We start from the raw sequence: 144,179 nt of genomic DNA on the forward strand, positions 1-144,179 counted from the left end.
GAGCATCTATTCAGCAGAGCCTGGGATGAGACCTACATTACTACAGACACATTCTTGCTTCTGTGGCAATCAGAACTAGATCAGGAGGTTCCCTGCCATCTTTTACTGCTGCAGATACGGTAAGAAATTGTAAAATGACATGTACCCTGTGCCATGGGAACATCTGAGCTAAAAAGTGCCCAAAAGTGTGGGTGGGAAGTAGGGAGGAAGAGGAAATAGGGTTTTTTGGTGGACCAAAGTGCTCCGAACAGCTGAGAAAAAAAACCCCTGCTGTAGTATTTCCTCGGGGCCAGAACTCCTCATGAAATGCAGTACAGAAATGTCACTGTCTCTCTTCCTGAGCGTCCCCTTCCACCAAGGGCAGCAGTTCGGCACCGCATCGCTGCGTGCCTCTGCAGAGCTGCCCTTGGAGCCAGCAGGTTTGAACCACCTAAGTAATTCCCAAAGCTCTTCCTAGCCTGCGGCCTTAATCTTCTATGTCCCACCATATCACAGAGTTAACATAAAGCCTTCATCTGTTGCTATCAACTCTTTTGGAGGCTCACGTTTATTTTCTCAGTATCCAGCGTACCCGGGATACAAATTTCCTTATCAGTATAAAAAGCAGAGGCAAAGGAAGTCATCCCCATTACAGCAGCATATTACCTCCCGTGTACCTTTGGATAGGCAATGATGATAGGACCTGCCAGTTTACAACAGCTCTTTATTTTACTCATATTATAAAACATCATGACAGGGCTTTAGTTAAACAGTGTTCACCTGTTTCAAATCATAAGCTTCATTTTCCCCTTTATTATAAATACTAACAAATTAATTTATTTTCCATCAGCAATACCATAAAAACTTAGTCTAACTGCACATATTTTTCAGCAATCCCCTGATGCAAAAATCCTGAAGAATTTGAAGTAGATCTCTATATTGTATATACATTTAGTTTTATATATACTTATATCAAAACTCACCATTTCTGTATATCACTCATTATCGTGATCTTTCACTTAATAAATTATGTCAGCATTATGAAATATGAACAACCATCTAGTTATTTTGCTGCTTTATAAGATATTTAATGATTGAACAGAGAACTGCAAAATTACATGAATGCAATGTAAAGTCATGTACACGTTCATTGAAGATTTCCACATGGATTTTTCATATTCCAAAACTTTTTCCACATTTTAGAAGTCCTTCAGAAGCTTCCAGTTACCTCTTTCTTTGAACACATACACACAAAAAGTAATGATGTGCGTATATGTATTATACATTACATACCATATGTAGTTCTGTATATATTTATAAGCAAATATATGTAACATACTCTGAATACACATATCGTATGTAATATATATATACAGAGAGAGAGATACCACAGGTGTGTCGTATGTATTTAGACATACAGGTATATGCATAAATATATATATATGGTAAATTCTTCCCTCTGATATATATACGCTGCTCTTTCTGACAACTGGGTGCCTTCCACGGAAACCTACTGCCATCAGCACGATCCGTTCACTTCCAAAGACATGAGCAAACCTGTCCCCAGCCCATTTAACTTCAGTGAGTTTTGGCTCATGCCTCATGAACTCCAGTTCATGCTTTGAAATGTACCCATATTGTCCTTGGGTTAAGTTTTAAATCACCAAATTAAACACAATCAACACTATAATGTATTTGAACAAATAACCAAGAGCACTTCAAAAATAAAAATCACACGGGGCCTGATTCTTTTCCTGCCGACGCCTGTTTTATCCCAGTGTGATTCGATTGCCCAACGGGACTGCTGCACGCAACGAGGAACCTGTGAGTAGTGCGAGGCTGCGTGTCTTGGCTTTAGAGTGTAAGTCACATAGACTTTGAGTAGGTTGAGCTGTTTATTTTGCATTTGGATTTGTAAAAGAAAGAACAGGCCTTTTGTGGAAAGATAAAAGATGGATATTCACTAGAAATAACAGCATAGATTATACATTTTTAAGTGAAATGTGTGCACCATATAACCTTCGGGTTATGTTTTCAATTTGTTAGATAAATATTTACTTACTGAATGTGTTTCTACTACTATGCACCTGATTAACCAGGACAACTCTTATTAAAATGTTTTAGATGAATACTCTGCATATTAAAAATACATAATAAAATTCTGAAACTAGTCACTGCTAAAAAGTAGATCTTGGATCCTGCAAAGATCTGAAGCACCTGCTTAAAATTAGAATTTGAGTAGGTCCACTGATGGCCTTTACTGTGAGCAAGTGCCTAAATATTTGCAGAATCAAGACCCTGTATTATTCAAAGGTTAAATTTGGGATCTCACACCTGAGAACATGTAGTGGTTACTACCATGAGTAATCCCCACTGAGGAGAATGTTATGTCTTGTGGCAATAGCCAGAGCAGACTCCGAGGACAAGAGAGACTAACTTTACTCATGTATGAAAAGTGAAGGTGGGATTGACTCTTTGAACAGCAAAGAGCAATGATTACCAATGAATCTTCCCAAACACACTACATTTTATTTCCCAAGAAGGCCAACTTTGCATTACACATTAATAACTTAGGCATATTTTTCTCCTTAAAATATATTTGTATAACATAAAAATAACAAATCTCTATTTTTAAAAATGAAATTTGAATAAAAAATTGCTTTGGGTCTGAAACTGCGAACTTCAAATTTCTCCCACAGCAATTTACTGACAGCCAGGTTGTAAACCCCAGAAAATGGGGGTCTGTGGTTGGAAATGCTGACACAGCCTCATCTTACGCTGCTGCAGTACATCTCAGATGAGCAGATGCACTTTTGCGCACAGGTTGCCAGAAATCCTACGGCTCATTCCCTATGTGCTCGTTCTGCTGTAAGATGATAAATTAATTTAAATTGCCAAAATTAAAAAAACAAAACAAAAACCAAAACTGGAACTTGTGCTTCTAGAATGCCTTAACCCTGTTTGCAAAGCACTTCCCCTCGTCACCCAGCTTTGGCATCACTTTGCCTTCCTTATTGCATGCCTGTTGAACCACTCTGTGGCTGAAGTGTTAGCATGTATGTTGTACAAGTGTATATATTAAAGAAAACTCTCAAAAGAAGTGGATTTCTGCAAATCGGATTGGTAAATTTTCTGCATCTCTGGATTCTTTCTTTTTGTAGGGTCTAGTGCTAGTTTGGTTGAACCCAATGGGGCAAGTCCCACTGAAGTCAATAATGCAAAAGGAGCTGTTAGACGTTCAAAGATCTCTCCAGCCAACCTCTGTGTGATTCCCTCTCTCACAATAATTTTTTAAAATGTGCCCATTATCAGCAACTGCCAATGTTAAAATTCACTCTTTTTTTTAATACAACATTTACCACAAAAATGTGAAGGGAAAAGCCATCAACATGTTTGCAGGTTATTACCTATTCGTATGACACAAAAGAAAAATCATTTACAGTCACAAACTGTACATAGTATTCGGTGGGGGACAGTATATTTGTGGTTTAGAGTAAAAAAAGGATTGCTTCAGTGGTAAATAAAATAATTATTGACGAGATATAAGACTTTAAAATCAAGAAAGTGTGATAATTTGGCTACAGAGACGATCATTGTAATATGTCTAACACAGACGTTTGGATAGTAGAAAGGTGAGTAGAGGGATCTGGGGAAGGAAAGACACCGTCATGCAGAACAGCACTAGTTCTTGCTCAGTATACTCTTCAGGCTTCTCTCCACTGCTTCATCTAATTCTTCTTCCAGCTCTTCCTTCTTGGACATGGCCAGTTTGGACTGATAATCTTTTACTATTTGGTCTATATATGGTGCGCTCTGAGTGCCGTGCAGCATCAGTGTCCACTCCTTCAGCACGCCCCGCTGTGGCAGACTGCCAACAAACCCAATCTCTAGAGCCCAGGTGCCTCGGGGGTCTTCTCCCCAAGTGTGTGTGGTCATGAAAGGCCATTTGTCAAAACCCACCTTGGAGTCGTCATCCCTGGGACGCCGGCTCAGTAAAATGGACTTTGTTCCCATTGGCGAGGTCATGTTGATGTTGAGATCTCCTCGCCTAGTGGAATTCACAGTTATAACTGCTTGGACGTGTTCAAGGTATCGGACAAAGTTTTCCTTCCCCTCACAAGCATCAGTTGTAAGCGTGAGAACCAGCTTGCCACTTGGTGGTATCTTTCTGCAGTTCAAAAGAAAATTAAGCAAATTAAAAGGATACAGACAGCATGACATGGCTAATTCTAAAACTACTGGGTTTTGGTGCCTCACAGAAAAACCCATGCTATTTTCCTTATTAATACATGGAAAAGTAAGGAAATAATAGTTGCAAACTTAGCCAGAAAGAGAACATTCTCTTTTTAGAAAATGATATCAAAACCTTAATTTGAAAATACATTATGAAATGTACACCTACACAAAGAGAAGGAATAGAATTAAGTACATACTGCTATTTAAGAACTATTAACATATTTAATCACTGCCTTTACTTATCACTACTATACTGGCTAATTGCATAATAATGTGTATATTCAGTAGAAGAACTGTGAGCAGTCAGTTGTGTCAGACAGTCACCTTAAAAGACAGCAGCGAACGGCTGTCTGGAGTCAGAGAAGCCAGTTGCCCCACGTTTCAGTGCAGTCAGGTTAAAGCCTACATCCTTGTTCTGATTTGGAAACCAGCACAAACATGGGATCCCAATTTCAGCTCACTTGAAAAATATTTTTCCATTAAAAATTGCTATCCTTGAACTGCTCCCATACAGGAGCGCACACACAGAGGAAACAAGTTGCACTTGTTTACTGAGTTGCCAGTGCTGCACCTTGAAGTCACAAGTTTCTTGGTGATTATAATTCAGTCCTTATGAAGGCAAACTCACAATTAACTGAAGGACATTTGTCCCAAGTATTACCAGAAAACTAGACCTGCAGATGGAACACAGGCTCAGTCCTGTGCAAGGTGCATCCATGCCTTCCCAGCTCTCGCAGAGGAGGCCAGGAGCCACTGTGCACTGCGTAGTCCCACTCAGGATCCCAGTGCAGGTCCAAGGGCACTTGTGCCTGGCCCAGGAGCAGCACCCTGCCAGCAGCAGAGGCTGCCAAGCAAGCACCTGCTAAACCTCTCGGGGTCAGGATGCGAGTGGCAATTACCAATTGCCTCAGAAACTGGCTAGCAAACTATGCTGGAAGTGTAAACAAAAGTCTCTGTGTCTTCACCATCAGTGAGGTGTGAGCAGTGTGACGCTTTCCTCTGTCTAGAAGAAATACTTGAAAAACAAGAATTACTGGAATCATTAAAACAGGGAGTAAGTCACAAAAGACTCCCGTCAGCTTGTCATTACCTCTCCCAGTGGCTTCTCCATGACCTAGGTTTTGCAGTAAAATAAGAGAGAGAGTCCCTTTTAAAGGGCATTCACCACACTGTGGTAATGAATACATTCTTTTCAAAAGAAATGAGTACCAGCCTTTTCCCTTTGCTAATGAAATAGTGCATCCTTCAGAGACCAGTGAAAGCGTTTCATTCAAGCCTAGCTTCCAGGAATTCTCTTCTTCCTGAGATGAGCTCCAGGTATTACAGCTTAGTACATCACTAATTGGCTCAGGCCAGTCTCTGCCCCCCTTTCATAGAGTACTGCCTTCTTGAGAGTACTTGCAGAGTAAAAAGGTCCAGGTCCTCAAGGCATTTAAACACTTACCTTAAACTGAAAAACCTGTGTTGTTCTGAAGCTTATGGATGCCCTGGAGCAGAAGCTGGTATAACATAAATATTGTATAGCTAAAATACTTGAACATGTAATTATAATACCCTCAAGATTTATTTTGTGTGCCAAAGCACAAGGAAAATGCACTATATGCCAGCCAGAGGTGAAGGATCGTAACCTCACAGTTGCCATACACTTGCCATTTCTCTGCACGGGAAACATTGTCCTCAACGCAATCGGAATTCATGTTGCCTCATAGCAATCTCACACAGTGGACAAAGCTTTGTCAAACAGTGCTTCGTTCCAACAGTTGTGATAAGTGCTTTCTATCTCCTCCAGTAAATGAGGGAGGACCACCACAGTGTGAGTCTTTTCTATCTATCAACACCAAAACCCAAAGAAATAAGAGCAGTGTTACCACTCCATCTGCTTTGCAGACAGCCTGACAGCTGCAGACAGCTTTTCTCTCCACCTTCGTAAGTGCTGCAGCGCAAAATTATCTCAGCTCTCTAAAACACATGAGGAAAGGCTTGCTCTGTTTCCCCCTTTCCTATTAATTAGGATCCAATACTCTCTGCTTCGCTAGACTAATTACTATAGTCCAGGTGAATTTCCCCAAAGAAACAAAGAACCAGGGGTGGTGGAAAAAGCTGACACGAAAGGAGCAGAAGAGCTCCACACCCTCACAGTGTACCGCTGCCCAATTTATATATATATATATATATATAAAAATTTATATATATATATATTCACTTTTGCATGAAGTGTAGTACCCAGAGATGAGCAGGGGGAGCTAACTGCTCTCTAGAAGCACACTCCCATGTTCCTGTTCCTCAGCTAATGGACTATGATTGTCCTAAATCATTTTTGTACCTCCCTTGGACCAGCCAGGCTCAGACTTGTCCATTTTTTTTCTTTTTGCTGACCCAACAAAAATCCCTCTTCAGGGAAAGTTCCTATTGCTAACAAGTGTTTCTACATGCAGCAGAGAAATGCTGCACTTCAACTACTGATTGCTTTCAGCACACTGTATATTCTAGGCTGTCAATTCTTTCCTGGCCTGTTTCTGCTAATTGACAATGCTCCTGTGGTACACACTTCTGTATCAACTACTCACCTACCTAAATATATACTGAATATGTACTTTATATCTACAAATACCTGTATCTATATAAACATATATAGAATATATATATAGAAAATGTTGCTCCAGGAAAGCCAAACTGGAAAAATATCCCCATTATCCATGGCAGAACTGCAGTGTAGTTTTCATTTCCAAGGAATCTCTGGAGATGCTGGGACTTCACTAGTTTTATTTACAGTGTAATTCAAAAAATGTAAATGTTGCAAGTCATTTTTCTTCTTATGTCCTGTCAGTGTTTCATTTGGGGCATAAATATTACAGCAGTACTATTAACATACAGATGTATCGGGTAATTATAGGGGGACACCCATACAGACTGCACACGGAGACTCACTGCAGTAGAGCTACGAGTCTTAGGTCGTGACTGACTTGGCTGAAATAACTTGGCTGCTTTTGTATGCGTTCAAAATCTCTTCTTTACAAATCTGTGTGCTGTAAGCACAAAGCCTGTTCTGGGTGCTCTTCTCAAAAGACACCGATACAAGGCAATGTATTTCTCAGCTCTGGAGCCTGTTGGGCAATGACAGCTATAGGGAAGCTTTACTGCAGTTCCAGATCCCTGGGCTGGAGGAAATGCACCATCACCTCTGCTTTTCTATCCATTTACCAGCAGAAACGGGACAGAAAAACAAAGGCACAAGGAGACAATACCTACTACATAGCACTTACCCAACTCTGGCTCAGTCTGCTGCCAGAATACCTCTATCACATTGTCTAATGCATGGAGCCAAGCCTACAGAAAGAATTTTTCTCTCTTCCTCTAGGATGATCCCCATCTCAATAAATGGGGCTGCACTAAGATAAATGAGATGATTTGTCTGTATTTAAATCATGAATAAACTAGAGATAGCTCAAAATTAGCTTCAGCACTCTCTCATTTGTTTCCTACCTGTGAGCGTGCGCAGGCCAGATAAATTAAAACTCAGATTTCAGCTGTAGAACCTTGGATCCTGCAAATACAAACCCATCTGGAGGTTGGGAACAAACTTACTCTTTGCCTGGCTGAGCTATGTGCCAGGGTGGCATATTGGTTTGCTTTCTTTTTCCAACAGAATAATGATGCCTTCAAAAATGGCACTGAAAAGTCAAATTTCAAATGGTATAGACACAAACTGGCCATTATTGGATTAGTATTTCAAATAATTGAATTTAACTATAGCTGTTGCAGTCAATTAGTATTAATTCATTCACTTGTTGACTCATTCATTTTAGCACATGAAGATAAACCAGAAAATAATTTGACTACCTAGCCTACAATTAGAGATTTGAAGAACATAAACCAAACACAATTAAATGCTGTAGTGTTTAGACTGAATCACTGGTACCTGTAGATGATTGTTTCAGTCTTCTGGAGATAAAACTGTCTGCTGGAATATGTCACAAGGAGATAGGACCTGGCTGAGAGATATTTCATGGGGCAGCAGTTCATGTAATTTACAATGCCAGCCTCCCAGATTTTCACTTGTGCAAAGGCTCTTTATTCACAGAAACTTTGGCACAACAAACATACCTGTAAGTACTCAGGAGAAATGGATGTTGCTATTAACACTACTGGCACTAGCAATGATGATACAGATGAGCTGTAGAATGCACTCCTCCAGCAAACCAGGAACTGAAAGATCATGTAGTTTATTTTATCAACTTACTGAAATAGTTGGAATGCTACGTTAGGCTTTCTTAGAACAAAATTTTCCTTATGTTTCTTTGACTATCTATGTCTCTGTCAATGTATTTGCATGCTTGTGGTCTCCTAAATGCCTGGAAGAAGCCAAACACATATACTAGACTATTCACTTACTCAGGTTCCTGTATTGACCCTCCAACACAATGGAATCTCTCAGGAACAGTCTTCCAGTCTTTCGCCATCTTAACCATTGCTCCTGCATCTAGGACACCATAGCCAAACAAATGGTTGAATTCCAGCCCAACGCCATTCCTACGCCATTGATGAACCTCATCATGAAGCTGGTTCCTCTTGGAGGTGAGCACTGTCAGATGCTGCATGTCTCTCCATGTCAGATCCAAGCTGTGGAAGAGCAACATGGAAAACAAACAGTACAGTATTTCCAAGCAGATATTAAAGAAAGACAGTGTGCCTGAGTAAGCCTTTTGGTAAAATTTGCTTCTATGAATCACACAGAAATTGTATCTATACACATATCAGTAACAAAGCTTCTGTTGATTTCAGTCAGAACAAGAATAGGTTTTAATTGTATAGTACTTCCCCAAAATATATTCCCCAAAATTGCAAAATCATTTCTGATTGTTTCCCTGTTCTTGAAAACAACTGCTTTTAACTACACATTATAGATCCACCATGCAATTTTTAAGCTAATAAAATGAATAGGATATTATACCAGATTCTGAAAAGAATACAAAAAGAAAAGGATGATGACAGAATTTCGCCTAGCCTTCCTCTTAAATCTTGCCCTCTTTTCTTTGCCTGCTCCTCCTGCTTCTCCCATGGACCTTCCAAGATTCACCCAGAGAAGCCCCAATCTGATGAAGCTGATGAGCTATAACAATCAAGGTGTCAGTAATTTCAGTATTCTGTGAATACGGGTATATGGGCTGTGGGTGGCTGTAGGTTTGCATTGTAAGGTATGTAGAAGTTTGTCACCCGTGATGTACTAACATGGATGGATGCAGTTAAGTAACATTTGTCTAGATCCGATGATCATTTTTCATCATCAGCTCTTGTCTTCCTAGATTTGCAGTGATTATGATGACAGGAAGGGCACTTAGAAGTTATTATTCTGGAAGCCTTAGAACTGACATTCTAGTTCTACATAACTAAAGCTATTCCAGTTGTTTTATGATGAACTCTTTCAACATTACAATATGTCTGATTCAAACCATCAATCTAAAAGGATCTGCTCTTCAGCTTTCTGTGCCCCAAGTAATAAGCATGTGTGCACGCTGAATGTACACCAGAATAGCCAATTACTGTCATTTTTCCAAGGTGACACAAGATAGCTGAACACCAGATATCACTTGCATCGTTCTTATTGAAACCTTTTAAGAGCTGCTACATATTTTAAAACCGTACTTTCCATTTCACAGATTGGTCTGTTTTTAGAGATGTCAGACATATATTGTATATGAGCTGAGAGATGTATGGCAGGCAGCAGTTGTCTGCATGGGAAATTGTTAGCCATTCCTGTGAAGGCTAGTGTAACTCATCCAGGGTAGCTCTGCACACTAAAATGGAGGTTTAATAGAGCCAGCCTGGAAGGAGAGAGGAGACACTGACAATTCTTTCTATCTTCCCCTCCCACCCCCACCCTTCTTCTCAGCAAAGGCTAGAAACTCAGTTGCAAAGCAGGGGTATTAGTCTAATTTCTGCTCGGGATAGTTTGGTAAAAGTAATTCCAGTCTTCATGGATAGCCCAAATGAAGAGGAATAGTAATTGTTACTGAGATACTAAGGTTGTAGTCCAGGTTAAACATGCAGTGGTCAGAAAATTCATTAAACCTTTATATTTTTATGGCCATAATTATTTATTACAACATGGCTGTCCCACTGAATGAATTTGACAGTAGAAGGATTGATCATCCAAAGTTCAACACTTGGGGTGTGTGTGTTTTACATGTATAAAACCTGAAAAATGAGACCTGGCCCAAGTCATGCTCTAAGCACAACTATCATTGCTCTGCTAATGATAGAAACTTTGTCTGCTCTGACAAATCTTCATTATTCTGCATACTGTTGAAGAAAACTATGTATATAGTGCTTACTTCATGCCGTGGTTACAGCAACTGAAGCTGTATACCTGAGCAAATGTTGTCTCACTTCATAAAATCATTTAACACAAAGTAAAAAGATGGTATAGGTTATTGTAAGGAAAACTTTTCCTAATCATTAGAGAAGAAGATAATGAAGCAAGATGCACAAAAAGTCTCCAATGTCATGAATAGCATGGAGATGGTAAATAGACAATGGATATTTATTCTTTCACACAGCAGAGCAATTATGTAGCACAGAAGGAAATTACCAGCAATGGGTTAAGAACAAACAAAGGAAACATTCCCCACCACCACTGCCAAAAACTACTATTACTGTGGAACTGATTGCCACTGGATGATACGGGTGCCAAATACAGACAAGTTGAAAAAGAGTTAGACAAATTCAAGGAAGATAAATCTGCCTGTGGCTATTAAACAGCATAGGCTGACTGCTCTCTCTCCAAAACACTGATTGCCAAAGCTGTTCTTGAAAGATTGCTCTTAATCCCCGTTTGTTGTACTCTCCGCTAAGCATCTGTCATTGCAGACAGTACAGGGCACAAGATGAACTCCTGTCTGATCCTACAGGTTTGTTCTTATGTTTTTGTAGGCTGGGCATTCCCCACTGGATATGTGGAGAAATGAAATAATCTCTCCATCCAAACAGTGCTGGAGAAGACAAACCCCTGGAAGCAGTGGATGGTGAGGACACAGAGAGCGAGTCAGCCAACATTTTTCTGTTATATGGCTTTGGCAAGACTGTCGCTCCATCTGTAAGCTACCAAGCACGTCACTACTGTAGCAGGCAGCTTGTTAGCTGCTCGTTCTAGCCCTGCGCCAAAGACAGCCAACTTGCATGATGAACGACATTAAACAAACTGCAGGCCCTCTCCTCTCTAGAGCTCACAAGGAATTTCTCAACAGCATACTTAGCCTCCAGGGCCAAGGCGAACACTCCGGCTGCTTCAGGGGCAGCTGCAGACGTTCCCGAGTGACGCAGGGTGCAGTTGCCATATAAATCCGTTGTAGCCTGCAATGATATTAGATGTAATTAATGAAACTAGATAGTCCATTTTCCTTGCAGCTACAGACTCAGAAAAATACAGAAAGTGGAGTTTGTGCCCTTGCTCTTTGGAGTACTTGTGTGTTTCCTCCTAGGATCTGTTTTCTTCTTTACAATAGTGTATCAATTTAAAAACACAGTGAGACATAGTTACAGAAGGTGTGAATGCAAGAATAAATTGTGATGTAGGAAAACAATGTTAATTACCACTTAGAAGTCATAAACTCATATGGATGTCATTTATTTCCTATGAACACAGTCTAACCAAAGGCCTTAAATTCCCTTGTGGTTATCAGAAGGATTTGAAACTAGAATTGTTAGCAGTATTGAGCTTTCTAACATTTGTGCAGCTCCAGAACCAACAGCAGTACCAGGCTGCCATCTTCTATGCAGATTTGTGACTAGAAGAGACCAGAAGGAAACCTTAGAAGTACATTTTATGGTGATAATTACAAAGGCGCCACAGATCATCTTGGCTGATATCAGCAGAGAGCTGATACCAAGACAGAAACCAGTATTTTTCCATCTGCTATTGCACAGGGGCATTTAGGATGGTACAATGCGTCTTTGGGTTTGAGATGGGTTCAAGGAAAATGTAGAGAGGCTTTTGGCAAAGACTGACCTTGAGTTACTACACCTGAATTTTCCACTCTGAATTAGACCATGTCCTGGCTAGTCTGAAGGTGCTGAAGAGCAGTGATCAGTACAGAGGAAGAGAATCCCAGTTAATACTTGAACAGAAACTGTGTATTTTCCAGTTGTAGGTACGGCCCTGTAGGAGACTTGAGTACAATGCTCCACACTGCTCAGTACAAGGACTGAGGGTGATCTGAACCCCCACATTTCTTCTGTAGGTGACAATGTCCTTCTGCTCCGTGCAGCTTCTAGTACAGCAGAAGTCTGGTTCATGACCACTCTGCCAGTACAAGTAAGTATGATCTCAGATGCTGACACTTTTCATTTAGATTTTTACAGAGACCTTTTATCACACTGTCTTCTGGAAAGAGTGCAATTGAATTTCTAAATCTGGTTTCTGATAAAAGAAAGCACCAACTATATGAAGCTCTAAGAAATGGAAGATCATTGCTTTTCTCAATATTAATCCCACATCTCCTCAGCTGACAGTTTTGGCACGATCACATACTGCACATGAGAAAATATCCATCTCAACAAAGGACCATCTGCTGCTCCAAAGCAGACAGAGTTGTAACAGGTCGTGGGAGTGCACAAAGACAGCAGCAACAGGACAATAATATCTGGACTCACCACGCCAGCCTCTGGATTTCTCTTCCTCCCATTACTAAAGGTGGAGGCTAAGGTTGAAGAGCAGCTTTCATCATACAGAGCTGTCCGTCCATCATTTATAGCAGAATTGATGGAGATTGTCCACATACTTGATGCATAACCGTCACAGTTACAGTCATCATAGCTGCCCCCATCTCCAGAGGCCCAGACATAGATGCTTCCTTTGCCGCCTCGGCCCTGTGAAAGGGGAAAATTGACCCTCTTGGGTTAAATTGCAAATAGGACATAGCAGCTACTTTAAACCACGCATCTAATTGTAAAGCTAGGCATCTATAAAGGAGAAAATTGGTCCAAACAAAATATAAATCAAACTTAAGCTGAAATAACATGGACTTCTGCAGGTTATTAAATCCGGTTAACTGGCAGCCACAGCCAGTTCTACAAGCTTATGTACACAGAGTACTTCCATTTATCTCCTGTTTTGCTTGACGCCCTGAAGGCTCCTGTGCCAGATGCTAAGACATTTTATGGATTCATTAGCGTTTATGTCAAGGTCTAAGTGCTATGAGGAAAGCATTCTTTTAAAAGGGATATAGGTCATCTCACACACTGGGTTTGTAAGATCCAATTAGGTTCAGGCAATGGCTAAAAAACTCTGTAAAACTGGCACCTTTTTCTCTCAATAGATTCTTCTTCAAAGGTATCACTGACTCAGAGCTGGTTTTCTGACAAAGCAGCTTCTACTACTAAGCAGAAAATAAAGTTATGGGACCATATGAATCATCTACAGAAAGACGGTCTACCAATTACACTGAGAAGGCAAGAGATGGACGGGAGAGACTGAAGCTGAAGGGCAGCTATGAAGGCTTCACATTAGTTAAAGGAAAGAAATCCGTATCCTCTCCCCAACTTCCAGATAGGCAAGGAGTGGGAAGGGATCAACTCAGCTCCTTCTTCTCATCCCATACTAAGAAAGAGGTAGGGGTGGCCTGGAAGAGGGTTAGACCCGAGAACACTGACACTCAGGGAAAGATCAGTGCTACTGAACCTGAAGCTCAGATCTCCCACTGATTCCAGCGCAGCCACCACTTCTCTCTGCATTTAGTCTAATGTAACCCGATGTTTACTTCCAACAGCACCAGAAGGGCGCAAGGCCTCAATTTAACATACTGTTTATATGCATTGGGCAGAAGGTAAGAAAAAAAATCTCTTCTGGCCTCTTCATTGTCCGGCATGAAATGGAAGTTAAAGAATACACAAACATAGCAACCTGCAATGGTATTTTAATAGGGAACCTTTTCTGCCAGGAATTTAAACCAAATCTGAGCTCCCAGCAGTAGCTTCTATTTTTCACCATACCCCACTGAACAGAGCAACCTCATTATTTCAAGCACGTTAGTGAGTTGCATTATAATCCACTGAATTGCCCAGCAGGTTTGCTGCCACTGGGGTACAGAACATCTCAGGACATAGATTTTCATAATAAAGATGACGACTATGAAAAAGCTTACTGAAATCAGTCTAAGAACTCCCACAAAGATCTGAGATCAATCATTTGAGTTTAAGGGATGAGGATACTGTTGCAAAAATATATACTCTAAGAACAAATAATTCCAGCAAATTATTTTTAAAAAATTAAAAAGATCAGCATAACAAGAACAGCTATGCCTTTTTTCCCTTTGACTTTTTCCCCTACAGGGCCTAACCCTGGGCTTTGGACTCACTTCAGAGGCTACATCCCAAACGTGCCATCACGCCCACATATACCATCACACCACCTTGCCACCATCTGCCTCTTTTGGACAGCCTTGGTGGCAGCTCAAGCACATCTCTGTCTGTCCCAAAAAGGCAGGCTGCTGCCCAATGCAGAGAGCAGGTGGCTGCTGATGCCAGGAATAGGATGTTTGGCATGTACAGACCTGTTCTTAAACAACCTTTTCCTTCCAGCCATTTTAAAGGGAGAGGAAACATTTCATTTTCATGGGATAAATTCACAAAAGGAGCTTGGTGCCTGGAAGTTAGCCTCTGCAGCGTTCAGCATGGGGAAGCAGACTTAGCCCTGCTCGGCAAATTGTTCCATGCTGCCAAAACTGGGTATTGCTGCGCAGCATTTCACCCCATAAGTGGGATTTGTGGCAGGATGGCAGAAAACAGGCGTAACGGATTGCTGGTGGGGAGCAGGGGGAATCCACGGAGGAACCAAAATTTGGGCTTGAACTCGAGTTTGTGGGTGGAGTTATCCTGCTTGAGTGCTGCTGGGGACAGGTTTTCTGCATGTAATTACTGTAACGTGAGAATGACCTCAGCATATCACTTCTATAAGTGTCGCATCCACAAGTGTGGCTTAGTGTTAAAAACTGTAATTCACCTCTTAACACTCTAATTTCAATTGCTTTTCCATTTTAGCCAGGACTGGAAAGAGGAGCAAACACTACTGGAATAAACTGATAGCAGCTCAAGTGCATTATTTGCAATGATGCTTAGGACTTGCTTCTTACATTCCCCACAGCCAGACCCACAGTAGTTGGATAGTTTGCACTGGCAAACTGTTTGGTAGCTGTCCTCAGGCATCGTTTAATTTGCCAGGCAGAAATATATGGCTTCAGAGGAAGGGAATTTTCAATTCTCTGGATGGTAGCAGTCTGAACCAGAAAAATCTAAGTTGGGTCAACTAAATGACACATTTAAAGCCAACTGAAAACTCCTATTTGCATCTTGACCTTATATGAACCTCAAAAAATTCAGTGATGTCACTCAACTTAGGCTGCTGTAAATTTAGGCCAAAAATAGGACTGGAGAAGGTGGTAGTAATACACACTACAAACACCAGAGGGAGCCTGAAGGAAGAGTCAGGAAGAAGAGAGACGACCAGCAAGACAATAAGATATATTTTAAAGAGTATCTTTCCTCCAGAATCCTGTTGAAACCTGCTAATTTCCCCTAAAAACGATTCACAGCGTGGCACCCACAGTTCTGAGCCATCTGAAGGTGTATCTTAGAGCTGAAAATGGATCTTGGTGCATTTAGTACTAGCCCAAGAGAGGCCCACCTCTCAATTCAGGCTAAACCAGAATTAAATCTTGAGCAAGGCTATATGCTTATAAAGTCACAGGCAGCTACTGAGAAGCTCTCTTTGCAGAAACAGCAGGTTTTCTATTTCCAGTGTCCTTCGTGGGATGTTGTGCTACCAGCATAAAATATCCCTGAGAATTTCTCTTACCCCTTTTCTCATCTTCTAAAGAGCATAATCCCAGAAAAACTTCTTTACTGAACTACGTTGCAAAAGTGAGTTGGCAAGGGACTGCAGCCTAATTCACCTTATGTAACTTCAGGCACATCTTGAACTTTTTTTAAACTTGTTATTGTGTTCATTCATCATGCTTGCTGGGCAAGTGCCTGAGCCAGTGTTTCTCAAAGTTTGGATTGTTGGATCACACTATCCAGATAAAAATAGGTGGTATTTGACAAATAAATCTCCTCCAGCTTCCCTGACCCTTCCCATCAAGGCTGGCAAGTGCCTGTGTGAATAACAGCTGGGCCTCTAACATGGCACAGCCTCTGCCTTGGCTCCTCTAGTTCACCCACTCCCACCCAGCCATTGGAGTTGCTAAAGATGGATGGAAGGAATATAACCGTCTTTACAGCGCGTTTCTGATGCCCTTTGGCTTTGGCCTAATCCTTCAGTCATAGATCAGGACTAATGGTTTCCAAACAGTACAAGCTAAAAACAAAGAACGGGCTCCTGCCCTAAAAAGCCAAGTACCAGGGAACAACAGCCTCGGGACACTGGCAGGCAGATGCGCTCAGGATAAGAAGAAAAAAAAAGCAGCACCTGTGAGGAGGTTTTTTTTTAAGGCACAGTGAAAAGGTATTTCAGGATAAGAACAGCCAAATGGTTTGCTGATGTTTATGGACTGTCCCACGTCTAAGGAAGAAAATGCAGATGGAGCACATTTGAAAAAAATATGAAAAATTATAGAACTGGAAGTTGCTTTCTATAACAAATTCAAAGCACATATTATTTTACAAGCACGCTTCTTTTTGTGTGACACATGATAGCTACTTTGTAATTCTTCCCCTTAACAAAACAGAAGTGTTTCAGCACCTTCTATATAATTTAATAGCACTTTATGTGCCTGCTATGGTAAGAGATAGGCTGGTTTTCCAGGAAAGGCAGAAGATTCTACAGCTTTTTCAAGTCTTTGCTATGGGTCCTACTGACTTTATCAACAGGATTCAGTTTCCATCCCCTATTAATTTCAACAGTATTTTCCTCTGAAAAGAGCGTTTCTTTCTCTTCGGGACTAATTATTTGAAAATCCTTACGTGTTTGGTAATTAAAAACTGCATCCTTCAGTAATGACTGCTAATTATCTCAGAAAGTGTACTTTGCAGCCCAGGCAGGCAATGTGAAATCTCCATCGTGCCCCCAGGCTGGGGCATGCCAAGGCAAGGACGGACTGTGGAAGAGCTGTAGAACCATTTGCCAGCTGTCATGACTTGGCAGGGAGCATTGGGCTGGGCTCTCAAGACATCCAGGAGCCTACGCAGAGACCTGGCTCTGCCTTGGTCTCCCCACCACTCCTGTGCACGAGCAGTCCGGCTATGCAGTGTAAGCCAGCTGGAGACAGTGAGTCCTTGGCATCGCTGAACTGCTGCTCATCTTCTGCACTGCCAGGGTTTTCTGGAGCCTGCCTGCGTGTTCCTGCATCCCTGACACGGTGCCAGCTGGACAGCCCATTGAGCCCTCGCTCTCCTGGCTCCTCCAGCTACCTCTGCATCTGCCAGGCTGATTTGCCGAGAGCAATCTGGTAGCCTGTGACTTCCTGGATCCCTTTGCTCCTTTCCTATACTGATTTCTTGAGGAGTGCTAAAATCTAAAGCAAAATCTAGGCAGAAACACATGCCTGACAGCCAGCCAAGCAATCTCAATTTAACCGCACAGACACCAAAGTTTTAAGCAGGAAACATATTTGGATTTCCAAGGTTTGCCACTGCACATGTTCAGGGGGACAGCTGTCTTGTTTGAGCTGAGTGCCTTAGCACTTCTGCCATGTCCAGCCCTTTCCAAAAGCCTGGAGCTGCTGTACTGTGCCCCAGGAAAAGCCCAGGATGCCTGGCCTGCCCAACACATCCGCAAGTCATGGAGTTCAGCACAGAAGAAACGGCAGCTGGGTTATCCTACTCAAATTCAGCGCTGCTGAAGGTGGTGTCCCTTCACTGTTGGGCTGTCTAACCCTCAGGCATTCAATGGGGAAGGAGGAAAGGCTGTTTTGGTAGGAGCAAGAACTCAGCTAAACACTTGGCTGCTAGAGGCGACCGTCACTTGGAACCATGTTTTAGTTGTGCTTCTCCTGGTTTTGTCCCTTTCACATTTTGTCGCCTTCAATAACTGGCTGTCTAGTTCCTTCTAGCAGATTTCTAAAACTATTTGGGTCAAGTAATAATCACCCAAGTACAAGAGACTGCTGCATCTCAGATTCTCAAAGAACTAAGCCCTATAATTGTTAAACCCTAACAAAAGGCTTTATGTAACTTATTCTAGACTTGGTCACAGAAGAGTACTGAACTCCCAGCCACCAACCCCCAATTAATTGCATAATTGTTAATACCTCCTTTGGCTAAAAATAATGCTTGAGCCATTTTCTATGTATAAATTCCTGTTGAAACTGGATGGACTTCTGTTAGCCAAGAGAAATGAATGGAAAATTACACTTTTGGTAAAGAGAGGGAGCATTAGGTTTCAATTAGGGTTCAGTCCAGCAGGGAAATAGGGAGGGAACTTCGAAAATGCTGAGACAAACCCTTTTAATTATCCATTCCTTTTTTGTTGGATCCTGCGCTGCGTACCGCAAGTGATAATGCATTACTCTAGTCCAACAATTCTGCAGGCATACTTCCGGTATCAATAATATTTGCAAAAATCAATCCCATCCTCTTTTCAGTATTTCTGAGCTAGATTATCACTGAGAAAAAGATTCTAAACATCCAATTTACTTTCCACCAGTGACAATGTTGGTTTCTCTGCCCAGAGCTCCCAACTGGTGCAGTGAACCCTGGCCTCACAGCTTCACCTGTGGCTCTTGCAACACTGTGCAAAGGTTCTCAGTCTTGCTGGGAAGCAAAAGCACATGGCCACTGAGCTGCAGCACAGAGATTAGGCAAAAACACCCTGGGGTCAGAGACAGACAGCAAAATCTACGTTTTGAAGCTACATTATTGTCTTGCCTCCTTAGAAAGCAGTAATTTACACATCAATAAAGAAAATATTTACATTTGGAGCTTACAAATATTGCCATGTTGGCTCAACCTACTGATGCTGCAGCTTTCTGCTCTTTATGTGACAGTTATTTGAGTCCTTGTGAAGGGCAATATTTAACCCTGTCACAGGCCCATGCAAAGCACAAACCTATGACAACCAAGGTCCTGAGTTGACCAAGACATCCCCAAAGAGGCCAGTATCACAACAGAAATCAGTAGCACTTGGGTTTTGCCCCCATCCCATCCTCAGAGGCACATGCCCATTCCCCCATCTGTGGCAGGAAAGCAGAGCGTCACAGACTGATCTCCAAACCTGGGTCACGTACTCAGTGAAAGGTCGTGTCTCCCACCACCAGGTCAGAAAAGCTGGTCATGCTGTTTCACAAAAGCCTGAAAATATCCCCTGTCAGATGAACGGGGGCGACTTCAGAATTCCAAGCAGATATACTCATGTGGGGTTTTAATAAGGTTTGATTTTAGCTTACGTAAATAAGACAAGGCATGGAATTATAATGCATATTCCAGACGCAATAGCAATATGATAGTAAAGGGCTCCCAAGCTATAAAGCTTGCAAGGCTTCCTCAGAAATGGAGTAATCAGATGGTTGCCAGATCATAAACTAATTTCCCTATCCTTACTCGGCTGTTGAGCAAATCAAACTATGTTAGAGGTATCTAACTGCATATACTTTATCAATGTGCTATCTTCAGCATATTTCAAAGAACAATAACACGATGTCTGTGGCCTTGGAGAGTGGCAAATGAGAATAGTTCCTTTCAGTTTTAAGACCATCCTTTCTTCTTTCATTGGGGAGCCCAATTACAGAGCCATGATGAGACTATAAATTCTTAATATTGCTCCCCTGGTAATTTGTACTTGTGCAGCATTTTCTTAGGTAGAACCATATTATGGAAGCAATAACGTTTTCACCAGCACAAGCACAAATGGATCATGTCTTATATATTCTGGCTGAGCCGGAGAATTCTCAAGAAATTAATTCAGTCCATGAGCAACTGCTCACAACCTACTAATATAAAAGTCTACGTCATAAAAATGCAATAGATAGAGACCAGCTTAGCTTGATTACTTCTTTTTACTGCCTTAAATTCCAATAGCTGAAGCTGGAAAGAACTGGACTCATAAAATGGCAAATAAGAAACGTTTACTGGATACTGCATTAAAGACAGGATGTCTCATAAAACATGGGTGGAATTAGTTCTTGAGCTAGTTACCTTTTCCTGTTTGAGATGACTGCTGATACAACTCTGGATGCAAGGTACCAGAGAACAAAAAGTCTATATTTAAGAGTTGTGCTGTCACAGGAATCCCATCTACCGTTCCTATCTCCCCCTCCAAGCTGTCTAGCCCCGAAAGTGGGTAAGCACAGGTCAGACAATGGATATGTAAATCACAAAACATTGCTTTGTCCAGCCATACTATATATAAAACGCTACTACTGGCTCACTCCCCCTTCTCTGAAATGAAAGTATCGCTCAATCAGATGAGATAGCTAGCTGTGCTCAACACTGCTGGGCTGCTTGTTCCTAAGTCCATCATCCTGGTTTCTTGCTCTGCTCTAAATTTTAGTTTGTATTTCTGCACCAGCAATAAAATCCCTCCATAGCTCATCAAAGAAATATATCTGCAAATATGTGACCCAGAGTGAGTAGGAGCGATGAAACTTGAGCATATGAGCGGCCTGGTCTTGGTGCAGGGCTAAGATATCTCAGGACAGCCCAGAACAATGTTAGGTTGGTGATTTACCGAGACTGTAAAGAAACATATACCTTTTCTCCCTAGACCCCATAACCTGCTGCTGACCATAGATGTGGCTCAGACGGAGTCTAGAGGCCAGATAAAATCTCATTAAGGATATCCATTTTTTGCTCCTGGCAAGTGTGTTTAGAGAAAGAGAGCAAGCGACAGAGCGCATTCTCGGGATCTCTCTCATCAGACAGAACAGCATTTGTCCCTTAGCCTGTTGTGGACTATCCTCATGGATCTCTGACTTGGGCACAGTCTAGCGCAGTCTCCTGTTACAGCTGGCAGCCAGCATCAGGTGCCTCACAGACAAGGGCAAGTGCAACACCTCCTCATTAGACAGGTACTAGATACTCACAAGTTTCAACCTGGTCTTTAAAAACTAGAAGCTGTATTAAGTCCTTTCCAATTACGTCCCAAATGTTTTCTAGCAGCTGGAATTTGCATTAGGTAAAATTGTTCGTCTGTGTCAAACCAGTGCTGGTAATTGCCAAACTGCTTGTGTGTATGAAACTCAGTCCCTATTCTCAAGCGCCTGCTAATTCAGCTGTGAGCTCATTTGTCTTTGCAGTGCAACTATCACTATTCACTGACCCAGTCACACTGCTGACTACTGCCCCTGAACAAAAGTCATGAGATACCACAGTGAAGCACAGACTGCGCTAAAAATGCGTGAGATCATGGCTTAATAACAAAAAGCAGCTTGAGTCCCCAATACCTTCTGATTACATGTATTACACTGACACCAAGTTCATGCACACGCCATCCCCTCTGTGTTCAGCCTTAGAAAAGCAGTTATTAAGAGCCCATCAAGGAGTCGCCAATGTAATGGACAGATTCTGCTGTCCTTAATTACGCTATTTTAGTGCTGCCTTTATTTATGCTATTTACCTTAGAAGCGAAGAGCACACTGAAGTGAAGGTAAGATTAAGACAGAAGGTAAGAATTAGCTTAACAGATGCCAGGAATGGGAAATAGGAGAGGAAAGGTAAGAAGATGTATCAGCCTTAGCCCACCTGGTTATGACTGCACAGCTTCAAGCCATAAGAATAGTCATACAAACAAGAAGTCTCACCGTTTCTGCAGTTAGCATCATCGTATCGTTATCAGGTGACTAGTTACCCCCGGAATCCCAGCAGTTCTGGAAGGAGGACTTCAGAAGGACATGACAGTGGAACGGAGTTTGGGGGAAGGATGAAACTCGTCAGTGAGTTTCTCCTTGAGCCAGGTTCCCAAGTGTGCTGGCAACAGGGTAAATGTTACCTGTGTTTGTCAACTCAGTTAACTGTATATTCCCCATAAGAATTTGGTATCACTCCCACTTATTTATTTTTAGTTTATTGCATTAGAAGCAAGGATATTAATCTTGCTCTGTGCAAGAGATCTTACATTTCCTTCTAGGACATTTGAAAGTATTGCTTTTAGTTTAATAACACATTTTTATTCTCAGCATGTTGCTTCCTCCCTGCCAATATTTCAGCTTCATCACTAATTCATGAACCATCACTCTGGTGAGAATCAGCCCTAGACTGAGACAAATAAATGCAGGAATTCTTTTTCTCTCAGTTTATAAAAGATACTTTTCTCTTTAATAAGAGGGGTTTTTATTCTGAAAAATGATAATAAATTAGATTTACATTCATACAGTCAATAGAGAATTCAGTGCATATATTATAGACCTAAACAAGGTAAAAGGGTATTATATCAAAGGCTGGTTAGTCTTCCTTTACATGCAGGAAAGTCTGTAGTGGGTTTTTCAAAGCACCATGGAGAGTACCCAGCATCCACTGACATCTTGAAATATCTTTATAAAATCTGGCTCTCCACAAAAAGAGATCAGAACAAACTATACCCAAAAACCCCTTCTGTGACTGGAAATGGAATGAGCAAAATAAGGGTAGATAAAGCTATGATCACAATGCAAAGGGAGTTATTTTGGGGTGGAGCTGTCTCTTCTTTCGTGCAGGTATTACCAGGAGACAGTTGGGATACTGCCATTAATAAAATTAAGTGTAATTGCCCCTGGAAAAAAATATCTTTCTTAGGTAGAATCCAGTATCATTCCTTCTGCTCTCTAATTCTGGAATAGCTGTTTGGCAGAACTGGTTTCCTAACGCAGGCTGTCCTGTTAATTTTATGCTTTCTGATAAGGTACGAGAGCAATCCTTCCCAGAGCGCAGCTCAACATCACCATTCTCAGTCCTTCGCAAGCATTCAACCTGAGAGATCTCAGGGCCCCTCCTGATCTTAATATTGCAAATTATTTCCTAAAGACAATTACAAACACTTCTGAGGGGAAGGCATTAAAAAAGTAATAGTCCCATATTTGGGAGTGTTGGGCGTATGACCAGACAATAAAACAGAAAAAATCCCTTCTCCTATATTTAACATTCAAAGAGAAGGTTAATTCCAGCGTAACTCCACAAACTAAAGCATATGGCAATACGATAGCAAGTTAACTGAAAGATCTTTTAAATACCAAACTGCAAAAAACCATGGCTACAGTTTAAAATCTGCTTCTCTTGAGAGGGTAAAATACCTCTATTTAGTTTAGTTTGCATTCCCCTGCCAGGGTTATTAGTGCCTTTTCTGTTACTTTTAGATGAGTTCTACACGGGAGGAAAATAACACAAAAATTATATGGGAATTTTTTTATATTCAGAGTTTACGTCTGCTCCAACCAACATTAGTGGAAGGAAGATCAAGTATCCACTAACTATAAGACATAAAGGTATTGCTAAAATATATCAACTGTCACATACCTAAGAAAGATTCTCTGCAAGACAGGAGTATTTAAGGGGACCTTTATGGAAACACTAGATAAATGACAGAAAGTCATGAGAAGAAACACAGCTTGTGTAAGATGACTTCAGAGGGACTCTGAGGTCGTCAGAGGTTTGTAAAGTTTATACTACAAAACTGAGCAGACTAAGGAGAAATTTGTGACGAGTCTTCCTGTGTTATTGCGGCACATTGCCAATTTTATGGGCAAGAGCACGAAGATGACTATAATTCATCTGTCATAGGCAAAACATTTGAGGGTCAGGATTTGAGAAAGCTTTACATGCTCCACTATCTACCACAGCAGTAGATTTAATTATCATGTCACAAAACCTGGTAAACTGAATGTGCTGCTCACAGCGAGGTGATGATGAAGAGTGGGAGAAACTGGCACAAATAAGAGAAAGGAATAATTTGGATGGAAAAATGAGTAATTGTGGAGCTCCCCCACAAAACCACCCTAGATGTTCTGGGGAATTTCAGATCTTTTCATTATGGAAACCCATCTATGATCAACCAAGGGGAGGAGGCTCATTCCCTACAGCACCAGGAGCAGCTGTGGTTGTCCTGGCTGCACGACACCAAAAAGATGGAGATGGAGACAGAGACATGGAAGATTTGTTTGTTTTGGACTGATTTGTTTTCTTTTTATTGCGGCACACGTTTTACCCAATCTTCTAATAGAGTACAGGTTTAACAGATTCCATGATGTCTTTGTTAAAGACCACAGACTGTTCCTAGAAGGAGGTGGAAAGGTGGGAATAAACAAGGAAGCTCCTCCTATGGGGGAATAATATTACTCCATGGACATCTGAACACTTGTGGTGCAATCACAGCTATAATAGTGACCACATATGAGTGACCTGAAAGATACCACAAATCCAAAACCATAATTAAATTGGTAGCACACCAAAACAGACAATGTGATGTCAACAGTACAGCTGGATGTTTCAACCTGGGGATTATTTACAGGATCAGGCTCTTCCATTTTGACTGCGATGGCATATGAAAAGCATATGTAAGCTGACTAGAGATAAACACCGTTCCATGCAAGAGAGCACAGTATCTCGAGGCTGTACAATAAAAGCAATGCCACAATATTGCAGAGAGAACATCAATGGACCTTGGAATACGCTGAAAGTTGGGATACTTCACACGATTACATTGTGTTCTGCAACTTCTATGGGAGGACGATGTATTCCCAAGCCACTGGTTTCAGCGCAAGCGTGTACATATCATTCTGCCCTAGTACCCAGATTATTTAATAAAACTGTTACCTTGTTCACACCATCTGCCATCGCTTGCAGTGTTAGCTCTCTAGGTCCATCCACAGTCTTTCCATTATCAGTTGGTCCCCAGCTGGCACTATATATATCTATGACTTGAGGCATATGACTGATAGAGGAAGCCTCAATAATGTCTGTCATAAATGGCTGGTCAAGCATTCGAATACCTGTAGATTTAATCAACATAAACATGAATTATACATTACCCAGCACAAGATGAGATCTCAGCACCTGGAGAAGTTCCCCAGTTACAGGCATTTTAATTCACTGGCAGTTTCATCCACTCAGTAATTCCGCACTCGCCATTCACATTTCACCAGGGTGTGCTTACCCAGCAGGATGGCAGCACTTAAACACCCAGCCACAGCAATGCAGCATGGCCCAGGAAGAGAAAGCACTTTATTGTCAGCTTTCTAATTACACAGTATTTTCCATCTACTATTTGAAAACACTTTTAAAACAGTAGCACTCAGCAATCTCAGCATTTCATAGCACTTATATAATATTAATAGTATTTAAAATAGTATTTTGTAACAACTAGGGAAAAGGATTAAGGCCCCCCCAATCTCTAATTTATACTCAGTGATGCGTTGACACCTCATTATTTTTCCAAGTAATTTTTCTGTTTATTTTGGTTCTTCTCCAGAATTTAATCAGAGAGGGGAAACACACTACACAACAACTTCCTGGAAATATATAATTGTGTCAATATGCAGACGCAATAGCAGAATATGGCCAGTATTTAGAGAAAAAAGCAAACTAAAAGCTGCTTCCTTTAACCCATACTGCAGTAGAAATCAAGTTAGAGTTTAAGCGATACAATCCTAGGACATGCCAACTTCACAAAAACTCAAAGTGTTGTCCCTAAGCAAGCCAGAGAGTGTGACAAAGACAGCAGCGCAAGCCCTCACAGCCATCATGCCCCACACATAGGACAGTTTCACTGATAGCCAACCTCTCGGTAGCCTTTGGATGAGACCCGAGTAACCAGGGACATATTCCAACTCTCATTGGTAGCCTTGAGTTGAAGTTCAGTTTTTCCCAACAGTTTTAGGACACAGATGGGACAGAAATCAATACCACAGAGCCACAATGTGAACAGCAGCGAGTACCCTGATTTAGAAGCCAGTGCTTTTACTATATTCAATACAAAATCCATGTGCCAAATGTGAGGCTGGAAAAAGTGATATAAACTTCAAATAGAAACCAGACCAAAGCTGGATATTCCTGATCTCCTAATTCAAGCTAGAAATTATGAAGTCAAACTCAATGAGTGAGAAATCCCTTCAGGTGCTTATAAAATGCAGATCTGCACCGAAACCACAGAATTAATTATTGACCCCGGGGAGGTGGGGGCACAACAGGAGAAGCCAAGCCATCTGGTTTGACTTTAGGGCAAGAAAGAGGTACAGGAAGCAAAACACACGATGGCCCAGAACCTTGGCTACAAACTTCCAATTCCACCTGCAAACATGGACCTTGAATCATGTCAGCAGCAGGCTCTCAGCTCTAATGAGCTTCCAAGTTCCCACTGACCACACGGTGGTGCTACAGGTGCACGCTGTCCTCAGGCAGGAAAGGCTGGCTTTGCCAAAAGTCGGTGGGGATTTCCTACAAAGTGGACAAGTATGGAAGGCTATTTGTAGGCTGTTGGTCATCAGAAAAGGCAGAGGCATCAGAAAGAGGACCACTTGATTTTTAAGCAACCAGCTTGAAGTTGTGGAGTATACTAACAACACAGATGAGGTCCAGCCAAAATCCCATGCCTCAATTCACATTCTTCTAAAAGTAGCTATTGCCAGAATGCAAATTTTGTGAAATGTCCCATCCCTGAAGGGGATGTTACCATTACTGAAGAAAGGGGACAAGCACTAGACCTGCCTGGCCAGTTACTAACTCTCAGTGATATTTCTCAGGGTAACAGCTCAGCAAACATTGCTTGGTGCCCTTCTACCATGGAGATTCAGCTTTTGATCGTGTAGGTGACAGGTGAAATGTAGCCTTCCCCAGATTCTTCTGACACCGTGGTGAAACAGGGACTGGCCAAGCAGAGCAGAGCTGCCCATGCAGACACATGGTGAATCATTCCCAGGAAGCAATGGGTGCATCCACACTGGTGCTTTAGTGTGGATCAGGGAATGAAAGTGAAATTAATGAGCATCTCTCTCTGCTTGCTGTGCCTCTGTTCTCATCATGGAACAGTCTTAGAGTGGGAAAACTGGACTTCTTCAGATTAAACTAAACTGACACATGCTGTCCAAGAGCCTAACTCACTCCAACCACTGTATTCAGTCTATCAGTGCAGACAAGAGCTAGTTAGAAGTAAAAATACTCAACACACCCAAAGTGTGAATACTGGGTGCTAGGCACCACCCATTTCATTCTGTGCATCTGCTCCTACCACTCTGCAATGTTTGTTAAAATAGAGGAAACCAATGGCCACAGAGATTTACAGCACTGCAGGCCCTGCCCTGTGAGAGCCTAAAGAAGAGCAGCATGGGATTTGCCTTTTCAAATAGTTTCTAAGTGCAGCAGGAATTTGTATTTTACCTCCTGCAAAATGAGATTTGTCACAAATGATTCTGCAGCTACGCAGGGAAGCAGCACTGAAAATCAGTATACAAACAGGATTTGGCATAAGAAGGAGCAGAGCTGTTCCTTTGCAATGTTATTAAAGAGGCTATATAAGGCCCTCAATTGAAAAGGCAAAGCCATGGAGAAATTCCTCTCCCCAGCTACTGTGAAAAGTAATAAACACATGGCCCAGTGCCAATCTGCAGTCCTGTCCTGGGCAACGCTCCCTGTCTCTGCAGGAGAAGTTTGGTCTGAGGCACAGTGGCCTAAGGACCATTTACACCTTGAATTGCCACCGTACCTGCCACCTTGGAGTTGTATGCAACTCCCACGCCGCAGATGTTGTTGTTGGCAGCAGCAGACACCTCTCCCGCACACCTTGTCCCATGGCTGCAAAAGGGAAGACAGAGACACCAGATGAACCCCAGCTAATGCATGTGCTGAACTGAGGTGGATCACCGCGATCTTGTTTTTGCCTCAGTCGGCTCCCAGAACTTCAGAGGAAAACCACTCCATGGCAAACTGTTGAGTGCTGTACTTGGATGAGCTCATTCCTTCCTGAAGCAGGAGATAATGAATTTCCCCTCTGCAGTATGAGCGATGCTTGCTCCAAGGTTAACATGCATACTTACGCTTCATTTAGCCGTGAATTTATTCAGACCTTTTCTTTTTAACTCTGTCAAACAGGTTCTGCTTTGTTACCAACTATTAGTCAGTAGAAACAGTCCCTTGACAGAACAGTGTAAAAATAAGATCAGTAATAATTCCTTCATTTTTGTGACTTGACGGTGTGATACCCATTATTTTGAACCCCCAGAACAAAGTCTGATTGCCCTTTCGCTATTCGAACATGTATCAGGAGCATATCCCTGACCACAAAAAGAATGCTACGGAAAGAGGTGGGTGCAATATCAAGCTGGAGTAGCAGAAAGCAGCCACGAGGGTCACTGCACTCCTCAGCAGCAGAGCTATGGCCTGGCTGGCCAGGCCCAAAGCTGGCCGGACCCTAGGCACATGCATCCCTGTCCTCCGGTGCCTAATTCCCAGGAGAGCTGACAAGGTGCTCCAGCTGTCAGCTCACAGAGCTACTGCTTTTTGCTCAAGTGGGAAATGTCTCTGCTCTGGCACGGAGGTCCAGGCTTGGGCTGACACATGGCATTTCAAGAACACTTGGCATCTCTGAAGTGCTTTACAGCTCTTAACAGAGACCCTTTACCTGGCAGTGGCTCTGAGGCAGTCCTGCAGGAAGGCAGATTGCATTTTCCTGTCTCCTAATGCATCATAGAAATTAAACCACAGGGAAGAAAAATATGGACAATATAATCTAGTTTTTTTAAAAATAGCACAGCAGCAGAGAAACTAGTGAAACCTGTGCTGCTGTCAGGTTTTTTTAAGTTTAAGATGTTGAGTCAGTACGAATCCATCCTACTGCTCACATCAATCCACTCTGTGCATTAAAACTGGCATTGCTCCTATAGCATGCTAAGGATTGATGCAATTAGCAGTGCTTTGTAATACAAAGGCTATATGGAGCACGAGATGAACCATCCTGGGAGGCAGCAAAATTGTTTTGATCACCTTTTTTCTCTCTCTCTCCCTTTAAGCATCTCTGGCAAAGGTGAGTGTAATATTAATAAAGAGGTGAGAAGCAACACATTATTTTTCCTGATGTACTTGGAAGAATATATTTTTAAAGGCAGCTCCACGAAGGAAAATAACTGGTCTTGAATATACACGTGTCTTGATCATAAAAGGGTGAAGATCTCATGAGAGTTCCTTTTACAAAGAGGGCAGAGAGGAGAGCGATACAGATTTCTTATTCAGCTGCTGGAGAAATTTCTTTCAACAACCAAGCAGGTTTTCCCTCATGCCCCTGTTCAAGGAACTGTGAAAAAAATATACGGTTGCTAGGCATTCATTATCTAGTCACCTGTGGGCTAGGTACAAGCCACAGAGCAGAATAAATGGCTTTGTTAAAAAATTGTCTTGACTGATGCTGAGGTGCAAAAAAACTGGTGACACTGTCAGGTGAGCTCTTTCTCTCACAGAGGGAAAAACTGTATTAGGACCTTCCTGGTGAAAAGATTTTATCAGAAGGTCCTCTCGCCCACCTTGCCTTCCCAGCATACTGGCCCACATGATGGAGACTGCAAGCAGACCTGTTCCAGCAGCTCAGGGTTTAGATACCATGCTGCTGACTGGAGGAAAAAAAAAAAAAATATCACATGTGAGTCAGTGGAAATGCATTTGGTTGAATTATTAATGGAAAATAGCAGACTTTTCCAATTTAGCCCTATTTGCTGTTCATGTATCATCGATAAACCCATTGCGGTTTCTATGAAGTGACCCATACCATAGGCACACACCACAGCCTCTCTCTCCAACGTTCACCTCTTCACTATTATTTCAATGTTTAAAACAAGGGGATAGAAAACAATTATGAATATTTTCACCTACGAACAAGTTACTTCAAAGGTAAACCATATAGTAGCATGCAGACCAAGTTTTCCATAAACATTACATAAATGCAAACATTTCACATGAATGTTCATGAAAACCTAAGGTGGGAGAGGGTGATTCAATTGAAAGTCAGTTTTGCCTTCAGCTGGTTTAAATAACCTATCTGTACTAGTTACAAAAATTTCACTCTGCTTTGTCTTTGAAAACTATTTCTATTTCTAAAAGCCACTGCCAATGCTATCATACACGCCCTTTTATCGACACATTTTTTAAAAGAGTCAGAGGTGGCACAGATTTTCATTGGGATTGCTATTCATCTGCTTTGAAATGCTTCTGCAGCCAGCAGAAGACAGGATTCGCCCTTCCTAACTTCAGCTGTCTGCCGGGGGAGGGCTATGGAGAGCTGCAGTCTCAATAGCTGAGATGATCTGCCTATCTTGACCACTTTAGTTCCTTGCAGTGGGCAGCAGTTAAATATGCAAAGCTCAGAGGGACACTTTTATGGGGCATATGTGTCCCTCTGAGCTTTTTTACTCACATGACATCATCAGCTTCTGAGCATTTGAGTGTTTGCGCAAGGGAAAATGTTCCCCTACTTTGGGGAACGTGCCACTCTGCCTGCATCCAAACACGCCAAGAACCAGCAGTAGTGCCGTGGCTCCTCCTTGACGCTTGTGTCGTAACACTGCAGGCAGAAAGAGCTGCTAAATCTGTTTATTCCAATTCTCAATTATTATGTTGTTTCCATTGTACTGACTGAAAAATGAGGAGGAGGCATTTTTACCCTGTTAATGAGCACTGTCTGGAAGCCAAGGGGAGTTCCTTCCTTGACTCAATGGTATTTTGTTTGGATCCATAATAAGTAAAGGATATTTTTACCTCTGAAGAATATGGGTTTCCAAGATAGTGAATAATTTTTGCCCAGCTAACTCTTATCTGGTTGAGAGAATATACAGAATACAAAGGCTACAGGAGTGGAAATAATTGTTGGTTATTTATATCATGGCAGAAATTTGTAATCTCAGTGCTCTGAGATGGGGAGCCCTGAGTCGTGCCTTCTACACACTCATAACAAGAAATCTGAGGGCTGTACAGAAAGGCCAAGCTATCTCTGACTCCTATGGGTACCTCCACACTGCACAACATGGTACATGCCAAGGTACTGAATGTGGTTCAGGATTAAAAATCACAGGCAGTTCCTGAAGTGGTTCCTAAAAACCACTGAGTGCTGTGGAGCTGCCTCTGCTTTTGGGAACAGGGCTTGGTTCAGGTTCCTTCACTGCTCCTACTGCTCCTCAGGCTCAAACACAGCCCTGCCCCATGTTGCACCCAGTGTCCCCTTATCCTGGCTTGGTCCCTAAGCTGTGGGTCTGAACACAGTCAAGCAGTCAGTATGGTAAGCATGGGAATAAATCCCTTGGTTGCCCAGTCATCTACGTGCCTCTCCCTGTAATAGCAGCCAAACTGCCCGATTGCAATTCCCTGCCTGAGGCACCACGCTGTCCCATTCCAAAACCCACCCTGCTTGGTTTCACAGGCCAGTGGCTATTAGAAGGAAAGGCCATAGTGCTTCCAGCAGCCTTAAAAAGCACAAAGTGGAAGGGGAATCTGTGCTTACAAGCAGAGCAGCTGCGATTAATGAAATACTCCATGCAAAAACCTCTCCCTTTTTTTCTTAAAGTCTAATGACACTTTGCACATGCAGCTGGCAGCTCACAAAAGCCCCTTGGTTCATCTCTTTAAAAAACAGTCCTCTGCTTCTTGTTCCACAAATCACTTGAATTGCTCACATAGAAATGTATTCTTTATGGAAAAAGGGATATTACGCTATCCTATTTTGAGTCTGATCCTGCTACATGCATAAAATTCAATGGGAGATACATCACTGACTGCAAACTGAGCAAAATGGAGCCTTTACTGCAGGTTTCTCTGAATGGCTTTTCTGTGCAACTACTCTCTATTCAGATGCACCATTGCAGCTACACATATGGCTAGACAGACTGTCATAGGCAGACAGTTGTAACCTACCAGTAATAATAATTCAGGAGTCAGAAGTTATGACAATAGCTTATACATGAGCACATCAGCTTGATTAACAGTATAGTCAAGAAATACGCAGAGAAAAACATAGTCACGACTACTCCTGAACAGCTGGATATGGTGTGTTGGTTTGCATCTTAGCCTGGAGAAAACATGAGATCTTGCATCTTAAAGCATTCTTGAACTGCGCAGGCAGGAAAGGGATGCTTTCCTGAATGTGTTGGAATGCTTTCCTGATTTACCTTGCAAGGCAGAAAATTCCCTGTCTCACCAAAGAAACCTCAAGGTTCATGACAAAGAATGCTATACTTTCTAAGTATCAATTTTTTCTGTTGGAAGGAAATTAGCAAAGCAGCTTCTGCATTGCTTTTCTCCTCCTGTCTTGGTGACTTGAGCTCCCCATCCCCTCAAGAAAAGAAATAGAAGAAAGTGTTGCAGTTCTCTGAAAACCTGAATCATGTTGTTCTCAATAATTACAGACTGGGTCACAGATGACCATGGTGCTTACCCTTGATTCTTCACTTGGGTGCCTGAAGTTAGCCAGAGGTGCCTGGGGCCAGATACCATAACCCTTGACACATCCAGGATGCTCAAGGCCCGGTTTTAGAGACTTTAGGAGGTAACTCTGCCTCCAGGGCCACATTGCAGAACACGTGAGGACTGCAAACTGTGCCCCACTATAAAATACTTGATAGCAGCACAATCAGTGTTAATGGGGCTTGGCAGAACACACTTAGTTTTATGAAGTTCCACACTGAAAATGACAGAAGCTACCATTACCCACTAAAGTTAAATTTAATTTTCCTCTGTGCTGCTCCAGAGCTAAGTGATATCTTTCTCCTACAAAGATCCTTTGCATAAATAAAGCAAGAAAGGCAGCAGACCCTCACAAATTAGAGCCCTAGTCTTTCTCGGACTTTCCATTCACTAATTGGATTCATACTAGTTTAAAAGTGTCAGATGTCCTTCCCTGAAATGAAGGAGAAATCTCACTAGCATCTTGCTTTGGCTGAAAAATGGCAGGACTACAAAGGAGGACATCACAGCTCCTAAATCTGTTTGATCTGTTCCAGAAAGCCTGCATCTGAGGTGGAAGCACAGCTGCTCCACATCTTTGTTGTGCCATTCTGACAGAACTAAAATTGATTTCTTTAGAAATAAAAACAAAAAACCCATACAAAACTCAGAGGCCATCCATATACCCATACTAAGTTAGAGATGAAAACCACATCAAATAGGCCTAAAATAGTTTTTGATAAGCACTAAGACTGAGCCCTGAAACCTTTAAAAGTTTTCAAATCCTCAGTGCTGCTGCTATGTAAATGCTGGCAACATCAATTACATTTGCATCTAGGAGACTTCTGGAAATTTCACTGAAAATATCCTGAAACAATTTTTACCAGTTTACAGACCCTGGGGAGTATGCCACAGAGCCAGAGATGCTGGATGCCGAGATCACCAGGTAATAAACACAACTTATAGGTGTGCTTTGGACTCTGCACCCCTGACTATGTTAAATCTTGCTAGGAGCAGTCAGCCTGACAGAATGAGTTTTTTCATGGGACAGATGCAGAATCCAGGGCACAGAGTTTTTTTAAAAACTGTCAACACACATTTCTGTTCCATTCTAACCACAAATGAGTTTTGGGAAACAAAAAAGGTCACATTTCCTAAAATCTGAAGCCTTTCCTTTTGGGCCATTCTTATTTATGCCATACCTTGAGGACAAGACCTTCTCCTGCTGGAAACTGGCTAAGTTCAGAAGATATTTAATGAGGAGTGGGTCTTGGGCAATCATGATGTGTTCAGGAGAAATAACACAACAAGCACAGCTGCACTGTTGATTCCAGGTTTATAAACACAACAGAACAGGTTCCCAGCCAGTGTACGTGGACTTTAATTCCTCCGGCAGCTAGAAGTATCTCAGAATCAGCCCTGAAATGCTACCCATGTACACTGTCCTTAAATCACGGTGAAAAGACAGATGATTCAGAACTTATGTAAGATTTAATTGGTTTTAAACTGGTCATTCTACACCATGCTGCTTTTCTGCTTTCTTAGTCTATAATCAGATGAAAAGACTTTTTTCCCCCCAAAGCATTTTCCTGTCTCCAGCTTACTCCCTTTAAAATTAGTTAGCAGTAATACTGCTTCAGACACAGTAGATGGTAACCAGTCAAAATTGTATTAAGCCTATACAGATTTGGCCTACCATAATGTCCTAGGATAGTTGACAGAAAACAGTATGTGGCTATCACCCATTCAAACAATCTACACGTATACTCTCCTGAAGCAGCAACTTCATTTATAAACCATAAAATGGTCGTTCAGCATTATCTAGAGGCTACCTAAAAAAAACTGAAGTCAGAAGTAACCTCTAATTTTCTAGCAGTAGTGAGACTGCAGCTTCTGTTTTGGCAACCACAGAATTTAGCAGAAAACAGACATTCCACAAATATCAGCCAATAATTATAATTTCTTAAGCAAACCAAAGTGAAGAGCAGGCTGATCAAAATCCATTTACCTGTTGAACCAGTCATCTGTGTAGCGGGGGTAGGGGTAGGGATCGTTACTGCTGAAGTCGTAGCTGGCTTTGGCGTTCTGCAAAACACAAAAAGGTTCAGTAAATCAGCCAAAAAACAGATGTGCAGGGCAAAGTGGAACACAAACTGAGGGGGGGCTGAGAATCCTTAGTAAACTTTGCCCTCTTCGTTCTGTGAGATGCATCTGGACACAAACTGGTCCCTGTTGTGCTGTGCACTTCCTACACCAGCAAGCCTGGGGAAAGATGCTTTCTGGGGTGCAAAGCCTCCTGTGGACCATTTAGTCTTTCCAAATAGCGTGGCTAATTGTGAGGTGGTGTGAGAGCTCAGGCTACTACTGAGGGGCTGTTCATCAACATTTACAAGAGCATTTAGGTTTTATGCTACTTGGTGTGGCAGGACAAAGGTTAAACCCTATTTTCCAAGCAGTGGGGGAAGTGACCAGACACTTGAGTCTTCCATCATAGAATTATTTTTTAAAAACTCATTTATGGTACTACAACAAACAGTCAAATTTCTAAAAGCATTTCAACACCTAAGAATGTAAGTTTCTCAAAATTCAAATGTGAAAACTGCATTAGTGGTCAGCACATATGCCTGAAAATCCTTTTGCATATTTTCTTGGTCCTTTAGTTGTCTGAACAAATGCAGCTTTCAGGAGCCTTTGAAAAATGTCATCCTGTGCCTCTGCTTTTCATACAAATCTAAATCATTCCTGATTTTGCCCCATCAGCAGAGTTAAGGACACTCAGCAACTTTTTGATGCTATATCTAAGAAGCAAATGGAAAGTTTCAGAAAGTCAAGTGCCATCTTCTTTCTTCTCTCTTAATGAAAAAATAAATAAAGGGTGACTGAAAATTAAGCTTTTAAAAATATTTAGAAGCTTCCTCTCAAGTGTATGTTCACAGAGTTTGTATTTTAATAAACACCATACTCAAGGAACAGAATTATGTTAATTCTTAATTAATGTGTACTTGTATTCTTTTTTCAGATTTGGCTGAGCATGCTATTGAAGATAATTTGAGACTCGTGTATGAATAGCTTTGCTCCTAAAAACATTCCCCTTCAGCAGATTCTCCGTTCCTGGGGTACAGGAATAGACAGTCCATTGGTAGCACCAAAGTCTTTGGGTTTTGGATTCAAAACCCCTAACTCTCAAAAACTCTTGTACCAGAACGAAACAGGGACAACATTGTCCTTCATCCTTGGAGGGTAAAACTAAGTATCTTCCAAGTTACTGTACAGTATTTTTTTTGGGTGATCATTTCAGAAAGCCTGGTTGCTTACATCCAGCATGGACAATAAAGACTTTGCAGCATTTGAATGGAGCAGAGATTTGCAGAATGCCTATCACACAGCTTGATGCTGTTCTCCAGCTCAGACATAGCTGAATCCCTTTGTGAGTATCCTTATTGATCTCTCTATATCTCTAAAGGCAGGCCCTGATTTTCAGCCTGAAGATGCCTTCCAATAATGTCAGCTATAGCCACAAATTCTCAGTGCCCAGGTGTATGTTTAATTTACCTCTTTTAATTACCACAACTGCTTATACGGCACTTTGAATGGCATAGATTTGTATGAGCAAATAGTAAACAGAACATGACTTTTCAGCCAAAGAAGGGGAATTTGACAGTGGCCTATAAATCATGAAGAGCATAGAGAAGGTGGACAGGGAGTTGTTATTTACTACTTCTCATAATATAAGAACTAGTGGGAATCCATAGAAATTACCAGAGCGGAGACTTAGAAGCAGCAGGGAACAAGAAGTACTTTTCCACAGAACGTGTAATGAGTTAAAAAATTAATTGTCCCCCAGCAATACAGAGGTTAAAAGCCTGAACGAAATCAAAAAGTGGTTAGGCAAATAAATACAGAAGATAAATCTGGAGGGGGTATTAGATGCTGTGCTTCCTCCTTCTCCAACAGTCCATAAAACGGTGAATGCTAGAAGCTGGGAGGCCATGATCAGGTAGACACTACACATTCTCTGACTTGGTGACCATACTGCTCCCCAAGCATCCACTACTGGCTCCTGTTGGAGGTAGGATCTTGAGCTAGAAGACTCTGGGTCTCACCCAGTGCGCCTGGCAAAAGCCACATGGCACAGACATCCCAACTTAATGCAACAGAGGAAGTTTGGATTCCGCAGCATCTGGGGGAGCTATGACAAGGATTTGTGCAAGGGGCCAGGTTTCATCCAATACATGGCAGTGAAAAGAAATTAGCTTGTCGACAGAAGAGCCAGTCCTGTTCTTTATTAATGAGTGCAGTATCTTCTCCTAGCAGGACAAGCTGGAAAACCACATCCTATGGTAAAGTCAAAACAGAAACAATGACTCTCTCCGAGTAATTTAATTAGCAGATAAAACCTACTCTGTCACAGAGTCTAGCTTGGCAGCCTTTGGAGAGAAATGCATTTCATTCACAAATTAAAGAAACTTTCTTACACTACTACCTTGGACTAGACATGCCCTGGAAACTACGCAGATAACATAGGACTAGATGTGCCCTGCAAATAACTAAGCTTAGTTCCAGTGATTTCAGATCGTTTCTTTCAGGTAGGTATGGTCTAACTCATACTAAATGTAATTAGTTCAATATATTGCCAGCTTCTTATTCAGTCAGAACTTCTGTTTTCACTCTAAAAATACTGTACCAATGAGAATTTAAACTCAGTTGTGGGTCAGTTGTGTTTTTTTCCCCATCTGGAAGAAATGCAGTCCTACTTACATAGACCCTAAGCTCAAAGGGGGTCTGGTGAGGCTGATTTTTCAGGACATCATCAAACATGCAAGCACCTCATCGTAGCTATCAACCGCTCTTGACTCTAGAATTCCCTTGTGCAAAGAATGATGGATGGAAAAGCCCTTCTAGCTATGCAGATGTACCACTCGTTTCCAGAGTAGTGATAGGCAAAGGGATTCCAGCATGAATGATTCAGCCACCCTACAGCAGACTGCAGCTCTGCTGTATGTAAGCTAACCAAATGTCAGCTTATGGAAAGGTTGCTTTAGGCAGGCTATAAACAAAGTTGTGCAGCAGTCTTCCACATCCTGTAGCTCTTATTTGCTTGATTTTGGATCACTGCACTCAAAGGAAAGAGATATCTAATGTAGCAGGAACCATCCACAAAGTGCAAAATTAAGAAGAATTCTTGGAAAGAAAACAACTGCTGACTGCACAATTTATCTTCATTAGGGTCTTTGAGAAAAGACAGCGAGTTTCAGCTTCATGAAGGAATATTCCGCCCACACTATGGAAGCAGTGGAATGGGTAATGAAACAGCAGCGACAAGTACAAATGGACTGCTTCAAGTTCCTAATTTAAAGATCAAATCCCCAAATATCTAAGCCTCAACCTTTTTTCTTTCCTTTTTTTTTTTTTAAAGCATAAACCAGTGACAAATTAAATCAGTTTCAGCACTGGACCAAAAAGGGAACTGCTTCAGTGGATAGCTAAAATATTTCATCCTGTGTTTTGGGAAGCAAATATTAAAATCTGTGCTCTGCCATTCTCCTCCACAGGCTGGACTCCCCAGCAGGCAGCAATTTATTACTAACATGGAGATTTAATCAGGGTAGGAACCCAGGAGGTGGCAACCAAAGCCAGTGCAGATGAGGATCTGCAAAAGCACACCGAAATGAAAACATTTTCCTTTTTAATTCACTTGATTCAGTTTCCAGTTCTAATGCCAAACTGGTCTACTGGCAGTTACTTCTCTTAGACTTGAAGCGTCCGATATTTGGTTTTCAATATCTAAGGTAGTTGCCTGGTTTTTTTCCTCCAGGGAGCAACTCAAGCCACCGATCTCAGGCACTGATCATAGACTGTGGTCTAGCGTTAGACTAGTCATTAGACATACAGTGTTAAAATGAGATGAATCCTATCCCTCATGTTCAATCAAAACCAGTTGATTGTTGCAAAGCTATTTGCACCTGATGTTTATCAGTCACCATCTATACACAATTAGTTATAAATAATGTCTATTATATAATAAAAATGTTATTACAGAGAGGAATAGTATTGTATTTTAAGGCATATCTCCATTTTTGCTTTCTAGCCTCTACCCCAAATAAGATGCTACCAGAAGAGTACTGGATCAGACGATGAGATTCTTTCAATCATTTATTAAGTAATGGCTTGTATACCACGACACGAATAGATTACTTTTGCCTGGGTAAAAAATTCTGCTTTCCTTAAAAATAAGCTTAGGCTGGCATTTGCCAAAGAATTGCCCTGTACTTTTAAAAATACATGCAGTTAAATCTTCTGTGTAAAACATTCATTATGTAAAATATGACAATAACAATAAATCAGTTGTCCCACGTGTTGCTCAGATCTGTAATAAAATTATGTACCTTGAATAATGCAGCAAGCCCATAAATTTTTATATGGCTTTACAAGCCTCTGAAGAGTAATTCACACATACTTCTCCTCTTTCTCTGTAACTCCAGAAATGTGCCTATGCTCACATGTTAGTCCAGGAGACAAACAATTAAAGACACATGTCCTGCTGGTCACAGCCTGATTCTACTCATGATGTTAAAGCACTGGTGAATTTAGCCCAGAGATTTGTATCTTTTAAAAGAAGAGAAACATTTTTAACACAGTTGGCATCCGGTCTTACCCTCTTCAAGCAACTGCAAATCCTTAGAGATCTGAGGTAGAAAGATACCTTTTGCTTGTTTGATTTCTTTACTGATCCAAAGAGTGAGCAAACCCCTGGGCTCAAATTACAACATATAACATCTCAGAGAAACTGTACTAAAATAACACCAAACGTCACGCGATGGAAAAATGAAATTCAGTTTTGTACACACAAGCTTAAGAAAATGGAATATGCTCACCAGGAGGGAAAAAAGGAGGCAACATGATATTTTGCCTAGGAGGGGTGCTGTAAGGCTTAAAGGTCATTAATGAAAAACAAAGGCACTGTTGCTAACTCAGTAGTCATACAGTAAGCCCTCTCCTCTCTGCTATGGGAAGCATGCTGTTCTATTTTGTTTTGGTTTGTGGTTTTTTTTTAAATGGAAATGAAAAAAACCTGCAACTTCTTAAATAGCTCTGCCTCTACATGAACTAATTTACATGTCCTATATTACTATCCAGCAAATTCAGAGCTGCACTCAAGACCTTGTCAACACCGAGAATATATCCACAAAGTAATGGGCTATGTTCAAAAATATTTACCTTAAGTCCCTGGTGGTGAATATCATCATCTCCCTCCACAAACATAAGCCTTTTACCCGGTTCCTACAGATACATCATAAAAGTAAAAATACTCAGCCAGACAACACCAGCCAGATCCTGAATAATGAATAAGACAGCAGCACACTTTTCTGCCATCCTCCTTTTCAAAGCAGTCACAGAATAATACATCAGAGCATCATTTGAAATGGATGAAGTAGAGAAGTGTGCTGGGTCCTCAATAATACTTGAGGTGCCCATAAGCCCTCCGGGTAGTCCAGTTTCAGGTATGCATTAAAGGCCCTGCCTGGCCACAGAATGAGCAAGTACCGAGCACACTGCAGTGGTGATTTCATTTTCTAGTTATCACTGAAAAAGCTCTATTTCAATTTCCTTAACGCTCATCAAGCATCTGGGATTAGGTCAAAAGAAAAACTAGTGGAATTACAGCCAGAAGAGTATAAACTGGCTACAAACAACAGGTGACTACTGCTTAATTTCTAACAGTAGAAATATCTGAGGTTACAAGTGGTAACAATGCTAATAATCCAGTTATTAGAATTTATAGGAAGACATGTTCACTGTCTCACCTCTGATGAAGCTTATTTTGCAAAGCTGAAACTTTTTCACAGCTTAGGTTTAAAAACAAACAAACAAAAAATACAGCTGAAAGACATGGGACCTCCTGTTAACATTTATATTTATCTTCATTAAAGTAGCATTATTTTTACAGTAACAATTATGAAGAAAAACTGCTTCACTGAGATCATCTTACATTGTGTTCTTTTTCTCGATCAGACAGATTTCCTTTGTCAAGTAACTGATGATGTTTTCTACATATCACTTGGCACTACAGTGTCACACAACCTCTTATTTTACTTTTTCCCCACTAATTTCTTTCCTATCTCCCTCACAGACAAAAATCAGAAAAGCAACACAAGCTACACTGCCGGCTGGTGCTCTTCGGCACGTGAGCATCTTCAAATAGGAAGGCTGCAGCTAAACAAATTATTTCACATGGGGATAAGGCACCTGGGCAGCACAGCAGTGACATATACCACACAGGTAGATCTAACCACAAACTTTTTCAAGCTTCAAAGAAGAGATGAAATTATCAATTCCATTCTTAGGTACCAAGACAGTTGAATGTTTTCCCAATATAGTAAACCAAATGAAAGTCCACATGCATCCAGCTAAATGCCATCTAACTCTCTGTGGCTGTTTGCTAATGCTTGGCTCAGAGGTATACAGTCAAACAGGACCAAAAAAAGGAATCACAGAGACTCAGAGAAAATTTGGATTGGGTAGATTTTTAAGAAGTGGAGAATTATTATTTTTTTTCCCCAACAAAGTTTTATAAATAAAACTAGCTTATTGAAATACCCTCCATTTCCTCTCCCCTGCATCTTCACCTGACATAGGAAAAAGCATAAGAAATGGAGGCAGGCATGAGACTTCATTAAAAAGCAAGCAGCCAAATGAACTTGTGCTTATAATAAAGAGACTGCTTCACAATTCACCTCTTGGCATTCTTAGCCTGCTTCACAATTTTCAGGTTGATGTGGAGGAAACCTAAAGCACATCATCAGTTGTTAATTACTTAGAGCCAGAGCTCTGAAGGTAAAAGCAAGTTAACCTACAAAAAACCCCATGAAACCTATTTCTGCTCAGCCAAACACTCCTTAGTTTTCAGACAGGGTGCACAAGAATCTTTAAGTCATACCTGCAACATACTGAAGGGGTACTGAATGTTCATAGGGAGGCACATTGCTAAGACAACGAAATTAATAAAATAAAAATAAATTAAGCAACTAGTTACCGTTAAAGATTTTCAGGGCAAGTAGCAAATTTAAAGCTTTAAAGCTTTAAACTATGGAATGAACTCTTTGATTTTTTTAATTCGGGGGGGGGGGAAGAAAAAAACTGGCATCTGAATGGCTAGAGATATATGAGCCATTGAATTATTTTATCATAACAGCAAATACAAAGAGTTCAATGACTTTTACTGAAAAATACTGTGAACACACACTTCATCTAGCTTTAGTATTCAATTTTATTAAAATCCTGGCCCACATTCCCTTTCCAATACATGGATTTTTTCCCCCTTCATATATTTTGGTTATGTATCAGTGTGACTTACTGAAGTTGAGAGAGTAATAGAGGTATAAAGCTGGCAGCAGAGAAATGAGGTTCAGGTCCATTATTCTTAGTTACATTCCTGTAAGAAATAACTGACAAGTTTGTCAGCACATCAAATATGTGTTGGATACTAAGCTGCAGCAAAGGTTGTGTTTGCAGGGTTTTGATGGCAGCCAGCACTTACAGCCTCCTGGATGGATGAGCTGGATGACAAGGGGAGCTAAGCCCTCTTGCTCTTCTCAAAGCCTACCAAAATCTTGTAGCCACGGGCTCTCCCACCAAACACAGTAGGCAGGATTCATATCACACCCAGCATAAAGGTCTCTTCCTTAAGCGTCCTGTGGTGGATAAAGGACAATTTTGTCCATCAGTGGAAGAAAATCTACAGCTCAGAGTCTGCAGTACAAACTCATCAGTTATTTGAACCCAGTTGTTTAGCATGACATGGTCTGGACGAAGAGTGGCCACTTGCACTGGGAGAGCAAATACTTCCCTGCTGCTGTGTGTGGTTGGCAGGAGTTGGCACCAACATCACTCTCTGTGACTGCAAAGGCATCGCAGTCCGAGTCATTAAAAACCGATCAGTTATCAACAATGCTCACAGAAAAATGCAGGAATACTGGACATGTGGTTATAATGGTACTCATAAAACAAACTTGGCAGGATATTAAGGATGACCACTTTAATGGGTTACACTGATCATGTTACAAAACAGGCAAACTGCGGCTTTGCAGAAAAGGGAAATCAAAGTGGCTTAGATGGTTTGAGGAGTTAGCCACAACAGACAGACCTGGTCCATGATGGTTATGGAGAGGGAAGGACAGGGAGAGCTATTCTGGTGATACAGAGGAACTGAAAGTAAGAACAGATGAGACAGAAAAGTGGTTGGGTATTTTCCTTCTTCTGAAAGGTTTCTCAGCTGACAAGAGAAGGAACAGTTAACAACTGCTCAACTGGTGTTCCACCTAAATTGCATGAATATGGAAGACAATGAATGGACACGTAAAAGTGACATTGTAGGTGAATCAAAAGCAGGTGAGCAGAGAAGAGACTCTGCAAACTATTATCTGCATTTCTTTTGTCACAAAAAGCAAACACAGGTTGACTTACATGCCTTAGAATTAGAAGGTCTTGAAGATGTACTCTGTTTTATTCCAGTTGCATGCTGACCTCATTAGCGTAGTTTGAGAGCATCCCAGGTGAGTATTAATAATGTCACTAATATCTGTCAAGACATGCTGGGTTCTCAGGGATTTCAATAGACCAATTTATACCGTTTTGCATTAATTAAAAAGTTTGCATTGTTTATTCCATGTGGAATCAGCAAAACCAATGGACAGCTAAATCCAGAATTTCAGGGAGAGAATGTGGGATCTTCAGAACAGACATTCTCATGTAAATCCACACATACTACATTTTGCAAGTGTTTATGCTTTTAAATAGGACATGATCATTCCAGGTTCTTCTCTTAAAGATTAGTATATTTGATCATAACTAATGTTTTCACAGTAATTTACTGGATGTGTAAATTTCAGAAATATCCTAGACATCATTAGCTGACTGAAAGAAAGATTCATAATTACATCAGTCAGACGTGGTATCACTGTTGACTAATTCTGCAACTGAGTTAAGTGCCACTGAATTAAAGTGATTTAGTTTCTCACAAGAAGTAGTTCTAAAAAACATGTGCTAATATTGAAATTAAGAAGTCCTTGAACATAGCACAGCCTTTGTGCTCTCCTTTGTACATATTCAAAGAGAGATTCACCTCCTTTAATAAAATCCAGACCACAACCTGCCTGCAGAACATTTCCAATGAATGCCAATCTACATCAAAGCTTATGAGTAAGGACAGCACAGGGAATGCGTGACTGAGGTATGCACTACAATATCCATTTAACTTTCACTAAACAACAACTACCCAGCACTGGAAATGGCCGAAGTTTCATCAAATACAAGCTCCTTTTCTACAGTAAAATATGTTATCCTGGGCAGCCATGTTTCCACAGCTCTTGGTATCACTACTTGCTCAGTTGAAGCTAGGAAGCCTATGCCTCTTACTGTGAGGATTAAAATAAAAAGGAATACGCAGTAGAACAAACACTACAAACCTGTTATTTATACGATCTGCCAAATTTCTGATTGCTCTGAACTTAATGGAAAAACTACCATCAATTTCAGTGAGGCCAACATTTTATTAGACATTGTGCACTGCTATTCTGTTCCCCTGTAAGAGATGTTCATTATGCTTATTGCTTCTGTTGGGAATGCAACAGAAATTAAGAACATCATATTTAAATCAAAGCAATCTGAAATAGGGCAGGTGTTTAAAAATATCTTAACCACCTACACAGCTACTGAGAAGTAAAATATTAATATGGAGAACATAAATGCATACAACTAAAATCAAACAATGCAAAGCAACCAACCATGTCAAGATGAAGTGCCAGGACGGAAAAAATTGCATTAATTTCAAATGAACCAAATTAATTTACAGGCACAGTGAAGGAGAGGTGTTTAAAGTATTGGAGGTCATCCTCATCTTTATCTACTGTATCTAGGCTATTATGGTTTCGCAGAAGAACGTGGACTCCTCGTGCCTCCCTGCTCTCTTCTCCTGCAAGCTTGGCTTATCCAAAGGGCTTGGCCAAAACTCTCCTTTTAAAACCAGTTGCATGCCCACTAGTTAACAGTGGGTTTGAGACTCTCCTTGCCAAAATAATCACTGGGCCTGCAAGACTCTCCCTAACACCTGTCAAATTTTGATGAAGCTTTGTGAGGGACTAGTGATCCCCACATGCACCATCTAATTCAGACTTCCCTGGTGATACCTTGGTAGCCAAAATGTAACTACAGCATGAATTTTAATTAACTTCCACTTCAATGCTGATGGATATTCAGGGATTTCAACACTGGTTAGTGTCTTAAACAGTATGAGCAGTTAAAAAAACTATTCTTTGAAAAAAAGAAAATAAAATCTTCAAAAATGTTTTTGCCTTTTTCAACCTAAAATGCGGTATTTTCACTTTGGAAAAACAGCAGCTCTTTATTTAATTTTGTTGAATTTGGTTTTAAAATTGCATGGCGTGCACTGCCTCCAGGGGACCGTGTATCTGACCCTGTTCTCCCAAGTGGACCATGCACGAGTGGGATTTTGTTGCTGCTGTTTTACTTCAGCGTGTTCTAGAAGTCAAATATTGAAAATGAGGTTGAACTGATCCAAAATAAAAATATTTCACTTTTTTTTTTCCCATGGACACTTTGATTTTATAAAACACTCATCTTTACTAGCAAAAATATTGTTCTAATGGAAGATTTCTGGCCAGTTCCAAAAGCTAATTGGTCTGCAGAAGGGAAGGTAATAAAAAACCAAAACAAAGCAATGCCAGGTCCCTCCATGGCAAACAGTGAGGACTAACATCTTTCCTCTACTTTTCTTGCCCAAGTAAAAGAAGAAAGTATTTCCAAAATCTTATTTGGAGAAACCCTGGAGAAAGGCACAAGCCAATTTCAAAAGCGCCAGCCAGAACTGATGCATAAATGTCCTTATCTGCTCTCTTCCACCCCTGTGCATTTCTCATTTCAGCAATCTTAATTTACTTTCCACGGATGATGCCTTAAGTGAAAATTAATACCACTGCTTAATGATTAAAGCGATTAGCCACCTTGCACTTTCTCAGTGTGCAGCTGATTAATTAAGTACATTGATTATAGAGAAAAATAAATGCTGCGGACAACGTGTGGTCTTTAGCTTGCAAAGCAAGCGTCTTTGGCACCATCTCACATTGCCTGCACACCAGGCATGCATTTAACTTGAAGATTATCCCTTTCAGGTGGTTCCAGTATAGAATAAAGCTGGAAACTTTCTGCAGCATTCATTACTCTGAAAATAATCTCAGGCAAATGCAACTACAGTACGTTAGTATCTTTCTGATTCCAAAGGAATTGTACTTTGAGGATATTTTATAGCCAGTATAAATCAGTGCATCCCCCTGAAGAGGCCAACATCAGTGAAGCAATGCCAACTCCAGCTGTATAGATGGTGCTAAGCACCAAGTCCCAGAACTTGCCAAGCATTCAGGGTCCAGATCTCTGATAATGGGCTTCAGCAAAGCAGTCAGCATAACATCTTTCAGTGTGAGAAATCCAGTTTTCAGCTGCAAACACAGCTCCATATGTGACACAAATCATCTCTCCTTAAGGCAATCACACCTCCTTGACAAGTTGCAACCTCCTTTGCAGAAAAAGCCTCTTTCTATGCCCTCTGGCCATATGAAATGATCCAGAGGAGACACAGTCTTCAAATTCTTTTTGCTGTTCCATCTTTTTAATTGAGTTGAAAGCTAGAAAGCTTTAATAACATCTATGATTACAAAACATTTTTATCTTTCATTAAATAAGAAGACACTAACGTCTCCTTTACACAGCACCATGGCTTCTCTCTCCCGTTAGCAGTGCTCATATTAAGTAGCTATGAGGCGTAGCTATGAGGCAGAGAAAAGGAACTATACGGTCATCTTATTTAGACTGGAGCACATGAGCTCCACTGTAACAAGTACCTGCAAAACCAGTTACTGTCAGGAGCAGGGGAGGAGGAAAGGACTGTTTGCAGGACCCCGTTATGTTTTCCAAGATGTGAAGCATTTTCTGTACATGGTAAACCCAGCACAGCCTTCCAAGTACACAGAGAACCTCATTTGCCTGGCTGATCTTATCAGAGGAGGCATCTTCTCTTTTTCAGCCTTTCGTATGTTCAGAGAAAAAAAACAGATTGCATAGAACAGAGAGATGAGCCCAAAAGCTGATCCTGCACAGAGTAACAGAAAAAAAATAGCCAAGTCTGAAACAGATAACTTCATTCTCTTCACAGTAACTTCTAATTTATGCCAGTGAAACTTCATTGCCTTGCATGTCTTGAATGATCATCTTCTAAATGCTAAAACCAGCCTCCTAGCTGCCAGAAGCCACCTGAGCAGCGTAAACAGCCCAACAGAAGGCCATCAGTTTCGGTTGCTAAGGCATCAGTCAGGCTGGCATTTAAACACTTGATTCATCCTTCTATTCTGGCAAAAAAGAGGCTTCATTTTGTCTCAACAATTCCTTGATGAAATTTCTGCCACAATCTACTTTAACAGCATCCATCAAACAGTGTGCTTACTAGATTTTCAGCATTAGTAGAAAGATGTTTGTGAATTTATCCCCGGTTTTGGTTGATAATTTTTAATTGTTATGCTAGTGTTTATTTAAGAAAACCTATTAGCAAATAACCCAACCCCAAAGCAACACCAAAAAAACAAATGAAACCAAACAATCTAAAATCCAATTAGTGTTGAAACATCTGAGACAGTTTATTCTGTCCCTTATTTTGTGATAATGTAAGTATTACTTCAACATTGCAATTAAAAATAGGTACTAGCATCAATGGCCAGCATGCAGAGTTTGCCCATAAAATACCTTTGATGTATTAGGAGTAAAGCTTTATTGACATTAAGTGTCTAGTGCACCTGCTCAATAACCCTTTGAAATGCAGTAGGAAATGGCAGTGTAACTGTCTCAGGCTCTTTCCAAAATCATGCCATAGGAATTGGATCTCATAAAGCTAACTGAAATCATTCGCTGATGCCAGGCAAGGATGAACCCAGCTCTGCTATGGTTTGGCTTTACCTTCCCTGTGGATCCTCTGGGCTGATATTAATGACAGTGCAGAGACACTGGGAGCTTTTCAAGGTCTTCAGAGGGTTTCCAACAAATTTCTGTCTTGGAAGGCCAACGTTTTTCTCGACACCAGTTATAAGTGAACTCTATTTGACTTGGGCAATTACATCAGCTGGGATTTCTGTGGGGCAGATCATGAGGGTCGGAGCAGCGTGGTTCATCTAATATGCAGCCCTTATTACTTCACTTTTCTTTCTCACTCAGATGCTGTATCTTGGAGAAGTCAGTCCTGAAAATTGCTGGCTTTGTATGTACAGTCTGAGTTGAAAGAAAACCATGGATTATATTAGGCTTCAGCTTTTTAATTATCAGTTCATAATTAAGGGTTCCCTTTGTGGGAAAAAATAATTTCCTGAAGGCTGAACCTCTGCAGGGTTTCCAAGGCTTGGAAGAAAATATTGATTGTTTGACAATGAGTCTCTCTGCATTCACGGTGCAGAATGGAAAATTCCAGCTTTACCATAACCCCCTGATCACAGAAAAGCAAGTAGCTATACTGCAGCAAGCTGGGAGGGGGTTCTGGGTGAGCCGTCCATCCAGACCATGAGCAGGCACACTCCTTTCCATGTATATGAAGTGCATTAAAAAGAGAAATGGATGATTCAAGCAGTAAAGCTCAGAAACTGCAAAGAAAATTATGGAAAGAGTGCACTCCATACATAGGTCATAGTTCAGCAATTTTTAGGAGAAAATACACAATGTTTTTTTCTTTAGAAAGCTTTTTCTCTTCCCTAACCCCCCATTTTGTCTAAGTGCTAACCCCCATTAAACTATTCAAGCAAGAAAACCAGCAAGTCAAAAACATAAATGTCAAATTAAACTGAGTAATCAAAGCCGAGTTTTTATACTTGAAAATGCTCCAGTGCCAAAACCACCACCTTTGAGAGACTTTCTAATTGTTCCCCATTTTCCAAGCAAGATGTACAGACATTGCCAGGGTATGCAGGCACTTACACACTTGAGACATAAGCTGTAGGCTTTTATTTTCCTAAAAATAAACAATAACTTAAAAGAAAGCTGTCCCAAAGTGCAAATGTCATGAAACACCAAACGTGTGGTATAGGAATTGTACAAGGGTGACTGCAATTGCTATGCCAGCCCGAAGCGAGTTAACAACTCATTCCCAAGAGACTTGTTTCATTGCATTTTTAGGTCTAAACTGATCTTTTCTTCAGCTGAATTTAAGTCCTTGTCTTTAGTTCGTGCCCAAATTACTACCTACTGGGAAAAAAGGCCCCTTGTGGTCTCTGAGACAGTAGATGCTGTCAGAGCAGGATCTGCTAGGACTCTAAGAGGCCTGCGCAGCCTTGCAGCGAGAGGAGGAGAGGCAAAGTGCAGGTGAACCAAGCCCTGCAACCACTGTGCTCTACCTGAGCGAGGGAGGAGATGGCAGGTTTTAGCAGTGGGAGCAGGAACCAACCTTGCCCTTCAGCCAGCCACCTCTCAGACACAGCAACTGCAGCCGGCTCTGCGTGAGGAGGTGCCAGCACCTCTTACTGGTCACCAAGTTTACCCTTTTACTGGTTACCTTGCATATAATGTGCTAATTTATCAGCACATTTCCTTGCTGTGTCCTCTGGTATATTCAGCATGGAACTGAAAGTGAACCTTAGGCAAAAAAGATGAACTATACAAACTCAAGCGGGTTTTTTTGGTTGGTTTTTTTTTTTTCTTTTTTTTCCCCAGTGCTGTGACAGCCTAGAACCACAGATTTCACGTGATTGCTCATATTTTTGTATCTGTGTATTAAAAGCATTGGAGTGGTATCCCCTTTAAGATGGTGATCTTTCAGATGGGGTTTCTGCTGCTCCTTTAATGATTGAGGAATGAGTGGTTGGTAAGACAGTCTCTTCTGCCCTCTGTCTGGGTATTGATCTGCCCTGCACAAGCCATGTCTAATTCTGCATTTTGCATTGGCCAGACAATATTCTTTTGTCCCTCCACAGCCTGATCACTGCTCCGCTACTGGACCGCTCCTTGTTTGGACAAAGTTATTCCTACACAAACCTTTTCAGATTCTCATCTCAAGATCAGTCTCCTCACAAGTCTTTCAGGACTGCCATGAAAGGTTTGTTGTCCACATACCCAGGCAGCTTTTCTTCTCCAATTTTCATCCCAATATTTCTTTTCTGAACTCTCAGATTTCTCTCCAGCTGCACTATTTTTTGACTTCTATCATCATGTCAGTGCATTGTCATTCTCTGTGTCATTTTCCATTAATTCCCAGAATACTCACTATTGCCACTCTAAAAACAATGTATTTCTGCTAAGCCTGACAAATATTTATCCATCAAACAGAAAATATTTTTAGAATTAAAAGAGAAAACACTGTATTACAGAGAAATCTATTTTTGGTTTCTGGGCATGATCCTAGGTTCACTGTTAACAACAGAACTGTTCCTATTTGATGTTATATCAGATACGGTGTACAGACTTTTTGCTTTTTTATTTGAAACATGATTTTTAGGATCAGAATATTCCCACATACTTTGTCCATGCCTGCTGCTGAAAAGTGAGTAAAGAGCGCGTGCTTTGCCCAGATCATACGCTAGAATATACACACAGAGCACAATTCCTGCAAAGAAAAAGGCTGCCTTTTACAAACTTCTTCATTTGTATCAATTTATGGGAACATCCTACTGAGTTATTCCTCTTGGGAGAGAATTTTGCAGTCAGGGCACAGGGTCTAATTAGCTGCTATCAAGTTATTAAGCCAGTTCGTAAGAAGTGAAACTGGCTATCCTGCACTTTACCTCTGTGGTCAGCTATTTCCCAAATTCCTTGTCCAAAGTAAACACCTTCTATATCCATTTATTCTCTACCAAATGTGCTTTGCTACTTGCAACAACAAAGAGATTTTCATCCTCTGTGTTATTATTTTCTGAATTGCAAGTACGTAAAAGTAATTGTCTTACTCTTTCTCATTTTAGAGCTGTTCTATCTGAATGGCTCATGTTTTTACCAAAATTTCCAGTTGTCTTTGTTCTTCTTTTCATTTAATTGCAATTGCAAACTAAACCACATTGCTCAGCTGCAGAAGCCTGGGCTTCCCTCAAGAAGCCACTGACTGCAGGAGATTAGCAAGACCCAAAGCAGAGACACTGCAAACCCCCACCCCGGCAAGGAGCCACAGCTTCTTGAGGCCAATTGCCCATTGGACTGCTAGAAGCACAGTGTAAGAGCAGCATACCACAAAGGCAACCTACAATCCATGGGTGCTGGGAGCCCTTGTAGACACCTGGAGATAGGAGTGCTAGTGTCAGCAGCAGGCTAGGGAGAGCCTGGAAGAATTAAGAAGGATAAAAAACCTCTAGTCCAAAGGTCTGGAGCCTGAGGTAGGTTTGAGGAACAATCAATTGACACAGCGTGTGCTGAGAATACACAATCTGCTCTGCACATGCTTTGAAGCACTGGATCAAATCACCTGTTATAAAGGAATTAAGCTGTTCCTGGAGGTTTCAAAGGCTAATACATGCCCTGCCACAGCCCACAGCTCCATGGCCCTCCAAGTGACAGGTGCATTCTGCAACTTAATAGCAGGATTTAGAGCCAATTCCCAGGTTACTCATTTCTGTCCTAAATCCAATATTGCAAGCTGCAGCTTATTTAATGTAAGGCAGCACTGTCATTCCTCTACGAAGAGCCTTGTCACCTTTCCACTCCTTGCAAAGGCAGTCCCATTTTTAGTCTGCTTCTTTCAATGTGAAATGTATCATCTGTAAGATCAGCAGTTCAGCTGTACTGTTGTTCCACTCATTATTTAAAATTTTGTAGCAGAAGGACTATAAGAAAATCCACATTTTACAGAAAAGGTCAGCATGTACTTACGTAATTTGATGCAAGATCAGGATGCAGATAATCAATTCCTGCAATAAGATAATGACAGAACAGAAACCAAAGGTTAAGAGTTTCAGAAAATATTTTCTAATGATCACAGAACAAAACAAGATTCCTTTGCAACCATAGGAAAATGATCATGGCGAATAATGCAACCGACTGAAGTGAGATTCCAGTTTTTAAATGTGGACTTTTAAACTGGTTTACCATTTCTGCTGCAGTCCCAGCTAGTTTTCAACCATTTATGTCAAAATCCAGGTGCCACTTGAAAAGGTGAGCTTGGCAACAAAATTTATTGAGCTCTTTCGTAGACTAGATCATATTTACTTATTAAGATTAGATTAAATCACAATTTATCTTTATACAAGTTCTATCATCTCAAGGCATACCAAAACTAACAAGATCAGTAAGCACTGGATCAGTACAGGATATAAAAAGGAGTATTTTTAACCACTGAAAATTGTAAACTAAGCAGACAGAAAATTACCTAAACTAGACTTGGGGAGATCACTAAGGCAAACATGTTGGATTATGTGTATGAAAGAGAACTTTTAGTGTTGGATTAGACCATTTTAGCAAATATCTGAGCATGGACCCCGCACCTTGGTAGTGTGCTGAAGATTGTAACAGGGCAGCGGTGTGGAATATACTCATTCTAACATATGGTATCTTTCTACCTATAGCAAATATACAAATCCCAGCGGATGGTGCAACAGAAGCAGCAGATCTACACTCAGATGGGGTAAGCTGACCTATTACAAATACAGTTAAAACATACACAGAAATGGCCACCAATCTCATGTTACATTTTGATCATTACTCTGCCCCATGTCTCCAACTACCACACTATTACATGCTCCATTTCATCTGCAAGGAGAATGTCATATTATCGTGGTTGTTCTGATGAAACGATTACCTCCCATTATGTAGGGTCCTTAGCACTAGATTTGCATGAAGAGACCTTTGTATCTGTGGAGAGCCTTACTGATCCAAATGGTAGATGGACAACAAAAGTCTCAATGAAGAATCATATTTTTCAGGTGGTCTCCTCCAGAGTTAGTGGAAGTGAATATAAGGCAAATTACCCCCTTCTCTAAAAGCTGTATCTGATGGGCCAACAGGTTTATTTGACCTGAAGCTCAAGTAGTTTGTCATCATCCCCATCACAGTCATGCCTAGTTATTCTGAAAGCTAAATCCTGCCTCTGGGTGATCAGTGAAATTGTGATTTCTCATGACATCACATGAGATCATCTCTCACATGAGATTGATCTCTCATTAATATACAGGTGTCTGAGTACTTTCTTACTTCCACAAAAACCTTGTAAGCAGTAAGCAGATGAGGAACAGAAATAAGTGAGGACAGATCTCAGTTGACCCTAGAAAACATATGTGGATCCAGACATTGTATATATTCATTTTTAATATTATTCAGTCACCATAAAAGAAAAACATTCAAAATTTAGCCCAAAGAAAAGTGTTGAGAGACTGCACAGAATTCCTGTACTTCAGCAAGGAACCCATGAGTAGAACAGCTCTGACTTCGACTGTACCTTTTATCTTCATCTTCCCTGAACTTAGCCTCAAATTAGTAATATATTTAATATGCACGTCTTTATTGACATTCAGCATGAAAGTGTTTAATTATTTCAGCTGTCAAGTATGACTTTGAGAATAATGTAACCCAGAAAACATTTTCTTAAGTACTTTTTGCACAGCAATTACGTCCCCCAGTCAGTGCCTACAGAAGTCAAGGGGAGTCTTTCCTTTGGCTTAATGGCCATTATAGTGTGCCCTGGAAGATATCTGAGTGATAATTGCAAACTACTTTTAATGCTTGGATATCCATACTTCAGTATCCCTAGTGAAGTCTTTATAACATATTTTCACTGAAGATCTCAAAGGCTTTATGGAGGCTGGTAGTCTCACCACTGTAAGCAATCTGTTATTACTTTTTAATCCTTTTTTGACCTTGATTACATGGAAAAAACTACTTAAAAATACTAAATTAGCATGCAGTCTTCACTTACCATCATCCATAATTCCTATGGTAACTCCCTTCCCCGTGTATCCCAGCTCCCATGCTTCAGCTACATTAAGGTCAAGTCCAGGAGTCCCATCTGCTTGACCAGTGTTAATCTAATACACATCAGTGAAAAAGGAAGAATAGCTTTTTTTACTTGATAGCACATTTCCGCAACCACCGAATTTTGCTTTATATCTTTGCATGTGTCTTTCGTATGGAAAATATATCCCATTTGCTTCAGAGTACACAACTGTACATAATCATATTGACCACAATAATGCAGTAGTAAAATAAACAAACAAAAAAAACAACCACCCTGGGTAAATTCACTTCTTTGTGGTTTACAAGATTTGATTAAACACTGAATCTTTTGGACCCAAAAAAGGACTTTTCTACTTAAGCATGTCAGTGGGTCAATCCAGGCAGAAGTTAGACCAATGGATTTTACAGAGGACTTTTTTTATGAGCAGGAAATGCCTTTTTCTTGAAAGCAGGGATCTACTGAAATTCACGACCACTGGGTTTAGTATCAGAAACAACTTCTTTGATAACCAAGTTACCCCTTCTTTAAGCAGGAAAGTTCACTAGATGAACTTCAAGGGTCCTTTCCAACCTCGTGTGTGTGTGATTCTATGGTTCTGCAGTACGGGCAATTCCCTTTATCTTCAGGCATTACTCATGTTCACCAACCTCATTCGCAAATTTCTTGAGTTCCATGGGAAAAATACTATGGCTTTTGCTGTTCCAGATTTTTTTTCCATTGTGTGTCAGACACATCTCATTTCAAAACACATTTTAGTGTACTTTATAATTTAAAAAATGTATAGCTTCATAAAAATTTTGTTATTTTTATCTGCAACATTTTGATTGAAGTACCAGAAAGAAGTGAATTAATCCACACTTTAGTTTATCATGCCATCAAGGATGAAGTCCCATTTCTGCTAATGTGCCCTCATAAATCTGAAAACTCTTGCCTTAGAAAAAAAACCCCAGCCATATTGGATGGATTCATAAAACTAAGAAATAGATTAAAAGGAAAGAGAATAAGAAACACTGTTCTTAAGCAAAATGACCCTTCTTAAGTTAACAAGACAATACTGCATTTACTAAGTATTTAATCATAAATAGGTTGCAACATTAAAACTGATGCAAAATTACTTTTTCAAGTTTTTAAATAGAAAAATAACATTTTGGCTACTTTTATGTAAAAATTTAATTTTTTTTAATGACTAAAGACTTCTCCCTATAAAATATGACACATTAAAAATGAAACAATTTAGCAAAATATTAGTTTCTTTTGACATTAGCTTAAGCCAAAATTCATCAGTTTTCAGCTGTTCTGCTTTTGATAGAAGAAAATCAATTAACATTCAAATTTCCATAAGAAAATAAAAACCTCAACTTTTTCTAGCCAGTGCACTAGAACTTTTTGTTATAATTCTATAACAATATTTTACCTGGCAACAGCTCAAAGACATGATTCATATGCAGTTTTAGGGGTCACATCAGCACACCAGGAATGCCCACAGGACACCAATACAGTTCTCTTTCAAGCCTTCTAAGGATCTTTCTGCTGACTGAAATGAAATTTAGCTCTTGAAATGTGCTGGGTGTTCCCAGCATAAAAGAGGTACAGTTAAAAACAACAGGACAGAGCCTTGGATCCATTCCCAAGTTCTTGTGACATATTTGGAAAGAACTCTTGCTAAATATTGCAACAGCACAGAACGGCTTGAATGCCAGTTATTTAGTTATGATTACTGTGATTTTCTTTCAAAACTTACCAGGTACCATTGCTTTGTAAATAAAGGATCGTTCATGTTGATGTCAATGTCATTGATGTCTCTATATCCTCGCTTCCTTCTGCTGAAGCCTTCCTGTTGCACAGCTTTCTTCACCTGGAAGGGTTAATTTTTATATCTTTAGCTCAACATTCTCAACCACAGATACAAAGATTTTTTCACCTTGTTTTCATGACAGATAAGGATTATGAAATCACATTATTTGTGTCCATGTCATTCATTTGCAAATTCTAAACCTATGGCTGATTTTAGCCAAAATTTGCAAAGACGTAGAGAGCTCAAGGACTACTACAGTGACTATGTGGGGGAGAGACACCCAGAAGTGTCCTATCTGGAGGAAAACTACAGCTTGAACATGTTTTAGATACCTGAGAATTTGCGTAAGAAAGAGTCCTATTCAGGTATCATTACTGTCATGGACCTTCTTGCCATACTTTTCTTTTTCTTAGCCACCAATATCAAAACATTATTGTTATAAGAAGCTAAAATTATTTAACTAATTCCCAATATGTCACTGTTCCAAGCTACAGGCATTTGATAAAATGAGGATGCAGGTCTCAACCACGCTTTTACTTTTTCAGATTTTTCTCCAGGGCATTTTCAGAGTATTAGATAGCCTTTCCTTCCAAAGAGATTTGCTGGAAGAAAAATATCTGGGGTTGTGTGCTTTCATCATACTCCTGAGGTTCTCAAAAACACGTCCTGTAGAGCAATCTACTTTCAGGGATTATCCTTGCAATAAATAAGTGATAAATAAAACCATTGGCAAGAAAAATTAAATGGCAAAAAAGACACTAAACTGACCAAACCGGCTAAAGTGCAAGATATAAAAGTACTGGTCATGAAACACAAGTAGCCATAGTTTTTTAAAGATCCCTTCCTTTATAAACAGCAAATCCACAAAAACATTTAACTAAGCACTGCAGAAAACAAGAAAAGTTAGACACAAATATCTTTGGAGGCAGGAACTACAAATGCCAGACCACTATGATCTTATTTGTACCCATGTAAAAGAACGCTCCTAAAGCAGATAACTGAACGGTTCTAATTGTTGTTATAATATGTGCTAACGTATTCCTAGACCTTGCAGAAGTGTTGTCAAGTTTGGCATACTCTTTTTGTACTCTTTAGCCTAACAGCTGGAACCAAGATAGCATGAGTCTCGCATTTAATTAAAAATTTTTTTAAAAAATCTAGCCCTCTTGATCAAAGAGGAATGCTTAAAATCATAAACTGAGTACACCTTGAGGTGCAGCAAGAAGGCAGCAAAACCCCTAACATTTCCTCAGGCTTTTTCTTGAAAAAAATGCATGGCTATTAAATAAATCTAGTAACTCAGAGAACCACTTAAACATGTGTGACTTTGGCATTTCCAATTAAAACAACGTATACAGGAGTTACACCGCTGTGTTGCAGTAACTCATGTAGTCAGTCAAAATCAACAGAGGAGAAATTCATCCGAAGGCTAAATCAGATCTTAGGTCAGTTGAGTCATTCTTGGAGGTGTCCTTCTGTGTCCATAAATTAAAGCAGGAGCCTCAAAAGACAGTGCTCAGTGAGGTGCCTAAGGCTGAGATGAAACTGGGATCTAACTGATGGGGGCTAAAAGCTATTTTCCTCACAGCTATATTGCTTCATTATAACCCTGAAAACCTAATACCAATTCATAGTGAGCAGGATGGGGCAGCATGCCCTGAAAAGGCAGTATCAAACGTTTCTAAAAATCTACTTGTATGAATTATAAATCCTTAACTAAGGTACCAAATAATAAAATATTGAATCAGTAGGTGTTTTCATTTATACGTATGTTTCCATTACTTGTATAGGCTCATTAAAAGCAGAGCAGATTGAAAAGAAAGAAAAAACCTATACAAAATAAGCTGGAAAGAGGACAGTGATTAAGTAGGACCCATACTAGGTGTACTTAGTGGCACCAGGTATCTGAACAGAGTAACGAAAGGTATAAGCACACTGTTTGATACCTCTAAGATAAGGCTCAGTGATGCCATGGAGACAACAGAGCAATCACCTGTCATTATGCCTTCCTCCGTTACCACCCCTGCCTCTCTGCTTGCAACTGCAAACCCCGAGCTGTCACCACAGAAAATAATTATGAACAGAAGCCAACCCTTACTTAGAGGGATGCCAGAGAACAAGATTTCATGCGTTTGTGCTCCCACGCAAGCTTGCTGGCTCTGCAGGACCTGCTGCATTAAGGCACTGAATTAGGGTTTAGTACAAAAGGATTTCTACTAATTAAAAAGCAATGCTTCGGAGTCCTGGCTTTTCTTTAAGACAACCTGGAGGAAGTGGGGGAGCAATTTGCAGAAATAGCACAGGCTGGTTTCCCTCTTCAGGATCATCTCATTTGCCTGATTTGTTCCATCTTCACAATAAAATATATATTTTTTGGTATTATATTATATTACATTATATTATAATTTCCCGAGACAAGGAAATATACCACTCAAGGAAGTACAACCTCTGAGCTAAAACCACTCTGTAGGCTGTTTTCTGAATATTTCACATGGAAAAAAGGCATACAGGACGTTACCATCCACAGAGGTAACAGTCTCAGAAATTCCGAGGCCTCTTTCTCACTACAGAAACAAGGGGTTTTTCCTCGTGTTCAGTAATGATGGTAACTCATACAATCACATCCAGAAAAGATTAGGCACTTCTGTCATGAAATGAGTTGAAAGGTTTGGGTAAGGTCTTGGTAGCTTCTCACTTACATAAGCTACAAATGTCCTCATTCAGTTGCCTTGTATAACCCTGCACGAAGTAAGAACTTGCCTTTCTCCTGATGAAAATGTATCTAGAAAGCAATGATCCCAAGATGAGATAACATCCATATATTCCAGAAAAGAATCCCTAATAGAACAAACTTATCCTTGGAAAATGGATGATGCAAATTCAATTATTTGAGTGGAGAACCGCCCATTTAGGGCTGCAGATAGCTGACTCAGGAGAACCCTAGTCTTCTTGCCAACTGGGTATCTGCATTAGAAAAATGGTCTTTTTCCAGAGCTGGAAACTTGTGCTTTCATATCTAGTCTAGATCAGGAGAAGGACCACATCTGATTCTGCTTCTACCTTACAGTTTTCTTCTTAAAGAAGAGCAGGTCTCCCTGTGACATCAATAACATAAACGCATTAATTATCACGTTGCAGGTAATATGTTTCAAAAACACATACAAGAGAGAACATCTTTGCATGTGCAATGGTAGAAGATAATTCGAAAACATTCTGATCTTATAACAGCCGTAATCCCATCTACTTCTGTCAAGTTCAGACGTGGAATCCAGCCCTCAATCCAATGCACAATGCAACCTCATGCCATCTTTTAAATATTTGTTTTCTAACTGAAGCAGGAAAAACAGAGTTCATAAGACTCAGGCTTCTGATAATAGCATCTCTAAATGATTTGAGCCTGTGAAGCATGATACTTATTAGAATCTAATGAAGGAATGAGATTTTCTTACTAAAATAGCATGAATTTTACTGTTTCAAAATTAGGCTTATTTATCAGCAATAACGGCCTTTTGTTTATTTCATTCTTAATTCATTTATTCCTTCTTCGTTAGGATACAGGATTAAGTAGAGAGCAAAATCTGAGCATCTACTTTATTAGCATAGGACTAAATCATGTAAAAGTTACTAGCTGTGTTGTAATCAGAATGAAGGTCATGTATCAAAGAAGGTAGCCCATGGATGATAAGATCCTTACAAGGAAAAAAGGTTCAAGTATTGATTTTTTTAATATACTTGTACTTATGCATGGCACATAAAGTCACTTGCATAATAATAAACCAGCAGGATACTGATGCAGAACAAATTAACAAAATAATCAATTGACTGCAATACTGCTCCGGGAGGGCCAGAAACCACAGCACTCTAACTGTGCTCTATGCTCCTGTGAATGCCAAGATAATCAGCTCCTCGTTTTGACGGAACAGGGTTAATTGTACTGGTGAGCTCCTGCAGTTAAATGACTCTGTATATTGAGCATAAATGACAGATTTACTAAATTATACCAGCGGGTGCACAAAAGTGGAACAGTAGACACAACCCCCAGCCTCAAGAATCAAGAACTTCAGAGCAGGAGAATTCGGGCCAAATTCCAGAGGAAAAAGACAGTCCCACTGATGACATCTAGTAGGCATGGCTTTTAAAAAAAAACCATAGCAATGAGATGATGAACCGAAGGAAGTAGTGGTTCTTTTTTCTCTAAAGCCTCAGGGTCAACACAGGTCTGCTCCTGAAGGTGAAGAAAGAAGTTGGAAACCGATAGCCTGCCTTTTTGAAGAAGTTGGGCTGATGGCTGGACTTACGTACTGAAGATCAGTCTCCCATGAAGGTGGTTTGGAACAGTGTGTCCAGATGCACGAAGGCATCGTCAAATAAACCACCTTCTGCTAGCAGAAAGCTATCCCAACTGTTGCTATCATTAATTTCTGATATCCAAAGAAACATGATGGCAACAAAAGATGGAGGCAGAAAAATTCAAGTGAGCCAGAGTGATACGCACACCTAACTCTCTTTAAAAAGTAATGAGAATTGGATATCAAGCACCTACAGCAACTTTTGAGGGTCTTATCCACAAATGACAACCCTCTGCTCCCAAACCTCATACAGAGTTAATAAGCGAGTGTGCCTTTTTCACCTCTGATTTCTGTCTAAGTAAACAGAACGACATTTAATTTTACTACCCACTCCATCCACGTAACATAAAAGAGATATGTCTATTAGGAGGCTGGAGGTGCACTGATCCCATTCACAGAGTACACACTCATCGCCTGCATTGTCCGACAGCCGCTTGCTGGAAAGAAGCCCTGAAGATCTCAGACAGGAGCACCTGTCTCACATTCTTCTACATTTTTATTAAAGCCCCAAAGTAACTAAGTTTTGTGTGACTTTCCACTACAAAATAAAAGGAATAATGCTGACTCTCCTCACTAGAAAAAAGAAAGTACAGACCTACTTGAACTGTAACTAAAGTTGGATGAACTGAACAAAACTGCATCACTTTTAAAGGGCTATGGGGACAGCTAATTTCTGCTATTGAACTGATAACCTGGGGTGGTGAGGCTGCTAGACTCCATCCTGCCACAGCAATGCAGAAAATGGATGCCTTTTGTCTTGACATAGCTGGATCCATCTGCTTGATTTCAAACTTTCTGAGCCTGTTTCAAGGCCCAGAAAGAATGAGCAGAGATGTCATGGCATTTGAGAGTGTCACTGACCATCCAGTATTTATTAACCAAATGACAACTGCTCCTCTCGAGCGAGCCAATAACTTTCAAAGGTTCTCATGGATCTCTCCATATACAGCAATGAGTCCCTGTTGTCAACTGCAGGTGTCTCTGGTGGATTACTCTTAACAGAATCTCTAAGTGCCTCTTCTACCTGCATTCATTAATCCCTGGGGAGTTTTCTGTACAGGGACTCTTCTCCCAGGCTATCTTGCCAGTCCTTGGTAGGTGCATTTAGAGCCGCTACAGCAAAGACGTAGCAGCTATTGAAGCACAAGGCCTTTGAAACATAAAGTTTACCAACACAACCTTCCCTGCCATTTCTAAGCAAAGGACACACAAAGAAAATTTGAAAGACTTCACAAAAGTAAAAATGCATGCCTTTCCATTAAAATACTTGTGTATCACTCTTGTTTTATACATTTTTAAATGGCTATTTTCATAATGACAAGCATAGACAGCATGAGAATTGCTTTGATTTCTAGGGAAAGTCATGTCCACTGTAAATATGTCCATTTTTCATTGTTCTCAGCCTGCCGCCTTCTACCTTGCTGTTTCTTTTTTCTTTTGTTACTAGTTGAAACAGTGTCATTGGATATCAAGGACCTGCTTGTTCTGGACCGATCCTAGTTTTCCCCTTTCTCTAACCAGCCCCATTTGCATCCACAAACACTACTAAGTTTATATAGACCATCAGCAGATACTAAAGCCTCTGGACACTTACGCTGTCCCCACACATCCCTCTTGGGATGTCTTCTCAGTTTTCCCTGACTCCAGCTTGTACTCTTCAAATGCCTTTCCTCTCTCTCTGGATATGATATTGCAAAAATGCTACACTCCTGGTAGAATAAACCGGGGGCAAAACACTGCCACCATTAAACTCTCACTGTTACTGACTGCCTTGGCACAGCAAAACACGGCATAGGTGGGGCTGTTCACTAACTTCTCTGCAAAAATCACTGAAAAATCGTAACACCAGAGATACAGTAATTTAGGAAACTACCCTAGAAGTTCAGCATCAATCAGACAATAGTAAAACACGAAGGTGAACAGCCTGAACTCAAAGGTTCCACTCAGGCAATTAACCTTTCTGGATGGAAACACAATTTAAAGAACTCATGTTTCAACCAAGTTCATATTTTTTAAAAAAATATGCAAGAACTGACTTGCCTCTGCCTTATTTTGTGACCTTTCGTTTTCCTGATATTAGTTCAGTGCTTGGTAAATAAGGAGCTTTCAAAAATAAGAGAAGGGGAAAAGAAATCAATATTTTTGTCCATTTAGCAGGCCTCTCACAGTTCAGTGACATTCAGGAAGCAGTGAGTAAAGAGACAAGGAATCAATGTGTAAGAGGAGGCTGCAGATCATACTCAACCTGCTCAGCTAAGCAATCAATAGCGCTCCTCTAGCTTCTACTCTGAAATGCAAGTGAGTTGTTTAGGCTGCAATGTAAAATGAATGCTGAGTATTGATGGTCTGCAATGGAAAATGCCAATTTGGTAAAACAGAAATTTTCATAGGATCGTGCCCTCTTTGACAAAGTTCTTTTGCTCTATGATAGAATTTATTAAGAGGAAAGACTGAGAAAGAGAAAAAGCGCTGGATAATATGATATGCAGTATACTGCCTCAAGAACAAGCAAACTGCTTCACACCTCTGCTCCCTCCTCAGTTTGGCATGAGGGCCATATCGGGATCTATATACTATCACAGGTGCTGGCTATTCTAGGAACACTGTTCTTATTTCAAATTTTTTCACTGCTTAGACAAGCCAAAAAGACAGCAGGAACATTTCTGAAATCTTAAGAAGCTTCCAAAGGAATGAAAAACTGCTGCTTATTCTACATGGAGAAGCTGACATTTCACTTTATTGTATATAATGACAGAAAAGTCAAAGTAATTTATATTTCAAACAATGTCTCATTGCAAGACAGCAGGACAGTCACTTCAGTTACAAAATCAAAGATCTCTTTAAGAAAGAAGTTCCCTGGAGATGGACTATAACTGCATGCACTAGTCTCTCCAGTGGATCTGGAGAGTCTGCAAACCACAAGGACACTTTACCAGAAGCTTGTGGGTAACTTTTGCACTTCACTGTCTCACCAGTTACATTGGGCCACAGAAATGATCAGCCTCTCCAAAACCATTAGAATAACCACCTCTCGGTACAGGTGTAAACAGCAGCATGCCTGGTAACAGAAAAGAAAACTGAGCCCCATGCATGTAGGGCACTATCGACTGCAGATCCTCCCTTCTTAGCTGTAAAATTAGTTGCTACAAGTCACAGCTTTCTCTTCTCTCACATGCCTTGGCCAAGTACTGCAGATATACCTTTCTTAAAAGATCATGCTTGGGGGAAAAAAAAAACCAAACAAAAAAGCAAACCAAAACAAACAAAAAAGACCACAAAAAAACCCCACCAAAGAAACCCACCAAACAAAACCCCACACCTTTTTCTTCCTCCTCAAGAGTAAAATCTTTTCATGGAGTGATTTTCATTTATAACAAAGGCCACCATCAACCTTTGAGGTGATACCCAAAGTAGGTCTAACTTATATTTGCAGCCTCTCTGTGGTATAAAAGGGTTTTAGTTTAAATGGGAATCAGGCCCAGTTCATCTCTAAGATTACAAACCTTTTGGCATTGAGACTAGCTTTTGGATGTATCTGTGCAGTACAAAGAAGAGAGGTGCTCACATGATGCTGAATCTTCTAATTTAATAATTCCTTCTTTGTCATCATTTCTTCACTTATAACTTTGGACCGTTTGTTATACTCCTGGGCAGTCTTCCAGCAAAGGACTTTCCCCCCGCTCCACAGTAGCTCACTGGTGCTACAAGGAGAGAGGTACTACAGAGTCTACCTTTATATAACCTCCTTTTTAAAGATTCTATTAGTACAGTTGCTGCTTCCACGCAAGCAACGAATATCTGATACATCCCAAGAGAATGGGAGTGCTCATAGGCTAGAGATTCCTCTAACTCTGTTGATTTTAAGTTAATTTATTTCATGAAGCAAGTCTCCAGATAAGTGGGGATTGTGAGAAAATACCACTTGGAGAAAAATCTGTGCGGTTTGGTTTGTATGGGAAGACTCAACTGACAAGTAAAATTATTCTCTTTGTCAAAGCATACCCTTGATGCACCCTGACGCAGAAGAGACCTTCTTGTAAATGTGTGAATATTTGTGCTAATGCCCAAACACATTTCCAGTCATAAAGCATCATTTGTAGCAGCTTTACCTCTAACTTCATGCATTTTCTTTCTGAATATGCCAATTTGCTTTACAGATGTTACGTTTAAGTGTACTGCATGTATACAGACTGGAAGAGCCTTGCAATATGCCTGTGTAGGTATGCATCATCATTTAGGGAAACTGAGTCAGCACAGGACAAGACCTTAAGGTAACTCTGCAGCAGGCGCTGAAAATAAACCCCCTACTCTCCAAAGTGATTCTGCACTTAAAAGCTGGCTTCTGACCTGTGCCATAACTCGTCCTACTTCCGCTTCATTCTCCACAGCCTCCTTCCCACTCAAATTTCACCTAATAGCTCATCACTTGCCTTGAAACATCTGCTTGGAAAAATACAATTCACATTTTCTCTCATGGAATTACCGGCACAGATTATCCCCTTCCCAGATTAACAGTAAATATGCCATAATGTCACACTCACTGAAGAACTGCATGTTGCCCGATCCTTTATGCAATTTATTGTGCTTTCTGTGTGTACTCCTTTTCTAAACAGCTTCTAAGTAAAAAAAACCCAAGCATTTTTATATAGCTGCCCCTCAAGCCCCATGACAGAGTTCAGTCACGGTAACAGTGGTGGGAGCTGTTTGAGGTTCCTCTCTCATGCAGCAGGGCTTAAGAGTAAAGTTTACTTCAGCTTCCTCTGCTGTTTATGGCCCTTCCGAGCAGATGGGCCCCACTGGATCCAGTGGCAGTGAAAAATGTTCATACAAAAGTTTTGTCAGAATCTCAGCTGAAGAGCAACTTCCCAGAATAAAAATGGCACCATGGCACTAGGAGGGAAGGAAGGTAGAGTAATGTCAGTGCCATTGTCCTATGTACAGTGCATGAACCAAGCTGAAAATCCATTTGATTTAAATTCATTTAAGAAAGTCCGAATTAAAACAGTTACTTAAAGCTAGCTGTGGGTCCTCAAAACCTGGACTCATGGGATGACAGCGAGGAAAAGGTTGGCTCCATCATGCAGAATCCAGGCTTTCCCAAACGTGAATTCAGAAGGGGCACAAGTACCTTCTGATTTCTTTTTCCTGGCTGACACACTTTGAGTGCCCTACAGAATACAATCCTCCTCTTTCATAACCTATTCTGCACTGTCATTGTTCAAAACAATTTTTCCTTTCCCTGTTTCTTCTGCTCTGTGAGCAAATTATGCAGCTTGAATGTGGGGAGAATACTTCCTGAAGAGGCATCTCTTTCAGTTAATGTGGAAGGGAGTGCCTCTGCGCAGACAGAGGCGGCCATCGCAAATGGCCACTTACTCTTCCTGCAGCATCTCCTGCAGTCTCTCTTCTGACTCAGGTCCCCACTGCACCATGCAGGCAGGCTGCTAACACTGATTACTGCCCACTGCTGTCAACACCTCCCCAGCCAGGTGGTAATGACATCTGCAGAGGCCCATTTACCTTTAATAAAAAACAAAGCCTATTTTTACAAAGCTGCCTGCCTGGAGTGATATAGCAACAACTGCCAAAGAGTCTAAGCTTATTCTAATATTTCAAACCTGCAATACTTAAACTTCAAGGTTCGCATGAGTGGTAGTGATATATTAGTGAGCCTTTCTTGTCCATTTTTAATGCCTTCAGAGCTCTGTTGCTATCTCAGTGGAGATGAGATATAGAATTGCAAACCACTGATCTTCCTAAAGTGCTGCCTGGTGGGAATTACGTGGGCTGTACAATGTCTTCTCTCAGGAAATTTCATAACTAGAAGCCAGACACAAAACAGAAGCCAATCTTATGACAGAGGGAAAACCGCAATTATGCTGCTGCTCACATTCATGTATCTGCTCATGCACCCAATGGCAGAGTGGTTGTTTATAGCACAGCTACTTCTTTATTCTATTACCGTAAATACACTGGACAGAAAAGACAAGGGAGCTTGCCCCCATACATGCCTTTCCCAGCCCAGTAGGAAGCAACTGATGATTTGTATCGATCGGGCTGTACACAGTAAAGGTTGCAATTGCACTTATTCAGCTCCTAGATTCAGAGGTTTATGGATCCCCATCACAAAGCATGTTAATAAAATCAGCACAGGTTTATGTATCGCTGCTGTAGAGCATTGGGTTAGCAGCATATAGCTGCCAGAGACAGGCCATCTGCCACAGAGGAAGCATCAAAACAGAACAGTTTCTACAGAACAATTTCTGTACCAAGAGGAAAGGTAGGAAAAGCTGGGAAATAAGGGATAGGTTTACAAAAAGGAAAGAAACAGTCCATATCCTATAATTCTGTCCTTTACCCAAATCAGTTATTAATTTGGTACTTCCAAAGGACTGATCTTGATCCTTGTCATGACACACTGCATGTCAGAATCCGTTCTTTTAATCTTCAAATGTTCTCCTCCATTCGTGCCACGGAGCCTGCAGAGAACACAGTTGCAGAGCTCCCTGGTGCCCAGCACCTTGGGAGAAAGCACAGCCAAGGCAGAGAGATCTACATCAGGGCACTCTTCCCACCTCATCCCAGAATATGGCTGCCACGAAGTGGCAGAAAACCATCCTTCTGCCCACGAGCTCCTGAACTGCCTAGTGCCCGGCTTGAGCAGCATATCGAACTCACGTTCCCGCAGGCAAAGTCTATAGCTTTTTTCTTGACAAGAAAGACATCAGGACAATGAGCTATTTGGCAAAGAGATCACATCTAGCATGAGACTGTAGGCAGGAGACCTAACACAGAGCAGTGGTGGGGTCAACAAAGCGGGGAAGAGACACCATGCTGGGGCACAGAGCTGGCCCCAACATAACAGAGCACATAGAGAATTAGCAGGGAAGGAAAAACCTGTGAAACTGAGAGGAGTTTTAATATGCTCGGAGTTTATCCCAGCTGAAACTCTCCTTAGCTCGTCATGGAGACAGAGCAGTACAAGGCACAGAAGTGTGGCCTGAATATTCTTCATGGGTTTTTTCAACACCCTCCTTAGCAGAGAGGCTTTTCACATCCCTGCCCATGTTCTCCAGCAGCCTGTCCCGCTGGCTGCTGGCCAAGCCCCTCTCCAAAGCACACCTGCACCACTAATATGATTTTCAAAAATCTTAGAAACTAAGGGATTTTTGCCTTGATTTCAAGCGACCAGGACATCCAATTGGTTCAGATTTGTCACTATTTATCCACTGCCTAGAGCAATGAAAACTGGCCTCCAAAGACTACAAAACTCATTATGAATTGGAGTTCTATGTGCACTAGCAGGGATTTTGATGCCAGAATTTTCCCTTGTCCCCCCTGGGTCAGAGCACGGGCTGGTTTAAATGAAGTGATAAAATGATCACCCTGCTGCAAATTATTTGAACTATTGCTGCTTTTTTGGCCAGGAATGAAGGAGTATCTTTTCAGTCCAGTTATTAGCATAAAATAATTAGACTTCGGAGTATATTTTCCTCCCAGTGCACATACATAATTTGCATCAATATTAATAGGAACCTCTCTCTTCACACTCATTGAAAGGAGGCTGTACCCCACGGGACTGAGAAAGGCTTAACCCTAAATATGCTTTTGCTTATCACCAAAGATTTCCACACACTCCTGTAAACTGCTGTCCTCTTTATATACTTATTGCTCTTCCTGGTTTATTTCCACTAAGACAAATGTTTAGCAAATCATGGAAGAAAATCATTTGCTCAGGCTTCACACAGGAGGCCATCAAAAATGATGCATACAAATTCTATGGAAATCGCTCTTTGTGTCCAAACTTTGAGACCCAATTCATGTTATGGTTTCCACAGAATAAAATTTAACAGAAAAGCTTCCTTGATGAAATTACATTTCTTTGGTATGAAAAGTGATGAATCTCTGGTTAATAACAGTGCCTGCTGCACGCACATTTAGGGGCTCTTCATAGCTCCAAAATGCCAGCATTAACCTGTGTTACAGCAAGCACTGAAGAAGACTGACATTCAGAAGACTGAAGAGACTACCAGTACTTCACAGAATAACAAAAGGGAGATCTGGGGAAATAAACTACGACAGCAGAAGGACTGACTTTATGGCAGTTTGAACAGATGCCTAGATTGGGATATAAAGTCCCATGTGTCTTGGGCCACTGCAGTCTGAAGAAGTGTAAAATATCCAGTGCTAAATGACCGAATCACGGATTTGGCAAGCTGTTGACAACACAATGACGTCAGAGATGATGTCCTTTGTTCTGGGCCTTTCGTTTAAGAGCGAGGTGAGCTGTACCTGTGAATGACCATCACAAAAGGCAAATGACAAACAATGAAGCACTGCCAAAGATACAGCGGAATTATGTAAGCGATGAAACTGCCAAAGTCTTGGCTCAAAATGTCATTTTATGAGACTGAGGGTAACAACAGTATTCTGCAAAATGGGGAAACCAGAACAAAAAAATAGAAAAAACACCCCTGAGGTCCCTGAAAAGGACTGAAAATTACCATCCTCTCTACTGGGTAGGGCCCCTCATCGCTCCCCACTTCCCTTTCAGAAAGGGCCAACCCAGTTTAAGTTATTCCCTCTTGTTTCATCTCACCACGTGCCACCCTGGACTGCCTTGCAAATGAGATCAGGGAAATACTCTAGCTTAGAAACAATTTTTTAAAATGCAATCATAGTCTCTATCCCAACACCAGCTATCCCTGCAACAAGTGGGAATGGTGTCAGAGGAACAAACAGTGAGGACAGAGGAGGCAGGAATACCTAAACTCAGGAACACCACAGAGAAAAACATCAGGTGAAAACACCACAGTGGAACAACAGTGCACATTTGGTATTAGCTTCTTGGCTGAGATTCAATTCTCCAGAAGTGCAAAGACCCAGGTTCTACCTCCTCTTGCCCAAGGGTAAATACAGACTCACTCCATTCATTTCAGTAAAATTACTTTAGATTTTCACTGCTGCAAATTGGAGAAACATCCATCTCTTGTGTTTAACACCATCCCTGTGAGGAAAAAAACTGTTAAAAGCCTCCCTCCGGTTGAACTCAAGTTCAGACTTGCTGGGCTGAACTTGTGAGGACAAATTATTATTCTTCGCTTCAGGGGAGAAATGTCTGTTTCCAAAGAAGTAACCAAATCAGAATATACAACCCACTGGTGAGGAAAAGACACTAAGATATTGTGGGAGAATGAATAAGTAGGGTCCCCAGAGAAGGTACATACTGCAAAGCCAGAGCAGCATGCAGAGCCTGGTGAATCAGTATGCTTGGGCTCTGCAAGCAGCAACAGCACATGGACATGGCCTGGAGACCTCCTGCTGTAGGTGCACTGCTGGTGCACCTCGTAAGTGGTGGCTCACAGGTGGCTCCTCTCCAGCATTTCCATCTTGGACCTTGTGGAGAGTCAGCATAAGCACCTGTGTCCAATTCCACAGAAATACTGCAAAAATCCCAACGTGATCCCTGAGGCATGTGTTGTTCCTTCACATGCTTTTCCTCCCTTCCATTTAAGCCAGGTACCCTCTTCCTCCACAGGTGCCTACAGGTGATGAAAACTGTCATGGGGAATTTCTCTTCCCTTCATTGTAACTCACAAAGCAGGCAACGGTTCGAAAGGAGGAAAGCACAAGCTCCTCATACCTTACACAAGCGTGTAACTGAGGTCATGGTTTGGTCAGGGATGAAGGAAGCAGATGGTTATTTTGTTTGTTTTTCCTTGAGATCTGTCATAAAAACAGAGTCCTGGAAAGCTACTGTGCTGTCCAGTAAAAATTCATCTGAGGTCCTTATGGAAAATATGGCTGAAAAGAAAAAAATCCCTTTCCTGATGTCAACCTTCACAACAAAAAATAAAGGCAAAACTGAGAAAAGTTCTCTCCTATTCTCCCCTCATGTGTTCCCTCTCAATTTAACTCAGGACTTGACAAAAACCCCACATAAATCTCAAGGCAATCATTCATCATGTCCTTCATCAAAATCACTAGTTCCTCTAGTCAAGGTGGGTAGCTGCTGTTTCAATCAGGCACAGCATATTAAAAGAGGTTTCAAATCACCTCACAAAGGGGACAAAAACTATTTATCATTTCATTCCACATCTCCATCTGAGGGTAATGTGCTCAAAGAAGACAGCACCTTGGCCTGGAGGCAGTACTGCAGTTTGGGATCAGAGCTAAGAAGATGCCTTGTCCTGGTGTTCTGCTGATACTCCTGGCAGTTGGGGCAGGAGAACTGAAAGGAGCTAAATGTCAGCTTCCTACTTGCAGAGACCCAAGAGAGCTCTGATTTCCCTGAGCAAATATTATAATAAAAACTGTGCAACACCTACGCAGCCCTAATTGCTAAGAAATCACTGATACATCTCTCTGACGAACCATACCTTCCCCAGCAGATCAACACATATTTGGGGTCAGTAGCATAGTCTAAAGTAGGTCTAAAGACACACAATTCCCTGACTTTCCATCTGAAAATGCAAAGGCAGGGGGGTGTTGGATTCTACCTTCTGGGAAATGTTGCACCTATATATTTTAAGTCTATAAACTGCAGCATGTTCAGTCAAATAATTTGTGCATAGTTTATGCAAAAAATTAGTTGCTTATTGGACAGCAAAGAATGAAACAGTAAATGAAAAAATGTTACTTAGGTTACAGTCTCCTGAGCACAAAGACCTCTCACTCAAATCTCTATTAATGCTACTGAGGTAAATGTGTTTCTCCATCTGCTGCTGCTGTTACCCAGGATGAGGAAGCACTGTCCTGGGAAAAGCTGGAATGAGCCGCGGGGAAGCAAGGACAGGAGCAGAGGCAAGACCACTGGTACTGGATTATACCCAGGGACAAATGCCTCCATACAATTCTGTTATTATTTTACGCTTAGATAGCCTCTAGCACAGTAATTTCCCCTGAGCCTGCAGATCATGCATGTGGAAACACTAAATGACAACAGTAATTACAGTTTAAGGTTACTGTCCTTTGTCTAAGTCTTTTGGGCTTCAGAGGATCTGCACTAATCTCTTGGTTTTTATTTTTTCCCCCACTATTCTCATCTCAGTTTTCTTATTGCCCAGGTGTTGTAAAGACCACAAATGGCTGTAATCCAACCTCTTTTTTTTTTTTTTTTTTTTTCTTCTTCAGAACAGTAGATTGGGCATTTGGAATCTACTCCTACTTTTGCTCTGCTTTGCTGTATGGAAAATTTAAAGCCCCTCCTCTATTTATTTCCAGCATTTGAGAAATGGGCATAATTCATATTTGAAACATGCTTTAAAACCTGTAGTTAAAATTATTTCATTACATACTGTAAAAGACCACAAATTATTTCAGATGGACAGACAGATCATTTCAGTGGGAGATCTGCAACTCTTAGATCACCAAAGCAGTCCCTTTCTCACTGTCATCTATTTTGTAGGCAGATAGAAAGTATTTGGGAAGATTTATTTGACTTTCTGGCTTACACTGAATTATTCATTGTTTGCAAGTCAGGCAGGTAATTCACCTTGCACACACGTCTTAAGTACAGTGCTAATAAGAAAACCACAATGGGTAGATTTTTCTGACAAAAAACATTCTCGGGTAAACAGCTGTCTTTACAGAAATACGTCCTTTCTCTATGCAAAACGTTCAGTATTCCACAGTGAATGGCAGGACACCAGTAGACGTCAGTTTGACTCATACGCCTAAACGCAATGTCCTTTTTCATACCTTCCAATCTCAATCTGGAATTTGCATTTCTTTCACACGCTCAAACTTTCTTCCAAACCTCACTGACACATGAAAGTGAAAACATTTCATAACTAAACTCCAAATTCCACTGAGACTGCATATGGCAACTCTGAAATTAAACAAAAACCATTTTTTCGCTATGGCAAGTTGCTCACTGCAGAAGTAGTATTCTTCCTTAGAGATAACTAACCAAACCCAATCATTTATATCCCCTTTTCCAGGTTTTTCTCCAACCAGCTTCCTGGAAGTAAAAAAAAAAAAAAAATTATTCATACCTCATCTTGTCTATGTCTCAAGTTAACTACTGGAGAGTTTTTTGGTTTTCAGTGAATTATAGCCTATGACTAAAAAATGCCTCCTCCTTTGGAGGGCTGCATCACTCAGCTCCCATTACCTCCTCAGAACAGGGTTTAAGAAGCCGCTAAGTATGCTCTGACTGAGGGAAATCTCAGCCTCCCTAGATGTTTTTAGAAAAGGCAGAGTGAGTTGAGCTCCCCTGCATTTGTTTGTCATAAACTCTTCAGGCAGTTTTGGACAACAATGGCTTCCTAGACTAACATCCAAACAGGACTAAAAAAACCCTTTTGATGCAGATGTTCAGGAAATTGCCATTGTTCAGTGAATCAGTGATAGAAACACTTAGCTTGTGCCAAGCCCCTTTGCTTCAACTTTTCAAAATGGCTATGGACCAAAGACCCAGTGGAGGTTTGCTAGAGTTAACCAGCATCAGAGAGCGAGAGGTTTGCACAGCTGCGAGAAGGTCTAGCCCTCACAGTGGCACTGCTGCCTTTAAGTTTGTTCTTAGTCATTTAGATTCAACTAAGAGCAGCACTGAAGTGAGCGGCGAGTTCCCCATTTCTATGAGCAGGAGAAGGCTGTAGTCCTGGCTGATCACCAGGTGCTTGTTTCAGAGCTCGTCTCCCACTAGCTGTTTTTCCTTACATGAAACATACTTTTCTCATAGTGGAAACTGGAGTCAGACCTATGGATGTCTGGAAATAGGATGTTCATTTGGAAAGAAATAATGAAACTGAAGAAAACAGTCAAAAATTATCATGAAACCAAATCTTACAAAGGTTCCAACCAGAAATGTTGAAACAAAATTAAACTAATTTGTTTTTGCTAAATAAAACCATTTAGTGAAATGAAATATTTTTGCCCTGATTCGATATTTCAAATATGAAAATGTAGATTCTGTTTCTGTTACTTTGTGATTGCACTATCAGAAATAAAATGAGTTGAAGTCTTAAAAATAATTTTTTTCTTTAGGAAAATAATCATTTTAGTTAGTCGATTGTCCGATGGAAAAATTTTCATTAGCTTTTCTTATAACACGCCCTGCACAACTTGGGGAAGGACCCTTGCGATTTATGAGATATGAATATGGTTAGATTTGGAAACAACGAAATAAAGTTTAACATGGAGGTTTCCCTTCCTCTTTTCAGAAAATAAAAATTTCCAAACAGAAATCCTCTTCCTATCGCAATCAAGGGAATTATTCCAAGAAAACTCATGTTCCAAAACAAATAAAATGGATTCCAATGAAAGTTTTCCCAGGAGAGCACCACAGTTGAGAAAAGAAAATAAAGCAAGCACTGTTCAATTATGTCAGTATCTCCTGGCCTAAGAGAATCAGCATTTTTGTCCAAACTCTGCCAGAGATTGCTTGTTGCCCCATAGTATCAGATCTATAAAATGCATGAGGTAGGCTATTACAAGAAGAGTTCAGCTTGTTCCAAGTTGGAAAAAACAGCAGTTGTAATGGTACCTATAAAGTTTATAAAAGGTCTCTCACATTTTTAGGACACACTGCAGACACTGACCAGAACATGGCTTCTCCAAAGAGCAGACGTGATGGGATAGCAGCTGCCAGCCAGAGAGAAAATGTCTCCAGGCATAATGGTGCTGACTTTGGTGGAACCACACCTAGGACAGAAGTGATCCCGAAGCTCTGCAGGGGAAGGCTGGCTGAGTGCCAGGGAAATCAGTGGCCTAACACAGAAGATGGGCTCAGGATTGAGTTTATCTTATTTGCTAGATGACAAAGCCAAGTTAGATGGGAACAAATGTAATCAATCACTCAGCCTCAGACTCCAAGACAAAACACAGGGCATCTCCTCACCCCAGTGGCTTATTTTATTTTTCAGGTTCTTCATGAGAATACAACCAATGCATCTGGACTTCCTCCAAAGACAAGGAACGGGAGCGAGTGTGCAGAGGTGGTGAGGAAGAAGAGAACCAGCTATGAATGTTCAACATAGCACTGCAGTGTTACATAAGCTACAGCCCAGCAGTAATCAGCTTAGTGATACTGCTGTGAGACCAGGAGTATAAAAATAATAATTTGATCTGGCAACTCTGGTTCTTCTGTGAAGACTTCACATTTGCAAGGCTCAGGGATCCTTTACTGTGTATTCCTCTGTATGAAAGAATAACACTTGGAATCAATAAAGATAAAATGAATGGAGACTGACTATTTACATTTATGAAATGTTAAGTCTGTACACATAATAAGAGCGTATTTCTTTTCAGCACTCAGAAAGTAGATGGCTATCAATATAAAACATAAAGCAGCATCTTCATAGAAATGTGGCTATTCAGCTATCACTTCATGCAAGCAAAGTTGTAATATTGACCAGAGTCCATTTATGATAGTATGGAGCTGATATTATACAACTAATTAGGAAAAATACATAACGTGGAGATGTTACGGTATTTCTTGGTTTTTCCACAATGTTTTATTCTACCCAGTCCTATTCTCCCCCTCAGTATGGAAGTTTACAAGGCCAAGAAGCATTATTCAACTTCTCCAACCCATGACATACCTATTAGCATTTTAATTACTATTCGCTATTCTCAGCTGTTAGAGGTACCTGTTTCACTGAAAAGCCATGCTTCAATGCAGCATCAAATAATTACTGCAGAAAACTATTCCGAAACAATTTAAATCTAAACCTTTAATTCATTTCCATTGTATCTCCAAATACTGCCATCAACTTTCTCTGACCTTTGTAAACCCCTTTTTGTATTCATGGAATGCATCATGCATACAAGCAATGATTTCACAGATGTATTTATAACTCCTTGTTGGTTTCTGGGCTGTTGAGTTGGTGGCAAAAAAATAAAATTAATATTATACTTAAGATATTGCGTACACATTTTGAAGATCTGGAAACACAGAATGCTTGTAGCAACAGTGTTTTGGAATGGATTGCAATAAACCAATAGACTGAAATGCTGTTCACAAAGAAAGCGCTCATCAAATTTTAAACAACAGTAAAGTATGTTACATGTCATGAGTGGATGCACTACATAATACATTTATTGTATGATATAGTAACATATGCCATTACACCAGTTCTTTCAGCTTGAGTCTCTTAGAAAGGTGGTGGGGTTTTTTAACGTCACAGCCCTGTGACGCAAGCCCTGGCACAGCACGCTCAGATCCCCAGAAAACTACACCAAAAAATGTTCCAGACTTATGTTGTTTTGATTTAACTGTACACCCTTAGCTGCACTGCCTCTTATTTATTGCCAATGTTATATACAGTAAATGGTTCTGGTCATCTAATTGTACCCACAAGAAACCCAGTCACTGTTTTAACAGCTGATTTTCTGAAGTCAAGAAAGAATAAACTGTTATAAATCTATTTTGTTTCATTCTAAATCTACCATGTCACAGTCTAAAATACATGGGCATCATATATTATCAGGTACAATATTTTAACTAATTCTAGATTCTTCCCAAAGTGTATGTCAACCAATATATTTCCAATCTTTCAAAAGGATTTAACTCAAAGGCAGTTTTCCAGTCTCCACATTTTCTGTTCGGCTTAGAGATTTGCCAAAAGAAAATAGACTCCAAAATGTCTTGCATTGTTCCTGAGGAAGTTTTTCTAGCATACAATTTACTCGTATTGAAAACAAGAAAGTATAGCTGAATACACACGCTTTCTAAACTGAAACTGAAGTTAACCCTGAAGATGGGCTTACACATGGCAGTCTGGATTCTGTCGTAGCTCTAATGTTGGTGACTTGAGAAGGGAGAGCACTTTTGAACCCACACATATTTTGCCATCATCAAGCACAAGTGCTCCCAGGCCATGACTGACTCTTCCAAGTCAACCCCAGCTGTCCTGAACTGAGCCCTGGCAAAAGGAAGGAAAAGGGTCACCACACGGGGCAAGGAGATGCTGGTAAAATGACAGCCCAGAGAAGGCAAAGCCAACAGCAGCTGCTTTCCATTGCCTCACCAACACACGCTGCAGCCGGCTTGAGCTTCCCAAGGGAGAAAGGCATGGTTATCACCAACGCTACATCCGTGGATTCCTGGATCCAGCGAATGCTGAGATATTCACAACCATCAGTGACTGTTAGCTCAGCACATCAGAGCACTGCATTTCTTATTCAAAACCAAAGCAAACTTGTGCAGCATCCTAGGTTCCATGTTAACCCAAAGGCACTGGCTCACCCTGTCCACTCTTCTCAACACCCTACTAACAAAAAACCCTAAACAATATATTCTTACCACTGCCACTTCTTGTATTATAATATTAAACAGACCCAACTGAAGATTCAAGGCTGGAAATTGCACAGACAAATTACAAAGGCAAGGCCTGCTCCACAAAACAGGCAGGAAACAAGAGGGAGACAGGAAAAAGCAGAAGGAGACTGGGGAGTGATGCTGCAGTCAAGAGAACAGACCTCAACAATAAAGCAGAAACTTAACTAATGCCAGTTCAGCAATTTACAGGCAGCAGAGTGGAGGCTGAATGTGGTCAGCTGTCTCAACAGGTTTTTGTAAAATTACTGAACTTCCACGTGGTTACAAGTTTTTTTGAGGAATAAAGCTCATTTTATTGCCTTACCCCACGTATCACGTTCAGCAATATGAAAATTATATAATACGTGACTGGAAGCAACTTTAAGAGGTCATCCCAGGGCCCTGGGGAGGAATCGGCCACACCCAAGGCAGTTATGATCACTGTCTAACCTTGTCTTAAAGCCATTGACCATGCAGACTCCACAGCCCCGATGGCACCAGGACTGCAGTGTGTCAGTCCTTTTATTTTTTGAAAACTCCACGTGAATCTGCACAGCATCGTCTTCAATTATCAGTCCATTATCTTGCAGTACATTCATTTATATTTTTCTAATAGAAATAGTTCTAGCTTACCCTGTAATTTTAGTTATACACTATTTCCATAAAAGACACATGTACGGTTAAGTTTGATGTCGCTTTGATAGTCTTTTATTATGTGCAGCTAATGGTGCTTTTTCATATAATATAACTATACAAGATTTCCAACGATCTTTAATGCTGATGTTGACGGATTGGGTTTTTTTTCCTCCTTGTAGCTGTTTTTCTAGTTACAATTAGAAATAATAGATCAATTCAGTTTAGCTTTTACATCATGCTGGATATAACTGCATTTGCTCCAGTAGCAAATTGTTTGAAATATTTAATTTTCCATACTCAATAGTGTTGTGATATTTCACATTAGAACTGTATTGCACATCACAAATACAATATGCATACACAGTCCAAACACAAGCCAGCAATGCTGCACTAACATCAGGATTCAAACTTGGAAACTGGGAAATTCTTTAGTGAATACGTTTAACATACTCACTCTGCAGGGAAGGGGACTACTGTGTCAACCTAAGTGACAGCTTAAGTATCCGAGTGACTCTAGGCCTTGTTATTTTTTATATCAGAAAGAGAGTGTTCTTTTCATTCTTATTATAGAAACTGACTCCTATGCAATAATCGTGATATCTCAATTAAAAAGCAGCTAAGCGCTTTACAGTTGGAGTCACTGTTGGTCAAATACGAAAAACCTAGCTGAACAGGGCTTTCGGTGAGCGGTTAATCTCCATCAACCCTTGTTGTGCATGTATAGAGTCTACAAAGGCCTTGGACAACAAGAAATAGGAATCCCTCAGATTCAGTTTTCGAAAAGCAATCAGAGGGAATTTAGCAATCATTATTTGCAGTGACAACAGCCAGGCTACTATACTTTGTATAGCAGAGTCACGAACCAAACTTGCTACTTCACTGAATTTCCAGCGCCTTTCTTTTGACATTATCAGAACCACAAATGATTTCATGGCCTGAAGACTAGTTTATCCTCTACACTCTGGAGGCACAGCAGTATCCCCTTACTTCTGTCAGCAGTGCAAGAGGGGCAAAGTAGTGCGAAAACTTTTTTCCCTCCCTTATCAGACACCTAAATCTCCTCTTTGCAGCCCTGTTGATTTCCTGTTTGGAATTATAAAGATCATACAACATATGTAGCATATTTCCTACAATTACTTGTCTTTGCCCTGCCGGCTGTATAACCCTTTCTCTTTCCATGTCCGCAGTGCAGGTTGAATTCCACCTTCCCATGAACTGACTCTAACTGCCTCTGACCTCTTTTAACACTGTGCCGTAATGTCTGCTGCTTCTTCCTTTTCATCTTCTCAGATAACCCCACTCATGAAAGTGTGCATTTAAATAACCATCCACCAACATCTGCAAAGGGTCTAAATATCATAAAAGCAAAATACTTCAGTTAAGTGTTAAATTCTCTCAGTAAGACGACATACACCAGATCAATTATCAGATGATCTAATGCATATAGCTGACTAGAGTTTCCTCAAGAAAATCAGGGTTTTTTCTTATAATGCTTGTCAACTGGCTTCACTATGAATTAGGAATACAAAATCTTTGAAAAGGGCCCTGAGCTGTATGGGAAAGCAAAACAAATATAGTTCAAGATTACACTGACCTGAAAAAGTTATTAATACAAGAACAGGCCTCTGTCTGTGAACTGGAACAGATCTTGGAATCCCTTCCTCAAATACACTGGATAAAGCATAAGACAACTTACGCCAGAAACAGATAAACCAGGGATCCATTTGTGGAAGACACTGCCTGTTTTCTGCACAATATGCTTCATTTTGTCAGTATGACTGATGACAAAAACGTCTTCAGTTCTTGTTTGGTGAACAAGCTGGCAATGCAGCTTCAACCAACAGTGTGTAGGTTTGAGGCTGGTTGGTTTTTTTTCAGCATTGGAAAGAAGACATTTCCTCTAATGAGTTTTCCTTGGCTGTTCAATATTTATTACAGGTACTTAAGCAGAGCTTTTATTACTTAATGTTCCATTTCCTTCCAAAAGGATAACACCAATGCTCGTGTAATGCTGCCCTATAGTCTCATAAAATTGATGGCAGCTCCGAACTTTTCCCGGGCATAATATTGCCAGCATGTGAGCCCCGTGATAGCATATATTGGGGCAAAATGCTAAACAGACTTCACTGGGAAGTCTGTCACCTCTACCAGCTGCAGCATGAATTTACATAAAAGAGCCGAAAACATGAAGGGCTTTTTATCCTGCCATTTTCTCCTGTCTCTCTATCCTACCACACACATCCATACCTCCCTGCATGGCAGAGAACTGGATGGGGGACCTGAAGCCTCCCCCCAAGATTTGAGACAGAGTAGCAAGTCTTGGGCATTACATTCACTCTACACAACGTTCATCCCCACAGAGGTTGAAAGTTTTGTATAGATCTGGGGTCACTGCTGTGGTGAACTGCATGGAAATTAAACCCTCTGCCCACAAAGGGAGTCAACAGCAGGATTACAACAGTGCACAGGTCAAGTGCTGGCCCCTTCCTATGGGATGGATTTTGGTATTGCTGCCCCTTTGCTTTTGGGAGCAAGCCAGCTTTCTTCTCAGAGGGAGGAAGCATCTTACGATATCTTCCAAAGTTTGATCAGAAACTTATCAGGGATTGAAAAATCACTGCCACTGGCCAGGAAGCTGGGAAATCAAGATGTGGGGCATGCAGCAGGAGTGAAGTTGTGAAATATAGCAATTTTAATAAAAATAACTGTAAGATGCTCTTACTGCTACATTCCAGGGACAGAATTGTGTGTCTCCAGTACCAGAAGGCTGGAGAAAGAGGTTACACCTCCACACCAGTTACAGAGATCTGACCAGATCTGCAAGGAAAGTTACAATGGCTCCTACTCCTTGCATCTGCAGGTCACTGCACTCTACATTCACTGGAGAACTGGGGAGAACTGAGGAAAGCTGGGTTCTCCTGATCTTCTCAGGAAGATTTTCATTTTTGCAAAGGGGAAGATCTGTGCTGGCATCTAAGGGAGTGAGGCAAAAGGCTCCACCTTTAACCCATCGCAAGCCTGTCATTAACGCTGCCAGAAAGGGCACTGAAAGTTGACTTACATTACACTGCCACTGCTAAGGGCTGCTGCTTGTTAAGTGGCGATGCTCTTCCCAAGCTGCTGGCCCTCTTTCCCCCTGTTAAAGGTGACCATGGATGAAATATCCAGCTCTGGCAGCACTTGGCAACCCCCTTCATGGCATCACAGGGCACTTCTGCCTTCACAGGCTGCAATGGTCTGACCACAAGCCCGTCATGTTAAGCGGGTATGGGAGGGATCTGAGGTGAGGAAGGATATGGAAGATTTTGATTTATTTCATTAAAAGCTTAGATCCTCTGCATTTACAGCCGCCTTTTCTTCCCTTGTCCCATGACACAAGCCGTTTGGGAGTACTGTTAACCTTGGGCACCTAGAGACTTGAAGAAGCCTTGAAGAAGCCACACATCTGCCCTGCCCAGACTCCTGTACCAGTACGGGTATCAGCCAAGTCTCCCCTTCTAATCCCCTTCTGTAACATAACAATTGCCATCACTGGGATGTTTATTTCCAAAGAAGTCATCACCTAACTGCCAAACTCACTCACTCTCAGTGGAAGATTTTCATTTCACCTTCCCCCCTCCACACATATATTTATTCCCCCAACACCAACACAGATGCACTTGTATATAGATATCAGTAATGGGACTCAGCTCTTCTCTGTATATTAAAGCCTCTTTCTTGAGTGGGATTAATCTTGGCAGCTGTCTGACAGGAGAGACTGTGTGGGAGGAAAATGGTTTTATCTAAAACTTGAAAGAAAGCAAAATAATCTTCGAGAGAACAAACTGTGTTTCAACTCTTGCTCCTTCAGTGGAAGACTATTTACTAACAGAAAATACCCAACAATGGCAAAAATACAAAAGTATTGCTCTGAAAGGTAACATAAAGACAGTGCATTTTTTCTTTCCTTTTACTTATGTGGCCACTTTTCAAAACATTTATTAATAATACAGCTGAGTCTCTCCATAGGAGGCCAGAATCTGAGTCAGTTTTGAAAATCAAAATTAAGCAAATCCCACGGTTTTCTTTTAGCTTTGGAGGAACAGGAAAGGTCTCTACTTCCCATCCTGTCCCTGCAATACTTGCAGAGACAGGAAATCTAACAAACAAGACAGTATGAAGTATCTCCATATTTCTGATTTACTTTTCCAGAGCAATCACATTGATGAAACATACCACTGTTCCTCATAAATAAAAACAAAGTTTGCTCTTACAGAAGCTGTATTTCCCCTTGCTCGCAGGAAAGTCTCCCTTGGAAAAGGTCACCTAGCTCTAAGGTTGCATTATGACCTGCGCTCAGGAGGCAGCACGCTTTGATGTCAGTGTGCACACCCTGTTTCTAATCTCTCCAGTCTACCCCTGTGCTCTCCATGTCCTCCTCAGCTCATGGGCTGGCTCCATGTCCAAATCACTCAACCTTTTTTCTGACTCTGGGCTCTTGTTCCAGCCTGTCCCACTTATTCTCTCCTCACCTTCACGCTGATGTCTGGTCACAGCCTACTCCGACTCCTCATTGGCTTTATGTCGCTTGGGGGCCTTGCCCCCTGCTGTCACCCTTACCCCTGCTGTCACCCTCCTGCCATGCCTGTGCCCATGGGTCATGGCAAGGACTGCCTCCCTGCCTGCAGCTCCAGGGCAAAGTACAGCAGCTACTTAAGTGAAGTTTCCCAAGGCAAACCAAGCCTAATGGCTGACCTTTTGGTCTGAGAAATTTCAGCTGAAACAATTAACAGATAAAGGCAGATGAAAATACAATTTCGCATGGAGAATGCTGGATATCTTGCTGCTATGTCTTATCTCATTAAAAGTTCCAGCTTTAACATGTAAAAACATTAAAGGGACCTTTTTTCCACCCAAAATCCTTTTGGTGCCAAAGTTACATATGGTAAAATAACAAAATACAAGTGCACCTGGAAATCATGGAAATTTGCAACTGACGCAAAAGAACCGTTTCTGAGCAAACCACTCCTGGAAGGTTCTCTGTACTGCAGAGAATGTCATTTAAATAACTAAACAGTCTCCATTCGAAGTAGTTCAATTCACTGTGGCATTTGCCATCCTGACAGTGAGGATCCCTGAGGACTGTACTGACAGCAAAAGCCACGGTGCTTCATGCGCCTGCACTTTTTTCTTTAACAGTTCAATAGCACAACACACTATATGACACTATTACATATGCCTTCACCTGCTGCCAGTACTGCTTCAGGCTTCAGCAACACTAATGTATTAAATAATGTCAAATCCATTGTATTTGAGGCTGTTCCTCAGAACAAGGGTTCAGTTCTTGCTGGATCTCTAGGAAGGCATCTTAATAATGTTCCGTTCCCATCTCCTTGACAGCAATGATGTTTATCACACAACCACTGTATATGTTTAGTGTATCTCCAAATTATTTTGGTAAAAACATACAGTAAATTTTACACAACAAAGCTTTTTTGAGCATTTTATAAGACATGCAGAGCATGAAAATGGTGCAGTAACTGTTTGCATAGTGCTCTGCCATTTATCTCCTCGGACTCTTGAAAAACTGACATGGTTCCTCAAGGGACTTACTTGATTAAAGAACATTAATTAATTGAGTGAACATCTGTGCTGTTTTTCAACTAATAATTAAAATTAGCTAGGAATTGTAATCGCCTTAAAAGTGAAAAGTATACAGAATAACTGCAGCCCACTTTCTCACAACGTTTGGGTAGGGCTAAGCAACTACAGCATTTACCATAATGGTTCCTGAGAGATTTGTAAGGCCCTGTGGTGGAAGTTTGCTTCCTGGCTAGCCTGACAACAGGAACATTTTATTCTTGGCTTCATGCGTTAACATATTAACCATGACAGTGCTGACATTTGTTGCTAAGTAAAATTGAATGTAAATGGTCTAGAAAGCTGCCATTAAATTTAGAAATTATTTTTGGAGTTTGAAATTAAGTACTGTCAACACAACTCATGATTCCACTTATACGCAAATATGACAGGAATTTTAATGACTTCTCCAAACTCCACGTGTAAAAGAAAGAAGGAAAATAAGAGTAATGATTTTAATGGCTCTCAAACTGTATTACAAAGCAACTGACCTATATGGTATCACAAGAGCTCAAGGACTATCCAACAGGACAGAGTACGTAGGAGGGCTAGATGAGAAAATGTCATGTTACATGTGGAAATGAAATGTTGCTTCCATCCCCCAGTGTAACCCACGAGGTCAGGATACACCCAGGATCATCCTTTTCCTCACATGGGAGATATTCTTAGTTATTTAAACACAGGGCTTTGTTCCCTCAGATCAAAGGAGGGAGCCAAGGACAGCCAAGCCATTGGTATGCAGCACCAGGAAGAAGTGGAGATTAACAGCAAAAATGAGATTTCATTGCACATGACAGAAGCCAACTAAGAGTCTAGAGACGGCAAATATCACATGACTGCAAAAGAGAACATCTCTGAACGAGAAGGTAGATTCACTTAAGCTGTTCTTAATAGCACTGCAGACACTTAGTCTAGAGGTAGTCAATGCAAGAGCCAGTCTGGAATTAGTATGGGAGTGCTCAGCCATGTAATACTGAGGCTGCAATGAGACCTGGTGGATTCATACAAATATCACAGATATTTGTAAAATTTTCAGAGGCTTACAGAAATATTTATTCCCAGTACAGAGTCACCTGCACAATGGCTGTACTCAGTCAGTAGTTTGCAACATACTTAGTCTCATCCTTTTTTGAAATGGCTTTTAACAAGACTGGGTGGTTCAGGGAAATTAAAGACACATCTCTCAGGACATTTGCTTAGTATCCACTAATTGTAGATGGTTTCTGAACAGTTTACTTTCTGATCCCTGCTTGGTAAACAAAAGGAGGGAAGCCTGAGAATTTCTATTCAAGGCAGGTTGAATGGGTCTCTTCCTTATTGCCCCTCACCTGTACCTGGTACCAGCTTTAGAGAAGGGGGCAAGGAAGAGGTACCTTAGAGCACTGGAAAACCTGCAGCAGCCGCAGGGAACCTGCCAGCTCTCAGCATCTCAGGATGAAGTGGTGGGGGCAGGCAACACCTGGAACCTGTGTGGTTCACTCACATAGCTCCCAGCCGCAGGAGCAACCAGCCATGTGCATCCCAGTTGGACTTAGGCCCAGAACCACTTGAAATTTCTGCAGAAGTAGGAAAATTAAGCTGGGAATTCATCAGACCTTGCTTGCTCTGGTATCACAACAACAATGACCTTATTTAACCTATTTTTCTTTGCTTCTTATGCAGTTTTTCATAGGTGTTCCAATACCACATAATATCTGGCAATAAAATTCTGTCTGGAATAAAACTGTTCCCCCCTCTTTTTTGCTCACAGTGCAGAGAGTTTAAAGCCTACTGAAGGATTAAAAAATAATCTATTTGCTGTCATGATATCATTCCTCAGGCTTATCTATTTTCTTTGGGCAGTAAATACACTTTTTGTGCTACCTGGCCCCACTCCAGCCCAGTATTATACTGGTGTAAGAACCCTGAAGAAAAAAGAATTTGCTAGTGCCAGCTCGTAGCCTTCTGCAAAAGGGGCCTTTCCCTCCTGTCCAAGTAGTTTATGCTTCTGAAAACTGAGCACACCATTTGCAGACTGCAAGCAAGAGCCTCTAAAAGAAATACTGAGGTGTGACAGCATACACTCTCTTAGCATGTGGAGTGTACACCATTCCCTGAGAAAAAGTCCCAGTGTGACTGCAGAGACAATGCCACCATTCACACCACAAGGTATTCTGGGCTGGATGACCCATGGACTAGCAGGCTGCACAGGGCGGGGGGGGGTGGCTGTGGGATGAACCCTGGACAGCCCCTCCCCACAGTACAGAGACAGAGTGCACTGAGATGGCATCACTCAGTCTTACTGGAGAGAGGATACATCTCAGAGAATGTAAGAGTATTTGCAGTAGTGAAATAAAAATAAAAGCTGAGGCTGTTTAGGAGGTGTGTGCATAGAGCAGTGAGCAAGCTTGAAAAAGCATGGGGAAAAAAACATAGCCATAACCACAGATTTGATTCATCACCCTGATCTCACAAAAAACAGTCTGTGTCACAAAGAAAACATGATAGGTGCACATAATGATGAAACACTTACCCTGGAATCCTTTTCCAGATGAAGCTTGTGTTGAAGACTGCGTCTTCTCCTGGCCTTGGCAATGCCATTGTGATAAAAGAAGTATCCAGTATCTAAAAAAGGGAGCTGAGGAAGAGAGAGAGAAAACATCATGGAGCTATTGGCTACTAATAAGGATGACACGGAACACTTTTATCTGTGAAGTGACTCAGGAATCTACAACAAGACTTATGAAGAGTTACGCCAAAGGGCTCACATCACTCTTGAGAATGTCACTTGTAAGTTAATTTTGAAAAGCGTGCCCAGCAGCATTAAAGTTATTTGCTACAGGTTTACAATGCATAACTTCACTTGTACACACTTAGTACAATTTTCACCTTATGTTTAAGGTCAACAGTGCCAATATTTCTGAAGGGCTTCCCAAATCACATCAGGATTATTTCCTATTTCCTGAAAAAGCCAGAATAAGAGAACAAAATGAACTGCAAATGATTTGAAACTACCACAAACCATCCTTCAGCAATAAGGCGTTACACAAGTGCTTTTCCGAGCCATTATAACGCACCCAAGCCGATGCTGTAAGCAGTAACGCAGAAAGCAGAGTGATTTCCACTCTCTGAAAAACAGAGTATTTGGAATTTCTTCTGAACACCAGGAAATGGAACATAAGAAGAATATTAAGAAAACAGACAGCTCACGGTCTCTGGGTGGGTACCATCTTGTACAGCTTTACTAAGCCATTTCAGCAGCAAGCAAACACCTCCCAGCCCCACCTAAGGCAGGTGCCAGGGAAGGAAGATGCATGTCCATTATTAAATGCATCTCTCTCCACAGGAGTGACTGGAAGGCTAGTAGACATTTAGCTTTGAGAAGGCTAAAAGATTTGGTGTTTGGAGAACAGCATCCCAGCTCCAGCAGTCAATTAGAAAGCTCCATTTGCATCTCAAATTCTACAGCTTTTTCTCTGTTCCAACTTAACAGGGAGATTCCAGTTGAATGTTTAAATCTAAGCAAATAACTGCGTATTTCTAAACTAAGCTTCTCTTTGTAAAAGTTGAAAAAAAAAAAAAAAGGCTCTTGTTGGGAAGTTATATGTTAATGCTGTGAGCATTTCAACTTCAAATGTTAGGCTACCCTGCATGTAAAATAACTACTTAAAAGAGATATTCCAGAACAGCCGTGACAGCCCTGTTCCTCTCCTTTTTATTATCTATACTTCATGATAACATAAACCTTTTAGCAGAAGTTCAAAGTTCTTTACTGAAAAACTGAGACTGACGTCTAGATAGAATATTCATGGTGAAAATCTGGGTTGAGTAAGGGTAGCAGGATCTTGCTGCCATAAAACAGATTCTGTTCCTGTATACAGGTATATACGGTTCACAAATATAATTTCCCTTCTATGAAGTTATCTCCTGTTTCATTAAATCTATCACTATATCTGGTGCAGTTCCGCAAATATATTTTGGCATACACATGGAGTGGTGTGGGAATGGAAGATTCACAGTGAATTCTGAAAGTTTAAAATTTGGTCACATTCCAAAAATGAGCCGGGTTTCTTTTCTACAAAGTCCTTTTTTATGTTCATTGAAACATTTAATATTAATGAAATCAAAGCGTTTCATTTTCACTTTTAAAATTCCATTGTGTATGACACGTAATACATAAATGCAAAGTAACTTAAAAAAAAAGAATCAAAGCATTCTGTTCTGATAAAAAGACCTCTTTTTAAGTGTATATAAAAGGTTAAGGAGATTTCATCAAAGTCATTATGGTCCCTTAGAGCTGATTTGCAGCGCTGCCTGGAGAGCTTTTCTGGGCAAATAATCAAAATATTTTGCATCAGCTCCATACATATGTGAAGAGCACAACAGCTGAGACAGAAGGAGAAATGAGGCTGCGAAAGCTCATGGCAGTGGCCACAGAAGTCTCCTACGCTTCACATCCATCCTCAGAGCCACAGCTCTTAAGGCTCAAATTCTGTCTGGGTTTAGGTCATTTTTAAAAAATGATTCACGTTTTATGTTTAAAAAGTCTAACCCTGTCATCTTTACCATCTGGATAATTATGTACTTCCATAATCCAGAGTTTGGCAATAGATCTGACTGCCCGGGAAACGGCCCTTCCCCCATGTCGGATACATTACTCTACGCTTCAAAATTATGCAGGGAAAAAAAAAATCTAAATAGCCAGATCAGTTACAGCTTGAAATCTATCTCACCGTGCTAACCATTACCATCCATCGCAAGCTGTAGTCCAATTACCCCTCTAATTCTCTCAATGAAATCAGGCGGCTATTTTCCTTCTTTTTATCTCAGTATCAACCATTCAAATCAATTCCAGTCAAATATTGATCTTGATGTTCTTCCATTAAGGAAGATTCTCAGCAATTTTGAAGATATCTAGAAATACATAACACATACTCACTGTTCTTCTTCTGTGTAGGGTTAGTTTCTAGTGCCCCTTAGAATGAAGCAATATATTGTACAGTAAACTTTTAAAGTCGGTGTATTCAAGCCTGACCATAAGCAATTACTGTTAGTACAATGACCAGATTTATGGACAAAATCATGAATAAGTTTGACTCGGACTATTCCACTCTCTCCACAGATATCCCAGTAACCTTTGAGGAACTCAGGTATTTTACCATTTGTATGGTTTTCACACTCGTTCAATGAAATCAGGGGGGACAGACAGGAAGGCAGCTAAGTGAGGCAATACCTGAAAAGTGACACGATCAAACACCATGGATTGTGACTAATTAATAGCAGAAATCAAGCAATTTGCAGGACGGATCTAAACTCTTCAGTAAATCCTTAAAATTAATGAATGTACATGAAGGAGAAGTCAGATGCCAGCAAAGGGCCTAAAATGTCGCACACTTTGATAAGGAGTTTGCATTGAGAACTGTGAATACAAGCAACCACTGAAGTGCTTCGGTTTTGATGAACTGCTACTGAGTCAGTAACTCCTCTGCAGCGACCAAACGGCAGGATGCAGGTAGCTCCCAGCAGGGTTTACATTCCCGCTATTAGCTTCTCCAGGAGGTCTACTCTGATTTGGAGCTAGAGCAAAATAGCAAATAGCAAAATGAACAGTGCATGTAATGAAGTGAAATGAAAACAGAAGGGCTCCTGTATATAAAAAAAACTCCAAAGTGTCACAAGTGGTAGCTACGCTGTAATATTCTTGTTGTAAAGCTGGAATCATATTTGAGTAAAATTCCTATTTCAGCAGCAGCAGGCTCTGCGTGTAGCACAGAGGAATAATGCATTCAGCCTGGTGGCTCAGGTTCTTTCTGTAAGACAGAAGCAAAGCTTCCTGCCCTCAGAGAAAAATCAGCAATTATGTAAGATAACTAATTACTGGTAAGCACTTGAACATTCAAGTGAAGAGGATTATTTAGAGTTAGAAAAGGGTCTACTATTGCCTTGAGGTATAAATATGGTCCAATACAAAGTAGGACTCTGAGAATCTCAGGAATTACAGGCATTTTGTTACTTGCAATAGTTGTATAAAATTACTGGTGAAAAACATGTACAAGTAAAACCAGATTCACAAATACAAAACAGCAAGTAGAGCAAAACCTTATGTATCTACCTGCCTCCTCTTCTTCAAATTTGCAGCCTCCTTGTGGTTATTAACAATACTACCTACAGTGAAGACGAAATCCTGTTTAACCTCCTTCCTGAAAAGGATGTGGACCAGAAAACAACTTTTAAAAATTCAGTGCTCAACTAAATGGAGGAAAAAAAACCTCGTTAAATGGAAGAGGCTTATCTAGACATCAAAATGGCTAGGATGGGTACATCCTAGGTATAGAAGGAAGCAGGCAACGCTTCATGTCGCACACAGTTTTAGCACCAATACCTCTGACTCTGAGGTATCCTGGCTGTTCTCAGACTACTGCTCCACCAGAGAAGTCCAGGTGTAATTATTATTGAAATAAAAATACGTAAGTTAAATTGGTGGTTCCCAGCCTCTCTGCACTCTCCTCCTTACCTCTGAAAATCTTTCCCCAGCAAAAATAGTGAGCAGGAAATATATTCTGTGCTGCCTAGATGCCACCCCCGTGAAGAAGGACTGTAAAAAGGCAGCTACAATTCTCTCCTGCCAGGCACTGCTGCTGGGTGGTCATTCCCCGGTATTGAAAGGGAGAAGGGGGGAAAAAAAAAGACACAGTCCACTGATGAGCCCTCAACTACCGATCTGCACCAAAAAGGAAAAATCAGGTCGAAGGCAGCCTGTGCCTCACAGGCACCTGATTGAGGATGGGGCAGCACACACAGCTCCCTCAGAGCCGATGGCTCCCATCCCATTTTGTCCACTTGACAGAGAAAAATCAAACTGCCCTTCTTTTTTGCTCTTGCCTTGGACAATATACCCAGTGGCACCAGATGTACTTTTTGCCTGTCTGAAAGCAAAGGACATCAATATCAGCTGCAAAGTGGTGCAGGGGTTTAAAGAAAAGCCACAGAAGGACTACATTCAGACACTGTTCCTCATTCTAGAACAGTAGCACTGGGGCCACCTTGGGCAGAGCTAACACTGAAAACAACCGTAAAAGCATCAGCGTCATCTGACCAGAAAAGCCTATCTGTAGCAAAGGTATTACAAAGCAGAAATAAATGCTAAAATAAAAAAATTTAAAAATAATTAAAAATATGTTGAATAAAGCTGCCAGTGGCATCAGTACTTTACGAGCTCTCAGCGAGAGGTCCAGCATTCACAGCCTGTCACTAGTTTTAAGAGGTGACAAATACAACACAAAAATAAAGAGGAACCTTGGTTCCCAGGCTTATCTTTAACCTTAAATTTTACTCCTCTACCTTTAACATTAAATTTTCCTGACTTGCTTCAGAGCTCTATCTACATACACCTCACAAGCAAATTATGGTGCCTACAGAAAGCTTAAGAACAGATGGGATTGCGACTTCCTATTTTAATGGGATTGATCTCTGCCCAGTCTTCCCATGTAGCCTTTCATGCTGTATCACATAACACAGCATCCCTACAGTACACTGCCAGCTTTTGTGCATCATTTCCAATGATTTCTCCCTGATCCTGCAATATTCTAAAACCGGCTTACTTGAATCTATTGTTAAGGTTCCTCTCCCAAGTTACCAGTGGAGACAACAGTCCTTAACAACTTTCTTTTGAGCAAAATCATTTAAAAACACAAGCAAAGGGTGATTTATAACAAGTTACTCCAGGGTCACCTTCTTTAATTGTCACCAAAATCAGCATAAATGGATCCATCAGTGAACAAGATCCACAGAAAGCCCTCATCCAGCCAGGCTGACAAAGATCCTCCTCAGGGCTCCTTGCCTGCCTTAGCATGAATATGTGGCCAAGCACGCGTGGGTTCAAACACTGGTGCTAAAGAAACCCTTTGTCTACTCTGAGGAAAAAAAACAATACCCATCCCCCAAATTAAAAAAAAAATAAATAAAAAAGATTTTTTTTTTAAAGTGTAGCACAAAGCATCTCTCCCCTACAGAGCCCAAGCACAGCTCCTGACTTTAAAAGGGGCCATAAATCTACACAGGTGAGCTCTTTCATCCCATTACTGCTCAGTAATTACACCAACAGAAAATACAACCTAAACCTGGCACGAGTAAATGTATTTGGAGCCTTCGAAGGCCCCACAAGCCTCACTCCTTCAGTTGCCGTTATAGTTGAAGCACAACAAAGTGCCTCCCAGCAGAAATTAGAAACCTTTTAGAAACCTTTCATCCCAGTTTCACCAAATGCACTGAGGATGCTTATAAATATTCAATATGAATTTTTAAACTCTCTTTCTCTCATTTTCCCTCACCCCAATTAGCATTAGAAATCGTTTTACTTTTAAATACACAGATGGGAGCCAAGTCTGAAGTCAAAGGCACTCACTCACTATAGCGACAAGGGCCATGTAAGTGTAGAGCCAGCTAGAAACACAGGCAGCCCTAGGCATTGAAATAACACAGAACAAAGCACGAACAAGAAAGGATTAATTCAAATGTTGGTGGAGAAATGTGAAATAGCACAGAGGACTAAAGCTGTGCCAGAGCTTACCCAACGTGAAATCCAGTCCACTGCGTCCCCACGGCCCCAGGCAAGGATTTCACACTTTCCCATTAGCGTGCTATAATTACTCTGAAGGCTCAGCATAAGGATCTCAGGTGGAGCTAGGGATCTGCACAAGCTCCAAACAGCCCTGAAGACTGGCACAGTCAGGTCCAGGTCTGAGTGTTATGACTCCATCTTCCTGGCTCATTTCTCATTGCACCTGTGTCTTATTTAGCTGCCTCTACCAAAGCCTAATTTGCTTGTCTTGGCAAATCTGGCAGGTGGGGTGTTAGCCATAGCTTTAACACTCGCAAAATGTAAATCTCATATTAAAACATCATCATCAGATGATCCTTGTGAAATCAGATGATTAACACACAGTACAACATTTCTCCTACAAAATAATTCAGAAATACCTGACTTAGATACTTACATATGTTTTCAGCTCCATTTCATACACATATCCAACCACCCCTTAAGGGAATCAGCAACAGGTGGTGGTAATAAGAAACAACTGTGACTACTTGGTTGAGAGATCATTGATCTGTTTGTTCTTCCTTTTTTCCAGAAGTCAATGGCAGTATTGTAATACGCATAGTACCAAGGCTACCTGTTATTGTTATTTGGGATATTGGTTATCCTGCATTGCAACCTTGCTTAAAAAGTTCTATTAAGTCTTTCTCAAGCCAGCAGAAGTAGTTTCCAATGGTTTCTGAAAGGTTCCCTCACCCCCACAGTGAAATGTCTTTTCCTCTAGAAACAGTAAAAAGTCAAATGGGATAGCCAAAGACTTTGCAGAATATATGCCTTTGGATTTTATTTTATCTAAAAGGATAAAATAAAGCCTTTTGTCTAGTCCCTCTTGCATGCAGCAACCACAAGGTTGAACAGTCTTCCCAACAGTTGGACATGAGGGGTTTAATAAATACAGGGAAGTAAATGGAAGAAATGGAACCAGTTGTGGACTGCTACTACGCTTACATGTCCAGTCTGCCCATGTGGAATTCATCTGAGCTCCCCATACAATTCACGGCAAAAAAAAAAGAGGCACTTTCAGAGCATGATTCATCTGACCTATTTTAGGCGACCATGTTAAAACGAGCAGAGCTGAGCCCCAGGAGCACCTCTTTCACTCCAGAGACTGTGAGAGGAGCACAGCTGTCCACATTCAGGTAGATCAGTTCTGATGTTGAATGTCTAGTTCTCATTTTCTCATCAGTTTTATTCTTACATTATCACACATAGTGCTTCCAACTGCTTACAAAACACTGCTCCATTGGTTTGCTTTCAAGTTTGCAATATTGGGAACTTGATTTGCAATTGAATGAATCATAGAGGTTCAACGTTTTACTGTATTTATGTTGCTGTTAAGTTTGTCACCGAAGAGCTTCATCCTGCAAGCACGTAACAGTCATATAAGTCATCAGCGACAAGATTGTGGATTTGCTGATAGTTTTATCAGTGAATTGGAGAAGCCATTTGAGGCTTTTAAAAGAGTTATTCTAGTTTACGTGAATGGATCTCTGCATTTTAGAGAGTTTTATCTGTTACTCCCCAGTAACCATAAAACCCATTACGGATTCTTCACATGCACTGTTGAAAGCAGGACACTTTCCAGATTTGGAGAAGAGGAGAATGTTCTTGCTTATACACTAGCACTTGCATTGGACTGCCTGGATTAATCCAGATCGTCATTACCTGGAGTACGTGATTGTTACTGTTTGGCTGACAGCCTGAAGTGAAGGCTTAGCAATCACCACTATGTCCTCTTACATAGATGTGAAGGATCCTGCAAGAAGACCACCTCAGCCAAGCCCTGGGCACCAGGAAGAATCCTGGAGCTCAGCAGCCAGAAAAGTCACTGTGAGCATCTAACAGTTGTGTTGTCATTTTTAGCAGCAACAAATGGCCACTGGGAAAATGAGACAGCCCCCTCCAATCACTCCGCTACATAACAACCACAAATATAACAGATAAACATACATGTCATTTAGAATAATAAAGTAAATATGATTCCATCAGAAGCTGAACTGATGAAATTCTCTTAAAAAAAGTATCAGTAGCACAGAATGAAAATTTTCCACAATTTGGGAGAATTTTACTTATCCTGTTAAAAAAACCCAAAACCCAAAAAAACCCACCCCACCCTTTCAAAGCCCCACAAAAACCCCAGAAAAAGACAAACAGAAATTAGACTCCAGACATTCTTTAGGGGAACTTGCTTCTAGACTTCACTTTCCTAACCTGTTCATGTTAGTAGTGACTCCAAGGAATTATTGCTCCTTAACTGTGCAGTGTAAATAACATCACAGCCAGAAAGGTGGTCAGTGCTTGACCCAGATAACTAACTGTAGTTCATTTAGCCTGTGACAATCAATGCTTTAAGAATACAAGGGAAAAAAGGATGGTGCCCCAAAAGTGGTTTTGCCAGTTTACATTTTATGACCAAAGGCAAGCAAAACTTCTGCTATTCATGCCTGTCTCCTGCATGGAGCAATGGGGCTCCTCTGGGTATCCTGCCACTCCTTCAAGGCTCTTCTGTGTTTTCAAAGCATCTCCCAAGACGGTAATACTCCATGAATGTTTTCACACCTCAAATAGCCTTCTCACCAAGATCATTCTATCCAGGACCATTTAATTTGCACTTTCCCTCTCTGCTGTAGGACAGAGCCAGGACTAAAACTCATAAGACATGAGTTTCAGCCGTATCCTAAATACTCCTTTTAGCTTAGCCCTGGCCAATGCTCTGAGAGTCTGCTCTTCAGAGATGCTGGGTGTGGTGGGTTGACCATGGCTGGACACCAGGTGCCCACCAAAGCTTCTCTATCACTCCCCTCCTCAGCTGAACAGGGGAGAGAAAATATAATGAAAGGCTCATGGGTCAAGATAAAGACAGGGAGAGATCATTCACTAGTTACTGACACAGGCAAAACAGACACGACTTGGGGAAATTAGTTTAATTTATTACCAATCAAATCAGAGTAGGATAATGAGAAATAAAAACAGATATTAAAACATCTTCCCCCCACCCCTCCCTTCTTCCCAGGCCCAACTTCACTCCTGATTTCTCTACCTCCTCCCCCCCAGCAGCGCAGGAGGATGGGGAATGGGGGTTGTGGTCAGTTCATCACACCTTGTCTCTGCCGCTCCTTCCTCCTCAGGGGGAGGACTCCTCACACTCTTCCCCTGCTCCAGTGTGCGGTCCCTCTCAGGGGGGACAGTCCTCCACAAACTTCTCCAACGCGAGTCCTTCCTTTGGGCTACAGTACTCCATAAATTGCTCCAGCATGGGTCCCTTCCACAGGGTGCAGTCCTTCAGGAACAGACTGCTCCAGTGTGGGTCCCCCACAGGGTCAAAAGTCCTGCCAGCAAACCTGCTCCAGTGTGGGCTCCTCTCTCCATGGGTCCACAGGTCCTGCCAGGAGCCTGCTCCAGCGTGGGCTTCCTACGGGGTCACAGCCTCCTTTGGGCATCCACCTGCTCTGGCGTGGGGTCCTCCATGGGCTGCAGGTGGATATCTGCTCCACCGTGGACCTCCATGGGCTGCAGGGGGACAGTCTGCCTCACCATGGTCTTCACCAGGGGCTGCAGGGGAATCTCTGCTCCGGCACCTGGAGCACCTCCTCCCCCTCCTTCTTCACTGACCTTGGTGTCTGCAGAGTTGTTGCTCTCACATATTCTCACTCCTCTCTCCTGCTGCAGTTGCACAGGTTCCCCCCCCGCCCCCTTCTTAAATATGTTATCCCAGAGGCACTACCACCAACGCTGATGGGCTTGCCCTTGGCCAGCGGCGGGTCCGTCTTGGAGCCAGCTGGCATTGGCTCTATCAGACATGGGGGAAGCTTCTAGCAGCTTCTCACAGAACTCACCCCTGTAGTCGTCGTCGTCCCCCCCCACCCCCCCAAACCTTGCCACACAAACCCAATATACTGGGTAAACACTATTACGCCTCCTAATATTAGGAGAATTTCAGGCAATTAACAGCTGTAATATTCTTGTTTCAGTTGCCTTGCATGTAAAATGGCATAGTCTAATAAGTACTTGTTTACTTATTTTGTTTATTGATAGGATTCATTTAATTAATGTTTGCACAGCACTATAGGCTGTGCTATAAAACTATAACTATAAAATGCCAAGTGCCATTGACAACATATATTAATGGGTATATCTACACATACAATATATATGTATGCAATCAGGTACCTCTTTAAGCAACAGATATTTGGTAAATATTTTAATATGTTTAAATAATACATGATGGAAATCTCTTCTTCGTATCAGTACATCTGCCTTAGGGAAAACTCGTATTATAAGGAATAGCTTGATTTAGTCATAGTCTGCAAATTGAAGTGACCATGGCACATTTCTAACTAAGCTGGATCAATACTGCTGACAGCAATTAGCACTGCTAACAAAGGCCGCTTTGCCTCATTCCTGATCTACAACCCAGCTCTCCTTTTAAGCACGTAACCAAACAGGTTGACTACTATTGTCACACTGGAACCTGGTGTCACATCAGCTTTAAAAACACTGAGATAAAAGCCATGAGATAAAGTTTGCTATTTTTAAAACAGCATTAAGATGTAGTGTGCCCCAGCCAAAAATTACCGATACTTGTATCTTAAGGATGTAGAGGGGGCAAGACATGGCTACTCACTGACATTTCAGTAGAGCACTTCAGCACTATTTTTAAATCTACGTCCATGTAGCAAAGTGTGTAGGACATAAACACGTGTGCAAGTGCCTAGCTAATGTAGTACCAAAAAGCAACGTCATGAACTCCAGCTCTAATGAAGTAGTGCTATAAAAGCAGCTCAGACCAAAATTAGTTGGTTACTGACAAGAGCTACTCAAAAAAGCACAGAAAAGGTGAATTGCACTAATGCAAAGATGCTAGCCCTTATCAACACTTAAGGAAGACTTGTAGCTCGCTCTCTATTCAAAACCTTCATTCTTTCCTTTTTTTTCCATGTCTGTTTAATGCTAGGCTGTCAAGCAATAGCCGACTGACACAAAGCGCTTCACGGGGAGGTTTCTGTTGTTAGACCACACTGAACAAGTCTTCCAGTTCCCAGAGAAGCAGTCAATTCCTGGAGAAAAATATGTGCTTTATGGGAAAGAAGCTGATGGGTAACAATTAGAAACAAAACTGTGATATTAAAGTATGGGGTGGGCACACTGTAGCTTCTTTTTTTTTTTTAAACTTATGATAGTAGGCTTCAGAAGAGCAGGGCAAGGAAGCTTTAAGGAAATGTTTTCAGTGGAACCAAGGAAAAGAGAAATTTTAGGACACTGCTGTCTTCCTTATTTTTGTAAAGTTGCTTGACTCTGCTAAGAGAAAGTCACAGACATTAATCCCCACTATTACAAGACCAGGTCAGAGGCAAATTCTTCCATTACTTACGCCATCGTGAACTGGAGAGAGCTCCTCTCAGCTCCAGTACACAACAGTACGATCGTCACTTCACAACAGAGAATAACTGCTCTGAGTGGGTTCAAGAGCTCCGTATTAGACAGAAGAAAAAGGATGACCCAGATCTGCCTCAATGCTAGCAATAACAATGAGAAAGGAAAGAAAATAGCACCACCACCTCTTCCTCCTCCTCCCAGGACCTACCTCATTGACCTTTCAGGCAGCTGTGAAATAAGTCTTTTTACTGTTTGTTACTACCAATTAATAAATGACAGACGTTTATTGCCAGCAGAAATTGTGGCCAATCCAGCATGTACTGATATGTTATCTTGCTTTTATTACATCAGTCGAGCAAGGCAAATATAAGTTCTTAATTAATCACTCAGCATGTTTCAGCCTTTAGAGCCTGGAATACTGGTCTCCCTACCAAGGTATAGTATATTTCCTACCAAGGTATAGTATATTTAACGTGAATAAAATATGTTCATTTAGAAGGGAAAAAAAAGGGATTTTACAGAATGAAATTGAGTGTTTTAATTCCCATCAGAAGAACGACGAAAACAATCCACTTGCTGTTATGTCTGGGTTTTGCTCTGAACTATATCTGAATTGTAGGAGAAATGGAATGGGTTTACAGTTAAGAGAAGTACATTTGCCTATGAAGTTTTGGGATTTAAATGGTAATGTAAAAATTAATAGACGGAAATGCTGCGAAGACCAAAATTCAGTTAATGTCCTGATCCACAACTGTCATTCCACCAATGCTAACAACCCATTTTTCCAAACCTGCAAATATGTCCAGGTTCTGATTCTTCACCCAAATTCAGAATTGACAATTCTGCTTTACAATTGGTTCAGAGTAACTTCTAAATCACTAAATTTAGTTGACGCACATTTCTAAAATTAATTGACACAGGGAAGCACAAGGTCCCTGTGGGACCGATGGGAATCCACCGGTAACAGTTATAGCTAATTCACCATATCTTGGCTGCAGCTAAAAGCCTTAAACAGAAGCTCCTGCTGCACTTGCTGTTGCACAGTACGTGACAAAGACAGTGCTCACCTGTAGAGCAGACTCATTTCACTGGTGTTTCATAAAGAATGAATAGGCAGACAGGAGGATCCTCTGTCATCAGGAGAGGGGAGGCTATATCCCACCTCTTTTACTACCCTTACAAAGAAGAGATTCACCTGTTTGGCTCTAGTTTGATATCCAACACCCATCTAATAACAGTACCAGTTTCTCTACTTAATAATAATAATAAAATATATATTTGTTGGGTTTCAGGTTTTCACAGTTTGGTTCTATACTCTAGGAGAAATCAGTTCTGACATATTACTGTTTTACTCATGAGGTAAGCAAATAATCTAGTTCAGTCCTGAGTATCTGGGACACACTTGCCAACTGGTTTGATGTAAACACTGAGGTCACTCTTTCCATTTGCTTTCTGTGGACAAAGAAGTAAAGAATGTAACATTTACACAGAAGTTTTGTTTGAGAAGGTAAGTAATACATGACAAAGAACATTACGGCCCAGTTCAGTCCCTCAGCAAGTAAACTAGAGCTATCACTACCTAATTTATTTGTTTATAATCCCAGTGTATAAATGGTAAGACTGGGCTAGCTCGTAATTTCCTTTTTCAGGTCCAAGCTTCCCGCTACTTGCTGAACACAGCCAGCATTCAGCTGAGTTAGACTTTTGAGCCACTGTCATAAATCCATGACCAAATTGAATTTCACGCCAGCTGATAAACTGTGTGTGGTGGCCACGCAGAATTTCACGCAACACAGCACCAAATTCAGCTCTCTCTGGGACAGCGCACTCTGTCCCAAAGCACAGCCTGGGACTGCTGAGCTGAAATTAAATCTCCATTTCAGTAGTATAGGGTTAGCTTTTTCAATGAACCTATGACAGTTAAATGTAGAGCTCGCCTTGATTTACAGGAAGAGCAACACACCAGACTGCTTCAGGTTAGAGAAATCCTGTCTTTGACAAACAGTCGAGCAGTTCGGCTTCCTCCCACCAGAGGCCAGTGATGGATGGAAGCTCTGGGCTGCTCACTGCAATATTTATAGGCGTCATGCAGCCAGCATCCTGTAGAGACCTGACCCATTTAATTATTTGAAAAAGTTGAAAGAAAAAGAAAAAAAGAAAAGGGTTTCTGACGACTAGGATAGCATTACAGGACAAAAGTAAATTTTAGATCCATTAACTACAGCACTGAGTTTGTTACTACAGCTCTCAGAAACTAGCCACCCATGATACAGACTGGAACTGCACAGGAGGGTTTCCCAGGTATAATATTTTAATAAGAGCTGGCAGAATTTATCATTCATTTTAGCATTTTGGCTTGATTTCCAGCTCACAGAATTTTCCATGAGCACGGACATTTCTCAGGACTTACTAATTGAAACTATCTACCAAATAAATTCTACATACATTTCAGCAACTACGTTGTAAGTACTTTATTACAAGCATTTGAAACTTCAGTTGTATGGATTAATTTTAATTGGAATAATTCCACAGATGGATGAGGGAAAGGGTCACATGCAAACTTCTCCTTAGCTACACTATAAAGTATTACCAGTACAACTATTCCAGGAAGTCTGATACTTTTTTTTTTCCTTTTTGTTGTTGGTTTGGTTTCGGTTTGGTTTTTGGGTTTTTTTTAAATCAACATGGTCTTACTGGTAAAAGCTCTAGTTTAAATGAAATTTCTGCTAATACTGTTCTGACACAGAATGAGTTAAAGATGTCAGCACTCCTACACTGATAGTAACAGCACTGCAATTGGGTTTGTTTTCCCATTTTAACTACATCAGTACAGTTACAGCACTAAAAGTTTTCTAAGAGTGGGTAGGGTGTTATATCTTGTTTCATATCATATTTTGTGAGAAGGGTAGAAGGCTATCTTCCACCTTCACACAAAGGTTGGTTATTCTAAAAGATAACAAATTCAAGCACCCCACAATGCACCTCAGTGCTTATTTGAAGCAGCCAAGCCTAGCAGCACAGTCTCTGGGATCATTTACCTCCTAATAAACAAATGCCAAGGATGCCACAAGTTCTCAAAGTGAAGAACTTCGAGCTAGGAGTGAACTGACAATTTATTTTGGTCTAGAGTTTTAATTTGGATTTGAACTCCCAAGCTTGAGACAAAATGCTCTACCTCATTCGCAGTAACCTAAACCATCTGGGTCTGGTTGTAGGCACAGCAATAGGACCTGTCCATCTGGCCTGATACCAAAACCCAAGTCTTCAAGACAGGGTACTGTTACAAAAACAGTTATTCTTTTGCTGCACAGCTCTGCAACCTCAGGTCTAGGGACAAATTCAACTTTGGTGTAGGTAATAGCAACAGATATCCACACTGACTCTTACAAATGGCGCTCAGACTGTTCTCAACACATGGAAAACCTACTCAGAGGAATAAGAGCTTCAAATAGGGCCCCCAGACAGAGCCACAGCATACGGGATCCCAAAGTTCAAACACATACAGGCAATTAATATATCCGTATATTGCAGAGTCCAGAAATAGCCTGAAAGTCATCTCAAGAAAGCTACCTGGGCAGAAGGAAGGAGATCCCAGACTGACAGCAGGACAGTGATACCATACTAATGATCTTCGTTTATCTAGTGCTGATATTAAAATAACACCTTTGACTATAAATTCCATAGCACAGGTCCGAAATAGCTAAGGAACTGGCAGACTTGAAGTGAAGGAAACAAAGCCAGAGATCTGTTTCCTATATATTAATCCTGTCTCTCTCAGTACAAATCCTGAACCTCATTTGCATGGCACAGAAATCGCCACACGTCACCATGATTCTTTTACACAGAGGGGTGCAAAGGAGAGAAATAACCTGGGGAGCTGAAGCCACTACACACCAATACTTTGAAGGGATTTCACATGAGTAGGAAAAGGAGCATCACCAGGGTTAGGAGACAGTATGGGGCAACAAGCTGTTTCCTGCCACAAATGTCAACAAAGAACTTGTGGCTGCTCTGCCAGTGGTTCCCCCACCTCACAAGTACCCTCTGGAGCAGGGACTCTAGATAACAAGTCAGGGGGCCGCTTCTGGTTTCCATGGTGCCATGCCATCCTAAAACTGCTGGCCAGGGAGGCTGACTCAGGCCTGGGGGCGTGCAGGCAGCCTCCGGCAGAGAGGAGCCTGCGTGAGTTGTTCCTGCTCCACCAGCTTTGGCAAGGTGAGGGAAGGAGCAGGCGGCACCCTGCAGCATCCACGCTTTGAGCACTGATGCTCTTCAGCTGCTTAAGCCTCTTAGACCTGGAGCTACTTCTTGGACCCAAAAGCTGTCCCAGGTGCCTTCACACCCCACCACAGCAAGCTTTCACTGGGCAGGCACTCGGGGCTAGATTGCAGGAGGTAGGCTAGTACACGCCATGTTCAGTTCTGGTTGTGCTAGGATCACAGCATTCTGGAAATGCTGTTCACTTCTTTGTATGTTTTCTATTTCTATTTTTCTCCTTGACACTAGCAAAACTAAATATAATTTAAATGAAAACAAATAACTGCACATCCCCAGTTGGGCTGCAGCATCAAAAAAACAAGTGAAAAAAGAATTACTTGCAGCACATTCCCTGGGTCTCTACCACATGTTCAGTTTTGCCAATGAGTTCAAGCACTATGAAATAAACAAAATTATAAATGCAGGCAGCTTTATAAATAGCCAGAATTTCATATTTTTGTGTTTACTGAGCTGTAGCTCAGTAAACAAAACAAAACTTATCTGTAAAGGTAAGGTTTAATGTGCGTGTTTTGCCAAGAAACAGAACTACACCATGTATTCAAAACAGTAATAGAGCAATTACAGCAGGGGTCTATAGTAGGGGAGTCTGACCTTCTTGTTTTACACTCAAATAATAAATGTTATTAAAATCTGACAAGGTAATTATTTCATACCTCAAACAGAACACTCACCACCAACAAGCATTCGGTTTGAGTCTCTGGTAGAGAAGGAGCTCTACAGAAACTGGGTTAGGGATGTACTTGAGCCTGTGGTTTACATTCTCCTTCTTGTTGATAGTTTACAGCTTTCACATGCGTAAGTGAGTACGTTTAAGTAACACGAGATTTTTTTGTTCTGAGTTAGCCAGTTACAGTGTTTGCTCCCGGGGCTGTTTCTGCATCCAAGGCAGAATGCAAAATAAAATTTTAAAAGCCCAAATCAAAAAAGTGTAATTTTGAAAGAAATACAGTATTTGCACACACAAGGCAAACTCTACTACCGCAGGAAAACTCTGATTTAATTCCACTAACATTTGTCTTGAGTGTGAACAGGAGCAAACGGGACTTCCCAGTCTGTGCCCAGTGACATGCCTGGACTCTACCCACGAGGAGCTGACGAGGATCCCTCCAAATCCAGATGGCTGCTCTCTCTGCATCTCCCCGATTACTTTCTTCCATGGCTTTTCTGGAAAAGGGAGCTCTCCATCACCACCCAGCAGTGTGCCTTCCCACAGCAGGATCAAACTTTTCCTGATAGTTAATTGCTTCTTCCCCCTAATTTACACACATCAGCTCAGACTCTCTTTTGGAAACTGAAGCATTCGCTGCTATGCTGAAATGACCTATTGAAATCTCAGTAGTTGCACAATTAGCATTTGCATGGAATTTACTTTTTCTTATCTTAGTAATACAAAATCGCAACAGTGAAATTAAAGTTCCTCGTTTCCTCAAAAAATTTACAATGTACCTTCCATTTCTAAGAGGTTTTTCTGTTTCCATAGTAAAGGATTACTTTTGCGAACAAATATCCTTTCCTCTAAGCCAGCATAAAACACAAAGACAATTAATTAATTATTAAACATGTATCAGTGCACAGAAACACTGCAGTCTGAAGCTTGATCTTAAGTCCTTGGACTCCAGTGGGCCCATGTGGGGAGGCCTGGGCTCTGCCTCCTCTTTGCATGGGATGCTCCATTGCTTCAGCATCTGTTTCCACACTGGAGCATGTCTGCACCCTCCGTGCTGCCTTCACCTAGCCAGAACTAAAACTTTCACGAGCACTTGGGTTAGCAGCACGTGAAGACAACACAGGCATGTTTATCTGTAAAGTATGGATCATCATATATGTGCACAAATTGGCTGGTTAATATATATGCACACAGGGTCAGCCAGGAGCCTGGCTAAGAATTCACCCTTCTTTCTTCTTCTCTGCTCCATGCGTAGGTATTAGGGGAAAAGGAACAAGAAACATATGTACATGTATAAAAACACATATCTATAAACACACATGGAGGCACACATTCACAGCCAGCGTTTTTTACACACACAGAATCCCGACCGACCATTCTGGGCATGCAGAAGCATAGCCTGGCACCTTAAATATCACACTAGGCAAACACTTCTTCTGCAGGTTTAGGGGCTGATCTACACAGGAAGGGATTTTCAGGACTTCAGTGTGTGGACCCCAGGATGAAATTTCAGGATCCTCGGAGGAGATCTCTACGAAGAGCTCCCAAGGCTGCAAACCCATTATTCTGCCTCCTGGTCTGCCTTCCACATCACATCAACTCCCACCTCACAGGCTCCCAGACTAGATGCAGGGAAGGGGGCTGCTGCAGCAAGAAACAGAGCTTCTTTATCTGCTAAATCTTGCTTTAAATAAGTCTGTATTTATGCAATGTAAGAAAACCCAAAGCTCCCAATGTTTCATGCAGAAAATCCTGGCCAGCTACAGAAAGCTTGGTCCTCAACCAGCAGCCTCCTAAGCAAAAATAGGAAGCAGAAAAGTCACAGCTGTGAGAGGTACCTTGGATTTTGCAAGATTTAGAGGGAGAGGTGATCAGGTGATAACATCAAGGGAAAAACACACCAGCTTTGGGGCACGTAAAATTCTCCATGTTTTGAAATCCTTGTTTGGTTCTTATTTTAAAATCTGAGGCCGCTGAATGCCAACTGTTGGAAACTCTTCACCTCAACGCTACCAGAATATTTAGCTATGGTGGCATTTTGCAGGTTATCTCGGTGTTGTTGATGAAATGGAAAGAAATGTCTAAACTCTGATCTCCAGTTAGGAGACCTTTCCAAATGCTTTTTCCAACTCCCCTTGTTAGAAATTAAGAACTGCAAGGCAAGGTCAGAAAGCAGCTTTTTTCAGCCTGCATTAAGAAATGTATTCCGGTGGCAACCATGCCAGGAGACAAATAAAATGAAGAGGAAAAAAAAAAAGTTATTCTTTTTGCAGTTCTCACAATTTAACAGGTAGCTATTAGGGGGGCATCCTCATGACTCCTGAATGCTCGAAGATGATAAGGCTACGCCTGTTAAGAAAAGAATATGCTTTATCACAGTATCTGTTTCACCAGGAATATATAGAATCAATTTTGGCAGGTACAAACGGATTGAAAAATTGCAAACATTAAAAAAAAAAAATCAAAGAGTGCAATCAGAGTTGCAAAGAGGTCTGTATTCGGGATCAATTCAGGGAAGGTTAAAGAAAAATTGTCCAGTGTTTTTGAGATTCTACCTCAAGTTAGGATCCTAGATCTAAACATAGACACCTGTTTATGTAAGTACCAAGCCCTTCTTAATCAATTCATCAAGCACTGAATTTAAAGTATACATTTTAGCCCACCTGAAGTCTTGTAGTGGTTTCAGAATGATGGTAGGAAACATGGCCAAAGAATCAATTAGAAAGCGCATCGCACAGTTCATAACATTAATCTTCAGGTCAACGCTTTCTCTTGTATTGCTGCAGAAATCTGTTGTTAAGTAAATGTAATATGCACTTGCTCAGAGATTGTTATTAGTAAAAAATCATGTGCGCTAAAAATATGTAATTTAAAAATCAGCTCCCATAAAGTCATGTTAAAAGAGGTCTGTGATATGCAGCACGCATAAGAGAAATCTCTCTCATACATGTGTTAAATTCACACACAGAAAAAAAGCTGAATCTGCCCTTGTGCTCCTACTGGGAAAGTACCTGCACTGAAATAAAGGTGATTATTTTCAGACAATGGCTCTTCTCCAATACGAATAAAGGTAACTGGATTTGGTTTAAGTAAATAACTCATTATATCATCCACTCATTATATGTGTGGTTGAAGTATGCAAAGATCACTTCTGCTTGTGATATAATTTCAGCTTTTTCCAGTATTTTTTAAGTATTTCATTAGACAGCATATCTGCACATGGTACTTTCCCCCCGAGAGCTTACCACTAACAGCTCTGTTTCCATACACACACATGGCCATGTTCAACTTTCTGCACTGTCGTTATCGCCATGAAAGCTGAGTCTGCAGACTGTAAGCGGAGACGCTAGACAAGCCTGATGATAGCAAAACAGATTAGGAGACTCTTCAGTTCAGCAATACTGAAGAGACACTGGAGTAGATGGCACAAGCTTTTACTAATGCCCGACGATCGCCACCCAAGCCCCATTACAGATTTCCCCTGCAGAACGGAGATTACTATCAGCCTCTCATGGATTATCCTCCGACACAGACAGCTAAATGCCAAGCCCTATGAACTTCTCCTATTCCCTAAAATTACTGCCTTGCAGATAGCAGGGTGCTCTTTTCTTTTGCATTTGAGGAGGAGGGGTGGGAGGCTCTCTAGCTTTTCAGGGGCCGGGATGATGTAACCTAGAAACCTCTTGGGACAGCATGTGCTCGGTACAGGAGCCACCGTCACCATCTGCCCCCCCCACCCTGCGAACACACGCACATCATGCCACAGCTCTCCTAGGCTTCGTTCCTAGAGACACACACGTCCACAGGCAACAGCTCCCCCGCGGCATGTACTGGAAAGCAGGTACTCTCCTCTCGCACACCCAAGGGACTTCCCTCCAGCTCTCTGCCGAGATGAGCTACAAGATTGATTTCCATGAAGAATCTGTATGTCTCCTAATGTGCCCGAGGCACCCTAGGGAGAGGCATGGTGGAGGGGAGAGGATTGTAACAGCCCAGACGCTGCACTTCTTCATCTGACAAAATCCCCTCTCTCCCTGTTCTTTCCCATGTGGGTCACAGGATCATATGAAAGCATCTAGCAAAAGTAGTAAGAAATTCAGCTATGCAAAAAAGTACCCTTCCCTCCTCCTAAGGCCTTATCAGTTAGACAGCCCTAGGATAGGAGGGAGAGAGTGCAAACAGGAGGGGAATAAAAAGGGAAAACTGTTGATCAAAGAGCCATATCTACGTTTATTAATTGACCTAAGACCTAATCCCCCCAACAGATCCTTTCCCAAAGGCATCAGCAGCCCAGCTCTGTCACTATCAGGACAAGGCTGTGAGCCCAAAACAAAAGCACCTTAGCAGCAGCAGGAGCTGGCTGGGTCAAAGCAACAATGATCTTGTCCTCATTTCTCTAACGAGCTCCCACTGGAGTTGAGACAAGGCAGCCCGAGGGAGGGAGTCTCACTTCATATGTTTTTTAAATTTTTAGACTTTTTTTTAATCGACGTCTTAAGCCATTTCACTCATCCAAGTTCAGGATGCCACTCTCATTCATTTCCTTGGAAGTAGGATCAGGCTCTCATTGCATAACTACCGGGGAAAGAAAAAAAACCCAAACAAGCAGCAGCAGCAATGGTCACAGCTTGCTTCCCCTCCACGCTCCTCCAAGCCGAGTGCTGCTTGGGCATTAAGTCTGCCAGGAATTATATTGACCAGGGCATTCTATTAGCTTCTCCCTGTCTTCACCCCGGATCTGACTGCACCCTAAAATATTTAGAGGTCTAATTATTATTTGAATGGGAGAGATTTCTAGTGGAGCTGGGAAGAGACTCCCTGCCACTGTGGCTACCTCAGATTTCCTGGGACCTCACGAGAGAAAAAAACCTCCAATGGCACTTGAAGTTTCCCAACTTACGTTCATTAGTGATAAGCACTGATTACTTAATATTTAGTAGCTTCTTCAGCTTAGTATTTGTCAGCTTCTTCAGCAGCTTCTTCTTCCCTATTATTCTCTGTTATTAAGAAGCCACCAGCCTCACAAACTTGAGTGTCAAACCCCCGATAAAATCTTCCATTTAAATTGTGTGCAAGCTTCTCCATGGAGATGCGCCTTTAATTATTTTTTAAGTGCTCCGAGCAGTTTCGGTTGCAGCCGTGCACAGGAAGCCCTGGGCAGCCCCAGCCGCTCCGGCGCCCAGCCCCAACTCCCGACCCGCAGGATGGGAGCTCAATTGGAGGATGTTTACATAGTAAGTCAAAAAGCACCGAGCTACCATGTGGGAAACTCCTCTGCTTTCCCTTCCAAGAAAACCACCCTTCAGGGCCGCTGCTGAGGAGCGCTTGCAATGGCTCTTGGCACCGCTACTCCTAAAATCCCCTCAGAAAGGGGGGGATTAACGCGGGGACAGCCGGGACGCGCCCCGCTCCAGCCCCTCTCCCCAGGTAAGTCGCGGGCAGGACCGTGCCGGGGGCTACCCCCGCACCGCCGGGATGCTCACGGGAGGACGCCGCTTGCCCTCAGCCCAACGTGAAGGGCACCGCACCGCACCGCCCCGCCCCGAGCCTGAGCGGGGGCTTACCTTCCGCACCCCACCGAAGCCGTGCTCCGCCGCCACCCGCTCGGCCTCCGCCTGGCCCCCGCCGTGCAGCTCCACCAAGAAATGGTTGGTGTAGACGGCTCCCCGGGCCGGGGCGCCGAGGAAGAGCAGGAGGAGGAGGAGGAGAGCGCTCCGCAGCAGCGGCGGCCCCGCCGGCATGGCCCCGCGCTGCGCGCCCGCGGAGGCAGCCCGCCGCGCCGCGGGGAGGGCGCCGGGCGGGCGGGCGAGGCGGGGAAGCGCCCAAAGGATGGGAGGGGAGGGGAGAAAAAAAAAAATTAAATTTAAAAAAAAAAAATTAGAGCGGCGGAGGCAGGAGGGGAGCTGGGCGACCGGGACCGGCCGGGCTGCGGGGGGCTGCTCCGGGGTGCCGGTGTGTGTGTGAGGGAGCGCGGGTGCGTGCGCGCTGCCAGCTCTGCATTCCCAGCCCCTCCTCGCTTCTCATTCAGCGGCGGCCGGAGGGAAAGCACCAGCCGGGAGGGGAGATTGCCGCGCTGCCAATCATGGGCGAGGAGGATCGCCCCTGCCACCCCCAGCACGCATCTCACAGCGCCCCCCCCACACCCCACGGCCTTCGCAACACCTCTAACGCCTCCCCTACACCCCTCGCACCCCCCTCTCCATACACCACGCCTCACACCCACCAACACACCTCACGCACCCTTCATATTCCCCCCCCCAATTACACTCGTACACCATGCACCGGCCCCAGGTCATCAGTTCAGCACCCACAGTAGCCCCCCCCATACCATACCCCCAGCCTAGCCCTGGACCCGCCCCACTCCCTCCAGCTCTTCCGTGGGGCTGGGGGGGAGTGGAGCCAGACCCCCCCAGAGCAGGAGCCGACACGCAGGTGGCGGTAGGGTGGGCAGAAGGGCTAAACACTTTGGCAAAACCCACACAGCACCCGAGGCCAGCACCTGGCTTCTCTTCTGAGCCCAGCGAACACAAAGTGTCTGGGAGTGCCCCCCCCACACCCCCCTCGAGCTTGCACCCCGCACCAGCCGCTCACAGGGCACTCAGCAACGTGTCCCCGTCCCTCTTTTTGCAGAAGCCTAGGCTCGGGGAGGGCGCCAGGCAGTGCTGGGGAGAAGCCAGGGGAAAACCTCAGGCCCAGGGCTCCCCGCTCTGCTGCGACCCCGCTCGGCACTGCCAAGCCGCTCAGCTGTGCAGGGACACGCAGGGGTCCAGGCTCCCTGAGTAATCCCCAAAGACGAGTTTGCAGGGAAATCACGGGCAGGAAACCACCTGGGCATTCCCGGTGAGGGGGAGCTGGTGGGATTTCAGGGAGGTGGCAGGACCTGAGGGGCAGGGAACTCGGTTCTGTAAAAAATAATCTGCCATTTGCAAAACTCCAAGTGGAAACAAACGGTACAGAATATGCAAGCTCATATCAAGGTATAGTTTAGCTTGTTCCAACAGATATTGCTAATTTGTCATGAAAAAGGTTAATCCTTTGATGAATCCCTGAATGGTCCCCTAGGAAAGACTTCAGGGCACAGAAAGCATGGAAAGTCAGTACTGCCTTTAAAACAAACAAAATGGTAGGTTTACTGTAACCCGCTCTACAAATAGTCACATGGAGTACAGAACTTAAATCAATATGGGAAAACAAAACAGCAAAGATCACAAGTGAGACTCTTCTTCCATTATCCTAAAATGCTTTAGAAAATGACAGAAGAGCTCACGGCATGATTGTGAATCCAAATGAGCATTGGTTTGTCATGACAAATTATTGATTTCCTTCCTCTGGATAAAAGAAAATCCCTATTCAAACAGAAGGGAAATGGTAACTTGGAGCCTGATCCAAAGCCCATTTAAATCAACTGTAGAAGCGCTAAAAATGAATGACTGATGTTGAAAAAAAATCAAACATGAGGGAAAGGTAAAACATTAGAAATGGCACAGTAGAGAAGGAAAAACATCTTTGCAGCCTCATTAAAAGACTATGTCAATAGAATTCAGCTTTTAGATGCCTGTTCTAAGCATAGGCAGTTATTAAAAACAACTTTATATGTTATTTCTTAAAGCCAAGTTGTTTGTTTTCATCAATATTCAGCAACACCTCTCCTCACAACATCTCTCCCAGTATTAAAGCAGATCCTGCTGCATGATGTGTTTCCAGGTCACCTGGGGCCCGTGAGACTCTCAGGTCAGTAATACCTGTTGGTGACTGCTTGACAGCCGATGGAGGTCCTACTGGTTTCCATCCATAGCTGTTCCTCAGGATCAGAAACTAAAAGGAAAATATAAAAGAAGCAGGGGAAAGGGGTTTTCTCTACTTTAAATTCCTGTCTGAAAATATATAAAAGCCTTTCTTCCCTCAGAGGTCTCCTCTTGGTTGACATGCCTCTTTCCATTTTGTTGCCAGTCCATAGAAAGAGGAACATCAATAACAAAAGGCAAGGGAGCAGTCCTCATGGCTCCCTCAAATCAGCAAGACAACATCCTGCACGCATTCAGAAACTAGGACCATATCACAGGTCTGGGTGAGGAGTGTGATTAAGTCAGTCCCTGTGTATCTTCCAATATCCCCAACTGCCAGCTGACAGTAGCACTCTGCAAGTTGGTGCCACTGAAGAACTATATGGCAGGGACATTGCAATGCTGTGGAGATAGCACCAACTGGCTCTAGCTTATAAACCTCACAATGTTGAGCTTTGATGGTTTTGTCTATGCGATTGTCATGGTTTAACCCCAGCTGGCAACAAAGCACCACACAGCTGCTCGCTCACTCCCCCCCAGCGGGATGGGGGAAGAGAAGCAGAAGGGTAAAAGGGAGAAAGCTCATGGGCTGAGATAAGAACAGTTTAATAATGGAAATGAAATAAAATAAAATAATTATAATTATAATAGTAATAATAACAACAAAAAATTGTAATGAAAAGGAAAATGACAGAAATAAAACCCAAGACAGACAACTGATGCAAATTAAAACAACTGCTCACCACCAACCAACCGATGCCCAGCCAGCCCCCAAGCAGCAGCCCCCACGCCAGCTTTCCCCCAGCTTTATATGCTGAGCATGATGCCATATGGCGTGGAATATCCCTTTGGTCAGTTGGGGTCAGCTGTCGTGGCTGTGTCCCCTCCCAGCTTCTTGTGCACCCCCAGCCTCCTCGCTGGTGGGGTGGGGTGAGGAGCAGAGGAGGCCTTGACTCTGTGTCAGCACTGCTCAGCAGGAGCGAAAACATCCCTGTGTTATCAACACTGTTTCCAGCACAAATCCAAAACACAGCCCCATACTAACTACTGTGGAGAAAAATAACTCTACCCCAGCCAAAATCAGCACAGTGATGATGTTTAAAAAGTAAATACATAAATAAAGAGAGATTAGGTTAGGAAAGACTGGGTTAAAAAGTCAGATCTGAATAACACCAAGAAGAGAAAACTCAGTTCAAAGAGGCCAGTTAAAGAAAAATGGTCATTACAGTTGATGACTATAGAAGTTTAAGACCAGACAGGACCACTGGGATTTCTAACCCAGTGCTTTATGTAAACTGTAGGGCTTATCTGTATTAATTCTTGCTTCTGGTTCATAGTCCTTTTTTTTCTTAATGTACCAATTGAGTTAAAAATCAAGACTGATCTATTACAGCCATTGGGGAAATGTTCCAATGATTGCTTAATTGCTTATACTTGTAAGAAGTTGTAACTCTGCCTCTCTTTAAAATACTGATTGGTCCTGCAATGACTTCTAGATGTTGTTTTTATTATGAATTTGTCCATGGAACTACTGAACTTTTATTGAACTTTTCCTCCCCAGATGGTAGCTTTAAGGTTATGATGATAAAGACATCTAGATAGCACTCCCTGAGTCTCTTTATGTACAGCATATTTTCCATCCCTTCAACCATTCCCATTAAATCTTTCTACTCCTTGAATTGTGAACCGTAGCTGCATCAGATATTTTTTTCAGCAGAGGTCAGGCCAGTGCTAAATGGATGTTACATCACCTTTCTATTCTTAGTGGGCACCCAGTGTTTCACCAGCCAAGGATTTCATTCCGCCTCCTTACTGCCGAGTGTCCCTGATGTGCAGCAGAGTATCCGTGCTGACTCGTACACCTCTCATCTCCCACAGGCCCTCTTCAGGACTGCCACTCTCTAGGACAGGTTATTATATCCAGCATGGCCAGTGATCTTTGTCCCTAGATATATATTACCCTACTTTATTGAAATACACATCATTTACCTGCATGCAGCTTTCCAAACAATCCAGATCACTCAGCGCTCCTCTCTTTTATAGTTTACGACTTCCTTCTTGAACCTACAAACTTTATCAGTAATGAATTTACATTGATATACTGGATTTAGCAAGATCTTAGAGAAATCATTTCTTGGCCTCAGTCCTTTGGAACCTCTCCAGAAACAAATCAACTTCAGCAATGATTCCCACTTTGTAATTATACTTAAGAACCTAGCATTTAATCAGTTTTTAGTCTGTTTCATAAATGCCATTTTGATTTTGTATCCAATTTATTCACAGACATGTCATGCAACATCAAGGGTCTCCCAGACACAAGCAATATCATAGACGTGATAGATCAAAAAAACTGCTTTTTTTTTTCCCAACTACATCTATTTGTCTGGTAAAGGAGACTAGTTCTCCATAAATTTTGGCTCATCTAACAGAAGGTGAATAAACGACACTACTAGTTTTACCAGTCAAAACTACAACAGTGTTTAAAAAGTGATATAAAGTTAGTTAAACAGTTCCAGTTCCCAAATGGATTGCTGACTACATCTTTAAACAACTATTAAATTACTATGATTATTTTACACCAAGTAGTTGGTATTCAGTATGAAGTCAACAAAGTACTAACATTTACAGGAGGTGTTTCTTTCCCTGGGGACTGCATAGGATGGTACCATACCAAAAGAGACCAGTATGTCAGAGAAAGTTGTAAGAACTCATTTCCTCACTGTGAAAGTCAACCGACTACAAGATTTACATTGCTTTCATCTTTAATCGTTCATCCTAGCAGATGCGCAAGCAGTAGCATTCTGAAGAGCTGGAAACAGAATATTGCAATAATCAAATTTCACATCTTATAAGAGAGCAAAGCACACGAGCATCCTTTTGCACAAGTCTAAGTCTCCCTTAAACCTATTTTTCTGAAGCTGTGAAAGGAGCGTACAACCATGCTTTAAGTGGACTCTGGAGCAGGCTCAAAGATAATACCTACATTTGGAGCAACAGGAATGAGACTAAAAAGGCATAAGAAGAGATTTCAAAAGGGAAGAATTGGGTACATAGTTAAAAAGCCACAGTTGAAAGAACGTGAAACAGTATTGTTTGGCAATCTTGTTTAGAAGTTACTAGAACAGGGAATGAACAGACCTATTTGGAGAAAAGCAAGAACAAGAGCCTTATATTCTCTGCATATCAAGAACACCAGAGAACCTGTGTAATTGAATGTACAGTATGGAAAGAATAGAGTGAAATGCTGTCAGGAACTTCCACGGCAGTTGAGTAGACCCGAGTTGGTTGAGCAGACCAACTCCCTGCTATGAGTTGGCCCACTTCAGCTACAGGATAAAAGTCACTTCAGAAAGATTCCAGAACAAGCACTCTAAAGGTACATCTATTTATCAGCCTTGCTGTGGATCATCTTATGAGAGTGTATAAGAGCAAGCTTTAAACTGGTTTGTTTTGATACTGAGCAGCACAGGTATGAGGAAAGCAAAGCAGAAACCACAGTAAATCAGTTCAGAGAGAGCACAGCTACTGTTGCTCCACTTTGGGCTGATTGCCAAATCAGCCATGACTGTCTCAAAGAGGGTTTTCATAAAACATCTGGGCCATTTGAGCACAACAGTGAAAAGATGGATGGATGAGTTACCATAGCAAAATGATGAAGCTGAGCAAAACCAGTGTTTCTGTGCGGAGGTTCTAGATTAAAGACCTTGGGATACAGTTATCTTAGATGATTTCAAGATCATTTGCCCTATTTAAAAATACTTGCCTGAACATTTTCATTGCTTTATACTATTGGAACATTTATTATTGTTACAAATGTATTAACAATGGCAGTGTTATTTTACAGGCATGTGGCTCCTGATCTGCTATATGTTATATTAAATGCTGTTAGTGAAGAGAGAAGGCTACAACAGGCACCACTTTGTACCTAAAATATGTGAACCTAGGAAGGTTGGCAGTTACCAGGCACAGGAATTAAGAACTAAGATGAAATATTTCATGTCATCACTGTGAGGGACTGCACAGACCTTTCAAGCTTAAAGGACACTTGAAGACTGGAAGCCTAATCCACAGTTTCTGGTTACTTAGTAAGCTGCAGGCAGAATCCTCTCAACACACGTTTACTTAGACAAGTGTTATACTGCCAAGTGTCAGAGTGAACAAGAACTGTATGTACTAATTCAGTGACATGATAACGCAAATAGTAAATAAGAGTACAAGAATTGGTTTTCAGCATCCGTTGACTGCAGGCCAGCTGGGCCAAGCAAAGAGGATGGGAGAAGGAAAGGTATAATTTCCTGCTCAAGCAGTTTTGGTTTTCTTTCATTTATTACCTCCAGATATAAGGAACAACAGAGGGGCTGGTAAGCAACATGGTGTCTGACAGGCAGAAGGTGAAAATCATTGAGATAACCAATGAAAGCAGTGTCCCATGCTTACTTTATGAGTTTACAATCCAAAATGAACAGAGAGAAATAGCTTACATGTAAAATACATGTTCGCAAAACAGAAAAATAAAGCCCTTGAAAGAACAGTGTTTAACCGAGCATTTGAATATGCTTAAGTTTAGGCCCATGCTGAAAGCTTCATGGATTTCACTGGGGCTACAGCATGTACGTGTCCGTTTGCTAAATGGGAATATGATTACCCATGTGCTGAAGTAATTTCCTGAATCTGACTCTTAACCACTGCTTAATATCCACATAGACAAATGTTCAGCTTAGGCAGCCATGGCAGAGCGGTACTAAAAGTAATGAAAATATGTGGTTCATTTATATTAAAAGGATATGCTTGTCACATTTACCAGGCTTGTTTGGGTTTTATGCTACTGAGTTCTTTGCTGAAGACCGAGTCTGTCTGGAAACGAGGTCTGTGCAAATGATATTAGACAACTAGAATTGCTCAGCAGAGTCAGTATGGAGCAGATGGTCTCAGTGACATTTTAGAATATAACAATGGATGAAAGAAAGCTCCTAAGTAAGACCTGGAAATACTAGAGTAAAAAAAAAAAAACCACCCACCAACCCCCCCCCCCAAAAAAAAACAAAACAAAAACCACCAAACCAAAACCCAACAACAGCAGCTGACTTAAGAGAAAAGGGCAGAAGAAAGTCAAGGTAAAAAGACATCTGTGAACTATGGGAAGGACTGAGCCAAAGGAAAGTGGCTGGATAGGTGGAGTTAGGGACAGAGATCATGCATCAGAGGAAAGACTGGAAGTGGAACTCCAAAGATCCAACAAGATAGTCTCCAAGAATTCCTCCCACATGGGTGATAAAACTTTCATGAATTACTAACAAATCTGGTTGCCTTGGGAAGCTCCCAACTGCATCCCAAATGAATTACAGAAAGGCTCAGAGAAGGTGGGGAAGAGAGAGCGGTAATTGCAGTTCATTTAACTTTGAGCCCTTGTAATTATTCATATATTTGATAAAGAGAAATGGCTGAAAACATACAGGTGTGGCACAACTAATAACAAGCTCTTCAACTTTGGTGGAGCACTAATTATGAATGTTTGGCTGAAACATGGGACAAAACAGGTGTCCACCAAAAATGCAGTTTATTGCAATCAAAACCCATATGCAGTGTTGACAGTTTCCATGACAATTTTGCTGGGTAAAAAACAGGTGTTTCATTCCTAATTAAACAACGTTGAAAAATTTGGGTTTTACTGTTGTCCATTTTAGATTTCATTCAAACATATTATGTTCCCCATAGAATGTTTAATAATTTTTATCTTACTAGTTAGCAATCATCAGTATGAAACAAAGATATGTTTTCAGAATTGTTTAATTTCCATGTATTAGAATTTCAGGCTTTGTTTCCAGTCAAGAACAAAAACTAGTTACAAAAGCCATGATTTTTTTTTTAAGCTCGAATGCTAAAAGAAGAGGTATGATCACAGAGAAATAATTTATAAAGGCAGACTGAAAATAAAACAAGGAGTTGCTCCTATCTGAGCTGAAAGCTCTCTATGGGCAGACTTAAGTTTGTTTCCATAAATTAGAGATATGGCACCATTTATTCAGAAAAATGCAGGTTTCTTTCAAGTTTATCTTTGAGATTCCAAGTTTCTAAAAGGTAAATTAAACTCTTCCACTAACTTTGTTCTCCTTGTTGACAGGAGAATAAACATTTCAAGACTTCATGGTATAAATATCCTTTTGATGGAACTTACAAAATTTGTGTATTTTCCATTTCAAATTAAAGCCTTGCAGCCCACTGAAAAGTAGAGGCAAAGACAGGAAAAAAAACTCCACCATCTCTGCTGGGCTGCTCCGATCACTTTTCTCCTAATTCAGCTGCCAAGTACTGCCAGAGTTAAGTAGCTTGGTACATGACTGCAGTGAATTTGTCTGTGCTCTTTCTTGTACCAATTTCACAGGCCTGCAGTTCAACGCCCTCCCTGGAAAAACCTGTAGATGAGCATTTTTTTCTTCATGTCATGATGAATCTAAAAATGTCTTAATTGTCACTATAAAAAAAATAGAAAAGAAAATCCCCAAAACAGCTTAAAGCATCATGCCAGAATAACAGTTTTAAGTTAATAACTATTTACCTGTTAAGGTTCATTTTCTTCAGGATCTCTGCACAGCTACCTTTAGATTTTGTCACATTCAGCTGTCTCATTCCCAAGCCCTGCCTAAAAACCTTTCCCCTTGCAACCAGTGACCTTCTCACACTCCTGGTACAGATGCACTGGAGCTGGGATGCTGGCACAGGATAAAAACTGGGGCACAAAGAGTATCTGAAGATATCAGCTTGGGCATGAGGAGAGTCAGAGCGTGCCACATCCCGACGCGGTGGCACTGAGTGTAGCTGCCACCACCCAAGAGCCCAACCCTCTGCCACCAATCATGCCACAAGAGTTGTTTGCTAGAGGCCACAGCTGGCACAGAGGAGACAGCTTAGCAATGGAAGAGCCATAGGGAGAAATGAAAACTTGAATTTTTCCCTCCATCTCACATGCACCTTCTATGACTAAGACTGTTCGCACAATGAAACCTCATTCTAGTCTGAGGTTCAGAAGTGCTGTTCCGTAGCCACCAACAATAAACAGCCTTTTGTAAAGAAAAATGGAGGATTTTCTAAAAGGCAAGCCATACAAAGCCTACTGAAATTCAGTGGGAGATGGATGACAAAGCCTATCTTTTCTTTGAAATTCTCCCCTGGCAGAAATAATTTTCTTTGGATTTTTGGCATGAAAACAAACACATCTATTCCTACATCATCTTTTCTGTAGTGCTGTCCTTTTCCAAATCATTATGAAGTGTATATACACATATTGTCACACTAAGCAGTATCATGGCTTCCTAAACAATTCACCAAAAAGCCACTGCGCATTAATTAAAAAAGAAAAAGTCAATTCTGACAGTATAAGAAAAAAGGAAAAAATATGAGCAAATAAATCATTAGGAAAAACACATTACTTGTCCCCTAAACTGCTCTCATATCATCATTCTCTTCATAAAGAAATGCATTACCTGTTATTACTTCTGCTGTAAGATAACTATAATGAACATCACAAAAACGCATGCAGGCTCTGCTCGAGAGCTCACTTCTAAACCACTGCAAAAATTGGTGTTTGGCTACATCTTAATTTTACTTGTAGAAAATAAAGAAGCCATGAGGACCAGATGAGAGTTCAAGTCTTCAATTAAAATCTTGATATGGCAAAATTGAAGTTTAGTTCATGTTAGGTTTTGGTTTGGGTCTGATTTTTTTTTTTTTCCCCACTTAGCTACATAATCAGATTTTAAGGAGTGAGAACCTATTTTCCATCAGAACTACCATGCTGGCATCACGGGGGAAGGAGCAGGCCTTCAAGAGACTTCTCAATAATTTGTTAGCTCTTTGCAACTTTACCTCTCAATGGGAGCAGAGCTACATCAGCATCCAAAGGGAGGACTTGGATTCAGCAAATTTTCCATTTGAATTTCACTTCAGAGAAGAGAGTACAACAATAACCAAAGAAAGAGGAGAGGCTGACACTTCATTTGAAATCCAGTTTCAGATTCAAGGCAAAGGAATTTAGATGGGAAAGGAAACAAAAGGTCTGGTCTTTACCACAGATTTGTCTTTGTACATATCTCTCACCTAATATATATGATAGGACACTGGTCTTGGTGGAGCCACAGACTGCTATTTTAAAAACATCAAAAAGAAAAAGCATCTGGCTCCACAAATGTGCAGTTCTGTTTTGCCCAAAGGTTTGTTTTGGTATGTTTTTAGCCACATCCTGTTCAGGTTACTCTCAGGAGCCATCCCTTTGAACCATGGTGATACCTTGCGTCAGAAAATTAAGCAACAGGATCACCAACATCATGAAGGGCATCACAAGACAAAAATAATCTCAGTGGTAAACGTATCGATTCAATCTTCTTATGAAAGTGCATAATACAGAACAGTCCAAATAATTTTGGCTATTAAAGGGTCACAGTAATGCATCATAGATATTGAATAAGTGTTTACATTACCAGGAAATACAATAGTGAAAAGAAATATGAAAAACAGAAAAATTAAACACTGGAGAAGGGAAAGAAAAGCCTGCAGCGTTCTATTTGCAATGCAACAATCATGGATCTTATCAAATCACGCCACTGGCCACTGTATCTTTGTATAGACTCCTCTGTGTGATTATTGCTGAAATGTGGGACAAAGTACATCCTATATTCAATTGATATAGGCTGCACAACATTAAGCACTAAATAAAGGATTTTTTTTCTTAATAAGGAACAGATGGTCACCTTATTCAAGCAGCTGTTGGGGGGAAGAAAAAAAAAAAAGATTCACTATCAGGCATCAAAGGCTAAAAATGGTCAGATGCACTCCCTCCTGCTAAGTAGTGGTATCAGCATTCAGCCACTAACTGGTATAAGACAGAAGAAGTGAGGTGAGAAGGCTCCTCCTGATCGGCTCTGCCCACTGCTCTCGGTGGGCTATGAGCCATACCTACAAATCCAAGCTGGTGCTGAGCAAAAGCTCTATGCATGAAGGTATTTTTGATGTCCAAGTTCAATGCTAACAAGTGGAATTGCCGAAGAGTACAGTAAAGGAATAAGCATCTTAAAACCTGTAAAATTAAAATTGAGTTATTTCAGGAGATTATATTTTATCACTAGGTGGCATTGCTCTAAATCTTTCAGTGCCTACTAAAAGATTTTCAGTGCCTTCTGAGCTCTTTACTATATGGGTAATATTCTAACAGCTGGTGAAACACACAGGTTTCACTGAGGTGGTGCCAGCCATGCTGCTCAAAATGTGTACAACACTAGCGAATCTATATGGTAAGGGACTTTATTCTAACTTTGGCCTCAAGTCTTCTGTTTACTGCTATAGCAATAAACACAGTCCATAACCAGATGTTCAATTACTCCAACTGGAAGCCTCAGTCTACTGAGAAGCATTTATAAAACAACTCCAGCCCCCTCTCATGGCTCCCCCCTTCCACAATTCTTTCCACCAGGGACAGCACAGTTAGTTACAGCTCATGTTCACGTGTTGTACAACAGCTGTAAAGCCAGGGCTTTTTGCCAGTTCACTACACCGCTGGGTTGACTCATTGGCCCATGGAATTTAAAAAAAATGTTAAAAGTTAATTTTTTTTTTTTTACTTGAACTGTTGAATTGTCTGTGAAAGCCATTAATGATAAGTCTGACAGCATGAAATAGAGTAAAAGCAGCACAAACATTTGTATTATCTCTAAACCCTTATAAAGTTTTTAACAGCATAGAAGTAATACAAGAACTCAAACCTCCATTTTGAAACAACCTTAGCAAAATGTGTGTCCAATTCAATTTTGGAAACTACTGAAATCTCATTCTGACTCCAGTAACTAAATCCTATGTATTGTATCTAAGGCTTATGACCCAATGTGCAATGGTACCATATCCCAAAGAGGGTTTAAAGCTTCAAGGACGTAAAGTTTAGCCACATCCAGAAATGCAATCCTGAAATCCCCTAGCCTGTAATTACCTAAAGCACAGACACAGCAAAAAGACTGTTTATGCACTTCATATTCAGGATTCACTGGATAAGAAATATACCAAGGTCTTGGAAAAGGGACTAGAGCCTAGAACTCCTCACTCTCCGCTGAGGACCCCAGGCACCAGCTAAGAAATCATGATCCTTCCACATCTACATTTTTAAGAGATAAGTAGTGAGGACATTCAGCCCCTTGCACAAGAAATCCCTGCATGTTTACCATCTTAACAGCTACAGCTTCAGTTCCATTGCTAGATTTTTTGCTTCCTTTCCAAGACAGACCCTTTAATAAAATGTACTTTGTGGCCTGGATGGCACTATCTGCTTCACTGATTTGACAAGCTGATTTGTATTTGCCTCAGTTTCAACAAATCAACTTCATTAAATCAGCAGCAATGCCCCTTCCCATTTTCCTGAGCTCAGATCAATGCCAAGACGTCAGAACAGCTGTATGACCAGCAGTGCTTAAGTTCAACAGATTTTATCCTAGGAATGAGATGATTTGTAACAGTCACATCACTCAGTTTTAGGAGAAATACATGGCCGTTCCAGCTCCTTTTAAACCATTTCAGGGCAAAAATAGAGTGCTTTTCAGTAGAGGAAATCAAGTCAGTCAAAAGAACAAATGGTTATTTTCACTTTTAACACTACACAGAGTTAAGTTCCAAAAGTGCAAGAATTGTTATAAAACACCTTTATTTCCTTTACACTCCTCCTTATATGTGCTCTCACTCTGAGAAACATACATAGGATCATCTTCTGGCTCTGATAAGCGAGAGACAGCCTCACAGAAGTGCGTCAAGGAAGCTTTCCCCACTCTCTGAGCCCTGAGTACAGCCTGAGTTTCGTTCAGTAGGTTCTCCAACAATTGCTTCAAGTCTTTGCAATTGGGCATATGTAACTGTTCAATCAAGATTGAGAACACTTACTCATCCTTGCAAAGCACTTGAGCTCTAGGGATGAAAGCAGCTTAGCACTAATGGTAACTATTGTCTTTAACCTACAAAGGCCTTGAATACCCACTTGGGAAGAAATAATAGGGGAAAAAAGTTTTAGCAGTTTAACTGAATGACTTTAGAAACAGTTTTGATAAAATCAGTGAACCTCCCTTATGCTGGCTCTCAAGAAAATGTCTAGAAATCAGTTTCGGAACCATTTAGTGGGAGCAGGAAGAGCTGTGTGCTGAGCTGCCAGCATCAGCCCAAGGCGCGTGGCAAAATGCTGCTGTGCTGCTTGCCCGAGACACATCACTGATGTCCTAATACAACAGTCCTCCTCCTCTCCCTTCTTTTCTGAAACAAATTCCTTAACAGGTACAGCCAGAAAACAGCCCCTCCTTCATGAAGGGTCCAGGATTTTTTTTTTTCCTCTTTTCTCTTTCACCCAATCCAGCAAATGCCAGCCACTGATTAACATCTCATTCCCACTCCTTCAACCTTGCAAGTACCATTTCTTCCTAAAATAGCCCGGTGCAGATGGACCAATATCATTCATTTGTATGTACTTTGAAAATCACACATTGAATCACCATGGTTAACAGGTGACTATCACATCTTGACACTGCTGTATAGACATGGGCTGAGTGTACCCATTATGCTATTGAGGAATAATTAAGTAGTCTGTTAATAATCTTAAAAATGAACAGTGATTGCTATTAATATATTAGTCATCTCAATAAAACTACCCACATATACATGATAGATGATGATGCTGACAATAGGATTTAAAGAAAACCTGTGTGATGATAGCATGCTCTCAAAGGGAAGTGATCTCTGTGGTTCAAATACGTGAATTCAGAGACTAAATTCCCTCTCAGGTATGCCACTCACTTCCAGTGTTGCACTAACCTACAAAATGGGGGCATTTATATAAATTAGGCATATCTAATTTAATCAGGCACCCAGTATTGGAACATTTGCATGAAAGATTATCAGGAAATGGAAAACCCCACGTTTGCTTCCTCCAGAAGCAACTGACTGGAGTCTACAGGGACTCTAACTTTTTGGCAGAGAAACAAGCTTTTCCTTCTCATGAACAGACCATTCTTAGAGTCATTTATTCCCTGCCCTCCCTGGCTGCCTGTTTAAGATCTCAAGATAGTCAAGAATTTGATGAGTTGCACTGGGAATATTTGGCATAACGTGAACAATTCTGATCACTCAGATTCAAGAAAGATTGAAACTGCTGCAGGTATTTAAAAACAATTTTAAAATTTAAAAATTTAAAAAACAATTTAAAAACAGTCATGGGAACCAAGAGTCAGCCCCAAGGCTGCAAAGTCCAGCTGGGTTTTTTCAACCAATCAAAGCAACAGAAGAGAAGGGATGGGGCTGCTCTGAAAATCTCAATTACAGAATCACAGAAAACACATCTAGGGGAAAGTACTGACAAGGAAGGGACACTCAAGACCTGGGGCAGTATTGTTATAAGAATAAATGGGTATTAATAATCCATATTGAGGCATGATGACACAAAGTTAAAAGATTAAGCATTAAAAGAAAAGCATTAAAGGAGTGAGGTCTTATAGCTAGGAAATAGTTTTTCAGATACAGCTTGCTAAGGCTATGAAAAAGGTCGTGATATGGTACATTCAGCAAGAAGGGGCTGGAATTGCTAACCTGGTAGAACACTCCCAGTTCTTTGTACCAATGCTTCTTTTAAAAGAAAATAAAAAGGCAGGGCTCATATAAGGCAATTATTTTCAAGAAACATACACATGAAATAATCTGCATAGAAGTTTCATTTCCCCTTATGGATTTGCAAAAAATTTGTTAAACTTTGTTTTTCTCCTATTACAATCAAAACATCTGCTGTGACTACACAGTGAAGAAAGGCAGAGGGCTAAGACTAAGCATTTTATCAAAGGGCAACAGATTTCTGAAAAGTCTATCAGCAGGGCTTGGCAGCTAATGGATAAATTACAAGCCCATGATAGATAATAACTAAGTTCCGTGGGTTGAGCAAATGCCAAACGTGGCAGCTGATTTTTTTAGACTACAGAAACCCTCCAAAAGCAGGGACAGTTTCCAACACAGTGTACTACCCCTTGCTCTTAAGGCATGTTCTGTAGTACATATCCCCCCTGGCAGGATAACACCTGTACCTTTTGTAATGAACTTTACCCGTTCTGACTGCATTAGACCGAGGATGAGCAGGGTGAAAATCCCAAAATATATAGTGAGTATATCTTGACCTGACCTTCTCTGCAAAACAGTACAGGAGACCTAAGTGCTCTTACTTGATCTGAATATGATGGCTCCAGTCCTTATTGTACCTTGAGGGCCTCATTGGGAAGGGATGGAAGTCTCAGAGCCTCCCTGAAGAAGAAACTGAGCTGCCGCTCCCCTTCTGAGCTGCCCTGCACAAGACTGCCTGGATCAGTTAGTGCAGGAAGAGCCATGTGCTGGTCCTCTCCTTTCTCAGAGCCAAAGAATACATGGAGGATACAATGGTTTTAAGGTCCCAAGAAGCTGCAGCCCTGCTCCCATTTGGATATAGCCAGGGTGATTACAGCCTATCAGTTGGCCGTTGCATGCTGCCCATGAAAATATGGAGATGGAAATAACACAGGAAGAGTGGCAAAGCAAGTGGCTAAAGAGAAAGAGTGTATGAGACAGAGGGAAAGGAAAAGCAAGGAGAGAAGGCAATGGGAATGCAGAGTAGGATGGAGGAGGGAAAAAAGTGAAAGATGGATAAGCCAGAGACAATATACAAAAGAAAGATGGCATGAAAGAAGAGACACATAGAGAAGAGATGAGGCCAAAATATGTGCAAAGCCCAAACAGAACAGTGCAAGAAACTTCTATGGGAAATAAGAAAGCTGAGAGGATATGTGAATGAAATGTACTACTTTGTCATGGCAAACCCACTGCCTCCTGTCTGCTTCCTTCCAGGCAGCTTCCCTGAGAAAGCTTGCATTTCTGGTACAGCTGCCCAGTAGCCTAAACGTTCATCTCCATATCTATTTATGCAAGATACTATGTCAAATATTAGAAAAGCACCCAAAACCAGCTCTAAATAATCAGCTAGTGCAGTCTCTGCACATCTGTAAGGGCTGGAATGCAGCACCTTTTCAGTACAGCACCATTACAGTACGCCTTTAAGCCTCTACAAACAAATCCAACTAGTGAACAGTTGTTGATTTATCATGCAGTTCCCTGGAGCCACAATAAAGCTGAATCCACCTACTAGATTCACCACACAAATTCCTGAGAAGTGACTTGAATTACAGTTAATCTTTATTGCAATATGAAATGTTGAGGTGTGAGATGCTTCCATCCCATAAAATGAACTAAATTGCCTCATTCCAGGAAAAGGAAAGGGGCTGCTTCAGCCTCATCAGACAACACAACTCCTACTGAGGACAACAGATTTCACCGATGCAATGGAGGCAGAACAGATTGCAATTCTGCACTGTTTTTATTTGGTAGTAAACAACTCTGAAGGAGACTGTGCCCCGAAGTATGCTTTCACACAAACCTGGTGTTCCCCAGCAGGACTGTTTATGTGAACAGAATTTAGCACTAGCTGTCTTAGGTATAAAGGTGCAAATTTACTACTCATAAGCCTGCGTTATTTCTCCAACACTTATTTGCTCCTGGCTTCCAAAAGTTGCTATAAAACAGAAAGAAACTACAGCTTTTCTGTGAAATGACAGAAAAGTGGCAGTCCTCCCAGCTGCAGAGCTGTGAAAAGATGATGGCTGTTAGATATGTTCTTTCTGACTGTATTTTTACAGGAGGAAATCAGTGTGAGTATGCACAATCCAAGGGCACTTCCTCAAAGACGGCAGCTGAAAGCAGCTTTTCTTGGAAAACACACAGAAAAATCCTCAAGAGAACAGAGCTCCTCCTCTAAGAGAACCTCTCCCTATCTCACAAAAATCCCGTAAGAGTCAGTTCCACAGACCCGATCATTCCTGGAGTATCTGCAACAATCCATTTGGAAATACTGTGCCCCTCTTCAAGCAGTCATCCCTCTCTCGTGCTGTTCCATGGCTAAGGGAACACAACCAAACCTCAGGCATCTGTTCCTAGGAAGCCTTTCATCCAGCGCCAGTGTAGACTCTAGTCTGTTAATACTTTGTTAATTTGTTTCTCAAGATTAGAGAGATCCCCCAGCTCTAACTACTTCTGCCTGACACACTCTCTGCTGCTTCTATTTGAAGAGCTTCTAGAACATGTTTCAGAAGCAGCTGTCTGAAACTAAGAAACAGAGCATTTTGACATATCTGAAGATGCTAGTGACATGGTATTCCTTGGCTCTTCCTTGGGCTCAGATAGCATCAGTGACATTTTTATCTAAGGATAAAAGGATGTAATGAAAGGAGACTAAGGATTTTCAAAATTTGGCTTAGAATTTTAGCAACAGAACTAATGCAATGACAAACAAAATTCAGGCATGTACCTTATAAAAAACCCATCAGATTGCTAAAAGTTGTAAAAAAATCACATAGAGAGTTTCAGTCCATATCAGTTTGTTAATCTCAATCATGAAAAAAAGCTACTATTTCAAGTACTTTCTAGAATCAGGGTCCCAAATGCACCAAGGTTGACGAGCAGCTTGTCTTTCAAGAGGACCAAGGGTGTCAGTGAACACAGAAATGCTCTCTACATTCTGAAATAGTTTTATGAGCTAATATGATCTAACCAATCATTTTAATTTAAAAACCAGAGCACATACTTCTGTAGAGATGGAACAGATGCAGAGTGGGCAGGTAAAGCCTTTTTACCTTGAAACACACTATGTTCTCATTTCTAAGCGATCTTTCAGTCTTACAGTTTACTTATTTGCTTTTCCCCTCTAGCACTTTTGAACAAAGAGCAGGCTTTTAAAACCACTGTGTGTCCTAATGTTAATCAGCAAGAAAAGCATCCATGGGCATGGGATAGGATGCTGACCGTAAGCATTCAAATCTGGGTTTATGATCCCAAAACAGACTAAACTTACTACTGATTTCGGCTCCAGGATTCCTAGCACTGGTCACCTCAAGTGCTATGTTGTGCTTAAATATGCAACTAACATTCAAAGCTTTTAGAAACATTTCTCAGAAGAGGTCCCATGAGTAAGGAAGAAGGCTGACTCCAGAGCTCAGGGCACTGTCCAAGACGTTATGCCTGGGTGAGAGCTAGGACCACTGGTGGTTCCACCACAGGAAATGACAATGTTGCACTGTAAGTCCCCTCATGACACTTCCCACTAGTTAAGGCACCATTTATGTGAGAACAGTTAATGACATTAGGAATAACAGAAAAGAAAGTACAAAGCATTGGGCAAAAGAAAAAAAAGGTGAACAATTTAGGTAGCCTTTAATGTTTGATGCCATACAATTTTGAGTCGTTGCACACAGCAGGAGGTATTTGACATTTTCCTCTTCAGAGATTAGCACTTGCAGGTATTGATTTAAACTGGGTTTTATACCATGACTGTCATTTTTATGAAGGGCACAATAAGAGAGATTAGCAAGAAATTGCCAGGCACACCATCCTTAATCAGCTGCAAACTGTTTTCACCTGAAATCTGCAGGTTTGTCAGCAAAAGCAAAACGCACATAACTAAGTGGGGTAGCAGGAAAAGAGCATTCAGGCTAACAGAATAAAAATAGCTTCTGAGAAAGGGTGCCATAAGAGAGCTTTTTATTTTCTATTTTTAATCTGGAACAGATTCACAATTCATGCCACCTCTTTTTAAATCTTATTATCTGGTTTGGATTAGAATTAAAATTCCTTCTCAAATACCGAGCTCTCCTAATGCTCTTTACAGGACATGGGTTCCACCTGAGCACATCAGAGGCTGCCAGGCCAACTTCTCATTACCCAAGTCCCTTGGCTGGATGCAGTCGCTTTTTCAACACAGGAGTCTTCCGTTGGAAGAAGGAGGTTTAAAAACACAACACATAAGGAAAAAGCCCTCCCAGCTGTGTGTGAGTGAGACCTGAAGATTGAATATATCAAGAAGGATTTTCTTTAGCACAAATAGAAGTAAAAGCCTTGCTCCTCTTGATTTTCAGCAAGAGTTCAGCACCTACTTTGTTCTCAGTGCAATTCGCCCAAGTGCCTTTCAACAGGCCTTGTCCCTCTAATCCATTCTGAAAAGCCCATTTTTGCCTGCTTGGCAGTAATGGAAACATATGCTACAGGCAGGTGTATTTCAATTACAAAGGATAAAAATTGCAGGGAAAAAATATTATATTTTCTGCCTCTCCTAGTTACCCAACCTCTAAATTAAAAGCAGGAAAATAGGTGCCTCTTTCACTGCTAAAGTCTGCTTGAAAATTGATTTCCTGTTTAGCCTGCACCATGGAATTTAAATTATTTTATTCTAAAAGTTACAAAGCACCAGAGGTTCTTGCCTCCGAGTGAAATGGATTAATATTTACGAGAATTATATCTTTCTTGATAAGGTTTAGTCTGCATAGCCCTTTATCAATGGTGCCCTGATATGACAGAGCTGTTTCTGTTACAGTTAGGTTCAGGCAACAAGCATAGCAGGTTTTGTTCACTTTCTGCCTGGATGGGCTTAGGTAAAGCACAATGCTGGTCCCTATGAGGTACAATTAAGCTCCTGAATGGTAAAAACCTCTGATATCTTTTCTGCTGTGTCTACAAGTAATGAAAATTTCACAACTGCCTTGTTAAAGGAGAAATATGTTGAACCAGCTCCCTATCATTCATACTGCCTTTTGAGCTTGTGTTATTGATTCAAAGATGACTGAAAGTGCACCTGCTATGAAAAGAAAGCCAGCCATAGAGCCAAAAAAGTGGGAGAGCTGTCCATGCTGTGTAGGGATCATCATGGGTTTAGACACACTGTCTCAACTGGGCCTGCTATTGCATTTCTGTGGAGTGTCTGAATGGACCCCCAAAGCCGTGCCTGCATTTATTGTAAGCAGCCAGCTTTGGATCTAGATTTCCTCTCATCATGTGGTGAAAGTTTACCAAGGCTAGGCTGTGCAAGGCTACTTCTGTCACAGAAACTGAATAGCAAGAGAAAAGAGGAAGGGCTGGGACAGAGACATCAAGCCTTAGTGGGCTGCTTCAGGGGGAACTGGAGAAATGGGGTGCAGTCACAGTTACCTCCCACCCCAAACAGAGATTTTGCACCTGGGAGCAGCAGCAACGAGCTTGACTTCCCAGGCCTCTAGCCTAAAAATAATTAGGGGGAACATTTTTGCTGTTTTTTTTTAAACTGCAGCCTACAGTTTGAGAAAACGGCTTTCCTCATCTGCACCTGTCCAGTGGGAAGCTCTCAAAGCAACAATGTCAAAACGCAGCGCACCTCCACAGCCCAATGGGGCCAATTTATGATGGCTGAAGATGTGACCTGGACCACTTCTCTCACTTCTGTGCTACTCAATCTGTATTCAAAATGTTTTGCTATCAGAGGTTTGTCTTATGAAATAGTAATACCATTCTGGCTTAGTGCCAAGGTTGGGCTAAGGGATGGCAATACATTAATGCTGCAGGTAATCAGCTCAGCAACTTTCAACTGCCAGTCACAGCTCTCAAACTATCCTGGCAAGAAAAAAAAATGTTTTCAGATATACTCATTGCTGATACATTAAAAACAGTATCCAGCAAATGTGAGACTTACCTCTCTGTGTACGCAGTGGGTCTAACATAATTGCAGTGATCCAATCAACCAGTCAGAAAATAATTTTAGTTCTTGTATAAACATCTATTTTTTTAAGCTGGGATACACAACCAGCTCAGGGAGAACTCAATAAATGTTTTAACATTAAATAAAACATAACTCAACATAATTATTGAAGTAGAAAATGAAGAGTATTGTTGTGCCCAAGGAAAATAAAAAGCTTCTGGAAGGGGGAAAAAAAAAAAAAATCTTTTTATGTTTATTTTAGCAGGGCTGTACTTTTAGTTAGATCACATTTAAATTACCAGACTGGACTTTGAAGAGAGGGTAATATAGTAAACCATCCACACCATATGACCCTCCATAGGTTTAGTCTACAGGGAGCTCAATGTTTCATTTTCGGTGTAAAGACATACGTCAGCTCTAGTTCTCATATGAACGTTGTTTCAATCCAGCTTTACAAGAAAAAAATTCCTGCATTACCAAGCCTCTCCTTGCAGCATATTTAATATTTCCTTGATCTCTTTCTATTACCAAATAATTTATGGGATTCACTGTGTCTCAGTCCATAGAAAGTTTGCTTGTAGTAGAAATACACTAGGCCTTGTGATGGAGGAGAGATCAATATAAACAAGAAAAAAAGTTTATAGTTCCCCCTCCCCCTCTCGATGTTTATCCGATTACCAGTATCTGGTATGTTTTTATATTCTGACTTAAATCTAAGTTTTTCTGTCACAGAAGTCTAACTAACATAAATAATATTTTGCAAGGAATTAACAACAGCTTTGTGCTCCTTCAGCAATCGTCTTCCTCCTGAAGGACTGTCTCCTTTTATAGGGTTCCTTTCCTCTATTTTGCTTTCCAAGTAAACAACCTCACCTGACACCTTATTCATCATCCACTAATGGTGGAGAATGCGAATGTGCTTGCACTCCTGATTTATTACTGTTTTCATCAGACAGTATAAAGAGACTGAAGGCATCAGTTTTTGAAGGTCCAAATGCTAGCAAAATGGTTAGCCCTCAGTGATGTGCAGTAAGTTAGAAATCGTCCTTGCTTTTGCATTACCCACTGACATAACGGCTGCCTGAGACCTGTGATCAGCTACTCCACATTTTTACTCCCTTGACAGTAGTATTAATTTCAAATTAATCAACACCCCCAAGCCATGAAAGTACAGAGTCTAACTGGGGAGGAAAGAAGATGAACTCTAGTTTCAGTTACAGCTGGCCAGAAGTATATAAAAAAAATTCCTCACAAAATCAGAAGATCAAAGTTTGAGGGTTTTTTGGTTCCCCTCCCCCACCCTGTAAATACCAACATGCAGTATTTCCAAAAGGAAATCATTCCCATGGAGCATATAGCCCACGAAACAGAAAGGAAAACTGGACAGCATACTGAGCAGCTACAGGAAACACCCAGAAGGGCCCTAGGAAGAACTGCTCCCTAGGGCTCAGAGTCCCCACTCTCTAATAGGCAATTGGTAGTACTGACATCAATGAACTCTCCCCAACCAGAAAACATCAAAACATTTTAATCCTCGGCCTTGGGCTAAATCTCTTTCCTGAAATCAGAGAGATTGAAAGAGCTACTCTGTCCTGGAGCTGAACATCTAGAAAGCATCATCTTTTAACCCCATAGTACCCCAGCTGCTGGACCATCCCTATAGAGCCAGAGTTCACAGATGTCAACACTGGATTCAACCAGAACTTGTCAAACCTCAAATACAGGGGCGTATCTCCCTTTACTTGGGAAAGAAATATAATCAGTGTTTTCCTTGTGTTCCATTTCTGCCCTGGGGAAGCTGCTGAGCAGCACCATTTCTGCATGCTTCCTGCAGCATTCTACTGCCTTTTTCCAATCTAGTCTGAAATGTCCTTAGGTTAGAGTAAGACTACTTGAGTTTTCCTTCTTATACACATTCCTCCTAGGAGTGGATGACTGTACTTCAGTGTTTACGTTTCAATTACTGGCCTCCAACGTCAACTCTGCAAGCCCTCTGCCATTCGATGAAAACATACTTGTTTTCCTGTTGACATGCACAACAGCTTTTAGTTAATACGCCCCCAGACCAGAGAAGCCATCAATGAAATATTAATTTATTGTGCTGCTTGAATTACAGTTCCTGGCTGGGCAAACTAAGAGCTCCTCTGTCACAGGAATGGGTTTGTTACACTTAATTGCATGTCTTACTCTCTTTCCGAGTCATCAAAACATTTGAGGTCTCTACATAACTTCAAAATATCTGAATCAAGCATGAAAGGCTAACAAAAACAAATGAAAAAGCTGAATGCTGCCTCACACTGCCCCATATGATTAAAGAGAATTAGAAAATGAGCAGAAAAGGCCTAGAGTCAGTGACATTGGTACTGGGCAGGAATGAGCATCTAGGGAGATGCTGAAACCGCTTGCGCTTGGGAATCTTATGCAGTTTCCCAAGTGGAAGACGAAGTAATTAACCTACAGCCTGTGGCCAGCCCAAGAAAGGACAGAGACGATGAGCAAGAAAGTCGGTCAGACCTGAAATTTATGACATCTGGGATATCTCAAGAGAGGTGATTCCAGCAGAGCAGGTCTTGAGGCAGAACACAGGGCTGGGATTCAGGACAACGGTATTTTACTTCTGTCTCTGTCCATGCAGAGAAAAAGACATTTTACCTCCCTGTTTCCTTTCCTATCCCTTTGTCTGCTCTATCAACTTAGATCAAAATGCTTTGTGTGCTTGCAAATTGGCACCCTGATCCTGAGCCAGACTAAAGTGCAGCATGCTATAAATAAGCATTATGTTATCAAAATGACATTTGTTTGGGAGGCCACTTTGCACATTGGGTCAGAGACGCCATTCCTGCCACACTTCACAATAATAGCTATTCCACGGGTAGTATCCCTTCTTGCTGTGTTGGCCAAAGCAGATCTGACTGAGGTGGGATCAGGGGCAGCAAAGGTAAAACCCATTTCACAATTTGGACCCTTCTTTTATTTAAAACAGAGGACCCAATCACCTATAAAATATCCCATTAAAGCACATTCAACCTAAATGAAAGATTCTATTCCTGCACAAGCTATCCAATCCAAGCATCAGATTTGGTCTATTCCAAACAAAAAGGGTCTCTTCAAACAATGTTATGAGAAATTTCTGAAGGAGAAGGGCTGGGTAGATCTCCAAGTAGGTTTTCCACTTAGGAAATTTTTCCCCAAATAAGGCCTACATAAGAACAAAAGAATCCTCCTGTAAACTAGGATTTTTCATTTCTTCTTCAATATAGAAAGAACTGACTCAACAAGGTGAAGGAATGAAGAGAAGCAAAAGGACTAGCTCCTCACGCTGTCTGTTGAGGCAGGCCCAGTGCAGCCAGGCAGCAATCTGCAGTCCCTCAGGTGAACACAAAACAGATTTAGAAACACTTCGCCTCTCTCCTGAAGTTCCCCAAGGGGAAAGAGAGCTCAGCAAACCCTTTTATTTAATAAAAACCTTTATCCAGGAAATAGTACACTGTCCAAGCCCACACATCACATAACATTGTCTCCTAGTACTGATAAATTAAGATGAACACTTTGCTCAGTTTGCCTTACATAGCCATTGGAAATCTCTTGGAACAGAGTAAATCATTAAGAAAAGGCCTCTGTTATGCAGATGCCAGGAAATATGCATATTAGGTTATTGCATGCATCTGTATCCATATCTGTGTCTTTGTATGTATCTAAAAATATACACCACTGGTACTTCTTATTAGTTTGTTGAGAATGCCAGTGCAAAGAGAAAGTGGCACATCTTTGTTTAATGTTAATCATGGGAGCATATCTGTGTTACACACATCATCAGAGCAACTGCACTTTTTATACAGAAAAGCCATGAGATACATTTTGGCAATGTATTGCAGAAAACAGTGGGAAGGTTGAATTCTGCCCAGCTCCAGTTGATTTGTAAACAGTTTTTGTTCAACAAGGTATTTACATTTTATGTTTTAATGAAGGAGTTAATTTTCAATAGAACTGGGGACATGTGTAAAGATTAACTGAGAAGGGTAATTTAGGGGGTTAATTTAATTTCCGTCTCCCTACTCTGATCCCATGTTTTTATTCTCAGGCCCCTCCATACCAACCCCATCCCTGTGCTTGACATGCCCTATCAGCTTTTAATATATCTCTTTTTAAGTCTTTTCACAAAACATACCTCTTCTTTTAACTCTGGCTCATTTCTTGACATGACACAAAAAGGTAAGTCAATACATTTTAGATGAAATTCAGTGCCCACATTATTGCAGTTGGTTTAGTAGCTATTCATTAATCTATTAAGAAAAGACCTACTAAAAGATACAGGCTAAAAAATATGCAAATGTATATTACACAATTTACCCAGATCATTAACAATCTTGCAAGATTAATAGAAAAGTGACTTACAGAATCAATATCTAGTCCCTCTCTCTCAACTCTAAGCCCAGATATACCACGAGAGCAAGCCATATTAGATTTAAAGCTAACCTGATCTAGGTCTTGCTGTCCCTCTCTAAGGGCAAATAATTCTATGACATTTGGAAATGGCAGCTAGTTACACGCCATGCATTTTTCAGTAGCATCCATCTCAAAGTGATATCATTACATGAATGAGCTCTACCCACTGCTTGCAGAGGGCTTTGCCTGGTCTGGTTTTATATTTTTTCTTTCTTTGCAAATGACTGTATAGTATAAAGCTCTGAATAGCATGCGTTTATGAACCTGAGTATAAGTGTACTGCTATTTTCACAGGAAAACTGTCATTATAAAAACCAACCAGCAGCACAGGGCCTCATGGCACTTACCTTCAGAAGACAATTGGTTTCATGGAGCAAATACCAGCAGCTGCATTATCAAATAACCTGAAGACTGTGCTGGATAAATAATAAAAAAAATTGATCTCTCTGTGAGATGCACCAGATGGAAAGAAATTCATCTTTGCAGCTCATCTTCAGAACATCAAATAATATACCTGGCCAATAAATATCAAAACTGAAGGTCATCTTATAGCTGCACATACAGCCAGCGCTTGTTTTATGAGACAATGTAAACACATCCAAAAGCACTAGAAGACAGATCTTACCTTGTAGTTTCTAGAACCCAGTATTTAGCCCAAAATCTTTTAAAAGACTACCCATCAGATACATCAGATGTAGAGTTATCTGCAGAAAGAAAAAGAAAACAGACAACTAAATATACTGAAACCCAATAAAAATGCAATATCCCCAACTGTATACATATTTCGTAAGCAACACAAAAAACTTTTCAATGCATCCTGTAGAAAAAGAGGTTTTGGTTCCTTGTCCTTACTACCATGAGTATTCAGCCTAAATTGCTGCCTTCTCTAAAAGTTTTAAGCTCTGAAAAGCAGAAAAATACCTCAGAAGATGAATAACTGATTATCTTGAGATAATCAAGATACTTAACAGTGACCTTGCTTCTTTGTTCAGTGTCAACTCATCTATTCTGCCAGTGGTTCGCTTTACTCCACTGGTAACTTGTTAGCCACCAATCCTTCTTAATTATTTCTATCTAAAACCAAACAAAATGTTGATTTGGCATTAAACAAATTTATCTAACAAAGTTTCCATGAAATTAAATGTATTTATCCCTTTGTCTGCTAACTGAACCATCAGTGATGCTTTCTCCATATACCGCATAAGACTTTAGCCCTTATTCTAAGCAAATTAATTCAGGACAAAAATAGAAGCAGCCATTAAAAGATAATGCTACTGGATAATTCTTGCTTCCAGTTCTGTCTACGTATATAAGCTTAAGATCTTCATGATACTCCAATCAAGCTGAATTAAAATGCTTTTCCAAGTACAATTTTGTGCTATATAAGCTTGTCTCATTAAAAATTGGGAAGGAGGGAGAAAAACAACCTTGTGACTATGAACTAAAATAGCACTGGTACTGCTTTTTGAGAACCAGGCAGACTGTTTGTATTCTCACATTCCTTGTTTTTACAAATGAAAGAAAATGTAATCAGGATTCAGTACATTTATCTGGAACCTCCAAATCAGAATTTACAAGAAATAATAAGGCAGCAAACTGGCCTTGTAGAAGTCTCTCATGCCCCAAACACTGCAGAACTGCATGTAGTTCAAGGTGTCAAAGCAGCAGAAAGTGACCCTTCTTCTGCACAATAGCTACCTAATAGCTGTTTTGACAACAGCACCTAAGGGATTATAGATAACGATCACCTCCAGGAAGATGTTTCTTACATGTTGCTCACTTAACCTGAACCTGATTATGAGGATATGCGGTGTTTTTGCAAACCTTGGTGATCCAAAACCCTGCTCTGTACAAACAGGTTTTCACTTCCCAGTTAAGTGAGCCTAGTACACAGCTACTCTGAGGCTCCTTTTCATTCCTCTGTTGGCATAGTGAGGTTACAAAGACTCTGTGATGCCAGCATGCCAGTTTTCATATTGCTACAGAAAGTCCCATGCCTATTCAAGCAGAATGAGTTCCTCAAAGCCACATGCGGTTCATGCCAGGAAGGGGTTTGTGTGCACGATTGCTAGCAATGATCACACATCGGCTGCAGGGGAAAAGGCATAACCTACCCTGACAGGCAGGATTGTCCCGAGCTGCAAAGACAGTCATGAACGTCATGGATTTGCACAAAACAACTTCAAGCCACGGTGTGAGAGAAGGAATCACAAGAGGCTATCATTTCCAATTACAGAAGAACTGAAACCCGGCAAAGCTACCCCTGATCCTCATGACCACAGACGACCGCTTGCACACATTCTCTGTAAGGGAAATTTGCTTCTTCAGTCATGGTTATATCAAGAAAGAAGGGAGGCAGAGCAGAGCAGCTGGTAGGGCAGTAAACCAGGGCTTTGAGAGAGCAGGAACACTTGATCCTCTCTTCTTCTAATTAGCTCTAACACGAGAGTAACACAACAACACACTGACTTCTTCCAATCCTCTTTGTACCATATCTAAAGTGGTTATGGCTGCCATTCTGTCTCAGGATTTTCCAGTTCTCTATTTTAAATGTCACAGCTGAGTCAAGAGCCAGTGTCAGGAGAATGAATATGCAGCCACCTGTAGAAGAGTTAGCACTGACAGATACTCTCTGCCTGTTCTCTCATCAAAACTATTTCTCATCTCACCGGTTAGCCCTCAGGAATAACATGACCTAAAAAACAGTCTGTTTCATAGCAAAATATTTTTGAATAAAATGCCCTGCCCAGATTCAACAAACTCCATCAACCCATGATGCAATGGTGACAGAATTGGTAGGTGGTGAGCAACGTCCTATTTGTTGAGGACTTTGTTAAGCACAGACTATTATCCACAACTTAACTGGCTGCTCTTAGGGTGGTTTCAAGTTTGCTTACCTTCTTCAAAATCTGTGTTTATACTTGGAAATCCATATGGAGAGTCAGAAAATTATGGGGAAGGAAATGATTCATCAGAAATGGTGTCAGATGAACAGTGGCAGGTTAAATGGTAACCACACTCATTTCTGTTTGTTAAGCAGGACAACGGACATCATAAGGAACCGGAGCCAAAGGGCTGAGAGCTGTTGATATCAAGTTGATGGCCAAAACAAAAACTCTGTATACTGATACACAGATGGCTCCAAGTCAGTCTGTCCTTTCCTCTCTTCCTATTTCTCCTGATTTCTCTGGTCTGGGCAGGGAGACACACATATAGATTTTGGAGAACAATAATTGAAGCATGATGCCAATGCTCTAGTTTGACCAGACAGGTAGGTGTGGGTCAGCAGACTGAGAGAAGACATTCAGAGCACTCTCCCCTTTACAGCCTTTCTTCCTCTGATGTTTGCTGGTTTATCTGTGCATATACAGCTTAGTTATGGCCTCCAAATCACTTCTCACATTCTCCTCTGAAGAACAATACAGGCCAGAGCAGAACTTCATAAAAATGCCTAAAAAAGGATGGCAGAGAGCTGGGATTTTCACTCTTTGCACAGTGCTGCTGTGTGGCTGAGTGCTCTTAACTCCTCCTATGGGCCAACCTCAAGCAGTTAAGGTATCCACCTGGGCTTGCCACTGCCACATTTGGTTGCTGCTTCTCTGCATACAGAGGCAGTTGCAAGGAGGATTCAGGAAGATCCTGTAACATTCCTCATGTAACAAGGAAGATATGCCCACTTCATCACACTATCAGCACAGAGCTGACCACCTACACCTTGGTCAGCCATCAGGGCTGCTCTTCTTGACATGGTCTCTGTATTTGCTCTATGCAATAACAGTATGCTCAGCTTCTAAGCAGCCATGTTTAATTGACCAGGATTTTAAAATCTTACTTGCTATCAGATACACAAAATAAATCACTAAAAGACAGGAAAAGAGGTTATGGAAATGGGGTTTCACCTGTCCATGCTGAATCTTGGGGTAGATTTAGCATGTTTTGTGGAACAGCAGTGTTTAAAGCAGATGAAGGTCTGGTCCAATTTTTGTGACTGTTCCTTGGTCTCAATGCAATCCCCCAGAGCTACACTGGGCAGGTAGTGCCTGAGGATGTCTCTCATATTTGTTGTTGGGGACATAAGGGCATGTCCCCATGACCACACTGGTGATAATGTCACCTGTGATAAGTATGATTAAGCAGGTGCAGACAGGGTGGTTTCCTGACAAGCTGACTCCTCTTTCCTCATGAAAGCAAAGCACTTGCTTCAGCCATTATCTTCAACAAGGAAATTTATCATTTGCTTCTCACATGGTTTTCAATTTTCTTGACATTTAAAAACAAAAGTACCTTTGGCCTTACTAACTCTCCCCCCACTGTTAGTACCTGACACACAGCTCTGCTGACTGGGCATATGACCTTCTGCTCCTCTGAAATTAAATGAGGGCTTGGATGTTTCGTTACCAAGGCAACTCCTTTTGATATTTGTACGAAGTTACATGCTTTGGAGGGAACCTGCAAAGCTTCCAAATCCCACAGGAAGGACACCCGTGGCTCGCTCTTTTAGGCTCATGTACAAAGGACCAGATCCAATACAAGTTGAAGCTCTAACGAAGTCCTGTAACAATCCGACTGTATAAATCTGTCTAAAACAAGAGGAGCTCTGTTGCATGAAAAGTAGCAGCAGCTTACATATTGCTAGAAAGGATGAGAAATCTTTGCTAAGCTCCATGCCTTCCAAGAAACTTAGCAAAAAGGACAACACAAGCAATATTTCTGCAGCCCAAATGAGAGCACTACCTGCAGAAACACGGAACAAGAACAGAATAGCTTTACAAGAGAGCAATAAATCTGAAGTAAGCAAATATCTCTTGGACGTGGCTGTACCAGAGGTCCCAGTGGCAGAGGAGGTTTATTGGACACAATTCCAGAGGGTAATGGACATGTTAGTGAGAGCTGCTTTTAATTTCCCATGGAGGAAAACCAAAGTGAACATGAATAAATTACACTGAAATGACTGAGAGTGCCAGAGTGCTCAGGATTTAACAAGGGAAAATTGACTGCCAAAAAAAGAAAAAAAAAAATCCTAACTAAATAAAGCTCAAATTGAGCAATACTGAAAACTCCAGGGCATGGCAAAGAGAATGAGCCTCTCCAGCAAGGGTCAGAAATCAGCTGTATCAAACATTGCTGTAGGTAACAGAAGTAATGAAAATGAGAAAAGGATGAGATCGCCATTTCTGGTGTTTTCGTCCTTGCATGGACTCCATGGGCTAACATAATTCATGAAGCCAGCAGGATTTTTCTATCACCATAAAAACAGACCATTGTAGATTTGTTCTTTATCTCCTGTTACTGTTATTCTTACAAGGGACCATATACAATCCAGTTTATAGTTAATGCAACTAGAATTCACCAACGTTTCCCATTATAAGATCCTATTTTCAGTTGCTTACAACTTTGTCAAGCTATCAAAATTGCAAAAGCAGCTTTATTTTAGCATTTTAAAATTTGCACTGTCAACTTAGAGCCTTAATACCTGCATTTTCCAAGATAAGGCTGGGCTTTGGTTTATCAGAGAAAAATGGCACTTAGAGTGTAAAACCAGCAAACTTGAAGATGCAAGGGGAAGGATAAGTTTCCAGTTAATTCAAGGTTTCATTGCCAATTCTACAGCAGGACTTCTGTGCAGTTCTGCTTGGGGGAGAGGACCAGGCTTGCATGCATTCCCAAGGTAAAATGGAGCTATAACAATTCTTCTTTACCAGTCTTTGTCTGCCTATATCTAAATTAAATATTTTTGGCTTCTCCCTTTGTAAGGGTGTGAATCCCTAACAGCTGACAAGGGTGAAACAGGCACTGGTTTTGGTTTGGGAAATGCCATGTCAGCCATAGATGTACTTCCACAGTGAACACTGAGGTCCTGCTCGAGACAATGAAATTGTCCATTCTGTGTTGAACAGCTCATCCTATCATGAAACAAAAACTTTGTGATTTATACGGTCTTGACAATGCTGCAAGCAGCAACAAGGTCATATGAACTCGCTGAAATCTGTTAGTGGGAAGGTCACAAGCTACCAAAGCCAGTTTGAGTGCTAGGACTGATTATTGTTACATCCCCTAATTATGGTAGACATAAAATAGCACATCTCTGATGAGTAACAAACAGCAGAGACACAGCTCAGAACCTACACACCTTGCTGCTGTATTTTTTCAGTAGCAAGACAGACTGTCCTACTTCTTGAAATACAGAGTTGCACAACTTTCCAAAATAATCACCAGCATGACTGTTTCCAAACATATAGCTACATATAGCTCTACTCCATGCTGAAAAGTACTTCAGTCGTACTGAGACCTGCTCATCTCTCCGAAATAAAATAAGTCATTTCAGGAATACGATGCTCTGAATAAATTGCTGCTTAGCAAATACAAATGTTGATTGAAAAATATCAGTAAGAAAGTAGATAAACAAACATTGTAGATATCTGCATCTGTGTGAACTAACTGTATCAAGACCACAATTCAGATAAGTAAGTAAATATATCTTTACCAAAAATAACATATTGTTGTTCCTTACCAGGTTTCTGACTTCAAGGGCATCTAGAAACAACAGAACTGAGTCATCCCAAGTTACTGTGAAGTTTGTTGTTGTGGTTTGTTTGGAGTTTGAGGTTGGTTTTTTTTGGTTTTTGTTTTGTTTTTTAAATTAGTAGCATACTTGCTTTATTCCTATAGAGTCATTTGGGGTTTAGGTAAAAAAGATCTGTAATTATAAAGCAAACAGTCAAGCAAAATTAAACTGAATTTAGCCTATCCATCCTCTGCTGCTGTTAGCAACCTTCAGTCATGCTTTCTTTTGGTTTTCATGTTGCTTCCTCCCCTTAAAGGAACAAGGCCAGCATCTCCTGCCAGTGAGGGAAAATCTTCAGTAAATGCAGTAGCCACCAGCCTAACCAAATCCTGATACAAGTTCACTCCGACACTACACAAAGACCATCATCACTGCTCCTGGTGGACTGTTAATTGGGTTCTCTGTCTTATTATACTCTATTACAGAAGTGACTGTAATCAAATAGGGCAGGGACTGTTAGGGCAGGCCTTTCAGCAGGGCCTGTTGCAATAGGACAAGGGGTAATGGTTTTAAAGTAAAAGAGGGTAGATTTAGACTAGATATAAGGAAGAAATTTTTCACAATGAGGGTGGTGAAACACTGGAACAGGTTGCCCAGAGAGGTGGTAGATGCCCCGTCCCTGGAAACATTCAAGGTCAGGCTGGACAGGGCTCTGAGCAGCCTGATGTAGCTGAAGTTGTCCCCGGTCATTGCAGGGGGGTTGGACTAGATGACCTTTAAAGGTCCCTTCCAACCCCAACTATTCTATGAATATATGAAATTGATGTCTTCTTTGTACACAGCCATGACCCCCTGTATGCAGTTTTGCCTGAGATATGCTCTTGTTTTTCAAGATCAGCCACCATTCCCTAGAGATAAACACAGAGAGTCTGTACCATCTATCAGACAGCACCCGAAGGAGAGACCTGACTTATTCCCCTCCCCCCTTTTTTTTTTATTTAAACCAGAGCAGATATTTCTGAGGAAGGAAAGCAAAACTGGCAGAGGAAAAGATAATGCAAAATTAAACAGAGATGCTTGCATAATGGATGGTGTGACTTGTTAGAAATCTTTAATTGCTTTTTACCATTTAGTACAAGTATTTTCAGATACACAATCAACCTCCTAAAGATTTCCCTCGAGAACTCCACAACAGAGCACAGGATCCCTCTGCCACCATAACAGAGCAGGCATATTTATAATGTCAAAGCTAATTAGCAAAAACAAATACAATATTTAAAGCATGGATGCAGGCCATAGTTTAGACATCATCAGTTACTGCTACTACTGAACAACCACCAGTTTTGAGCCCTTTATAACCATATGTGAAACTTCAGCATTAGGAAAGTGGCAGGTTCAGCCCAAGCATGAAAAGGTTTGAGAGGCTTACATTTCTTGTGCTTAGACTCAAAATTACTTGGCAGCATGCTGAAAACAAACAAAAGATCTTTTCCTGCCCTATGCAATGCTTAGTTTAATTCCAGAGCTCTCCACAACAGAATACTGTGGAAGCCAAATTATAAATAGGTTGAAGAAGAAACTAGACTCATTCATCATTGGTGGATATTAATCAGGGTGGCCCAGCCACAGTCACCCAGTCTGGAAAACAGTACTCAGCAGATTACCAAGAGCTAAAAAGAAACACATGTGGAAAAGATACTTTAGGCATACATTGTTTCACATACTCTTTTCCTGAGTTTTTCCCAGCTAGCTACTAGTTGAGACTATTTACTAGGCTGGATGAACTTTTGGACTGATCTGGAAGAGCAAACATAATTCTTTTAAGTTAGAGGCATTAAGAACTCTAAAGTAATTCCAGTTTTCTTTGTTTTCCAAAGTTTGAGCAGAGAAAGTGATCTGGAATTCAATAAAATTGTACTAACTTTTGTGATGTTTGCACTGAAAATATCTAGATATTTTACAGTGGAATCACAACAAACAGAAGATCATAGTCATTTAAGTTATCCCATTCTTCATAACAGTCTTTCCTGATCTAATGAAAAACAAAATTGAACATGAAGACAGGTGGGGCACAAAGGAAAATATCTGTATCAAATTCATATGCAGTGCAGAAATGCTGCAAGGTTTGCACTGAAGCAGCAAACGCAAAGCTTTCACCAGGAAATGGGTGAGCTTCTTTCCATTTACTTCCCAGTACAGCTACACACATTTTTTAGCAGTCCTTTGAGATTTGCCTTTTTCCAGCTACGTTAATTGCAGTTAAGGAACTGCAGTTGTAGAAACAGTCTTTCCTTATGATGTTACATTTCTTGTGCTGCACTTCTGAAACTGTCATTGAATTGCAAAGGGGGAAAAACCATTCAAACTGCTTTTGAGTTAGACTGTGTGCTGCAGTATCACCCATCTCCAGCACCCAACATAAGAGACCATGGTTTTAATGTATGTTATAACTCTGGTTCAATGCAAAAGGTTGACAAAAATCCTGAATCCAGATCCTCCCATCGGGTAGAGATGTTGTCTCCATTGACATGCACCCATTTCCATCAGCTCAGGATCTGACCCACAGACATGAATGGGAGCTTGACTTGGATGGTTGTCCTTGGAAACAGCAGAAACAGGCACCCCCAGAAGCACATATTAGCAGGTGTGCAGCTGTTAAGAGTCTAACCCACATTATGAAATACAGTCCCATACCCTGTCTTTTCACCTAGTTGGACAGACTATGTAACATTTCAAACTTTTCTTGGAGGTATGAAATGTCCTGTCCATTCACCTACAGGCAGTGCGCCATGGGGTGAGGATCCAATCCCCACAGCAAGCTTACATGGATAATACATTCTTTATGCCCCAAAAACAAAGCCATAAGGAGTGCCAATAATCCATTTTTAAATAACTGAGTTTGACTTTTTTGGCAGTTCATTTGACTTTTCAAACAAAATTCAGACTCTCTGCAAGAGAAGTATTTTTCTTTTTTTCAAAGCTCACTTTCTGCTAGGAAAAGTACAGAAACAAAAGAATGGCCTGTTTCTTCTGCAGCTGTGCATATAGTACAGACCTTCTCCTCCAAAGTCAGGCAGGCTTGTTCTGATTCAGCAAACAAGCAAATAAGAAACAATCATAAGGGAACAACAGAAAAAGCACAGACTATGAAAAAAATGACCAAAAAATGCATGGGCAAATATCAAGAAAAGGGAAGGCAAATAATATAAAAAGCAGTAATACAACTAATGATATTCAAGACAAATATTAGCTGGGTTTAATTCAAGCTGGATGAATAAGGTAAACATTCAGAAGAGCGTATGGAGACCGTCCTGTGCCTGTGCACCAGGGAAGAGGATGACAGTGGCCACCGCTCAGAACTCAAGCTTTTCTGCAACAGTTCTCAACTCAGCAAGAGAGAGGATGAGGAAAACTTATTGATAATAATTCTGCCAAACAGAATCCAGTAAACAAAAGCAATATCAACACACAACACAAGGCCTTGCTAAGAAGCCAAATGGCTTTTTTCATGAAGTGACTAGAGGACAATAAAATTTACAAAGCAAAATTACAGTGGTATTAAAAAAAAATACTAATCTGTGTTAAGCAAATTGTACACCAATGAGGAGGGAAGAAAAAAAATTCAAAAAACTTAGAGAAAAGGCCTGAATGGAAGTCACAACACATGAAGTTTATAAGAAATATCACTTACACCCATAGTGAGTATTGCCATATTCCTGAAGAGATACAACAGGTAGCGGTGAATTAAGTTAACCCATGTAGACAGAGATGGTGTAGGGCAACTGTTTTATTTACAAGCTTTTCATCATATAGATGATCAATGAAAATGCATTACAGCATGTATATTGTGGATATGATCCTTTAATATAATCAGATTTCAACTTTCCCTAGTTTGAAAAACTTAAATTCACAGATTTTATTTTTTTTTTAATTAGAAAGGAACTGATCACCCATGCAACCCCCTGAAGAGCACTTTTTCTACATGTTTTATATAGAATATTTACAGTACTAATGTTTATGCTCAATACATTTTGGCAGTTCTGCTTGGAATCTCTTGGATAAAACTAAGACAAAACCCAAGCCTTTCATTATGTTGCATTAAGCAGCCTAAACGGAGTAAAAGTCTTATCACAGCCACACAGCTTGTGTACAATACAGCATATAGCTTGTGTACCATAAAGTGATGGGCACCATTAGAATACACTTTAAACATTCATACACCTAATTTTTTGTGATCATAAGGAATGAGATCTCCCACTGTTTAGCTTAAAACTATTACTGCCATCAAACATACTGACCCACTGTAACACTTTGTGAGAGATACTGCTATTTGCAAATCATTGCTTCTCCTCTACCCTATCTTTGCATTTTTTACTGGCTTGGACCAAAGTTGTTTGATGCCATGAGGAAATACCTCCATGCTCAAGTCTCCTGTGGCAGGCTTCGCTCTGATGCAGTTTCCAGACTGACTTGACTGGGAAGGTGAAGGAAGGACTACAACCTCCGGAAGGACTATACTGCACCATACAAAAGAGAAAAGAGCATGGGCCAGTTTGGGTTTCTTTGAAATGAAAAGGCCACTGCTTGCTCTATCAGGGCATCCCATAGTGTCACTGCTGCTATTATATTTTGGGAGTTGGAGACTGCAAGACCTCACTTCCACTTTTTTCTTCTAGTTTCTGTCAGTTGCTGGGCAATATGGATATTTCTGAATTAGAGAAAGCAGATGTCTCTTGGTTCCTTGCTGCTACAATAATAAACTAAGAGGTTAAAGGCACAGACACCATAACTGACATTCAGTTTGCAACATATACATATATATATATATCTCTCTATATATCAGAGTTCTCTGTTCTTCCCACCTTCATGCATGCAGCAGCAAATGGATATAAATCATTCCAAGTGCTAACAAATAATTGCTTTGCATACATTCAAGTGAAAAACACCAAACCTCGGCTAGGGTAGCCTTTAGCTCAGTGATGTGTTGAAAGCAGCACACTCTCTCCATCATTCCTCCTAGTCTCTCAACCATTTCACCAAAAATCTGAGTTATTAAGAGCTACGATATGAACAAAACACTCACCCTGTCCCACAGATATATATCAGGGTGACAGGTTTCCAGCTAGCTCATGTTGGGCAGTTTTGATTTTGAATCACGCTCCAGCACTGAGGGCCACAAATTAAGAGAGTTCTGTATCATTCAAAATAATAAGTAATTATTGCCTGGAACTTAGAGTTAATTTTATAACATTAGTCATAGATTTAATTCTGAACATTGACTTAATAGAATCCTATCATCTTCCAATACCATTTTACAAAATGCTCTTTAAACAACATATTTGTAATATAGTATGATGCGAAAACATTCAAAGGTGACTGGCAAGCTCAAGCAGATGTGCAAACCTCAAATGTCAAAAGACTGAACTAAGTGTCCAAAGTTTAGGCTATTGGAAAAAGGACTGAAAGGTTCCCAAGCCTCATCTTTTCTGCTTTCTGAATTATTTTTGTGGCACTTATGTCTTCTGGTATTTTTGTCCTGGTCCAAGTCAAACCCCAGAAATTCTGAGAGGAAAAAGAGATAAGGCATATGCTTTATCTGCCATGATATTAATAGCAAAAGCCATGGAAGAACTGTGTGCTGCCCTTGACAAAGTTCTGTAGACCAGAAGTAGTTCTATAAAACAAACAAACAAAAAACTTACGTGCAATGTGATACTCCTTCTTGGGAATCAAGCAAACTCTGACAAGTTCGCTCACAACTGTGTTGCAAAAGCAGAAATAAACACGATTACTCCACTCCTCAGAGAA

General features: G+C 41.1%; 1 protein-coding gene across 1 annotated transcript; it reads right to left on the bottom strand.

Moving 5' to 3' along the window:
* Positions 1–3,660: 3,660 nt before the first annotated feature.
* Positions 3,661–106,797, bottom strand: PCSK2 (proprotein convertase subtilisin/kexin type 2). Its single transcript, XM_072858561.1, has 12 exons — positions 106,621–106,797; positions 84,673–84,777; positions 55,239–55,352; positions 53,459–53,567; positions 51,421–51,458; positions 34,532–34,608; positions 27,809–27,897; positions 24,925–25,100; positions 12,865–13,080; positions 11,465–11,565; positions 8,608–8,835; positions 3,661–4,147 (listed from the first exon to the last, which is right to left on the bottom strand). Exons 1-12 carry the CDS (start codon positions 106,795–106,797, stop codon positions 3,661–3,663), a joined length of 1,917 nt encoding a protein of 638 aa, XP_072714662.1.
* Between the last annotated feature and the right edge of the window lie 37,382 nt (positions 106,798–144,179).

Source organism: Ciconia boyciana, chromosome 3, assembly GCF_034638445.1.
Source record: "Ciconia boyciana chromosome 3, ASM3463844v1, whole genome shotgun sequence".
NCBI classification, from domain to species: domain Eukaryota; kingdom Metazoa; phylum Chordata; class Aves; order Ciconiiformes; family Ciconiidae; genus Ciconia; species Ciconia boyciana.

Coding starts and splice junctions, on each gene's coding strand:
- PCSK2 (XM_072858561.1), bottom strand. CDS start 106,797: ATGCCGGCGGGGCCGCCGCTGCTGCGGAGCGCTCTCCTCCTCCTCCTC. Junction 55,353..84,672: donor ATCTGGAAAAGGATTCCAGG/GTAAGTGTTTCA, acceptor TAACCCTTCCAG/GTGAAGAAAGCTGTGCAACA. Junction 34,609..51,420: donor CTGATCTTGCATCAAATTAC/GTAAGTACATGC, acceptor TGTGTTTTGCAG/AACGCCAAAGCCAGCTACGA.